We start from the raw sequence: 144,179 nt of genomic DNA on the forward strand, positions 1-144,179 counted from the left end.
AGTAAGATGATTCAGCCCTGAGGAATATTTTCTCTAGTGTTATTCTGATGCTTACATTTTGAGAATTTGATTTAGTCAGATTATTTTCTCAAAACTATGTTTATTTTCTATCTATCCTGAAACTCAGCTAACAGACCAAAGAAATTCAAACCTTAAAGCTACAACACAAAACATTTATTGAATAAATGAATCATTTTTTCCTTTTTTTCTTGGCTGCCAGGAAACTCAGTTATGTTAGGTAGAGGAAACTGTTTCATCCTTGGTTCTCCCTTTCTCTACATGATTTTCCTATCATTCCTTTGATCTTTATTTATCTGCCCTATTTCTCTGAATTTTTATGTTAATCTGTTTCAAATCCATTTTGGATGTAGATGGAACTACATCTATGGATGAATCTATGGAAAGACGCCCAGTTGCAGTAGTACTCATATAAATGCAAATTTTAAAATCCACAAAATATTGCTTAACACACATTTGAATGGCAAAGTTATAAAGCCAGATAATATTATGAGCTGATGATGATATGATAAATCATATATTAAGTTCTGTTTGTTGGAGTGTGAAGTGGTAGAGCCACTCAGGAGAGCAATCTGAAGGTGTTTAATGAAATTAAATATGCATAAACTCTATGAATGAGTTTATAATTCTGTAACAGAACCATTAAGGGACATGTGCAAGGATGTTTATAAAATCATTGTTTGTGATGGCACTGAAAGCAATCTAGATTTCTATCACTAAAAGACTGAATAAGTAAAATGTGACATATGCACATGCTAAGGATACTATGTAAAGTCAGAACTCTAGTAAAGATACACATCTTAGCTCTAGCTACCATAATAAAATGCCATAGACTGGGTGGCTTAAATAACAGAAATTAATTTTCTCACAGTTCTGGGGGCTAGAAGTCCAAGATTAGGGTGCTAGCATGGTTGAATTCCAATGAGGGCTCTCTTCCCAGCTTGCAGATGATTGCTTTCTCACTGTATCCACACATGGCGCAGAGAGAAAGAGAGAGAGAGAGAGAGAGAGCGAGCGAGCTAGTTCTCTGATATTGCTTCTAGAGAGAGAGAGTTAGTTCTCTGATATCGCTTCTTATAAGTGTACTAATCCCATCATGAGGGCTCTGTAATCATTACGTCATCTAACCTTCCCAAGATCCCGTTCTAACTACCAACACATTGGGAGTTATGGCTTCAACATATGAGTTCTGGGGGGACACAAACTTTCATTCCATAACATTTTGCCCCTAGCCCCCGAAAATTCATGTCTTTCTCACATGCAAAATATATGCAGTCCATCTCAACAGACCCAAAAGTCTTAACTGAGTCCAACAACAACTCTAAAGTCTTAAGTGCAAAGTATCATCTAAATATCATCTAAATCATGTATGAGCGAGACTCAAGGTACAATTTGTCCTGAGGCCAAACTTCTCTCTAGCTGTGAACCTGTGAAACCAGACAAGTTATGACTGAACTTGCTTTGTGTTTTTTTCACTGGGATTCTGGGAAGGAGATCCTTGGAGGAGCAGGGGAGAAATTGGGGATATTTTGCCTAGGGTTGAGAGATGTCTTGGCTGTCTTTAGGTGTCAGAGGATTTGTCATTTGCCGAGACAGAACTGTGTCTTATAGCTCCAGAGAAAATCCCTAGGCCGTAGAAATAAGTCTTCAAAGAGATAACATTATTTAATGGGTAGAACAAATCAAAAGCACAGTAATATTAATAGCTGCTGCTTCCATTTACTGATCACTTACTAGGTGCCAGGCTCTGGGTTGAGCATTTAAAATTCATTATCTTAATTTGTTCTCTCAGAGATGCAATGAACTAAGTGTTCAACTACCCCTTCAGAAAACTGGCATAGGAAAAAAAACCAAAATTGACTATATTGAAACTTTGTTCCTAGAATTTAATCAAATTAAAATGAATCTTTTCAGTAGTAGAACTGTTTTTTCCACTAGATTTCAGGGCATGAAATTCCATTAAGACAGAGCATCATACTATACCTGTATCTACCACCCTTGTGATGATCATTTCCTGAACTCTGAGGACCAGCTCACAGGCTTCCTTGACACTCCAAGTTCTGTCCTCATCCTGGGTGTCCTCAACAATATACACATGGAAGTCCCACCTCAAACACCCTGGCCTCATATCTCTCTGACCTTTAACTTCTGAGCGCCTCAACCACTCCCATTCACTTGGCATCACTGGGCGTGGCTTCAACTCCAATATCCCACGGAGGCCCAAATCTGCTAATGAAGGCTGGGTCCATGCCATTTGCTCTTTGGCTTCACTGAGGGGTCCAGTGCCCAAGACCTTCCTTTTCTCTTCACTTTTTTCCTTGTCCAGCCTAGATCTTGGAGCATATTGATTTAGTATTGGCTGCCTCTTCGTCCCCTTGCCCTCCAATGACCACATCTGCACTGTTTAGCCTCAGTTTTGAGTCTCTCCAAACCAATGATTTCTCTGATGTCATAATGGCCACTGTGGGAGAAAGGAGCAGCACCCCAAGTATTGTTGCCTCTAACAGAATTTCCACCCTCAGCTGGCCCTTCTGGCCACCCTGCAATCCTTTCACATGCCTCAGGTCACCTCTTTCTCCAATTTTCCTCCTATCTGTACTCCAAGTTTTTCATCACTCCTCTCAAACAACAGCACCTTTCACTCTACTGTCACCACACCCCATACAATGGCTCAGACTCCTACTTCATAAAGGAGATCGAGGCTAACTTCAGCTCCTTGCCCCCATACTTACAAAGGTCTCTTTGGCTTCACTAGCTCTCACTTCGCATTTCTCTTTTACTTTCAGAAGAACTGGCCCTCATCCTCTAGTTTCTCCACCTTTGCTCTGTACACCCTCCTCTAATTTTCCTTCTCCTATCTCCCCTAGAACCCTGCTTGCACTATTATCCATTCTCTTTCCTGACTCTTTATTCCCTCTCTCCCTACCAGTTTCCTAACCTCAGGTTATTCATATGCTCAACTGTCCCTCTTCTTTAGAAATCTTTTCTTGGCACCACTGCCCCCTTCATCTACTATTAAAGCTCCTCTCATCTTTTAAGCCTAAAAAAACAGTGGTCTATACCCAATCTCAGCTTTATCACTTCCTATTCTTTTTTCAATTCAGTGTAATCAATCATACCACTCCACTGTGCTACATTTACCATGATTGCTCTTTAGTCTTGCTCTTACTTTTTATTACAGTTGTATTGAAGCATATAATAAATTGCACATATTTAAAACATATATTTTGATGAGTTTTGACACATGTATACACCCATGAAACTATCACCTCAATCAAGATAATGAACATCTCTATCACCAACAAAAGTTTCGAGATACCCTTTGGTAAACCAAACAGCCCACACACTGTCCCTAAGCAGTCATTGATCTGCTTTTATCAACACAGGTTAATTTGCATTTCTTAGAATTTTATATAAATGGATTCAGACAGGATGTACTCTTTTCTGTCTGGCTTATTTCACTCAAAATAATTATTTTGAGACTCATCCATGTTGTGCATGCATCAACAGTTTGCTCTTTTAAATTGCTGAGTAGCATCCCACTGTACAAATATGCCACAATTTATTTATCCATTCTCCTGTTGATGCACATTTGGGTTGTTTACAGTTTGGGGCTGTTTTTAATAAAGCTGCAATGAGCATTTGTGGGTTAGTGTATATATTTTCATTTCTCTTGGGTAAATAGCTAGGAGAAGAATGAGTGGGTTGTAAGGCAGGTATATGTTTAACTTTTTAAGAAACTGCCAGATTGTTTTCCAAAGTGAACATACCATTTCATATTCCCATGAGGAATGAATGAAAATTCCAGTTGTTCCACATCCTCACCAACATTGGTATGATCAGTCTTTTCATTTCAGATGTTCTAATGGATGTGTAATGATGTCTCACTATGGTTTTCATTCACATTTCTTTAATGACTAATGGTGTTGAACATCTTTTCATGTGCATATTTGCCATTTGTATTTCTTCTGTTGTGAAGTGTCTATTCTAATCTATTGCCTATTTTTAGTGTATTGCCTATCTTCTCATTACTGAGTTATAAAAATTCTTTACATATTCTAGACACAATTCCTTAATTTGATATGTGATTTGTAAATGCTGTCTCCCATCTGTGACTTACCTTTTTATTTTACTAATAGTACTTTTTAGGAAACAATAGTTTCCAATTTTGATGAAGTCCCATGATCAATTTTGCTTAAGTTCTCATGCTTACTGTATTCTATTTAGAAAATCTTTGCCAGATGTAAAGTCACTTAGAGTTTCTATTAAGTGTTGTGCTGGAAGTTTTATAGTTTTAGCTCCTACTTTTAAGTCTTTGATCCATTTTGAGTTAATTTTTGTACATAGCATGAGATAAGGGCTGAGGCCCTATTTTTTTGTATGTGATCATTCCATTGTTTCAGCATTGTTTGTTGAAAAAGATTTCCCCATTAAATTGCCTTGCCATCTTTGTGAAAAATTAAATGACCTTATATGTGTAGGTCTATTTTGGACTCTCTATTCTGTTCTATTGATATATAAGTTTGTTTTTACACCAATACTATACTGTCTTATTATACTTTTACTATAAATCTTAAAACCAGACAGTTATTTGTTTTTTGTGAAAGTTGTTTTTGACACATCTAGGTCCTTTGAATTCCTATGTAAATTTTAGAATCAACTTGTCAATATCTATAAAGAAGCCTACTGGGATTTTGAATGGGATTATGATGAATCTCTAGATCAATTTGGAGAGAACTGAAATCTTACCATTATTGAGCTTTCTGATCCATAAACATATCTTTCCACTTATTTGGGTCTTTGAAAATTTCTTTCAGCAATATTATGTGCATGTTTTCCATGTTGTTTGTCAAATTTATTCCTAAGTATTTTATATTATTTGATGGTATTGAAAATAATATTTAAAAAATTTCAATTTTCTTTTGTTTGTTGCTAGGGTAAAAAAAAATTGATTTTTGTATATTGACCTTGTATCCTGCAACCTTGCTAAACTCACTTATTACTTTTAGTAGCTTTTGTGTAGATCCCTTTCGATTTTCTCCAGAGATGATCCTGTAGTCTGGGAATAAAATGTCTTTGTTCCAAATACATATGTCTTTTATGTATTTTCACACCTTATTGTATTCAGTATGGCCTCCAGTAAAATGTTGAACAGAAGTGGTGAAAGTAGACACCCTTACCTTACTCCTGATCTTTGGGCAAAAGCATTCAGTCTTTCAGCATTCAGTGTGATATTAGCAGTAGGTTTTCCATTTATCAGTTTGAAGATGCTCTCTTCTATGGCAGGTTTGCATAGAAGTTTCTATCTTTAACACCAGGAATGGACATTGAATATTGTAGAATGTGTTTTTGCTACATTACTAAGATAATTATATGGATCTTCTTTGTTAATATGGTGAATTATTATATATTGACATTTTCAAATATTAATCCAACTTTGCAATCCTTGAATAAATTTCACTTAACTATGATGTAGTATCTTTTAAATGTATTACTGGGTTTGATTTCATAAAATTAGTTAAGCATTTTAATGCATATGCTTGTAAGAGATATTGATATATAGTTTTCTTTACTTGTATTGATTATGACTGGTTTTGGTCTCAGGGTAATGCTGGCTCATAGACTGAGTTGTAAAGTATCCCCTCATCTTTATATTTCTGGAAATGTTTGTGTAGGGTTGGTATTATTTCTTTCTTCAATATTGGGTAAAAATGACCAGAAAAGCTGTCTGGTCCTAGAATTTTTTATGCAGAAAGGTTTTCAACTACAAATTCTTTCTTCTTGAGTGAGCTTTGGTAGCTTACATCTTTTAAGAAACTTGCTGATTTCATCTAAGTTGTTGAAACTGTTAGCCTAAAATTGTCTATAATATCCTTTCATTATCTGTAAAATCTGCAGTGGTATCACTCCTCTCATTCTTGATATTAGTAAATTGTGTCTTCTTTGTTTTGTTTTGTTTTTTTCCTGAACAGTCTGACTAGAGGTTTAACAATTTTATTGATCTACTCAAAAAATTAGCTTTTGGTTTTGTTGATTTTCTCTATTGTTTTCCTGTTTTACATAATATTTTATTGATTTCTACCCTTATGTTTATGTCCCTCTTTCTCCTTACTTTGAGCTTAATTTGCTTTTACTTTATAGTTTCTTAAAGTAGAAGTTTAGATTATTGATATGAGCCCTTTCTTCTTTTCTAATATAGCCTTTCATAGTATAAATTGTCCTCTGAGCACTACTACTTCAGCTGCAATCTGCAAAATTGGTATTTTGCATTATCATTTTTATTCACTTCAAAGTATTTTCCATTTCTTATGAGTTCCTATTTGACCCATGGGTAATTTAAGTGTATTGTTCAGGGTTTTTTTTTTTAATATTTGGGAACTTTTCAGATGTCTTTCTGTTACTGGTTTCTAATTCAATTCCATATTGATCAGAATATATTTGTATAATTTGACTATTTTTTAAAAGTATTCAGGTTTGTTTTATGAGCCAGAATATGGTCTATCATGATAAATGTTCTATCTGTACTGGGAAAAATATTTATTCCAATACTTTGGATGAAGTGCTCTATAAACGTCACTTAGGTCAATTTCGTTGAAAGTGCTTTTTTAGTCTTTTCTAATCTCACTAACCTTCTACTTTTCTATAATTCGTTGCTGCTATAGTTTGGATACACCTCCAAACCTCAGGTTGAAATTTAATCCCCAATGTTGGAAGTGGAGCTTAATGGGAGGTGTTTGGGTCACGGGGGGCTGATACCTCATGAATAGATTAGTGTCCTCCCTGAGATGAAGGAAAGTGAGTTCTTGCTCTCTTAGTTCCCACAAAAGCTGGTTGTTAAAAAAAGCCTGGAACCTCCCCACACCTTGTTTTCTCTCTTGCCATGCAATCTTTGTACTTACTGGCTCCCTTTTGCCTTCTGCCATGAGTGGAAGCTCCCTGAAGCCCTCATCAGAAGCAAATGCTAGCTCCATGCTTCTTGTATAACTTGAAAAACTATGAGCCAAGTAAAACTATTTTCTTTAAAAATTACCCAACCTTAGATATTCTTTTATAGCAACACAAAATAGACTAAGACAGAAGGGTAGTGAAATCTCCAACTATAATCGTGGATTTGTCTAAGCTCTATCAGTGTTTGCATCACGTATTTTTGAACCTCATTATATAAGATTATTATGTATTTTTAATGAATTAACCTGGTTAACATTATGAAAAGACCCTCACTGGTCTGAAATCTACTTTGCATGTATTGATATAGCCAGTTTAGCTTTCCTGTGTCCATTGTTAGCATGGTTGACAGGTTTCTTTCAGTGCTTTTAAAGATATTTTTTTCTGATGTCTTAAAACTTGCATCGTTTCCAACAAGAAATCTGCTGTCTTTCTTATAATTGTTCCTCCTTAGGTAATGTGTCTTCCACCACCTGCCTAACCTACCCCACTCCCTGTCCCCTTGTACTGACTTCTTTTAAGATTTATCTTAAAGATAACATTTTATCTTTATCACTGATTTTAAGCAATTGGGTTATGATGTCCCTTGGTGTAGTTTTTCACAGTTTTTATGCTTGGGATTTGTTGAGATTCTTAGATATGTGGGTTCATAATTTTTATCCAATTTGAAAAATATTCAGCCATTATTTCTTAAAATATTTTTTCTGTCCTCCTTCCTCCTTTGATGACTCTGATTATGTCTATGAGGCTGATTTCAGTGGTCTCACAGCTCACTAACACTATGTTGGTATTTTTATTTTTCCTCTCTTTGTTTAATTTTCAAGTTTCTAATGCTATGTCTTCAAATCCAGTAATCTTTTCTCTGCAAGTTCCTTTTTCACCATTTACCCCTTAAACACTGATGTTTTATTAGGGATCATTTTTATGCCACCTTTTCTTCTCGCTCTGCACACTCATACACTTCTAGGGCTTCAGTTACCATTTTTATTTTGATCACTGCCAAAACTACATCTTTAGACCAGACCATTCAATATTCTAGTATTTCTGACTGCCTATTTGACAGCTTCCCCTGCTTAACCCTGCACTTTAGCTTATACAGAAACTATTATCTCCTCCTGTAGGTTTTATCACAGTAAATAGCAACACAAAACAACTGGTTACCCAAACATGAAACATGGGTCTCATTCAAGACCCTTTTTGAAGGCTTATATATTGTTTTAGGCATTTATGTATACCTAGGTCTCTGGCACAATGATAGCATATTAAAATGCTTAGTAAATGTTTATTGATGTGTAAAGTTATTCTTCCATGGGTTTAAAATTTGTAAGAGTCATGATAGGATTTGAATCTAGATTTTTATGAATTTAAATCCTTGTTTCATCCACTACATGATATTATCTTCAAGGTAAATAGTTCAATTCCTTAAATCTTTATTTCTTGAAACTTCTCTATTCTTGTACAGTCTTTCCATGTGTATTTTAAAGTATGAGACTTTTAAGTCTGGCAATCTATAGAAAGTATGGAAGTTTGTATTTTCTAAAGATAGCTATAACAATGTCATATTCCATATGCTGTTTTGCAATGCCACTACCCTATCAAGAAGTAGAGTCTATTTTTCTACCTTTTTGAGTGTGAATGGGACCTGTGACTGCTTTTGCCAATACAATACGATAGAAGTGATGCTGTTACAGTACTTGGAATAGCTCTTAACTGCTCTGGTAATTTTCACTGATTTCTTGAAAGCCAGCCAACATGTGATTACCCTAAGACCACCAATGCTATGAAAAGCTCAAGTCATATGGAGTGGGCCTGGAGGATGAGATGTCATATTGAGGTGGGGCACAAGGTTCCAGACCTTGAGGTGACCGACATGTAGGTGCAGAAGCTATCTTGAAAGTGGAGTGTCCAGTCCCAGCTCTCCAGCCAGCTCCACATGAATGAGAAACAAACCACTAGGCAAGGCCGTCTCAAATTCCTAATCCATGAAATAATGAATAACATAAATTTGTTGCTTAAGGCCACTAAATTTCGGATGATTTGTTACAAAGAACAGACAAGCAAAATGGAAGAGAAGGAAATATGACTAACATGCCTATAATCATGGAAGGTTTAGACCAAAATCTTTTTCTCCTAAGCCCCAAAATACCAAGAAAAGGAAGTCAACCTAGAGGGTAAGAAGATTGAATAAGGATATATAAGAGGCTTCCTTAATACCCTCATCAGGAAATAAATACATAGAGCTTGAGACACCTACACCTTTAAAATGGAGAAGAAAAAATATATATGACTTCCAAACAGGCAAAAAATAAAATAAAATAAAATAGGATTGCTTTTCAATAGTACAGATGGCAAAGAGCAAGAAGAAGATGCAGCTATTTTGGAGGGCAGAAAGAGTATTCCCCAAAGTCATGACTAGCTTAAATAATGGGTTAAATATAAAAGAATTTAGCAGTCATTAGTGAAAAGTGATGCAATTGAGTTCAACCTGCATATGTATACAAATAATTAAAATGACCAGTGAGAAAATAATTTAGGTGCCAGTAACTGCTTAGAGATAATAACTTCTTAAACCACATTATTAGAAGTGGAAAATTCCAAATGAAGAAGGCTAATCAGCTTTTTTTACTCAGAAAAAAACCTGGAAGATTGTCCTCAGTTATGTGAGCAATTGGGAGAATTCGAGGACACAAAGCCATACCACGTGGAGAAACTGTTGACTTTTTAGGTCTGTGTCAACCAGGAAAGTCTTTGAAACTATATATTTAGATGCATTCTTGAAATTCTGAACATCTCGCGCAATTCCTTAATACCTAGTCCCAGCCTAGATCCACTGTAATGGTGTTCTTCAAATCTAACTGCATAATACTCTAAAGGGGTCTGGAAAGGCAGAGCCCAGAGGGAGAATTGCTTCTGGGCTTTCTCATTGCAAGATTCGATTAAGGCAGGCTTTCCCGTAAGACTTCTGAGGTAGACTGGGGTGGGTCTTGTTTGGATGCCCCTGTTATCTCACAAACAGGAAGGATTTCCAATTTCCCACTTAGAAAGAACCAACAGGCCTGGGGTCAAGGTCAGTTGGATGTGACTTCACCAGAGTTTTGCCCCTGTGTGCTTGCTTTGTGATGTATGACTCATCATAATTAAATTTTGAGCTAGATTAACTATAATTCCTGCACTTATTAGGCGATCAGTGTTTAAAGCCCTTGTAAAAGAGGATGAGCTGTTCATTCTGATAATGCAATTAACTACCCAACAGAGCTAATATTTTATTTTAGGGAAGAGTAATTTTTGATTAATGATGCATTTTATTTCCCAAATCCCTGCAGCAGTGGGTCACATCTTCGGTGAGAAAGCCAAAGAAAAAGGGTAAAATTAGAAAACTTGGAGTGTTTGGAGGCAGATTAGTGTGGATTCTACAGAGCTGGCTGCTCCCTTGGAGCCCACTCCCAATTCCTGAACTTCTGCTCTCTTGGGCACACATGTACCTCAGGATTGTCCACAGTAGAATACACCTCAAGAGTATTTTTGGGGAGCATAAATCTCCCTTGTCCCAATTTCTTCTTACAGAAGCAGGATATAACATCAGCATTTCTGAAGTTCTTTGGCTATGGGATGCTATTTAGTTCCATTATTCCCAGAGCAAGATCTATGTGAAGAGAGGACTGGTTGGGAGGGATCCAGAAATGCTTCCTGCAAGAAGTGATATTTGAAAAGAGTGCTGATTAATGGCTTGTGTGAGAATTGGGGTGCATTATTTGGGGTCAAGGACATCAGTTAGAAGGTTATTTTAGGAATCCAGTTGAGGTATCAGCAGGGAGATAAAGAGAAGCAGACATATTCAGCCAATATTAAAGAAGTAGAAATTTCAAGACTTGTTGGTTGATTGGATATTTAGGGGACAGTGAGTGGAGAGTGTCAAGAAAAAGGTCTAGGTGCCTAATTTGCATGATGAAGCATATGATAGTAGATTAGGTGGAAAAGCATGTTTGTGTGGGAAGTTTATTTCTTCTGGAATGGTGGAAGAGATTTTGAGTTGGAGTTAACTGTGGTACATCAAAGTAGAGATGTACAATGGGGCAACTGGATTTCTGGGACATGGACTCAGAAAAGAGAAGATACAGATTTAGAGGTTATTGGTGAAGTGTTTGCAACCAGGAGTGTGGACCATATTGCTCAGGAATGGCATCTTCAAATTAGACTATGAGAAGAGGACCAGGAACTAAACTAAAAAAGACTAAGTCCAAAGGAGTAAGCCAAGGATGAGCCAGGAAGGAGACTGAGCAGAAACAGGTATCAGTGGCTTTAACTTTGGGGAACTGAGGACCATTGAAGCAAAGGGCAGGAAAAATACCTTGAACAAAATGAATCTGCATCCTCAACAAGTGTAATTCATGGGAGATAGGCTGAGGTTGACACCACATGTTTAAAGTTTAGCATAGGTAAAGGCATAGAAGGTGAACTGGGGAAGGTGCCGAGGCCAAAATTTCAGTGAACAAAATTGAGCATTTTCAAGTACGGAGATTTCTCAAAGAACTAAAAATAAAACTACCATTTGATTCAGCAATCCTACTACTGGGTTTATCCTGAAATGAAAATAAATCATTATTTTTTTAAATTCCTGTACTCACATGTTTATCACAGCACTAGTTACAATAGCAAAGTCACAGAATCAACCTATATGTCCATCAATGGATGACTGGATAAAGAAAATGTGGTGTATGTATACACCATCGAATACTACTCAGCCATAAAAAGAATGAAGTCGTGTTTTTTTCCACGAAGATGGATGGAACTGGGGGCTATTATCTTAAGTGAAATAGCTCAGTACCAGAAAGATAAATACCACATGTTCTCACTTAGAAGTGGAAGCCAAACAATGGATACACATGAACATACAGAGGGAAATAACAGACATTGGAGACTCCAAAAGGTGGGAGAGTGGGAGACGGCTAAGGATTGAAAAATTACATATTGACTACAATGTTCACTCTTTGAGGGGGGATGGGTACACTAAAAGCCCAGACTTCACCACTAGGCAATATATGCATGTAAGAAATCTGGACTTGTACCCCCTAAATATATAAAAATAATTTTTAAAAATTGAGCACAATTTCTCTGAAAGCAACTTGCCACTATTTGCTAACCTGCCAAAAAGACTTAGCGTGGCTTTCCCTCTTTTGGAAAAGACATGACTAGCTGGGAGACAGAAACACTCTTTTCCCTTCCCTCCTCAGGTCACCTAATCATCAGAACCTTATTCACTCCAATGCAAGAAACCCACATCAAGGATGCATTAATCTGGCATCCCAGTGAGCTAAGTTCCCAGGAGACTAAGCCACCAGTGACCATCACACCTCTCCACCTCCCTCAACGAAGAACTCTGCCACTACTGGAAGTATAAGACAATAATAGATTAAAATCAATTAATCAATAAGTTAATATTTTTTATTGATCATGTCTTTGATCAATAAAACTGTGGTTATGTAGCCACTCATATTCATTTTACACATCAAATATTAATCCCATAGCACACAGCAGTATTTGTCAATGTGTGGTCTATAAATTATCCATATCAGAAGCACTTTAGTCGAGGCCTGGGGATCTGCATTTGAAAAGCATCCCAGATGATGCAGATGCACACCAAAATCTGATCCCCAATGCTCCAGTCTCTCAAGTACTCTGTGAGAAAAAAGGATGCCATGGTTAAGGAAGTTTTGGACATGTAGCCTACTATATCCACCTCTTAAGAGGTTCGTAATGCACATTAGCATATTAAAAGCTCTGAAAAATCTTTCAGTAACAGAACAATCTTATGTCCACTAACATAAGATTAATTAAATTATGATACAGATACAATAAACTCCTATGCTGTATTTTTTTTTAATGAGGTTGCCCTCAAAGAACTAAGAGGCAGCTTGGTGTAGATGTTAAGAGCATAGGTTCTGGAACCAGACAGACCTGAACTCAAATCCAACCTCTGACATTAAATAACTGTAATCTTAGGAAAGTCCTCTGAACTGTTTTCTTTTCTCTACAGTGGGAATAATAATAATATTCTTCATCTCATGGAAGTTATTGTGAGTTTTAACTGAATGAAAATATGAAGTATTTATAGAATTGTATTTGGTACGTGGAAAATGTACAGTAATTATTAGCTCTTATGATCACTGACATGGGAAAATGCTCATGATACATTGTTAAATCAAAAGCAAGGCCAAGAACAATATATATAGCATGCTTTCATTTGTGTTAATAAACTGTACATCATAAATAATTTCATAGATAAATGTGGAAGGATACTCAGTACTCTGTTAACAGTAATTACCTTTGGCCTTAGGTACTGGGAGGGAGGAACGCTGTCAATTTTCACTTTATGCACTTTGGTAAGTTTTTTTTTCTTTTTGTATTTTTCTCCCCAGCTTTATTAAGATGTAATTGACAAATAGAAATTGTACATATTTACAATGTACAATGTGACATTTTGATATATGTATACATTGTGAAATGATTGAATCAAGCTATTTAACCTATCCATTACCTCACATACTTAGTGTGTGCGTAGTGAGAATATTTAAGATATACTCTCTTAGCAATTTTCAAGTATACATTATTATTAACTGTAGTCACTACGCTGTACAATAGATCTCCAGAATTTCTTATTCCTAACTGAAACTTTATATCCTTTGACCAACATCTCTCCATTTCCCCTCCACCTTTTGTTTTTATTTATTTTTTTAAAAATAATACATCTGGGAGATAAAAGGAATTTTGCCCAGAACTGAACCCAGTATGGCCTGGATAATGGAAAATAATCAAGTGTTAGCATGGTTCTCTCTTGTTTCCAGAGAAGCAAATTCAGCTACATTTAGCTTTTATTGTTTAAATTTTTTTTATTTTTGCCAGCCTCACCATTCTTCTGACTCATCCAGCTGTGTGCCTCCTGATCTCCTCTGCCTTCTCTATGCTGACGGCTGCTCTGTATATAAGCCTGTCTTTGTACATGTGAATTTTGAATTCCTAATGCTGGACATTGCATTTCACAGAGGTCAGCCCATGCTCCAGCCTACTGAGATTGTTTTGGATCCTGAGTCTCCCATCCAATCTGTTAGCTAGATCCTCTAGTTTTCCAGCATCCTCACTCTCAGAGAGCATGCCATCTGTCTGAGCTGTTGGATAAGAATGGTGACTTGACTGACACTGATGTAAAGATCTGTGACCTGTCACTAGAGACCCTGATCCACATATCAGCAGCCACCTGCTACCTCTGGAATCTCACCTGCAGTCTGTATTTCTTCACTTTATCTATAAAGGGCTCATGAGAGTCTAAGTCAAAAGCCTTGTTAAAATCCAGATGCATCCTGTCTACAACATTCTCCTGATCTACAAGCCTTGTAACCTTATCAGAAGAGTAAATTAAGTTAGTTCTGCCATGACTTGTTTTCCTAAAGGCCCTACTTAGTGTTATTACTAAAAAGGATTTGATTTGAGCCCAATAGTGGTTTCAATTTAGACATATTTACCGTATTTCCCTACCTGCTCAGTGTCCCTCCCTGTCCCCCCAAGGCCTGCCTGGTGGCTGGAGTTAATTGGATGCATAAATTCATGCAAAAGGACTAGTGGAAAACAAGGGCTTATGTGTACTGTTTGCAATGTAGTAGCAAGAAAGAATTGCTCAAAAAGTAGAAATGTTGACATATATGTGTGAATTTTGGATTCCTAGTCCATGACATTGCATCATGATAGATGGAGGGCCTATTTTGGCTAGAGAAGGATTTTGATGCTCTTTACAATACAACAGGAAGGTTGTTTATCATTCTACCTGTGACCTGGGCTTAGTAATGGAGGTCTATATTAGTTTCCTAGGGCTGCTGTAACAAATTACCACAAATTTTGTGGCTTAACACAATAGAGATTTATTATCTCAAAGTCCGGAGGCCAGAAGTCCGATATGTTTCCTGAGCCAAGATCAAGGTGCTGGCAGGGCTGAGCTCCCTTTGGAGGCTCTAGGGGAGATGCATCTTTTGCCCCTTCCCACTTCTGGTGGTTGCTGGCATTCTTTGGCTGGAGGCCACGCCACTCCAATCCCTGCCTCCATGGTCACGTTGCCTTCTCTTCTTCTTCTGTCTGCAATCTCTCTCTCTGACACACTTATAAGGGCACTTGTGATTGCATTTAGGTCCCAGCTGGCTAGTCCAAGGTAATCTCTCTATATCAAGATTCTTAATTTAATCACATCTGCAAAGTCTCATAGAAGATAGTATTTGCACATTCTGGGGAATAGAACATGGATTTTATGGGAGGGGGAGCATTATTCAGCCTATCACAAAGACTAATAACAAATTACTAATGCCTTCCCCTGCCATGCTCTCCTCAGCCCCTTGGTTTATCTAAGTATGAAGGAGACAACTGGAATAAAGAAAAGCAAAATTTTGCAGAAGATGTCACTAGACTTTCTTTCCTCTTCTGGCTCCTGGTGGTATATCCAGTTGCAGATCTGTTCATGTACCTGTCCAGGTTGTGACCATACACACTCTGCTGGGAAATAGTGCAGTATAATCCACTCCTGAAATTCATCTTTGCCAGTTTTCACTCATTTGGGTGGCTTTCGACCTCCACGGCATAATTGCTGACGCAGGTTGAAACTTTAACGGGGGGAAAGATTGATTGGCTCGCCAATAACATTTGTCTCTTGGGCTGGCAGTGAGCACAGAGGAACCATTTATGCAATCTAATTATTACGTCAATTGGGGGATGGAGTAATGTTTCCCAGATGCCATTTGGCACCTGGAAAGCTGCAAATCAGCACTATCATATAAGAAACATTAATATAGACCATTGATTGGATTCATTGATCCCATCCCCTCCCCCATCCGCCTTTAGCTTCTTATTTTGGTTTGGAGTGAAATGCAAAAGCTTTGCTTTGCTTGTCTTAGCTGCCATGTTCAGACAGGGGATTGGACTGATTAGATGTATTTTACAATTAAATGTACTTAAGGACTGATGTGCATTTCTGAATCATTGTCCCTTTTCCTGACCTTGAATCATTCAAAATATCTGTGGCCAGTAGGACTGAGATCCAGGCTCCAAAGGAAGCCAAAACAGACAGGAAGGAAGAGCAAGGGGCAAAGTGCTGTTGCAATTACTGCATCCTGAGCCTACATAAAATGTGCTCAGAACTTTTCACTAGGCTTTTCAGGTTCATTGTTGCAACAGTTTCTTGGTGTTAGATCATTGTAAGCCCCCAAAAGGGCTTAGTTTTTTTTTAATTATTCTTTTTATTAGTAACTAAGTAATCTGTTGGGATTAACCTCAACAGAGTGCAGGGCCCTAGAGCCCAAGGAAAGAGGATGTTAGGATATTGGGGAGGTTTATTATACCTCTTTAATCTTCATTTCCCTTCCACAAATGTAGGCAGATCCCTGCAAAATCTTTAAGTGACAAAGTCTTTCATTACACAATTGGGAACAAAGCTTAAAATATAGCTAATCCAGGGAGAAGAAACATAGCTACTTAAATTTATACTAATGAGTAAATGCTACTACAGACTCCTAGAGGGTCTATTAGATTTGGAAAGGGCTTCACAGCCCCAAGACTAAGCTTGTTATTTTAAGGAGGGGAGGATTGAGAATTGACTTGCCCAAGGTCTTACATAAATTTTGAAGTACATTTTTTTTTTTTTTTTTCTGAAAGAGAGTTTTAATACGGGAGCACCTTAAGGGGCATTGTAAACAGACATTTGTGATCAGTTTTACCAAGGGCCAGTTCTGGGGGATTCCAAAGCCAACTATAACCTCAGGTCAATTTTTAAAGGTAGTCAATCACCAGTGCTTAAAACACACTCTTCCCCTTGGCTCTGCCCTGGTGAGATTCACCAAAAGTTCATGTGTTTTATTCCTTTTTGTTATCTTAGCATCCAGTAGATTGTCTGCCTCATAAAAGGCATTCAGTGAGTGTTTGATGTAAGACTGAATGTTTCCAGAAACAGGGAAGGCTTTTCACTGTATCCTCCATACTCTCTCATTCTGCCTCCTGTGTACACATTGCTTAAATAACTGTTCAGGTTAGAGATTTTGCCCTTGGGTGGGACTAATAATTGTGTCAATGGTCAGAGACCAAAGTGAAGAAGGCTATCCAGCTCACCCAGGATTGAACCCACAACCCTAGCCTTCCTTAAAGCATATGAGGAGATAGTCAGACTACAGTCTGAGATGTTAGAAGCAAATGTTATGGAATCCATGTATCTCTGAAGGCCGGAGTCACCAAGTCTATATCTCTGACCATTGCGGGCATCCTAAGTCAGGGAATCCAGCCTGCAAGTGGGAGCCGGCACACCTTCTCCAATAAGCTTTTCTTACTTTCTTGGGAGGAAACCCTCCCTGGTTGTGGTTGGGGCTACAGAGAAAGAGTAAAGAGGGAATCATAGGATTGTGGACACGTTACTCAGATACTCATGGCTTGTGGGAAGGAAGGAAGAGTTTGGTCTGTCAAGATCTGCCCTTAGCTTTAATTCCACAGTGCCCATGCCCACCAATTCTACTTGTTTATTCTCTCCCTTTGCTGGTTCACCTGCACTCACCTGCAAGGACTGGGCCCAGGCATGGCCCCTGGCCCCAAGCATGCCTACCTCTAAGCTGCCTTGATTAAGCCCCACTGCTCATGCCTTCTGTGTTCATGGCAAAAGTTTTCAGTCAGGGATGATAATGAGGAGACAAGGCAGCCCTTGGGGCAGAGTTACCCATCAGCCCTAGACAAAAACAAGATCCAGCAACAAAGCCCATTCCTGTTGGCTGATGGCTCGGCATTGGCTGAGAGTCCAGAGAGCCTTCAGTTGGTCTGAACCAATGAAAAGCAGCCAAAGATACACTCTCTCTGGCCATTAAAAAGATATTTCCACCTATGATTGGCCCCAGGGTACTTCACCTCAGGGTTCTCCTATTGGCCTGGAATAGCATGCTGGCAGCTAGGGCACCCTGTGGTGAGCAGGCACCTACGTAGGCATGCAGTAAAGCACAGCCTGCTGCTGGGCACTCAGGGGACAGGCAGATAGAGGAGGAGGTATCAAGATCCTCTCTCTGCTTAACTGGTGACATCTTGGGGTCCACCCACTTCTCCTTTTTGTGCCTCTCCCCTCGGGCTGGGCCTGCTCGCTCTCCTGGTCCCATTCCCCAAAGGACTTCGATTCCCAGGTATGGTGGTGACTGGCAACACAGGGTAAGATGTAGCCTTTTCTTAGGGTTATTTGCATTGTTGTAGGGGATCCTGAAATCTGAAAAGTGGTGGTGGTCCAAATACATTGTAGGTTCATAGAATTTTGGTGCCAAAAGGGAACTTTGAAACAGTTCCCATTTTACAGATGAGGAAGAAAACTGAGATGGACTCCAAGAAGTAATAGAATTTGGTCAAAATCATATAGCTAGTTAGTGGCAAGTCTCCTGACCATAGGCAAGGACATTTCTGATGCATCACAAATGAATCTTAAACTGTGGTATTTCATGAACATTTCTACTGTTCTTCAAACCACTGGTTTTCTGTCCTTAGGAAAGTCCTAGTTCCACTGGGGAGATCTTCAGATCACAAATTAATGGCTTAATTAACATTTACAACAAGTTTTTGGCTGTGTCTTCAGTGTATGAAGAAGGGGGCTTGTGACATGGGCTTGCTCTCTGTTTACCCTCTTTTTGTGATTACCAACCCACAGTAGTGAATTGACTGTGACTAGGGCTCTAGAGTCATGTAATCAACTATCTAGCTAGGAAGTTGTACAACTGGTGACTCTGGCCACTAGCACCGTGATGTTTGAGCCATCACTGTTCAAGATGCAGCAAAGAAGCAAGTCAGTTACTAAGTGGAAAAAGGTCTGAGTCTAAGCTACTGCCATATCAATACCAGTGCTTCATTTTTCATGCATTTAGCCTCCAAATTCCCTTTAGGTTAGAGACCTGGGTTTATTTGTTCATATATTAGGTGGGACCCTGAACAGTCCTGAAATCCTGGCCCTGGGTAGCTCTGTATCATCAACAACAATGATAAGCATAAAGGGTTTGGGATTACTCAATCCAACTTTCCCCCATTGTGTCTGTTTTCTTCATGCTTCTACCTTTCTCATTCTCCTTTTTCTTATCCTTTAAAGGCCAATTTAAGTCCTGCCTTCTCCAGGAGCCTCCACTTATAATGCTACCCACATCAATCTTTCCCTCTTTTGGATTCTTACTGTCTTTCCAGCCTATCCCTCAAAGTGACATTTCATTATATTCCATTTGTATTTATCACTATTGGTTCCATGTATATCAGCCTCATCTTCTCAACAAGAGTATAAGTTCCATAAAGGCAGGCTACACATTTTATCCTTGCTAAGTGTGCCCCACAATATCTGGTAGATGTTCAAATTAGACTAGAATGATAGCTTTTGTGATGACATGGGAAATGCTCACAATATACTTAAGTGTCTAACTCAAAATACAAAAGTCTATGATCACAATTTTATAAAGACATGGAAAATAAAAGCAAGCAAGCAGAAAGGTAATACACTCAAATGTGTAAGAGGTGGGTGGGATGATAAGTGAGTCTAAACATTTATATATTTACCTAACTTTTCAAAGTTTCAACAAGGAGCATGTGTTACTCTTATGAGAAAAAAAGACAAAGATTATTTAAAAGAGAATCATAGATTTATGAACTCTGGAAAGCAGAGCAGAAAAAGACGGAAGGGCTCATGTAAGTCCTGTCTTACTGTTTTAAGATTGAAAAGCCTGGGGCAGAGCTATGGGAGATGCCTACCTGGTGACTCAGTTTCCATATTCTGGGAGCAAACAACCCAGTTTTCTGGCGCTCTAAGGCTGAGCCTCCTAACCTCTCCTCAAATCCACCTTCCCCTGAGCTTCTCCTCTAGGCATCGGTCCTGAAAGTGGCTGCGTGGTTTTCTCCTGATGAGGTCTCCCATGGTTCTTTGGTGTCTCCTGGGTGGGGGAGCCTGAAGGTTTGGCTTTGACTCATGCTCTAGTCCCTTGCTAGCCTCTCCTGGAACTCACTGCTTTGCCTCTGAAGCATCCCAGGACAATAAGCTATAGTATCCACACTCCCAGGTGGCTGGAAGTAAAAAACACCTAACTGTACCCTTTCCTAGAAATATATACTTACTGCACTCTGAGTACTTGCTGGGAAGGGTGATCTTGAACTAATTCCACTCAATACCTTTGCAAAGCCTTGCTGAGAACAATACTATTTAAGGAGGGCCACCTGAAATTGGTGCTTGAAGCCCATCCATTCCTTTCCAACTGGACCCAACAGACTAGCCCCAGGTACTTGCCATACCCGTAACTTTCCCTTCTAGTTAGGCCTACCCCACTCATAGCCAGGAAAAGGGGCTGGATGAATGTTTTATGCAGAAGAGTGGCCCAGGGATGGCCACTTGACCCCAGGCAGGCCATCCATGTTCTGGTAGCAGACCTATGTGGTAGATTTTTCTACTAGTGTTCCTCTTGCCAGCGGTGGAATCTGATGTGCCCACAATTGGTTAAAGTGATGAAGACTCTCGTTAAATGCACATTTGTCACTTGGGATGATAAACACATGTAATTCATTGTGTCTTTCTATGCTTCCATCCTTCCATCCATCCACCAAACAAGCATTGGGCTCCTATTTCTTATTTTCACTTCCCAAACCACAAAGCTCTGAAAACCAAAAACTTTCTCATAAGTTTGATGTTAAAACTCATTTTAACTTATATTATGATAGTCTTTCTTTATCCCACTTAGTGTGAACATCCATATATTTCATGACAAAAATATTAATGTATTTGATTATGGGGAGCTATGCCGCAACCTGCGAGAGGTGTTATGTGATATTGGCAAATACACATGATTAGCTTGATAAAATTCCCCAAATTCTGAATTTTGAAACATCTGGCCCCAAGGATTTGAGATAAGGCACTTTAACCCTATAAGATCTAGGGAGGGGGAGGTGGTAGATACCCTACCTGAGTTGGCCAGGAACAGAAGAAACCACTCAGTGAAGGGAGTAGGCATTCAAGTCTTTAGAGAGAGAGGGCTTGCTCAGGTTCAAGCCAAGGAAATCCAGTTGGGTCACTCAGCCATTAGTCCATAAGGAAGGAACAGGGCTGCAAACAGAAGACAGAATAAAGACTCAGGAGAAAGATGGAACTGAAATGGAACAAGAATAGTTTGAGAATGGGGAAATGAGAGGAAACTAGAAAGCAGTTGGAACAAGGTGTCTTTAACTGCAGTCAATTGGCTGGTGGCTGTTAGGTACTAATTGGAGTCAGGTTAGTTTTAAAGTTGGAAGATTTTGGCAGGCAAATACTGAGAGACATGAGACACAGCCTCTGTCCTCTCTTTGCCGAGAGTCTAGAATCTGCAGGGTCGTGAGAGAATGGACAGAAATTGGAGTCACATTAGTCTGAAACAAAGATTTGGCTTTGACTTTTTTCAATCTCTGTATTTTTAAAGCTTTATTTTTAAATTGTGAAATATGCCACACATAAAGAAAAGTGCATAAATCATAAATGCACAACTTGTTCAATGAGACACCTGTGTTAATTGTTACCCAGTTAAAAATAGAATATTATCAGCATCCCTGATGCCCTACTTGTGTCCCTTCCCTAATCATAATTCCTTTCTCCCCTACTAAAAGGTAACAACTTTTTTGACTTTTCCAAAAATCACTTCCTTGCTTTTATTTATACTTGTACACCTTAGCATGCATTCCTAAACATTATAGTTTTGCCAGTTACCGACTTTTATGTAATAATTCAGTATGTATGCTTTTGTTTCTGGCTTCTTTCATTCAATATTATGTTTGTGAGATTCATCCATGTTGTTGCATAAAACTGATATTGTTCTTTCTCATTGCTGCATAATATTCCCTTTTGTGAATATGCCACAATTGAGTTCACCATTCTACTGCAGATGGGCATTTCCAGTTTGGGGCTGTTTGACTAACACTACTATGGTTATTTTTGTTTGACTTTTGGTGCACATGTGCCTGCATTTCTGTTAGTAGTGGAATCACTGAGTCATAAGCACACATTCCATTTGCTGGATGCTGCCAGTTTTTCAAAGTTTGTACCAATTTGCACTCTTCCATTGTGCCAAATCATTATTAACAGTAAGTATTGTCAGACTTTTACATTTTAATCACTCTGGTGGGTGTGCAGTGGTATCTCATTGTGGTTTGATTTGCAATTCTCTGATGACTAATGAGGTTGAGCATCTTTTCATATGTTCATTGGCCTTTTGGATATACTCTTTTGTACAATTTCCATTTAAGTCTTTTGTCCATTTTATCCTACTAGATTGTTCTTTTCATATTCATTTCTAGGAGTTCTTTATGCATTCTAGATGTAAGCTCTCTGTTATATGTGGTACAAATAAATTCTCCAGCACTGTGGCTTCCCATTTAATGCTTTTTTGAGTCTCATTTTATTCCTGTAATTTCCATCAAGCTTCCCAGGCTGAAATGTCCCCCATTTTGCTAAGGTCCTAACAAGCTCACCTGGGCCCTGAGGGATAGCTCACTAAGGCTGCAGGGCTGTTCTCTCCACCTTCCCTTCCTTCTTCCCTCGCACTTATCTGCCCTGTCTCGCTCTCCCTTCCCTCAAACTTTGCCCATTCTTGGGGGGCTGCTTATTAGTCACAGATGGATAGAAACAACCGTCTTTTAGTCATGGTGCCAAAACTGTCAGATTTGCCACATGCTATTAATACGTCAGAAAACCTTCACTCTGGAAAGCACTTGGAGATTATGTAGTTCTAATGACGAGGAATCGAAAGCTCAGAGAAATTAAGTGGCTTGCCCAAGATCATACTGCAAGTTAGTGGTCAACTTAGGACTAGAACTCAGGTCTCTTGCATGCATGCCCCAGCTTTTTCCACTCCATTATGCTATGAAAGACCAGAGCACACAGCTGCATATTGACTGGGGCATTTTTTTTTTCTTCTGAAAATAAGTGCTGTCTGTGTCTGTGTAACAACGTAATCGGTAGAGACTATGGCTCATGTCTGTCTGGACCCAGGTTGAGAGATCACATCACCTCTGCTACTTTCCCATCTCCTGGCTGTCAAAGCCTGAAGGACAACAAATGGCTTGAGTAATGAGATGAGTTAAGATAGTGTCTCCCACGCTGAATTATGTGCCAGTTCAGGACTACCGGATTCTGCCACAATCCATTTACACAAGAAATTAAATTGAAGATCGCAATGTAATATTCATATATTAAATCCTGGCGGACAATCAAAGTAATTAAGGCCAAATGTTCTGAATCATCCTGTGGCATCATGAACATTCTATTGCTGGGTTTTTAGAAGGACTTATTTCTACAACCAATTATCTTGGAAATCATTAAACCTCCTTTGGAATGTGAATAATTTGAGAGCTACCATGATACCCAGTGCTACTCAAACAACTTTGCCCCCATAAAAGAATAACTTTGCTAGATAGGAGTGCTGGGTAGGCAAGGAAAATCTGATTTTCAAGAAGCTAAGGTTAGGGGATAGGAGCCAGTCTCTGACCACCCACCTCCCTGCATTGTGTTTTTCAAAAGGAGTGGCTATATTTCATCCTAAATTGAAGCAGTTAAACTGATGCAGGCTACTGGGCTAATCCTAGCTACAGACTGATCTGCTTGCTGTGTAGTTCTGTGGTTCTCACAAATACATTCCACTAATTAAAACAAAGCAAAACAGAGTTTGGAGAAAGAGGATGGCTCCGTCTAGCCCCACAATGATGAATAGGGTCAATCTTCAGACCTTCTCCACCACACCCCACCATAGGCCACCTTGTCTCTTAAAGCTTCTCCACGTACCCTCATCTCTTAGTTCCTGTTCTTCTCAGCTTCCCTTTGTCCACACCTCTGTTATGCCACTCATCATAAAGTCCTTGAGTTATTTGTTGGCTCCCCCCTTCTGGAGTAGAAGCCCTTCAAGGGCAGGGGCTATGCTCTAATCTTTCCAGTGTTCCCATACGTGGCCCAGTGCACGTGTCAGAGAAGGTGCTTTGCGTATGGTTGGTGCATGTGTGAAAGTCTAAATATATAAAAGACAAATGATCACGAGAACTCACAAACATATATAAATGTATCTCTGTTTGGGAATGATAGGCTTAGTGTCATGACAGAATCAAAGAGAGGAACCGATCTTCCTTTCTCTTCCAGTAAATGTTTCAATTCTCTCCAAAACACAATGCTCTCAAACCACCACCAACAAATAAAACCCTATCATGGATAATGTGTAACTAAAAGATAAACAAAAAGTATTAAATTAATTTGTACTTTTTCAGAGTTGTACTTAGGAAACAATCAAGTTATTTTACCTGAGCTAATTATAAGACTTCTTTGCGTCTTGAATATTGCATACAAAAAAAGGTCTCTGATTCATCAGTTTTGCCAGTGGGAATAACTAAAAGTGTGCATATATAGTAATATTCCTACCAAATTATTTCTTCTTATAAATATTTATCCATAGCCTAAGTTTGTTGATGCTGAGCAGCATCAGTATTCTTTGACTTTGGTTCACATACTGCCCCCTTGACTGTACCACAATTCTGATTCACAAATGAGATTTTTGGGAGATATTGGACTGCATTTTGTTCATGTCTCTATCCTTAGTTCTAGCACAGAGCTTGACACAGAGCACGCACTCTCTGTAGAATGAATGAATGAATGAATGGAATACTAAGTGAGGCAGTAGCCTTCAGGGATGATTTGTATCAAAGTGAAGTTGTACAAAGCAAGCCCCATTCATTGCTATTCTCTTTGTGACCCGTTGGCTACAGCATCCCTGAGCTTTTAGGGCAACCTGATCCACCCACCCAACCAGCATGCCCTTTTCAAAGGCAGTTGTGCTACCCCTGCATGTGCCCAGCACTAGCCAGAGGAGTTGGTGCAGTCTGTGTGTCAGCCCAAGCCAGGTGGACACACCAACAACCACCTGTGGCTTTCCTGGGTGGGCATCTTGAGCCCACATATTTCACATCATCATGCACCTACCTGTCAGTGCTGGAAACTGCACCAAGAAATATTGATACTGCACAAAATCATTAAACTGGGGCCATGGCTAAATACTTATTGGGGCAGACAGTGACGCCATATTTGCTCAGAAAATTCAATCAAGTTCTGTGCAATTACTGCGGGTTTATATTTGAACAAATTAGCTCTTAGTCATAGAATTTCAGAATGTCAGAGCTGGAAGGACCCTTAGAATTCATCCGGCCCTGTGTAACCCTGAGGTTTTCAAACTTCGCTTTCACAAGAAACACTTTTTAGCCAAGGAAATCTTATGACACTCCTCTTATTCGAGTAGGGATCCTGATGCGTAGCCTCCCCTTCTCATCTGCTTCAAACTGCAGAGGTGAAAAGGAAAGTCCAGTGAAGTTAAGGAGGATCATGGCATACTGGGGGAAAAAGTTCTAGTCTTGGAGTAAGCATAAAGACAGACTCCAACTCTGTCTTAGCCAAGGGACTGATATTCAGCCGTTTACACTCATGCCTGAAAGGGGTCTTTTGGATATGATCATTTAAACTGGTGAGAGAAGTCTGTTCCCAGGAGGGGAGATACAGTAACTAACAGACCCTAGCAGGAGTGAGTTTATTTAAATGAAACACATTGCTACCAACCTTCACGAAGCCTAAAGGAAAATCCCAAGGGCGGGAGACCCAGAATGGTAAATGCCCATTATTAGAGTATTTCACAAAGGCAAAGAGAAGAGAGGAGGAACGGAGCTAGGCCAAACTTCCTCCTCCCACCCTGGTGGATGTCTGCTTGTGTACCTGTCTATTCACATGTCCATCTTTTGAGGTGCCTTTGTGTCATCTTCTGCAGTGGTATATCTAGTTCCTTGGCAGTTTCTGCCTGGAGCCCATCCTGTGTTCAGGTTGGCTCTCTCTTTCTGCTGTGAGTCTGTCGCTGCCTACATCTCAAATCTTTCAGCTCCTCTGTGTCCAGATGTGCTATTTTTCATGTGCTTATTTGACTCAGAATGTGTGACTGTGTCTGACTGATTTTACACCACAAGAATGGCTAACAGTGAAAGTGGGAGGGAGGGAGAAAAAAAATCATTTCTGGTCCTCCTAAAGACTTCAATCTCCTCTTCTATGTTTCTTAACATTTTTCACCTATTTTTTCCCCAGTATTCTTATCTCCCTCATCCTTTTTTCTTTCATTGTGTTCCTTTATCTCTGGTTGTTCTATTTTTATATTTCTCTATATACTTTTCTTTTGTATTTTATTTATTTCTTCCCCTTTCTCTTCCCCTACTTGTTTTCTCTCTGGATTTGTCTTTTCCCATATATTTTCCTTTTTTCTTATTTTTTTCTTTCTCTATATAACTTTTCCCATTTTTGGGGATTCTTTCTGAGTCTGCTTTTTTTTTTATTTTTCTTCTTTTCTTTCTTTTCTTTTTCCTTCCTTCCTTCCTTCCTTCCTTCCTTCCTTCCTTCCTCCTTCCTTCCTTCCTTCCTTCCTTCCTTCCTTCCTTCCTTCTTTCCTTCCTTTCTTCCTTCCTTTCTTTCTTTTTCTTTTCTTTCTTTTCCTTTTTTTTTCAGGGTTTCACTTTGTCACCCAGGCTGGAGCACAGTGGCATGATCATAGCTCGCTGCAGCCTTGACCTCCTGGGCTCCAGCGATCCTCTTACCTCACCCTCCTGAGTAGCTGGAGCTATAGGTGCATGCCAAAACACCCTGTTAATTAAAAAAAAAAAAAAATTCTATTGATGGGGTCTTGCTATGTTGCCCAGGCTGGTCTTGAACTCGTGGGCCCACTTCTGCCTTCCAAAGTGCTGGGATTACAGGCGTGAGCCACCACACTAGCTACTTCTTACTCTTTCTTCTTTTCCTCTTAGCTCCTATTTCTGGGTTTCTCTTTTAACTGTATTCCTTTTCCTCCATGTGTCTCTTTTCTGTGATCCTTCATTTTATTCATTTTCTTTCCCTGTCTTTCTCCATGTCTTGTTTTTCTGTTTCTCTTGCCCATTCTTCTCATCTCTCTGTCAATATCTCCTTGTGTATGAATCTATCAGCCTCTTTTGTGCTTTGTTCTCCCCAAAGATGCTTCAGACATCAGGAGAGGGAAGGAGTTACCCTTTTCTGCCCTGGGCTGGGCTGTGGGTGGGTGGGGTTCATTATCTGTCTTTTCACTCAAGGATGGGTGGGGTCGTTTGCTGCTCCCTGGAACCTAACAAACACATCCTTGTTCCCCGCCCCCAGGACCCCATCTGCAGAGTCACACTGTGACTCCAGCTGCTGCGCTACTTGCATTCCCTACACGTCCCATGCAGAGTGATGAGCCCCCAGGTGCAGTGGGAGAATTCATCAGCCACCTGACAGGGCTAACAATTTACTCCTGAGAAATAATCCATATCCAGATAATGGATCACCCCTGACTCCCTGAGACCATTTGTCTTGGCACTTAAATGGCACCAGAATCCAGGGGCAGAGCTAGGCACTGTGTCCCAGGTTCATTGGTAGATGAATAGGCTGGAATAATAATGTTAAGGATTATGATAAGGAACACTTTGCATTCGCATGGTGCTTTTAAACTCTATAGATTTGGAGTAGATTAACCTTCCTTGGCTCATCTCTTTCGCATCTCACACACTGTGGACCCTGCTTGCAGATTCAGAAACAGGGGAATTTTAGTGACTCACCTAGTCTCATCTAGCCTGTTACTGGCAGAAATTGGAGGAAAACTATTTCCTGACTTCCTGAGACTCTTTCCTTTGAATGCTACATGGCCTTCCAGTCTCTGGGTCCCACTGTTTTTATCCAAGAAGTGGAAGCCGATACTGAAAGACAGTATACTGGAAGGGTTCATAGATCTGGCTTTGAATCCTGGCTCTGCATTAGCTAGCTGTGTGGCCTTGGGCAGGCTGCTTACTCACTAGAAACTACATCCTCCTCTTTAAAGTAGGGATCCAAATAAACCTTCCTCGTAGGACTATTATGAGGATGAAGAGAAATTATGCATGCAAAGTGCTTATTATAGTGCCTTCCTTATAGTAAAAGCTCCATGAATGTTAGCTATGATTATTACTACTGCCTGTCTCTTTGCAGGATGCTAAGTGAACTCATACAAATGCATGAGAAAATTGGTCTAGAGGAGGGGAAGAGATAATTGGTGGCTTCCACATAAGTGTCCCTGAGGCCATTGATGGGGGAAGGGATGAGGAAGAGTGAATTCTGATTGCGGGAGGAACTACAGATTCTGCTTGGGGTGGGAGGTCCTGCCAGCTCCGGGAACAGCCAAAGAGAAGGAAGGAGATTGGGGATCTGTGTTCAGGCTCCAAACATATTTCATTGCTCGGCAGGATCAATTGTTGGCCTTCAGTCCCAGCCAGCTAAGGTTCCCGTTCTCAGGGTCTCAGCTGTTTCTGTTTCCCTGGGGTGGTTCCCTTTCCCAAAAAACTGGACAGAGGAATATTTTTTGGGGGGAATATCGAAGCCCAAAAGGTTTTGTGGAAGTCCAGCACAAATGAAAAATAATGAATTCTTGTGCAGGAGCCTTTCGCGTAAATGGGAGTTCACAGTACAAATGTAAGAAATATTATTAATATTCCCAATAATAACAGTAAAGATCACTCTTTAAAGCTTGTTCTATGGAGTGCCACTGCTAGAGGTTGACACATCATCTCGGATGGTGCGAAACATCCCCAGGGTCCATCTGCATTCAGAACCACAGCCCACATTCTTCTCCCCCTTTACGGAGACCTCGCTCTCCCAGAGTCACACACATAATTTAGCCTTCGGTGAAATGATTCTGACGCTATAGAGGCTCCCTGGAGAATGGATGCTGTGCGGAGGCGGGCAGTGTGGGCTCCTGACTTCAAGCTGCAGCAAGGCGAGGAATTGATACATCTCCTAAGCTCCAAGGGCTCAACTCCTTTGGAGATGAGAAGGGCTTTGTCAAAGTCTGATGGTTATTAATAATTCTCTCAACCGAAGAGAGCCCCGTGCTTATCAATTGACAAGTATTTAGTGAGAACCCTCTGTGGGGGATCTAAAGAGGTTTGGCAGAGCTGACAATGTAGTTGAGGAGACAGACCACAGACATAGAAAGATTATTGACAATAAAAGCAGTCCCTTCAACAAAGAGATGCTAGCAGCCGAAGCGAAGTGGAAAAAAATGTAGAGTCAGGAGACCTGACATTACAATCTCTCTGAGACTTGGTTTCCCTATCCTCTTAGAAAGGCAGCCTGCTATCATTGAAAGAATATTCACTTTGGAGTCAGACCAACCTGACTTAAAATTTCAATTACCTCAGAAACTAACTAGGGGTCATTGAACCAGTTACTTAACTCCTATGAGACACAATTACCTTATGTATAAATTGAGATATAATAATAGCCCCCACCTCATAGTGTTGCAGTGAGAATTAAATGAAAGCACACATGTAAAACGCTAAACATAATGCCTGGCAAACGGTAAACATTTAATAATCTGTTCTTCTTATTATAATATGCAAGGCGAAAGGCAGAGAATGTTTGGAAATAGAAGGGTTTTATTTTCCTCTTCAGCTCTTTATATGCGTGACATTAAATTTCATATGAATGCAAACCAAAAAATACTTATATGTAAACAATAATTATAATATCACTGTATGATACCTTTTATATGCCTCCCCAGTATTGCTCACTAAATTTGGTATGATCAAATTTACAGAACAATGAAATAGCAGAGGAGGCAAATTATATGCTCCTTGTGATCTTGAATTCCTTTCTGAGCTTCAGTTTTCCCATCTGTATAATGTGGCTAAGAACACCTACTTCACAGTGCTGTTGTAAAAATTAAATTAAAATGTGTATAAAGCACTTGGCACAGAATAGGCAGAAAACAAACATTAGCTCCCTCCTCTTCTCTCATCTATAAAAATGAGAATAAGAAAAAATCATCCTCACAGGGTTATGATGAGGATGAAGACAGGCAAATACACAGGAAATGCTTGTAAACTGTAAGATCTCCCATAATAGTCTTTACAGAACATTTGAAGTGTACCAGGCATTGTGCAATTAACAAATGTTAATCAATTAGGTAAACATTACTTAAGTGTCTACTATATGGAGGACACTATTTTAGGTATTGTGAGTGATCCAGAAAGATAAGGGCCATCAGAGTAGATGAGCCCCTCCACATAAGAATAGAGCATTGAGGACAGGACCTGAGCAATGCTCCCATTTAGGGTACCAAAGGAAAATACAGAGCTAGAAGGAGAAATCAGAGGTAAGAACACCAGTACAGCACAGTGTCGTCAGAGCCAAGGGAAGAGTGAGTTTCAATAAATAGAGACTTACAATGTAGCATTGTGCAGGGAATGAAAATCAAAATAGGACAGAGATATGTCCCCTTGGAGTAGGCCTCCAGAAAAACATTGGTAACAGTATTGAGAGGGGCTGTGTGTGTGTGCAAATATGGAGGGGGTAGGAGCTGTCTTGCGTGGATGGCAGGAGTGTTTGGGGAAAAGTAAGGTGAGCATATCTAGAATACTCTTTCAAGGTGTTAAGGACTAAGGCTGAGAAAGGAAGGATGGATGATAGCTAGGAGGGGACGCAGGGTTGGGGGAAGATTGTTTCCATATAGGAACGTTTCAATGTTTTTGTGGACTACGGGGAAGAAGAAGCCCACAGGGAAAGAAAAGATTAATAAGTAGATGACAGAGAGGATTACTGAACACGCAGAAGAAGAATCCTGAGAGATGAGACCTGGGAGTTTTGACTGAAAGCAGAGGAGTTTTCAATTAATAAGGAGAAAGAGCTCATGGGGTAGCAAATGGCTGTCAAGTGGCCAAGAGGGCTGAGAGTTGACAAGGAGCCACTGCATCTAGAATTAGGAAGGCCTCAAGAGTGGAAGTGGAGTGGAAAGAGGTAAAATAGTGAGTTGATGGTAGACACTACACATTTGAGAAGTTTTGCAGACCCATGAGCAAGTAGAGCAAGGCTAAGTGAGAGATTATGCTTTATGGGGAGGTTTGAGATGTGAGTAAGAAGGAAGGAGTCAGTGGAAGAGAAGACGTAAAAGAGGGTCAGAGGCTTCTTGGTGACTGAGGTGGCAGCAGCAGAAGGGGCCGAGCTTCAGAATACTAGTGAGGAGAACCCCAGAGAGGATCCTTTTTTCCTTTGAGGTGGGAGGAAAGGACAAAAAAGCCAGAGGAACCAACATTCTGCACCTGGTCCTTGAACCTGGCCTTGGACACTAATATCAACACTGTTGACCCCAAAACTTTCAGGGCATCTCATGATCACTGAGTAGATTTGAGGGACTGTCTCTGAGGACAGCAAGGTGTGTGATTTGGAGAATATACTTGTGGCTTTTTCCCTAGGGAGATGGCAGAGAGCTGTAGCCCCAGTCCCAGGATACCAGGCCCCAGAGCCTGGTCCAGTGAGGAGGGCCTACAGTCCATGACCTATACCCATGTTACACAATCTCTTCCTTCCCTGTCACTGAAACTGCCACCCCAGAGCCACTCTTAACAATGAAGTCAGGATCCACAGTCACTCAGAGACTTAAGTGTTCCTGTATTTGTTAAGGCACTAGGGGCCTTAAGTTTCTTCTGGCCAGAAGTTTCCTTATTAGGGGCAAAAGGAAAGGCTTTCTGAATATACCCTGGTCTTCGCCTATTCAACATGTGTGCACAGCCTGCCAAATGCATCAAATGGCCGTCCTGCCACTTGACCCAGCCTCAGCTGCAGCCCTTCTTCTCCAGCATGGCTGCTCTCTGGTCCTAGGCAGATGCATCTCTGATGGCACCTTCCTGCCTTACCGCTTAGTTTTCAATCTCATAACTTCCCTGGGATCTGAAGGGTAGAACAGCAGGACAGTTATAAGCCCTGGTGCTTGATAGCAGGAAAGGGTGTTGGGCCACAGAAGTCAGAAGAGGGGGTCCTTGGGCGGGGCCCAGACCCAAAGTAGCTCAGAAGATAAAGTCAGTCCTTGGTATCTTTTGTCCTAGGGCCAATTTTGGTGTTCTTATGGTGCCTGGGATAGAGGAATGCAGGGAGGGAAGGGCAAACAACCCCTTAGTTAGGGAAACCTAGGGCTCTGGAGCTAGCCTTGCATCTTTGTTTAAGGCGTGGGTTGTCCCGAGATTGAGTTATAACAGAGAAAGACCCATTTGCATTGACAAATGGCACTTAATGAAGGGAATGATTAAAAGTGAGGAAGCTACAGGCTCAGAAATGTCAGTGGTTGTTGTACAAGAGAATTCCTTTATTGCACGTTCCTCTCCCCCTTCTCCCTCGTCCTTTTTGTCCCCTCCCGCTATTGCTCATCTTCCTTCTTCTCCTCTGCCCTCTTCCTGCTTGCTCCATCCACCTCCACCCACAGCAACTGATGAGATTTCTCATGATCTACAGTCAAATGCCATTAATCCCGACAGGCTCACGAGGGTCCACCTAAGCTGTCCCATGAACCAATCCTGTGAGTAGACAGACCAGGGGACGCAGCAGGCAGGCAGCCCCCTCACGAGTAATGGCAGTTAAACCAATAAACCAGAGTGGCTGTCCCTAAAATAATCAATAAATCACTTGGGGTCCAAGAGAGGTGGAAAGCTCCCCAGCAAACAGTGCTCAGGATATTTTCCATGACCTTCTCTACCTTGAATGTCCATGGCACACTAGCCGCGCGGGCCAGGACTGACTCTGCTCTCAAGGTGCCGCTCCCAGATTCCGCCTGGCCCTCTCAGTTTCATAGGGAGGTAATTCATTCCAATGGGATGTGACAGGTGCCATCTTCAGGCGCCTGGCTCAGATCCCAGCAGCAGGGACTGTCGCTGACTGCAAATCCCCCAAGTGCCACGCTGGTCTGAAGAAAGCAAGCCCTGGGGTGGGCAGATGACCTTTCAAGAACCCAGGAAGCCAAAGTGGGATAGCAGTGTGATGTAATGGACCGAGCCCTGGACTAGGATGCTGGACACCTGGCTTTTAGTCCCTTTTCAGCCACTAACTTGCTAGGCGATGTTGGGTAAGTCACTTTCCCTTTCTGGATCTCAGTGCCCCCTTCCCACCAGCCCCCGTGATGAGAGGAGGTTGGACTAGATTATCTCTAATGGCACTTTCAACCCTGATAAGCAAGTTTTGAAATTAAATAAAACATTATTTTTGGAAAATTGCCAGCTCTAATTAGAATTTGTTTAAGGACTCCTCTCGGGCTCTAATTTAAGCTGCTTTGCAATCAAATCCTTCACCCTAAACTCCAATGCAGTACAGGCAGCCACTTACCAGCACCCAAGCTCCATCTAAGACATCACAACCACTCACAGGTGTAGCCTTCCCTTCCTGCGGAGCTAGTTCTGTGTTTGGGGCTAGGTCATCCTGATAGAGTCCTGGGGTAGAGCCCCGTGGGAGGGATGTACCATTAACTTTCAAATTTTAGAGTAAACCGGTGGGGTGGCTGCCTGGGAGGAGATTCCCCTTAACTTTGTATTTTCAGACTTTTAAACATATGGTAAATTTGAAAGAACAGCACAATAAATACTTGTGTGTGTGTATATATATATGCACAATAAATTCTCTATCTATATAATATATAGATATATATTTATCTATATAATATGAATATATATAAACATATAGAGATAGTGAGAGAGTCAAATATATATATATATATACACACATACACACACATACTTGAAAATATGTTGCAGATATCATGACATTTCACGACTAAGAATAAAATGTTCTTAGCTGAGGAGATTCTCAGGTTTTCTAAGGGCTTTGGAATTCTCAGCAAGGTGAAAGTCTCCAAGTTTTGGAGTCCAGGGGAGGGGTCAAGAGACATACAAGATCTAAGGCCAGATTTTAGGCTGGATATGGGTAGTGTGAGAGGGAACCCTGCACAAAAGAAGGAAGCACAAAAGTGGTTCAAGAACAGGTTCCAAACAAACAGAAAAGGCAGTGACTTTAGGCAAGTCACTCCCCTTCCTCAAACTTCAGTTTCTTCCTCTGTAAAATGAGGGTTGTGCTAAGCTCTGTCCTGCCAACCTCCCAAAGCTGTATGTAATTCAGATTGAAAATACATATGAGAGTACGTCGGGAGCTGATACACTTAAATATATAAAGGCAAGTGCTTTGCAGGGATGACCTTCGGGGTAGTAAAGCCCAGGAGTCTATGGTAATACATAGAAGTGGACAGTCCCCCTGCTGAGCCCCTAAACTCTTGTTATCGGAAGCCATAGAATTTTCATCTAGAATGGAAATGTCAGTGGCTTGCATGTCTTGTAGTTTTTCAAAGGCATAAGCACACACTTGAGTTTTTTCTAGTTCTTTTTTCAGAAAACTCCATTTTCTTATTGATTATGGCACAAAACTAAAAGAAAACCTCCCCATGCTTTTTGTTCTTTCTGACTTTTTTTTTTCTGTGCCCCCCTTAGTTCCCACTATTCTCCCTACCCCACCCTGTTGAGACTTCTGGAGTTGGAAAATTCTCTCATCCTGCCTACCCCTAGCTCAAAGAGCAAAATGCTTTACAAAATTAAGTGAGCATTTGGGATTTTTAACTTGATTTTATCTTTTCATTCAACCAGAGGGGTATGTGTGTGGGAGATGCACTTGTCAACTAAAAGCAATTTCTCTGCCTCCTTGGGGACTGAAGCGTAATCGTTGCTCTGTCTTTCTGGTGTCAGGATGAAACTTGCATTTTCCTGAGTGGTGTCAGCACACTGACAGACAGCTCCTGGGATCTAGCAAGGAGTACCGAAAAAGAATGGGCAGGGGGCAAGAGGTGTGGAGGCTGGTCTCAGCTCATCTCTTCTCCCCTGGGTGACTTTGGGATAGTCACTTACTTTGCCTCACTTTTCTAAATCTAAGAAAATGGGAATAATTCTCTCCCATATCTACCTCACAAAGATGGTGCCAGGACTTTGTCAGGTTTCAGTGATATGAAAATGTTTAGAATTAATAGAGCTATGGGGAAAAAGTGCTGTGGAAGGAGTGTACCCCTAGAAATGCTGTTAAGTAGCTAGAAAGGAACTTCAAGATTTCTCTGTATAACCCCATTTGAGAAATGAGGAAACTGAGGCCCTTCTGAGGTTCAAAGCAGTCCCCCGAAGCACCCATGATTTAACTGACACGTTTACCATTTGCCCAGTTAAGTCTTTCACAAATAGAAAACCAGGGAGGCAGGGTCTTGAGGTCCTGGGGCTTGGAGTCCCTTTTAGAGAACAAATATGATCCCTGTGCGCTCTGTGTGGACCTGATAGGGCTTCTCAAAAGGACATGCTGGGGGGCAGGGTGCTGATCTGCCAATTCCCTTCATGGGCCCAGAGATAAATACTTTGTTATCTCATTCCTGAAAATGCAGAGACCTTCCTAACAATCTGTAGAGCAGGGGTGTCCAAGTTTTTGGCTTCCCTGGGCCACTTTGGGAGAAATGTTGGACCATACATAAATACACTAACACTAATGATAGCTGATAAGGTAAAACAAACGGCAAAAGAATCTTATAATGTTTTAAGAAAGTTTACACATTTGTGTTGGGCCGCATCCAAAGCTATCCTGGGTTGCATGTGGCCCGTGGGTCATGGGTTGGACAAGCCTGCTGTAGAGGGAGGTGGGCTGCAGGACTGAGATTCTCACTTCATAGAGGAGGAGCCTGAGGCTCATGTTGGGAAGCAGACACACATTCACCCAGCCAGTCAGCCAGTAAGTCCAGCCTCACTCTTGGTATTTTAACTGCCCTTTCCACTGTGCTCTCTTGCCTGATGCAAGGAACCCAACAAGTAGAAAGTTCAAATGAAATAACCTGACTGGGAAGTGCTATGTAGACATATACACGAGGATTCTTAGAAAATCCAAATGAATGACTTGTATGGAGTATGCTCATTTTGAACACACCTAGGCCCTGTGAGGAGTCAAGTTTTAAGGTTTGGTCAATTTTCCATGCTACGTATTTCCCCATGCACCCAAAAGAAGTAGAGTGGGGTTAAAGTGACCAGTTTCCCCGTTTGGTTGCCCCAGTGTTTCCTGTGGCTAGGGTGCCGCAGTGTTCCCTGTAGCTAGGGTGCAATGGGAGGGTTTGCAGGGAAAGACTTCTTTCTTCTACATTAGAGTTTCTCTAGCTTTAATGGGCATAAAACCCCCATGAAGGGCCTGTAAAAAGTACTATTTTCTAGTCTCCATGCCCAGAAATTCTTGTTTAGTAGGACTGGAGTGGGAGCAGGGAATCTGCATTGTTATATGACATTCCAAGTGATTCTGGTGCATCTGGTCCAATGGATTGTACTTTGGGAAACACTGATCCACGACAAGGTTTAAGGGCCTTTAATTCCTACAGTCCCATTTAAGTAGCAATTATATGCCTCGGTGTCAAGCACTTTTGGGCTTCAGGAAAAAAGTTAAGAAGGTCTGAAGCCTATCTTCTAAAAGTCAGCAAACCCCCAGATTCACTTCATCACTGTGGCTAAAGACCTCTGGGAAGACAATGACCCAAGCTAGGAGCAGGATACTTGGCTTTTAATTGGAATTACAATAGAAGACGCTTAAGAAGCAGCAAACTGTCAAGCTGTAGGTCTTGGACTGTCAGAGTGAGGACAAAGATGTCCTATGTGTCCCTTGTGAGCACATACTGTGGGATGAGGATTACAGGTCCAGGCTAGCAAGTTCCTGGCTGCTCAATGGGGGCACTAAGAACTCCTACGTCCTCAGAAAGGAGGAGTCATAACTTGTTATGTGCCCCTGCACAGGAAGGGAATTCTGCATTTTACTCACAGGCCAACTTTCTCAGCCTTTTCTGGGTCACCAAAGCCAGCCCAAGTGCCCTGTGCCACTGGCATAACCCCAACCTAAAGGCCCTCGTCATTCCCCTGTCTAGCCTAGTCCTTTATTCAGCAGAGACAAAGTTGTAGATTTTTTTCTAAGTAGGATTTTCTAACTCCAGAAAATAATATATGTTTATTAAAGAAAAACTGGAGAATACTAAGATATGAAAATAATAAAACAGTTAAAAATTGCCCATAATTGCATTACCTAAATACAATCACGACTCAGATTCTAGTGTGTTTCCTTTTAGCCTTTTATTCTGTATATAGGTTTATTATTTATTTGTGCTGTTTATATTACAGTGTGCACACATTTTGCATCCTGCCTTTTTTTTCATTTAAAAGTATCATACGCGTATTTTCAGATTATCATATAAGCTTCTAAATTATACACTTAAAAATAATTGCATAATAATTCATTGAGTGAATCAACATTATTTGCATAGCTCAATATCTGGCACCTAGAGGACATTTGACAAATATTTGTTGTATGAATTAATGGATTGATGGATGAATGCATTTCCTTATTATGTCTATTATGTCCTTCTACCCCAGGACATTTAGTTAAGGATAAAGATTTTCAAAGGGAATGTAACACTAAGTAATTAAGTGGCAGAGTCGGCAAGTCAAAGAAAAGGGACAGGGCAAAACTGCTAACTTAGTTACTAAATCAATTTTTTAAACACTTCTGACCTCTGTATTTTCTCTTCTCTTTTTTCCCAAAAGAGTAGATGCTTTGGTCCACCTGGAGCTTTTTCCATAGCTATTAATATACCCATTTTACAGGTGAGGAAACTAAGCTTCAGCGAGATTAAATAACCCTCCCAAGATTACATGGCTAGAACATAGCAGAATTGAGCTTCCAATCTAGGTTTGTGAGTTTCTGTAGCTTTGTTCCTTTACTACATTACACCTCTTGAGGAAAAGGCAACAAAGAAGGACAGCTGTCATGGGTTTGTACCTCAAGTAGAGCTGCCCTGGAAGCAGAGCAATTTCAGTTTCCAAGGACTCTTGGATTGGACCAGGCAGGCAGATTTTGTGCCATGAGGGAGCCCAAAAAAAGCTCATTCAGTTGGGAAAAAAAGGAACCCATTGAGGCCTTTTCAAAAGCTGGTGCTGGATAAGCTCATGGGAAGAGGTAAAGCTGAGATTTCAATATCCCGGGCCTGAAACTGGACATTTCTAGATGTCAGGCTTGTTTGGCTTGGATGACTAAGTATTTGTAAAGCAGAAATTGGTAAAAGAGCAGATCTGGTGAGTGTTTGTTGTCTGTGATTGCTTTTAGAAAACAGATAAAATTGGAAATGATTTAGATATTGGTACAAAGGCAGAGAGGTACCATGTTTCCCAGAAAGGAAGGGAAATGAGTGGAATACCTTTAAACTCCGAAGATAGCTCCGCTTTGCTAAGAATTGTATGGCAAAGTACAGGCAATTTTTCCATTTTATGCACCCCTTTTGCCACGTTAATGCTAATATCAGTGGTTAGCAAAGCAAATATAATAACTGCTCTCCCCAACGGATCCCATGATTGAGGCTTCCACTCCTCTGGCCTGCAATCGAGATGCTGGAAGAAGATTTTCCATATTTCTTTCTACCTCCTCACTAGCATTTTGATCAACAGAGCCCCATTCTCCCAGTGGAGAAAAACAAGGCGCAGAGTCATGTCTGTACAGCTACCAATGGCAAATTGGGAGAGAAATTAATTTGGGCCCCTGGACTTGAAGTAAAAAGGAACTTTCGTTTAGACGCCCTTCCTGCCCAATGTGATCCATCTCTGGTGGCTGCTTCCACCCCAGGATTTGGGGGGCAGGGCTGTTTTTACCACCACCAGAGGCCCCAAACACTGAACCCATTGTGGCATGTGCTCCCATATGTATTTAAAATGTAAAAATACAAAGCCATAAAAGAAGTGTAAGAAAATCCAACACAGTACCACCCCCCGTTGAAATATCAAATATCAAATTCTTTCTAAAAATAAATGTTGGTCCCCCTCCTATATCAGTGCCCTGAGCAAAAGCATTGTCAGTGGAATCTGTAAGTCGGCAGCAAGTGGGGGGTACCCCATATTTGTACATACTTGACACTGGGTTCTTTTATCTCAGTTGATGATCAACCCCCTCAATACAAATGTTTCCAGGCAGGAGAGCATCTCCCTCTTCCCTGCAGAATTCCCAGGACAAGGGAAGTAAGATTACTCTCAGATATGGGGCTTCTTGGGGGAGGCGGCAAAATCATTTTTCCTACTCACATTCTAGAACAGAGCAGTGATTTAAATCAGACTTGGAGCCACTCGGGGCTGAGGTGATGCCTGCCCTAAGAGAGGGGTTAAGGGTGGCGGTGGGAGGGTCCCCAAGGGCTGAGACATCAACTCCCCTTTAGATTCAGGGATCCTGGGGGGCACACTGCTTCCCGCTTAGACTAGGCCTCTTGAGGGCTGAGATGACGCTCCGCTAAATCGTGGAGTTTTCTAGAGCTTGGGATACAGTCTCGTCCTCAGATCTGAGGCTCCCTGGGACAGGTGCGCTACCTCGCCTTCAAATTCCAGCCTTTGGGGACAGGCCTGCTTTTATGTGCCCAATCAAGGGCTCCTGGGGAAGGGGTGGGGGACAGGGACTTTCCCTCCCTCTCAGATTTGGGGCTCACCAGGGCTGAGATGGAGTCTCCCCTCAGGCTCTGGGCTCCCTGGGGTAGGGGCAGGGTCCCGCCCTCAGAGTCAGAGCTTCCCGGGACAGGAGCTGTGTGTCTCGGCCTCCCTTCGCGTGGGGCAAGGGGCTGCGGGACCAGCGGCCTCTCTTCTGGCAGGAGGGGGGGGGGTTCCCCTGAGGCCCTGCCCCCTTCGTGACATGCTCGAGGTGTCCGGTGACCGAGACACTCTTAGCTGGGTGCAGGGTGCGGCTCAGGGCGTGGTCACCGGGGTCTACTTAGGGCGGCCAGTGCCGGGGACGACGCAAAGGTTAACTGCGAGCTGCCGGGCACTCAGCGCGGGTCATGGCGTGGATACTGGACTGCCTTTTCGCCTCGGCCTTTGAGCCCCGCCCCCGCCGTGGTGAGTGGGGCCCACCGAGTCGGGGGGCTGGGGTGCTCGGCCGGGGGCGGCCGGCGGCTACAGCCCCGGCTGGGCGCCCTGGGGCTTGGCTGGTCGCCCCCTTGCCTCCCTTCCTGCTGGCTTTTAGCTAATTGTTCCTGGCTCAAGGGACTGCCCCGTCGAGGCCCCGCATAAATCACCAGCTTTGCCGGGAACCGCGAGCAATCGCGCTAATGGCTCGGCGGTACGCGGGACGAGCTGGTGGGCGGAGTCGCTGGCTCAGCCGCCTGCAGGGACAGCCAGAGCCTTGGGGCCAGACGCGCAGGAGCGGCGTCCCGCAACTCAAGGACCCTAAAGGCCCAAGGATGAATGTCCCTGACAGGGCAAGCCAGGCCCCAGGGATCCTGAAGGAGGCGGGGGTTCATTTTGCCTTGAAGTTTGTCCCCTTGTCTCAATCTCAAACACAGAATATCAGGAATGGACCCCCCAGAGTCGTCGAATTTAACCCCTTCATTTAAGAGATGATGACACTGAAGATAGAAAAAGCCTGCCCAAGGTTACCCAACAGGTTGGCAGCATACATGGGTCAGCTTAGGCTCTGCCAGCTGCCCACTGCCCCAGACTGCCCAGTAGTGGACCCCTGGGGTCTTTAGTCGCTGTCTTTCCTTGGGTACTTGAGATCAATGCTTGGTTTCCCTATTTCTGTGGAATTGAGGACACAAGTGTGCAAAGATCACAGCACTGGCATATGTGGGTCACATTTCACCCCTTTTCTGGAACTGCTTCTACAAAGTACATTTTGACAACTGATTATATTTTGGTCCTTAAAGTTTCAGGAGACTGATATTTTCTTTTTGAAGTACCCCAGGACCCCCACCCATACTGTCCTTCACTCCCCCTTGATAAGCCCCACCTCCTTCAGGCTGCCACCTGCCCCCACAGCCACCTGTTTTTCCATAGTCTCCACCTCCAAAATCTATATTGGTGAGAGTGCGTCATTGGGCACCAGCCATAGACCAAACCTGGGGTTGTCTCCTCTTTCCTCTGCCCCCTGACAGGCGGGGGAGGGAAGTCAGGGAGAGGAGGGGCCTCAGCAACTTAGTTCAGCAGAGACCTGTTTTTAGTTCTTGCCAGCCCCAACACCCTACTGAGAACCATCCCTGGAGTTTGACCTCCTGCTAAAACACTACGGCATGCTTAGCCAGTTCAAGTACAGCCTCGAGCCAGCAACAAGATCTCTGAGAAGGAAAAAGAACTGCATACACACAGAGTTTAATTTTTTCTTTTGCATATTTTTAAGGTTTATATGATCCCGGTGAATCAAAAATATAAGGGAGTTTCATAAGATGTCTTTTGAGGCCTTACTGCTCTAACAGTCTACCCTGAAAAAGAGGGTGAGGGAAACATTTCGCCCTTGCTTGGACTAGAAGGTCGTCATGTGACTCCAATGAGATCAAGGACATGAAGGCTTCTTTATGAATAACCACATAGGAGGGAGTCCATATTACACCAGGAAGCCCAACTCCCATCTGAAAACAGCAATGTCTATTAGAATTAGAAGGCTTTTCCTTAAACTGAACCCCAAAACCCAAATCTATGTCCTGGGAGCTTCCACCTTCTGGCCCTGGCATTGACTTCCGTGGTCCTCCTTCCTAGGAAACAGTGCTAGCTCTCCCCATTGTCCCACCCCTAACTCACCCTGTTCTTACCTAGGCCAAACTTCCCCAGTTTCTTCATCTGTTTAACATGTGACATAGCTTCAGGGCCCCCACCCATGTCTACCTGCTTTTCTTTGAACATGCTCCAACTTATAAATGTCCAATGACCGGGCCAAAAGAGGTTTTCCAGCTATGCCCCTATAAATATAGTCCTGGATGGCTGACTTTCACTCTTTTGGAAGCCTACGCCACACCCAAGGTACACACATACGTAGTCATAAACACACACATAACATATACATTACCACACCTATGCATGCCCACGTGCAAAGCCATGAACACACACATGCCTCACATGCACTACATACTTTCTACACACAGCATAATATACTCACATTACCCGTGTATGCACCGCTCACAAATCCCATGCACAGCCACACAGTTCACACAAAGACTTTATTTACATTGAATTACTTTCAACGAAAGCTACTCTTTTTCCTTGAGTAAACCCAAGTTCTTTTCAGAGTCTCCATTCTGTATTTGGTGTTTGAACTCAAGTGTAAGACCTTATATTCGCTGCTGCATTTCTAGTCTAGTGGGACCTATTCCCCAATATACCCCTGCAGCACACCACTGCCTACATCAGCTCTACTACTTATACAAGAGCAGCTGATATATGTGAAGCACTTCCCAAATGCTGGGCCCTTAGGCTCAGTTCCTTACATATATAATCTCACTTAAGTCACAGGGCATCACTTTGAAATAAATAATCTTTGGGTAGTTTTTTGACTGGGCAAGAGCTCACTTCATTGCACTCCCCCTGAGAAATGCTGTACAATGTGAAGGGTAACTTTGTGGGTAACTATTGATATTCTGCAGGGCTGTAATTGCCTTGGTGCCTCCCTTCGAATGTCTTTCAGAAGTCTTCAGGCATCAGAGATGGGGTTGGGGGAGGAAGCTGTCACCTGACTGGGCAGAAGTGGGGCAGTATCTAAATGTTCCTTCATCCCCATTACACTTGCCCAAGAGATAGTTGGTATGTCACAGTATTTTTTTTTTTTTTGAGGGGCAGGTTTATTTTGTCTTCATTGGAATATCATCACTCTTTTATTGATGTTTGCTATTTTTTTGTTGTTTCAACTCTTTTTTTTTTTTTAAATTTACTTAAAATTCTGGGATACATGTGCAGAACGTGCAGTTTTGTTACATAGGTATACATGTGCCATGGTGGCTTGCATCAGAACAATTGTTTGAGGGTTACAATGGGCAATGGGCAACCATAGGAAGGCACTTGGAAGAGGCATCATTGAGGTCTGGGAGGAAAGAGGGCCCAGAAAGGTCTTCTTTCCCAGGGAAAGAGACAGCACAATTGACCCACTTGAAATTCTCTCCCCAGTTCACTCTTGGCATTGGATTTGGCCTCAAACAATTGGACTTCTGTAAAGCAGCCAAAGCTCTAAAGCTGAAGGGACCCTGGGGCCCACTTTACATACAAATTTGATCTTTTCTTGGAGATGGGACCGAATCGATTTGCTGAGGCCAGGCCTAGTTGTGCTGCAGCAGGATCAGTTTCCAGAGATGGGGCGTGACTGCCAATGAGACACCCCATTCTCCAGGTCAGGTCCTCAGATAAGCACCCCCATTCACCAATGGCAGGACTTCCCCAATTTTCTTTATTACTTGTTTGTACCTCAAAAGACATTTCTCCCAGGGGAAAAAAAATGTGATGCTCTAGAGCTTAGCCCACACTTTACCCATCATGAGGATGAAATACAGAATCTGTGTGATGAAAACCGGCAGAAAATAATACTCTTGCAAATGTATCTCAGACTCCAGCAGTAGAGCTGACATTTATCAAGCTTAAATATCAAATGACGGAAAGCATTGAGCACTGATAGAGCAAGAAGCAAGACACCAGGTCCCTGAGGGTGATTATGGCAACGGTGAAAGTAACATTATTCCTTTTTTTTCACACCTACCTACTACGACAACCTAAATGTCCAACAATAGTGGAATGGTTAAATAAAATCCATGACATATCCACTTGTTAGATTGCATAGAACCATAAAAATTATTTTTGCCAAGAATATGTAACAACATAGAAAATGGTATGATTATAACTGTCAAATATGCATTTTTGAAAGATTAGAAAGAAATTGACAATAAGATAGAGTTAGAGAATCTATTAAGGTGGTGGGATAATAGCTATTTCTCTGTTTTCTAAAGTCTATGAAGTTTGTTCTTCAATTACTAATTTAAAAAGGCATAAAAAGGCAAATTTAGGACCTGTGATATGCAAATAAACTATACAGTGATCTAGAATCCCACTATACACAGTTTAAATATATTTTTTCTTCTAATTGTAGTTTAAATATAATAACTGGATCAGGCCAGCCAAACATGATCTTCCCAATGATCATGAAATTTCCACTAACTCCGGGTGGGAAGAGGAACAACTGGTTTGAATCCCAGGCCAGCTCTTATAAGGTTGCTGTGAGAGAGTTACTTAACCTCTCTTAAAATGACATAATAATGTCTATATTTTGTGGTTATAAATAATAATAATAGTTCTTATTACTGCTATTGTAGATGTCATTATATTAAATGCTTTCTATGGTCAGTTATCAAAAGAAGTTTTATTTTTTCCAAATGTTTACTATTTGTAAATACCAGTCACTCTACATAAACTATCTCTAACCGTAACAACTCTCTGAGGTTAGTATTATTGTCTCTATTTTAAGGACAAAAGCTCAGAGAAGTTTAGTAACTTGCCCACTGTCACACAGTGGCTGAGCAAGGATTACAATCCTTTTTGATATGACTTCAAAGCTTGAGTGAAATTAAAAGAGAGAAACATTTGCAAAGCTCCTATGCTGACATGTGGCAGACATTTACTAGGTGGTCAACATGATGTTGGTGATGCTTTGCCCAGGGCCCAGATGCCGGTCTTTGACTTATTTGATTATCTATAAATTTCTTTCTGTGAAAAGGAATTTCAACTGAAAGATGCAATACAAACCCACCACCTGTGTCCTCATAGATGGGGCTCTGAGTCACTAGGAAACGATTTCTGTTTCCTGCTGGCAGTATCATTTGTTCTCACATGTATCAGCAGAAGTAGGTAGATGGCATGTTTGATGAGCCTTGGCAGCTACTGTCACGTCTCAGATACACTTCTTGAGCAACCACGCGGCTTCCTCAGGATGGGTACCCAATACTCAGCAGGTAGGTCCCTGTTTATTAAGGAAACTTACTAAGTGGCATGGACGTATCTGGAACCCCTGCTCTAACTATTCTCTGTCCGATGTGGTTGACACCTAATTGTTACCCCTCCCATTTCCCTTTTCAAAGCTGAGGCTCCAGGACTTCCACAGAAGCAGACAGGGGTAGGAGCTGGAGAAGTTTTTCGAAATTCTTAAATCCTCAGAGGGACTCACTTGCAAGGAGGTATCTGGGGTCAGTGAGGGTAGCATGCAGGATAAATAGAAGGGATGAACGAGAGGGAGGAGTTGAAGGCACCTTCCAGAGTCTGGAAGCATCTAGGTGGGGACCTCTCAGAGCTTTTCCTGCCATGAATCTCAATACCTCTCTATTCTGTAGTCTTTTTATCCCTCCGTGGGATTATATCCACCACCACCACCCCTCCCCCGTCCCCAATTTCTTGATCTTCCTCCACCACTCCCTGCTTAAATGCAGCCATAGCTTGCAATGACTTGCTTTTGTCTCTAGAGGGAGGCAAAAGCACCAGGGAGGAAGGGGTTCAGACTGGGGTCTTCTTCCACTTCACTAGTTTTGGCAAAGGGTAGAATTTATTTTCCTTTAATTGGGAACACATGAATAAAAACTAATCAGAGATGTATTTTAGGTGCTGCATAGCATATCTCAGAGAACCATCATATCTTTCTCTATCATCCCATCTACCTCTCAACATAGGTGGCTGCTACAAACTGGATGGCCTTAGGCACTATTATTTCTAGAGTGAAAGTGAGGGGAAAACAAAACAGGAGTCATAGGGCAATCTTAGCCAGGAAATAATCATGCTTTTACTTTCTGGGGCACAATGGCACATATTTAGGAGACTGGGTTGGGGCTGGATCAGCAACTGGGGTGGAGGGAAGTCTGGACAGTGAGCAGAAAGTTTGAAACTTTCCTGTGTGGAGTATTATATCCGAAACCTTGGTCTCATTAACACTGCAAGGAGAAACTGCAGAGTGAGAATTGGACTTAAGGTCCAGTTCTTCCGGGGCTGCATTAGGCTGATCAAACATCACCCTAAAAGAAGAGGGACTATTTCAAGAGTGTCAGACAAGCCAGTAATGAGGAAAATTGGCAGTTTAGTCAGTTGGCTCCACTCCCTGAACACCATGGTTGAGACACTCTGGGCTACATGAGAAGGAAAAAAAGTGCAGAAGGGAATTAACTAACCTTTTCTTAAACATTTACTGTATCTGTTAAGCACTTGGCTGATGGTTTCTATGGTTTACCTCCTTTAGTCATCTGAGCAATTCTAGGCAGGTGTTAACATCTCCATTTTACAGTTGAGGAAACTGAGGCTCAGAGAGGTGAAGTAACCTTGCCAAGATCACACAGCAAGTAAGTGCTCAAGCTGGGATATCAACACAAAGCTGTCTCATTCTGAAGCCTGTGGTCTTTCTCTGCCCTCCCCACATGGAAAAAACAAAAGCCCTGATTTTCAAGGGTTTTACTCTCATGGGGAAACCATGATCTCTCTCCCCACAAAAATCCACATTTTGGTACCCTGCTCCTCCAGATTCTCATATTTAGGGTGAAATTAAGCAAATCTCTGTTTATATTGGACCGTAATGGGAGTTATTAAAGCGTTTTCCACCTTTGCAATTCCCCATATAATCTTCATGTTATAGGAACACATTTCCTGAACTCCAAAGCGAGAGAGACTTATGATGGCGATTTTAAGCTCCAAGGAAAGAGTGTGTGTGTGTGTGTGTGTGCGCGCGCGCGTGTGTGTGTCTGTGTGTCTATCCCATGGTGGTGGCATGTTGATAAGTGTTCTGATAGCCCCTCTTATTGCCCCATTTATATGGGTGGGGGGCATCAGAGAAGGATAGCTTTCCATTATGCTAGTAGTCCCTGGCCCACGACTGCATCTTTGGAGCCATAGCCGGGGAGCTTTTGGCTTCTTCAGAGTTGAAGTTTGTCCTCCATTTCACAGGCAGGAACACTGAGCTGGAGTGAACCAGATGGTCTTTATGAACCAAAGTGGAACTGACACAACAGGATTTAGATGGGTAGTCTAGTGATGTGTTTATGCATGTGTGCGTATGTGTGTGTGCTGGTGTTGAGAAGCAGGGGCAGACCCTCTGAGGAAGAGAGGCCTCACATGAACAGCTGTGAGGAGGTGGAAGTGAAGCCGGTATATTCAGAGGAGAGTGAGGAGGTGTCAGATTGGCCCCACAGCAGCAGGAAAGCTGAGCATCTGAGACCAGATGCTAGAAGATACCAAAGTTTGCCTGAACACCTTGTATGGATTTAAGTTTAATGAAACCAAGGGGCTTCAGGTGGTCTATGCCCTGCCTGAGTAAGACTGACATATTTAGGCTCCCCTTTTCCCCCAAAAAGGAGACTTTCTGGCTACAGAATACTTTTGGCAATGCTTTTTGTGCCCACCCAGGATGAGGTGCTGACCCAGGCCCAGCTGGGGGGAAGCTTTATGGATGTTCCAACTGTTTTTCATCCACGCACCAGGCTCATTTGTGCCAGATGAAAGGGCACAATAATAACAGTGGCAATTTAAATCGTGCTTCTCACTTTCCCCCCTGAAAAGTGGCGAAGTGACTCACCACTGTTGAATTGTCCCTCTCTATCCACCCCCTGACCTCTTTGCAGCAGTCTAGGCTGGTTCCCTGGGGGCTAAGCTGGGAGCTAGTGCTTCCAGAGGCCCTTTAGCTGTGACTGGGATGACATCATGCTCCCCCCATAAATGTGTTCCCCAAAATGCGATGTATTGCTTTAATTTGGGTTTCTCAGATGAGGCTGCTTGGAAGGCATTAGAGCAGCATGAGCCCCATTAGGAAAGTGCAGTGCCCCCCGACTCATGAATAATATAAAATGGGGTCCATTCAGTAATCTTTTCTGAGGGAGAAGCTCTGCTTGTTTTTCTACATGCAGTTTGGTATGGAGATGCTTGCTCTATTTGAAATTTGCCATATACCAACTTCTGGTAGTGATGTTATAAAAATGGGTCTGGGGGAGCTGTGAAATGATTCTCTTACTCCACCCTGATTCTTCACCTCCATATCCCTCCATACCCAATTCCCCTGACCCTATGGCTGGAAAATGTTCACTTTCAACTCTTTCTTTCAGCACCAGCCTATGGAGAGCTCCCAGAACTGGAGCCAGTGAGGTGCACTTGTGCCTAGAGTAATTACAGATTTTGACGTATCAACAAAGCAGGTAATTAGGTGGAGAAAGTATCCGCTGTCTGGGAGACAAAGAAAGTAATTATGCTGACTACTTCTGGTGCTGTCAGTAAACTCAAAAGAAAGATTTGTAGAGAAATGATAATGTTTGATAGAAACTTCAACGTCTAGCAGGAATCAGGGGACTCTTAGTAAAGCCACCTGGTATGTAATAAAGGTTTAGGAAATATGGTAGACCTGAGTTCAAATACCAGCTCTGCCTCCTAGGGTCTGTGTGATCTTGGGGAAATTACTTAACTACTCTGAGCCTGATGTGTGAAGTGTAAAAATAGCAATGATTATAGCTCTATCTACCTTACAGGATCATTGTAAGGACCCAAGGAGATAATGCATGTCAGAACACTTACAATGCCCAGTACACAGTAGGTACGTAACAAACGGCAACATTATTATTATTATTACAACTATCCTTGCTACATACCAGGTATTCTCTACAGCAGTTCAGAGTTTAAAAAGGTAAATAAATTATTGCAGTTATGTATGATCATGTCATGAGAAGTATGAAGGGTGTAATTGTGGTGGCTCAAAGAAGGGAGCCCTCAGTTGAGAGGGAAAAGCACAGAAGAGCAGAGAAAGTTTTGTGATTCTGGAGTTAGGTTTAAAAAAATAAGTAGGAGTTTGTCACAAGGCCCAAGGGGAAAGGGCTTCCAGGCAACTGGATCTGCCCACACAAAGCCAAAAAGGTGTGAAACAGCCAGGCCCTGAGCAAATAGTTGGGCTCAGCTAGGCACCAACTGGGATCTCCTGGGCGGGGGAGGGGTGTCAGGTCAGAGACCAAGAATCTATCCAGTTTACTCCCACCAGCCCCTGTATCGCGCCCTAGGCGCCCTACCTGGCCAATCACGTGCGGCGCCCTCCTCTTCTTTCCTCTAAGCAGTCAGGTAAATTCACACCCTGCCCCAGCTGGCCACAGAGGTGGGCGGGCAGGCGAACCCCCACGGTGAAGATCAGACCAGCGGGCACCCCTGCCGAGGTCGCGGCCCCTACTTCCTTTCTCCTCTCAGTCCCAGCCCAACGTCCCACTCGTCCCCGCCCCCAACCACACACACGGTCACTTGGGTTCTTTTAGACAACCCTGTACTCTCACACACCGCACCCATACACTTACGCGGCAATCCCCCTTCAAGACACACACAACCCGTTCATCCAAGCACGTAAGCTGACCACATGCGTCCACACCACACACGAGAACATCACACCAAAAGACACACACCGCACCCTCACATGCATAAACCTTTGAACACACACCTCAAGTAGATTGACTTACAGAGAAATCTTGCACACGAACACATTCACACACTACACACTTCAACAAACACCACCTGTAAACCCACATTGACACACTGCATCTAAGCATAAAAACACACCACACATATGCACACAAGCTTCAACGGGCGCACACACATCCACACACTGCACACACATATACACTCACCACAGCAAGACCACAAACCCCGGCAGGAGCAGCACACACCCACCTTCAAACCGCACCCACATAATCCCACTATAATCGGGCAGAAACATACAACCTATAAGCGTGCACACACAAACACATGCTGCATGTCAAAGCGCAAACCAAATACACACCACACCAAGCACTCCAGCTAAAACGTGCTCCGCTCACACACCCCCCACACCCAGCCACACACCGAACGCACACACAGATCTACCGCACGCGCGCGCGCGCACACACGCTTACATGCATACATACATACACACACAGCCCGCCCCCGCCTTCCCTTTGGGCGGAAGAGAAGGGGGCGAGGAGGAGAGGAGGGGAAAAAAGGAGGGAGGATGAGCGAGCGAGGCGGGGCGGGCACAGATGCTCTTTTCCTTTTGACCTGGGGTGTTGCCCCCATGTTCCCCATTCCCAAGCAAAGGGAGTGAGTGAGTTGGGTCCAAGGAAAATCCAGGCAGAACCCAGGAAAACGAGAAGGTCTGGGAAATCAGCGAGCGGGCGCGAGGGCTCCGCGGGGACCCTCACTCAGCGTATGGTCGACCCCTCCGGAGGCTCCTCCTCCTGGCACCCTCCCCCTGGCCTTTTCACTGCCTTGACCTCTGCCCCCCTCCGCACCCCCACCCTCAGCCAGGACACGTGCTTCTCACCCCCGCCCACACCCGCACCCCCACCCCACGCCCCACTGGAGAGAACTGGCCACTGTTAAGGGTAAAGAGCTTTATTCGTTTCAAGAAGTAAGGAGTTAAGACTGGCAGACAAGCTTTTTGCAAAACCTGTTCTAATCTAGCTTGAAGACTTTTCTTAATGGAGAGCTCACTCTTTCTCAAAGCATCACATTTTCTACGTAAAGGGCAATGGCTATTAGAAATCCCTGACCCCGCACTGGACACATAGTAGGGCGCTCTAAATGTCCCCCCCCCCCACCCCCGGCCTATGTCATCACATTTGGCAAGGCTGTCTGCAGCCTAGCACTGGCTCGTGACAGTTGTTGGGCAGTCAGTCAGTCGGTAAGCTCTTTTCTTAGCCCATTAGCCCTCCTGAGAACAGCAGCTTCGGACTGGGCGCCACTGGCGGCAGGGGGCGATAGAGTCGCTAAAGGTGCTTTGCACTTCTGGTTCTGGCGGCACAGCCCCCTTGAGAATCTCTGAAGTGCCCTCCCTCCATAAGCGGACTATGTGAGTGGTGGCGGCGAGGGTCACTCCGGAATGCTCCGCGGCCAGATGACTTTCTGGCTCCTGTCCTCCGCTTGCTTCTTTTCTGTGGAGATGGACAGCAAGGGAAAGGGAGATGGACCTCTCCCTCCCACTACTCCGTGGCGCATTATGTAAAGTGTCATGCAGAAATACCCAGGCTTCAGAGTTCTTTATAGGTTCGAATCCCAGCTCTGCCACTTGTTAGCTGACTAACGTGGCAAGTCGCTGGTTTAGGTCGCGGGGTAGTTGTGAGGCTTAGAGTAAGTGATATATGTGAAGTACTTCTTTCCAGTTAACACAGAGGATGTCAATTCTCTCCCTCTTTCTCCCACCCTCTTCAAAAATATAAAGATATGGGAGTTTAAAAGAAAGGGGATTAGAGTCTGGGAGGGGGGACATGGCCACCAGCTGATGCCCCCAAGCCAGGCCAGAAACACAGAGGATGGGCAGGAGTTCAGTTAACTTGCAATATGCTGTGTTTAAGGGAAATGCCTGCACCAATGATTTGGTGATGCCATTCACTGGCCACAAGAGAATCCAGGTCACACCTCCAATCCTTGGAGTTGTGATGAGGTTCTTCTGCCCATCGCCTCCCCTCCTTACAAGGACTTCCTAACTCACCTCCACTTGTATTCTTTTCCTTCTTACCAAGATGCCACATTAATATTTTTAAACTTCTTGTGAGCACTCCTTGGGTGCCAGGAATGTCTCCTGTTAACTTATGTCCCGCCAGCATCTAGCACTGTGCCAGACACACAGTGCAAGCTCTATACAGGCAGCAAGAGATGTCCTGGTTGAAATCCCTAGGAAACATTGAGACTCGAGGGTACATGAGGAGTTATCATAAGGAACCTAAAGAGAGGACCCTAGGCACTGCAGGGATGGAGGGCAGTGGCTTTGGATAAAGAGTTATTCCGTTCCTCTTCAAAGCCCTCCACCTCTAAGCCTGCCTGGAAGAGCATTGCTTCACTGCGGCTGAGGCTTCTGCAGGCAATTAAGAAGAAAGCCTCTTTCCTGGAGGGCAGAGGCCCTGGCCAGCTAGAGGGTGAGTCACCACCTCAGTTAGGTGGTAGAGATGGCGCTAACGTGGCAATGAATCAGTCCAAGATGGCATGAGGAGATTACCTGAGTGATGATGAGAAGGGGGAATGAGGCAGGAGCCTGAGCCCTTGAGGCTGGGACTGAGTGATAGAACGTCTATATTCATATGCATAAAGTCAGCTCCTAACCTACCTCCCCAGTTCCACAACCAAGTCCCCAAGGATAGCATTGGCACCCTCCTGGAGAGGGGAATGTTTGGGAGACTTGGGTTCCAATCCTGACTCTGCTACTTACTATGTGACCTTGGGCAAGTTATTTTCCCCTCTCTGGGCTTCAGTGGCAAGGTAAGTGCTAGGTACTTTACCTATGTCATTTCACACATTCTTCTCCAGGGTAGTATTGGAGCACTAATTTCCCTATTTCGCAGTCGAGAAAACGGAGGCTGAGTGATATTTAGTTATCTACCTTCTCTCTATATCGTGCGGTCTTTGTGTATGTATGTTACCAGACAATCCCTGTAATCCAAGCCTCTTCTAGTATGCCAGTTCTCTGCTTAAATTGGATCCCTATGTACTCAGGTTCAAATCATGTCTCCCAGCTGCCCCCAATACCAACCCATGTTGCCAGCTACCTGGGTGGGTTTTCTTTTCCTCTCCGGCGACACCCTCTCCCACCTCAATTCAAGATTTTCCCTGGCATATAGGTCTAAAATCTCACATTAAAAAGCAAACATCACCAGAAAGATGTACTCCAATATTTTGTGTTTTATCACAGTGGAGGGTGCTGGTTGCAGGATGGGGAGCAGAGCTTCCAGGGCCATAGGGAGGGGCTGCAGAGACAGAAGAGAGAGAGAGAGAGATGGAGGGAGAGAGAGAGACAGAGGGAGAGAGAGAGAGAGACAGAGAGAGAAAGAGGGGATGCCAGGGACAAATTGGACCAGCCTCAAATTGCTGCTCCCTCCCTTTCTCCACCTCTACTGATCTGGTGTTCTAGAATGTATAAAGGGGCAGCACCCAGTCCACTTACAGCAGGAGGAGAGGGAGAGATCCTCTCCTCTCCTCTCCTTCAGTGGAAGGGCAAATTGTCCTGAGTATTCAAATTGTACTCCTGTGTTGGGTAAGATTTACTTAATTCTGGGGGAGCAGGGGAGGGCGAGGGCCTCATCGTGGTAGCAATGATGGTGAGGTGGCACTTAAATTGAAAAGAGCACCACCAGTGCTGCTTAGAGCCAGACGCTCGTTCTCTTTACTAGGGGATAAGTGAAACTTGACACGGCTTCTGGATCTCATTTCCAATCCAGGCACCTAAGAGCCATATCTCTGAGCCTTTGGAGAGTAAGTCCATGTCTGCCTGGGCTTCCACAGCAGCTATACTTGGAGCAAGCAGCTGTACTCTATCCTTTCCCTTCCCTTTTCTTCCTTCTCTCCTTTGCCCAGGCTCTACTTCCCCATTTTTCCCTCTTGCTGGGCTCACCCATAGTCTCTTATATTCTTGACTCTTCACTTTCTTCTCCATTTCTGTCCCTGTTTGTTGACAACACTGTCCCTTGTGCATTTACTTGGCCCAAGACAGGAGAGAATTCAACTGGGGGGGGGGGTGTAATTGTGTATTTGAAATTCTCCCACTTAAGATCTTTTGTTTCTAACCCCATATTGCCCTTGTTGCATCAGATAAGAATAGTTAGCTCTTGTAAGTTATATATTTTTGCTTGGTTGGACGTTGACTTGTATATATGATTGGTGGGCTGCAGTTTAGAAGGGAGTATTTTTGGAAGAGGTATTAAAAGGTAAGATGGTTTGGGCTGGTGTGGATGGCCTTCTGACTTCTCCAAGTGCCTAGATATGCAAAGAAGACAGTACATGAAAAATTAAGAATATAGTAGGGGGGTTGGGGGTGGGAGACCGTTGCCATCCAGGTCAATGGAGGACTTTGTGAAGTCAGCTTCTGTTTTGTTCTTGCTGATCATTGAACTTTGAACAAAATGACCTTTTTATCTCTGAGTTTGGAAGACCAGAGGCCCTAGACAAGAAGACCAGAGGCCCTAGACAAGAAGGGGAAACAAGGAGCAGAAAGAGTGAGGCAAGGAGGGGAAAGGACTATTCCATGTGCAGTCCTTGTGTGCAAAGGGCCAACAAAGAATGTCCCCTGCCCTCAAATGACACACCAGTCAAGGCAGAAGGGAAGCAAAGTGCTGTGGCAAATTATGTGCTGAGCTGGGATCCAGGAGTGCAGGACCTTCATCTTGGCTCTACCACTAATTAGCTGTGTCCTTGGGTAAGTTTCTTAACCATCTGAACCTCCATTTCTGCTCTTCCTTCACTTGTACCGTGAGGTTGTGTGGCATGGCCAGGGGAGGAGAGATTCAGAGCACTCAGAAGGAAGGGACCCTTTGGCTGAATCTTGAAGGAAAGCTCTGCTTTGAATAAGGGAGAGAAGATTGTGGGGTACATTGAGAACCAGTGGGAGTGGCCCAGGGAATTCAGCAAACAGGTATGCGTAAGGCACTGAGCTGGCTGCTGGGTAGAAAATTGCTATGAATCAGCCCCCTCCCCACCGCGGCAAGCTTTCCAGAGAGTGGGGGAATCTGAGCGGCAGAGCCAAGCGCTGGCAGTGCCTGCAGCTCCTCTCAGCACTAGCCGCCGCCGCCCGCCGGACTGTCGAGCAGGTCACGCAGCCTTTCCCTGGCCGGACCAAGAGGCTCGCCAAGAGGTAGTGCAGGGGTAGCGCACCAGTGGCCTGAGCGCAGGCCACTGCGGGGTGAGAGAGGGAGGTGAGGGCACTTCCACGTGGAAGGCCCGACGTGAGGGAGGGAGAGGAGACCTGAGAGTGTGGAACAAGTTGCCCAGGCTTTTGCGTTCAATGTCTCAAACGTAAGAGCGCGCAAGGAAAGATTTAATTTTTCTAAATCTCAGCTGGGCAGGCAGCAGAGAGTGGTTTCCGCGCGCCGCGGGGCTTTAACTTTACAGGTTCTGCGCTACCTGGAGCTACCCAGGGGCAGCACCTGCGCAGCGGACCCCAACCCAGCCTAAAGGCCATGCTCTGCAGCGCAGTGGCAGCCAGAGACCCAGGGCAACCCCGAGAGGCAGAGGGCGCACAGTCGGCACAGAGTGTGCACAGTCTTCTGTCCCTAGCTCAGAGCCGAGGGCACGCAGCGGGATGGGTGCTCGGCGGAGGGTCGGGGGTGGAGACAGGCTCAGTCCCCTGCACTCTGGTGCCCCAAGGCCCTTGGGAGGGCTTGCGGTGGGGGGGCTCTCTCTTCAACTGCGAATAGCAGCCGTGTGGCCCTGTGTCCCGGAGTTAGCTAAGTCCAATGGAAGAATCCAGGACTTTGCAGACGTGAGAGTTGTGTCTCTACAGTGCCCTTAGATAAACAGAATGATAATAAATTACGCCAGTTATGTTTCGGGCTTGGAGACGCTCTCTGACTTGCCCAAGGCCACTCAGCTGCTTAGTAACTGAGGAGGCCTCCTGACTCCTGGTCTAGGGATTTTTCTGATTGCGTCATAGCCATGAGAGTGGTCCAATTTTGAATGGGGATGGATGGATGGATGGATGGATGGATGGATAGACAGACAGATATTGATATTTTTAAAAATATGCTTATTTGAATGTAGTTTTAAAATACCATTCATGCCATGAAAAACAGGGAAAAACATCTCCCACAGCCTCAGTTCCCTATGACAGCCACTCAGACAGGATTTTGAAAAGAAAACTGACAGAAAATTGGATGCTCATTGGGGAAGATACAATCAAAGGAGAATAGAGGGGGTGGGAGTAGGGGAACAAAGATGGAGGAGAAGAAGCTCTCAGCACGGATTCTGAGAACTTCCTTATTCTGAAGGTTTCTTTGACATGGTCTCTGTTCAGATGGTTTCCGGGAGTGTCCCCATCAGTCCTTTATTTCTTATGCCCACTCTGTAGAAGACACAGATGTGGTCTGGAGAGGCAAATATTGATGACCCTCCTTTTAATTAAGTCTCATTTCCCTTTTTCCCTCTCTTGTAGTGAGTACATTGGAGAAGGGAATTCTGTGTGTGTGAGTGTGTGTGTGTGTGAGAGAGAGAGAGAGAGAGAGAGGGAAAATGAATATGTAAGGGAGTGTAAGGGTGTATGTGCGTGTACATGGATGTCTGTGAGTGGGAGTGTGTGTGTGTGTGTGTGTGTGTCTGAAAGGCAGTGGGTCTCAAAGAGGGAAGCTTTGAGAGGCAAGGTAGATGAGAAGAATGAATCAGAATTTACAGAGTGCAAACTAAAAACTTAGAGCTGACTAGGGATCTGTCCAGTGCTAGTGGGCCTGGGGAAATAGTCAATTCTTAATATTCCTTAAAAGAACAAAGGAAAGGAAACACATTTAAATTAGTGCAGAGAAGGATGATGTTAGAACCATGGGCCTTTCCTGATAGTCTTCAGACACTTGACATTTATGTGACCTTTGACTAGACTGCAAGATCCCAGGGCAGGAATGGGGGCTTTCTACTGCAGATGGCTCTCCCCTTCCCTCCACTATCTCTAGCGTGGGTGGCTTCCATACTGTGCCAAGGAAGCCAAAGTTCAGGACTAAATCCCTTTTGTTGGCCAGTTAGCTTTTATCTACATTGCATAGACTAGACGAATCCCCACATATCACACAGTTAGCTGCCTTGCATCTCTGATCATGAAAGACTCAGTGAAGATACAGTTCATTGTATCCCATCTAGAAGTGTGCTTCCTGCTGACAGTGGGTGAGTACCCATTTTCATCTTCAAAGGGTGATACAGAGGCATTCTTCAGCAGTGAACACTATCTGCCTCATTCCAGATAGTAGCACTTCTGCTAAGTCTTCCCCTCAAGTTTGGCTCTCGGGTATTTTGGAGGGCAATTCCTCACCTTGCTTGCTTGCTTGCTTGGCATAGTAATGTACCCTTTGGAGAACACTTTCATTCTACCCTATCTTTTATTTTATCTTCACAGCCACACTTAATAGGTACCATGATTTTTATTTTGTAAGGTCATGGATTTGAGGTTCAGAAAAGCAAGATAATTTGCTCTCTGTCAAATAGTGAGTGTGTAAACTTACATGGAGCGAAGCTGGGATTTGAAGCTAAGTTTCAGTCTATATCTCAGGACCTTGCCAGGATACCATGCTGTCAGATTGGGGGTAGGCTGGGGTAAGAAATGTAGTGAGATGAATACACAGGGCTTTTGGTGTCTTTCTCCTCTGTCAACTCCTCTCCTCTACCTTTCATAATAGTCTTTGTTTTTTTAAAAAATATATATACTATTCCTGTAAATATATATATAATATATATACACACATGCACACACACACATATATAAACACACACACACACACATACATGTCCATGTATCTATCTTTCTTTCTATCTTCGTTTCCCAAGGAATGGCACAGAGCAATGTATAAAAATATCTCAAAAATCCAGCCACCTCCTTAGGAAAGAAGATAGCCTTGGTTTAGACTTTCCAAGTTCCAGGCAGCAGATGTTGGTGATGACTACCAAGAACTGCTATGGTTTGGTGGGAAGGGCAAGGCTTGAGCTGGGGATAGGAAGGGACAGCTGGTTCCCAAATCATGTTCCTCCATGGCATTTTTGTGCAACTTTAGGTAAGTCACAGCCTCTCCAAAGCCTTAGTTTGTTGCTTTTGTAAAATGGGGAGGAAATATCCAACCTACCTCTTTCCCAGGGGTTGTTGTAAGAATAAAGTGGCATGATTCATTTATTCATGAATCACAAATAGCTGTTTTAATTACAAGACTCTCAAGAGCTTATAATCCTATGATTCACCTGACAAACACTTACTGAACACCTATTGTGTGCTAGGGTCTGGAGATAATGGACATATGGAAAGCTTTTAAGAAAATGAAAAGCAGAAGACAAATTAGACATGAAAAACTTTTACCTCCTATTGATAGAACATTTTATTTTTGACTTCTTTCACCACAATTTAATAGAAGGAACAACCAAAAGGGGAAAAAATGATATGCATGACACAGCTTGTGATGCCAACACTATTATGCACCCTGATACATATTGCAGATAATAGTGAGAATATCTATATCTTGGTGTACTTGATGTCACATTGCCTCGTTTACACTATTCTTTGGGATGTTTATAGCAAAAAAAAAAAAAAATGTCTTTCACCATCCTGAGCTTGAGTTGTTTCTTTCATCAATAAAATTTAAAAACAGGATTCCATGGAATGATGACTGTACTTATTTTACAAAGATGCTGTAATATGTGGTGGCTGCCTGCCGTCAGATATGACCTCCCTTGGCTTATGGAATCAAGCTTTGATTATGTGTGTATTGTTTTGATTTCTTTATTTAGCAATGCAGAATCTTGCAGCTAGTGAAAGAAAATATGGGTGCGTCAATGGCAAGAGCTCTGAGACTGAAGAGAACTGGGTTCTTGTCCAAGCTCTGCTGTTAAATTGCTGTCTGGTGTTGGGAAAACCCCTGTCTCTCTGTAAGCCTCAGTTTTCTGACCTGTATAATGGAGGTTTGGGACCAGATGATGGCTAAGATCCTATTTCTGAAACATTCTAATATTCTAATGTTCCTGAAATTTTCTTATTTTTTTGAAGCCAGGGCTTTTCTCCATATATTTTAACAGTAATACTACCTCTAGTTTATGACCTTCTGCTATAACATGATGGGCTGACTCAATGCATTGATGAACGCTGTCCCCAGATTTAATTATCTTGGAGCATCATCACCACATTTTATAAAATGAGCCATTTTGCTCATTGCATCAGCAGCCTTTGCTGAAATGGAGGTTATGGGATAACAACTTTAAGGCTAACTCATTAATGCTCCGGGATGAATAAGCTAATGTGTCAGCAGACCAAATTGGTGCCCAAATGTTTTCATATAGAGACCCATATCTCTTTCCCATGTTGTGATATATTAATTGGGATATCTGTATCCATTGCCGCTGCCTGTAGTCATTTGAATAATGTAGATGCAGTACCTTCTGGGCACCCAGCCCCATTCACTATCAATTTCCTAAACTTTGAGGCACTCTCAGAGGCTTGGAACAAAATTCTAGTGATGCCATAAAGTACCTAATTTATAAGGATTTAAACCACGGCATCAGTGCAGTCCCTGCATTTTTTTTTTCATAGGTGTTTACTAGTAGGCACTGCATCATTCCTAACTATTTGATGGGGGCAATGGAGTAAATTAGTCCTCCAAATCGTGAAGGCTGTAGATTTATGCCTAGTTGAAACCATTTCAGTCCTCACAATGTTGAAGTGGGTAACCTTTCTGACGTTAATTTGTTTCTCCATCTGTGTGCCCTGCATTTTGGGAGGATGTGAGAAACAGGCTTGATGCCATTCAAGTGTGTTTTCCCTTTTTGTATTGATGGAAACTTGATTTGTGCCTGTCCGCTCTTTGTTCAAATTCTTTCTCTTGATATCTGCTAATATTCTTGCCCCTTTACTGATCCAAATCAAATCATATGTGTGTGTGTGTGTGTGTGTGTGTGTGTGTGTGTGTATGTATTGTGCTAGTGACAATGTAGAATTGGATGGTTTGAAAGAGAAACAAATTTTGAGACATACAGACATTTTATTAATCTGAATAATAACATTTGAAATATTAACCTATGCAGTTACTTTTTCTAAATTTTATAAGATGATTTTTTAAATACTTGACTCTGATGAAATTGGAGAATGAAGAAGAAAGATCTATTCCTCAAAATCTCCTAAGATCTCTTTATATAATTCAAATTTAGTGGAGATTGAACACAGTAGGTTGTTCAATGGATTGATACAAATTCTAATTTTATGTAATTACTTTTGAAACATGATTTTTTTTTGGTAAACTCTGGCCCTATGCAAAGAACCTTCAATATTAATATGTTTATTAAAAACCAATGCTAAATATCACATGTAATATTATTAATTCAACTCTCAGACAACCACTGAAATGGATACTGTGTCATTTCACCATTTTATAGAGAAGACCACTGAGACTCAGAGAATTCAACTGACTTTCTTAAGATCACACAGCTAAGAAATCTAGAGTTTGGCCTTGAACTCAGTTCTATTTGGTTCTAACACCAGTACAGGTATTTGTCTAAAGATAGTGTTTCTGCAAATGTTTTGAATTCTAGACTGAAACCGAGCTGGTTTGCTTTCATCTTCCTTTTGAATCTCATGGTCACTTCAGGCTAGTGCCATGGTATAATGAAAGGGTCAGGGGAAAACACTTTGGAGCAAGAGAGGTCTCTTGGCACCTCTTTCCTGTAGGGAGCCTCCTTTGTGTTCAGCTTGAAATGTCAGGCCTGAGGATGAGTATTCAAACCTCAAGAACCTGTTATGTGCCTCTCTCATAGTGCTAAAGCCTGCCTACTCATTCCCCCTCCCCACCCCACCCATCTGCTTCTTGTCTGGGGACATTGGTCTTCCTAAATCTGCTTCTGTATTGTATGCTACTGGCACCTTGAGAAGGTTGAAAGCGAGTAAGTCTCTGCCAATTTTTCTGGTAGAACTGTAGCATATAACTGCTCTTAAGTGTAGCCCTGTGTGCTGGAGCAGGGAGGCAATGACAAACGGTTTATTCTAAGGCCTTTGATTTCTTTCGGAATTGTAAGCATCTAGGCTGACTCATCTCTCAAAGGCTTTTCTCTCTCTCTCCCTTTGGGGCTGTTGTTGATTGGGGATTTTACTGTTTGTTCTTACCTTATATTTGTGGGAGAGAAGGGACTGATTTTCATCTTATTTTTGGGTGAAAGAACCAGCACTGCTCTTTGGATGATCAGATCTGGTAAGCTTTGATAAGAAGAAATAACTGAAACTCCAAGACAGGTACAAAAGACGTCTGGATTGGGGAAAGGGAAGAGGGGAGTAATGTTAGAAAAATTAAGCCACAGCTAGGCTGTGTGTCTCAGAATGAGACCCTAGATTAATAGGCTCTGGACCTGCTATTTTGAATGGGGGATTGCTAGAAGCTTAGTCTGGAACTGTGGTTAAATGCATGTGCCTTTGGTTAAAAGGGTCACTTTGCAAGTTGCAGTTTGGTGGTTGGGGTTAGGTGTTCACTTTAGGTCCAGGGGATGGAGCTTTGCAGTTGAAGCTTTAATAACTATGCTAGGTGTTTTCCTCTTGGCTTAGTTCAAAAGCCATAGGAAAACTCCTCATCTTTTCTCTTACTGCACCTATTTCTGACATCTGTGATCCTGGCTATTAGGGAAAGTGGGCAAAAGAGTTTTGGAGACAAAATTCAAGGTATGGTTTATTTGTTTGTTTGTTTGTTTTTTTGGACAGAGGATAGCTCATCCATTTGGATTATTGCATGATAAACCCTTACTTAACTTTTCTCTCCCAAAGCTGCATTGCATGATCTTTGAAATTGAAGCTCCCCACCCCCCAAATCATATATAGAATGTCATTGTAGATTCCATGGGAAAGATACATTCAGTAAAGTAGTATGTAACTACTTCCTTTCTTGGCAAAAGGTTTAGTTCCCCATCTCCTGAATTATCTTTTCTATCAGGAACCAGCCATATTTACCCAAACCATAAACTTGGGAGCTATCCTAAATTGTTTTCTTTTCATTGCAATTAAAGATGTTCCCTAAGCCCTGTCAGTTCCATCCATGAGATTCGTCCCCTACTCCAGCCCTAGTGAGACTGACTTGTGTCAATATCCCTTGCCTCTTAGCTCATCTACCTACTTCCAGCTCTCTACCCAAAACAGGCTTTTTCATGGCTTTCTGTGATTTTTCCAAGGTGCAACCCTGACTCTTTCACTCCCTGCCTAAAACCCTATTGCCTTCAGGAAAAAGTCCAACTCTTTAAGCTGGCTTACAGGGCCATCCATGATCTCATCCCTGCCCATCCAGATTTATCTCCTTCCAGTCCCTTTATACAACTTCAAGAATATGATAGTCTCTCTCCCATCTCTTTTCCTTTGCACAAGCTGTTCTCTCCGGATGCTCCCCTCCTCTGTCTCCAGGCAAACTTAGATGTTTTCTCCTTTCAGCTCTCACAATACTTTGTTTATATCTTGGAGGTCTAACATCACAAGGTTTTGTAAATTGTTGCTAACCTGTGTATCTCCTTCACTGCACTGTTAAATCTTTAAAAAAAGAAATAGTATTACCTTGCTCATCCTTTGAATCTTTGGTGCCTGGCAAAAAGTGGGCAATTAATACAGGTGTTTTTTTTTTTTTTTTTCTTTAATGAAGGAATGAATGAACAAATGAGTAATAGAGAAAGTGCGGGAAAGGATGCCGTGTGAGGTGCAGGGGCATACCCCGTGGGGGATGCTTTGTAGTCTGGAAGTAGTGTAAGATAGTGGGCACCATGGAGAAGGCACATATAAAATAGGTTTTACCATTAGGCTAAGACAGACTCCACTTTGATCACCAATTCTGTTTAAGGAGTCTCACTAGAAATGGTCTGGAAATGATGTTTGTTGGTTTTGGTACAAATGATTTTTTTATGAAAAAGTAATATAATCAAGTTGTACAAAGTTTGGTAAATAGAGAAAAGGCAACAGGCAAACAAAATCTCACCAGTTAATGCAAATGCTGTTAGCATTTGGGTGCATTTCCTTCAGTCTTTTATTTTTACGCATGCTTTTCTTCACATAGTTGCAATAAAAATTAATACAATTCTGTGTTTTGTATTTGTTGTTTAAAAACTCTTTGTAAATGTCACTTTAATGATTGCATAATTTTTTCATACTGTGGCCATTACAAAATTTATGTAACTAATATCATTGCTGGGCTAGCTTTTTTTTATCTTTTTTTGTTACTATTATGGTTTATGCGGATATGCTTTTCCCTGTCTGTAGGAAGATTTTATTAGGATAGATTCCTAGAAGGGGAGTTACTAGGTCAAAGGGCCTGGGGACGATTTTTGGCTCCAGACCCTCATGTTCAGTTTGTTTTCTGGAAGACTTGTATGAATTTGCAGCTCTCCTAACCTAGATGAAAGTCCCCTTTTTATCCAACCTGGACAGCATCGAGTACCATCAGGGAAAGAAAAAAAAACCTCCAAAAACATTCTAATTAATTAATTCATGGAAAATACTTTTTTATTTTTGTTTCAAAGTGCTTTTGTCAAAAAATGTTTTTCTCTTTTATTTTTTCTTCATATTTTCTCTCTTCGTACTTTTTTTTTTCTAATTAGGTTTTCTTTTTCCTGGACTATCTGTTAAGGGCTGATTTTTTGAAGTTGAATTTTTTTTTCTTTTTTAGCAAAAGCAACCAGAGGCTGCTCTGCTAGAGGGTGAAGCCGCCTCCCAGTTTTCCCTCCCCCTCTACCCCCACCCCCATAGTTCTCTCCACCAGGTCCAGTGGCAATTGGATGATGCAGCCTTGATAATCATCCGATTCCAGAATGGGTGGCTGCATTCCTTTTCTGAAGGCAGCAAGGGCACTGTGCCCCAGAATCATGCCCCCTTTGCTGTTCTTGTCCGCCTTCATTTTTTTAGTGAGTGTCTTGGGAGGAGCCCCAGGACACAACCCCGACCGCAGGACGAAGATGGTATCAATACACAGCCTCTCCGAGCTGGAGCGTCTGAAGCTGCAAGAGACTGCTTACCACGAACTCGTGGCCAGACATTTCCTCTCCGAATTCAAACCTGACAGAGGTAAGCTGTACCCCGGAGTGTGGCATCCTCGCCTTCGGGAGAGTGGACCCTCCGGGCAGGACGGGGCGGATTAGGGGTCTAGGAGGGAGGGAGGGGCTCACGCCTGATCTCGGACTTGGTCAGTTCTCCTGGCGTCTGGGGAACTGAAGAAGCCGGAGTTGAAGGCTATTTGTTGAATTGTGGAAGGGGTAAAAATTAGTTGAGTTTGGTCGAAGGCTGGGGGTTGAGGGGCAATAAGACAGAAGGCAGATATCAGGGACAGACAGGTGGACAGAGGGCCGGTGAAGAGACAGACGCACCAGGTGCGGTGCGAGAATAAGGCAGAGCGAGACGGAAGCGCAGAGGGACACTCTGGAGAGAACTGGGAGAGATAAAGACAGCGCGGTCGAGAGACAGAGAGTAGAGGGAGATAGCGAGACAGTGTGTGAGAGAGAGACGCTCCTAGCCGGGCGGTGAGCGGGAGGGCGGTGCGGGCGCGGGGGCGGCGGCAGGAGGTGCGCCGCGAGCTCTGCCCACCTCAGCTGGCTGCCAGGGAGCGAGCAGGACGCGGCGCAGGACGAGGTTCGAGCGCACCAGGGAATCTCAGGGGTACGCGCGCGGATTTGGCAGCGGAGCCCAGGCGGGTAGCGCGGACCCAGGCGCGCCCCAGAGGTATTGGAAAGTGCTGGGGGTGGCAGCTTCGCTAGGCGCACACCGCGAACGCAGCTTGAATTGAGTGAAGCAAAGGGCTAGGAGCCCCCGCTGGCAGTCACTGATGCCAGATTCGGAGTGCGGGGACAGCCAGGTGTCGCCGCTTCTCCTACCGCAGCGCAGGGAGCCGACGGCAACCTGGTGAGAGCGCGCCCGCAGTAACTTGGCGACCCTCAACCGCGGTGGCGCTGCAGGAGAGCCCCTCCCTCCCTTCTCCTGTTGTGTGATCTGGGGGCTTCAGAGCCCCGGAATTTATGTTTTAAATGTTGTATTGAGCGACTACGGGTGCGTAGCAAGATGCGCGGTGCGCACGCGGCGCATTAGATTGTCTGGTTTGGTTAAATTCTCGGAGTCAGATACAAGTGAGATAGGCTTGGCCTTGTTAGGTGGGGAAACTGAGGCTCACAGAAAGCTAATTACTTTTCGCCCGCTGGACAGAGCTCGCCTCCTTGCCACCCCCTCCCCTTGCGGCAGGTCAGTGCATTGGGATATTTTAGTCACTTATCAAGTCCTATTTGTAAGTGTATCTTTTCTTTTTCTCTTCCCGTAGCTTTACCTACTGACGGTCCGAACACCTTGGATAAGTGGTTTCTGATTTTGAGAGGACAACAGAGGGGTGAGGGGGCTCTTGTATTTTCTTTAGAAAAGAAATAGAGTGCTAACCTCCTGTGTAGTGTGGCCCTGGCTATTGGAGACTGGGAGGCGTCCACCGTCCCAGGAGACACTCTCTTCAGCTCCCAAACCCCACAGGGGGTGATATCAGGAAATGGCGCAGTAGCTGTAGGTGCTTGGCGCGGTCCTCTCAGACCTTTCTGGTGGACTCACCCCACACAGATAAACTCGAATAAATCGCCCTCTTTGCCTCAAGGTAGTCACCCCCAGGGAAAATTTAAGGCAGGGACCTCGAGCCTCGTCGGGGTGGTTGAGTGGAGCTGAGTCCTTTCGCCAAACCACTGCGGGGTCTTTTTGGCTAGCTCCCCAGGGAGGGGCGCTGCGGGTCTGGAGAGGTGGGGTTGGCTGCGAGTGGTTGCTGGGAGGAGTGCTACAGCCCCTGCAGTTCCTCCGGATTTAAGCGCTGCGAGGCTTTGACGTTTCTCATTCTTTCTCTCCGTGGCTCCTCAGCTGTATCACTCAAGACATTTGGCATTCGCCTGGAAGAGGTCCTGGTGAACGAGTTTACCCGCCGCAAACATCTTGAACTAACAGCCGCGATGCAGGTTGAAGAAGCCACCGGTCAGGCTGCGGGCCGTCGTCGGGGAAACGTGGTGCAAAGGGTGTTTGGCCGCATCCGGCGCTTTTTCAGTCGCAGGCGGAATGAGCCCACCTTGCCCCGGGAGTTCACTCGCCGTGGGCGTCGAGTGAGTTAAACCCTCCAGGTTTCAGGCAGGGGCCTCTCCTGAGGTATGCAGGAATGTGAGGCCGAGGGTCAAGGCCTGTGCCCTCAGAGGCAGTGGGGAGCTGAACACAATATGTTAAAGTGCTGTCCTTGGCTTGCCACAAAGGGAATGTATCTTGTTCTGAATGTCATACATACAGTACTCAGGAAGGTCCTAATTGACTCTCTTTATTTCCCATTTTAAGATAATCTGGATTTCTCCACAGGGTGCGGTGTCTGTGGATAGCCTGGCTGAGCTGGAAGACGGGGCCCTGCTGCTGCAGACCCTGCAGCTTTCAAAAGTTTCCTTTCCAATTGGCCAACGACTTCTGGGATCCAAAAGGAAGATGAGCCTCAATCCGATTGCGAAACAAATCCCCCAGGTTGTTGAGGCTTGCTGCCAATTCATTGAAAAACATGGTAAGGGAGCTGCAAATAGGTAAATCAAGGAAGGAGGCAAAGGGAAAGGAGGGATGTTCTAGAAATGGGGGGAGAAAGGAAGTTGAGGATGAAGGGCTTGGATAACATTCCCCTGACACCCAGTGGAGGTCGGGATGCGGGAGTGGGGGTGGGGGGAAGAAAGGAAATGCCATGGGAAAGGAATTCAGAGATGCTTAGCATCCCCTGGTCTTTTCTTTCAGGCTTAAGCACAGTGGGGATTTTTACCCTTGAATACTCCGTGCAGAGAGTGCGTCAGGTAAATTGGTTATGTTTACATGTTTGTTCCTCCAATAAGAAAGAGCAGGAGGAGATGGAGTTCCTCCATAGACCTGACTACCTGGTGGGGGGAGGAGCAGGGTCTTCTTTGCAGCCCCCAGGCCCACCATATTGCCAGCTACTTCCACTGAAGCCTGGAACCTGTTGAAGGAATGACCAAGATGGAGCCTGTGGTGGGCCAGGCAGATAGTCCATGTCTTCTCCTTTTCCTAGCTCCGTGAAGAATTTGATCAAGGTCTGGATGTAGTGCTGGATGACAATCTGAATGTCCATGATGTGGCTGCACTCCTCAAGGAATTTTTCCGTGACATGAAGGACTCTCTGCTGCCAGATGATCTGTACATGTCATTCCTCCTGACAGCAAGTGAGTCTTCTGACCTCCCTAGTAGGGCAAGGAAAGGAAATATTATTGGGGTCTAGGGGTTCTAGGGACAGAGCTCAGGCTGGAGGACTTCGAAGAACTAAGGCAGAATGAACATAAGAAGATGAAAAAACCTCTCCAGAATATATGCAATTATTATTTGTCAATTAAAAATAAAATGTTAATAAAAAAACTTATTTGGGTTACTTTCTTTGTATTTCAAAATGTTCCATTATAAGTCTGTTGCTTGGATATTTCTCTAGAGCTTCTTGAAGATGTGTGTGCCCTCTCAGGCCAAAAAAAGAAAAACAAACAAACAAACAAACAAACAAACAAAACAAAACAAAACAAAAGCCAGGTTCTGTAGAGGAGGTCTGGTTTTTATGGGAGCACTTCTTGCTTTCAGAGTTCCTGAGCTGAAATGCTTTGGAAATGAACAAAGGCAAGATGCCTGGGTACTTTCTCCATAATTGCCAGCAAGTTTCAAGCAGAATCTCACCTCCCTTGGTATCAGTCTGTGACCAAGACTATCCCCCTGAGACAGTCCCTGTTTTCCTTCCTCTAGCTTTAAAGCCCCAGGATCAGCTTTCTGCCCTGCAGTTGCTGGTCTACCTGATGCCACCCTGCCACAGTGATACCCTGGAGCGTCTGCTGACAGCCCTTCATAAAATCACTGAGAACTGCGAGGACTCAATTGGCATTGATGGACAGTTGGTAAAAAGATCTGGGAAAGAGTAGTGAAAACTGTAGTATGGGACATATGTGGGAGTATATCAGCAAGAGGGTGGATGGAGAGGAGAGAGAGAAACAAGAATAAAAAGAGACATATTCATTTGTACAACTCCCAGTACTACCTCAGCGTCAATCACTTTCTGCTTTCCTTTACCTAGGTCCCAGGCAACCGTATGACTTCCACCAACTTGGCCTTGGTGTTTGGATCTGCTCTCCTGAAAAAGGGAAAGTTTGGCAAGAGAGAGTCCAGGAAAACAAAGCTGGGGATTGATCACTATGTTGCTTCTGTCAATGTGGTCCGTGCCATGATTGATAACTGGGATGTCCTCTTCCAGGTAGGTGCAAGTTTTGGATGCACTTGTTTTACACATCCCTCTCCTGTTCACAAGGCAAGGCACAGTTGTGCCTGCATCTTTAAGGGTAGCCAAAACAGGCAGCCACAAAATCATCCAGACTAGAAATTCCTCCAGTCTAGAAATTCCTCCCACATTAGCTGGCCTTGGTACCTTTAGTACTGGGTACCTGAAAGAGATGAGTATAAATGAAAAGGTGCTGTGTAATGATGGCTAATGTTGCTAATTCTACCCTCAGGTGCCTCCCCATATTCAGAGGCAGGTTGCTAAGCGTGTGTGGAAGTCCAGCCCGGAAGCGCTTGATTTTATCAGACGCAGGAACTTGAGGAAGATCCAGTGAGTGTTTTTGGGTTTGTTTATGCTTAGCCTGAAGCACCTTCCACTATGGGGTTTTCCAACTCCAGACCATCTTTATATTAAGTAATGCAAGTACACAAACTGACTTTTTCAAAATCCTTCCTATTCAGGAGTGCACGCATAAAGATGGAAGAGGATGCACTACTTTCTGATCCAGTGGAAACCTCTGCTGAAGCCCGGGCTGCTGTCCTTGCTCAAAGCAAGCCTTTTGATGAAGGTCAGTTCCCTGCTGGAGGTCAGACCCTTGCCGAAGGTCAGTCCCTTGCTGAAGGTCAGGCCCTTTTTGAAGGCCAGGTCGTTGCTGAAGATGAGCCCCTTGAGGAAGATGAGTCCTCTGAGGAAGATGAAGAGCTAGTATTTGAATATCTTAATCAAGGAGTAGTCTTTGGGGGAAGCTCAAGGTCTAGAAATCCCAAATAACTTTGAGATTCAGGGCCCACATCTTGAAGGAATACCAGAACTTGGTGAGGAAGATGATGATGATGATAATGATAATACTTTAAATTTTGATGATCTTCCTTCCCTTGGAGATATTCTAGAACCAGATTATGAAATTCCAGAACTCATTGAGATCCCAGACTTTGAAGAAATGCCATATTTTGAGATGGTCCCAGACCTTGAAGGAGTCCCAGATATGCAAGAAATCCTGAACCCTGGAGAAAACCCAAACCATAACCTAGAAGAAGGACCAGATTTTGAAGACCACCAAAATCTTAACCTTGCAGAAGTTCCCTATCTTGATGTAATCCCAAACAATGAAATCCCAGACCATGCAGATGCTTCAGATAATGATGAAATCCAAGATTCTGAAGAAGATCCCAGTCTTGAAGAGGTCCCAGCTGTTGATGGAGTTCCAAATGATGAAGCCTCAGATGCTGAAGGAATCCCAGACTATGAAGCCCCAGAGGTAAATGGGATTTCAGACTCTGAAGAAGACCTTGATTTTGAAGAAGTCTCAGCTCTTCATGTGGTCCCAAGCCCTGAAGAAGCCCCTGGTGGACGTGAAATCCCAGATCATGAAGAATCTCCAGAGGTTAATGGACTCACAGACTCTGAACAAGATCCCAATCTTGGAGAGGTCTCAGGTTTTGATGGAATCCCAAATGATGAGGAAGCCTCAGACACCAAAGAAATTCCAGACCATGAAGAAGCCCCAGAGACCAATGGAATTGCAGGCCCTGAAGAGGTCCCAGCTCTCCAAGTAGTCACAGGCCCTGAAGATGTCTCTGATTTTGATGAAATGCAAGACCATGAAGAATCCTCAGATGTGAGGGGAGTCCCAAACAACGAAGAAGCCTCAGATGTTGAAGAAATTCTGGGACGTGAAGAAGCCTCTGATGTTGGTGAAAACCAAGACTCTGAAGAAAGCCCCAGTCTTGAAGAAGATTCAGTTCTCCATGTGGCTCCAAAACCTAAGGATGCCCAGATTTACAACAAAGTTCAAGATTATCAGAAAGACCAAGTCAATGCATTTGAAGAAGAAGAAGTTACCACTATGGCTCCAGAAACTGAAGATGTCTCCATTTTCAGTACAATTCCAGACCCTCCACAAGACCTGGCTGTCAATCTTGAAGAAGTCATGAATGTGGAAGAAGTCCCAATGCCTAAAGATTTAGACTCTAAAGAGGTTCAGAATCCAAAGGCAATTCAGTTTCATAAAGATGCAGATGTTGCATTCCCTGTAGATACCACTCTCCTTAAAAACAAGTCTCAGCCTAGCCAAGTCATGAACTACAAGTCCTCCCCAGAGGTGTTGAAGAGCAACACCTGCTTTCTCTCTTCCATGCAGTGCTGTAAACTTTCAGCTCTAGCTTTGTTACTCATTTGCTTGGTAAAATTAGTCAGGTTACTTGAAGGGTGGTGGAGATTATTAGGAGGTCGCCCTCTTACCCGTCTCCTTGGTGGTATTATACATTCCCTCTGAGCACAGGGTATTTGTCTTACTCTTTCTCTTTCCTAACTCAGCTCTTTTCCCAGTTCCCACAGTGGTCCTAGATTCAGAGATCTGTGTTCTGGTGTCAGGCTGTAGTATTCTTACATGTCAAATGCGGATAATCATTCCTGTCCTACCTTCTTGCCTCATACTGTATTTGAAACTCAAAATTAGGTCTTAGTGCCTTGGGTGCTGTGCAAAGTACAAGGTCTAGAAACATAAGGAGTTAACATTGTTACTATTTTCCAGATTCCTCTGAGGAGCCAGCTGTGCCTCCCGGCACTGCCCGTTCCCATGACGATGAGGAAGGAGCGGGTAACCCCCCCATTCCGGAGCAAGACCGCCCATTGCTCCGTGTGCCCCGGGAGAAGGAGGCCAAAACTGGCGTCAGCTACTTCTTTCCTTAGATGATTTTCCTTCTATAAGGTGCCAGACAGGGGAAAAGAGTTGGGGTAGATCTGGGATGTCACAGGAAACATTAAGGAGAGAGTTGAAGGTAAAGATCTGAAGGTAAGAGGGAGTTCCACCTGATGCTCGGGTCAGGATGAGAATTTCAAACACACCGCCAGCCCCTTCACTGGGGATGCTTGGTCTCTTCAGCTGGTAAAAGCAGAGACATTTCTGTGTCATGCCCAAGCTCCCCGGCGCTGCCTTGCCTTTCTCTTTTACCCCTGATCTTGGCTTTCTCTCTCTCTCTGCAGACTTCCCTTTAATTGATGTGACATTTGTGGTAAACACCTTTCCCAGGGAACCTCAGAAATCTTGAGGTGCTTTCCCTTCCCCAAATGGGATTGCATGATTTCCCTGACTTTCCTACCCTCCTCCCAAGAGCTCAGTTGGAAAGGCCCTCAAGAGGCATGCTAGAACATTAGGTCAGCCTACTGACAACTGACAAACAATTCATGCGAAATCATGTCACACCAATGCATAGCCGTGTCCCTGCAGCAATTCCACCGCCTTAGGATTTCCCCCTCCAAATTATTCAGACCAATGGCTTGCCAAACGGCCTCTCCCAAAATTCTGTGCAGTTTTGCTCAGGTCATGCCAACAGGGAAACCTCAAGTGTAGATCTAATTAGTGTTTCTGGCATCCAAAGTTAGAGGAAAAATTAGATTTTATTACCTGGATCTGCGTTAAAGACAATTGATGTTCACACCCTGTTGTCAGCAAAACAGCTAGTTAGGTAAGGACACATAGTTCCAAGTAGCTAAAGTCACCTGATTATAAATGTTCTTAACTATCGTCTCTGTAATTCCTTTATACAAGACAATACAAAATTGCGGGACATGCTCTAGTAACACGCAGATATGGGTTACATATGACATCCAAAATTATAGCTGATATTATGGGTAACAACTGCTAAGGTCCATAGAATGAAGAATGTATTGTATTGAGGGATAGAAATTGATCATATAATGGGTAACAACTGCTGAGCTCAAAGATTTGTGATTGTTAAAACTTCTCTGGCATTTAATCATTAATAAACATCTGTATTGTGACAGCAGCATATTCATTGCTTACTGTGTTTTTTTTTCTTTTAATTTGAGGAGTGGGTTGGGAAGCTCTGAGTAGAGAACTGAAGGGGTAAAGGAGAGGTGAACAGAAATAAAGAGGAAAGGGTGATGTAGAATAAAGAGAAGAAGATGACATGGGATAAAAGGAAGGGGGTGACATGAAATGAGGGGGTGGATTGATGTGTAATAAAGAGGAGGGAGTGAAGTGGGAAAAAGGGAGTAGGGTGATTAGGGGTAAAGGGGAGGGAATAGAGTAGAATAAGTGGGAGGGGAGACATGGAATAGAGAGGGAATGACATGGGATAAAGGGAAGGGGGTCACATGAAATGAGGGGGTGGAGTGAGGTGGAATAAAGGGGAGAGGATGATATGGAATAAAGGGGAGGGGCTGATGTGGAATAAATGGGGGGTGAGGTGGAATAAAGGGAAGTAAAATAGAATAAAGGGGAAGGGCTATAATGGAATAAAGGGGGTGGAAGTATTAATATTAAAGTAGAAAAGGTTAAGGGGAGATGAAGGAGAAGTAGGGGAAGCAAAGGAAGCTTAGAGAGCCTATAAGGGAGTGAAATAAATGAGGAGACCACTAGGTATTTTCAACTGAGAAATTCCCCCTGAATCAGTGAAAAATAAAATCCTAGAAACATCGGCAGACATATGACTTCCAAGGGTCAGAGGAAGAACACACTGCTGTCTGATTGATAAGACTTCCAACTTTTCTTGAAAACTCATGGCTTCATGACATACTTGGAAATTTTCCATGTTAGATACAGGGCCTTAGAAAGTGGAATGGTTTGTGTTATTTACTTTTACACACTTTGCTTTAGGATATTTGCTTGCATAGAGCTTTACAGACTGAAGACTTGTAGCATTGTCCCCTCCTACACTAATACATTCTGTAAATAATAATAATCATGATAGTTAACACATGTCAAGGTCTTACAAAGTGTCTGACACTATTAAAAACTTTACGTTCATCATTTAATTTAATATTCACAATGACACTATGAGATATATGCTACTGTCATCTTCAATTTATTCTCGAAGAAAATGAGGTACAGAGAGGTTAAATAACCTGCCCAAATTACACAGTTTGTTAGTGGAAAAACAGCCAGTCTTTAAAGTTGGATTGTTTAAACACTAAATTATACTGGCCCATTCATCTTGGGATTTTGCCTCTGACTCAAAGATGCATTGTGATGTCTGCAGCAATTTTTTTATATTGGGGTTTGCCCTTTCAACAAGCGAATTCCAGGTTTCTTCCTTACAGGTCCTTTCTCTCCAGAAAGGACAGGCTATTAGACAATAACTGATATTTCAGGCAGATTCTAGCAGTTATACCTGGGGCTTACAGATATCAGAGGCAGAAGAAAATGTAGGAGCTCACCCATTCCAACCTTCTTGTTATATGAATAGTCACACTAGGGCTCAGACTTGGGAAAGGTCAGAGATCTGGGAGTAAGATTCAGACAGACCTTCTGACTGCATTTCCAGGACTTTACGGGGTCAAAAAAGTAAAATGTGTCCTGTGAAAAGTTTACGTGTGCTTTCATCATTCAGCTTCAAAACAAACAAACCAGATAACAAAGAAGAAAGTAGATTATTTGAAAACATTGCCTTCACTCTCTGGCCTTCCCTGAAACCAGGTTTTCTCCTAATCTTACATTTTTTTTCCCAGTGCCAATTCCTAACCAGCCCCAGGGACTGGGCCTGAGAGTGGTTGTAGATGCAGGCATTATCCTTGCTGTTCTCCACACCGTAAGGACCCAGCTCATAGGCTTCCTGACACTCCAAGTTCTGTCCTTATTCTGGGTGCCGCCAACAATCTACACATGGAAGACTTACCCCATATACCCTGGCCTCACACCTCTCTGACCTTTAACTTCTTAGTACCTTAACCACTCCCAGTCACTTGGCATCACTGGGCGTGGCTTCATCTCCAATATCCCACTGAGGCCCAAATCTTCTAATGAAGGCTGGGTCCATGCCATTTGCTCTTTGGCTTCCCTGAGGGGTCCAGTGCCCAAAACCTTCCTTTTCTCTTCACTATTTTCCCTGTCCAGCCAAAATTTGGGGCATATTGATTTAGTATTAACTGCCTCATCATCCCCTTGCCCTCCAAATGCCACATCTGCACTATTTAGCCCCAGTTTTGGGTCTTTCCAAACAAATGCTTTCTCCGATTCCATAATAACCACTGTGGGAGAAAGGAGCAGCACGCCAAGAATTTCCACCCTCAGCTGGCCCTTCTGGCCACCCTGCAATCCTTTCACACACCCCAGGACATCTCTTTCCCCAATTTTCCTCCTATCTGTACTCCAAGTTTTTTCATCACTCCTCTCAAACAACAGCCCCTTTCACTCTACCCTCACCACACCCCATACCATGGCTCAGACTCCTACTTCATGAAGGAGATTGAGGCTAACTTCAGCTCCTTGCCCCTACACCTACAAAGGTCTTTTTGGCTTCACTAACTCTCACTTCATATTGCATAGCACTACTTCTTATTATATAGCACTCCTTCAGCGTAGAAATTCCTATTCTAGTTTCTTTTCCCTTGCTCTGTCTCTCCTCCGCTTTCCTTCTCCATTACCCTCAACCCTAAAACCTTGCTTACACTATTATCTCAGTTCTCTTGCTTGATTTTTAAATCTCTCCTTCTCTACTAGTTTACTTACTTCAGGATATTCTTATGATCAAGTGTCTCCCATCTTAGAAACAATTCCTTGATCCATCACCACCCTGTAACAATTACTATATTGCTCTTTTTGCCAAGCTCATTGAAAGAAGAGTCTATTCTATTCTGTATCTTCCTTCTTTTTTTTTTTTTTTTTTGAGACAGGGTCTCATCTGTGTCACCCAGGCTGGAGTGCAGTGGCATGACTGTGATTCAATGCAACCCCTGCCTCCTGGCCTCCTGGGCTCATGCTGTCCTCCTCCCTCAGCCTCCCAAGTAGCTTGGGCTACAGGCACATGCTTCCATGCCCAGCTAACTTTTTCTGTATTTTTTGTAGAGATGGGGTTTTGCCATGTTGACCAGGCTGGTATTGAACTCTTGAGCTCGAGTGATTGGCCCACCTCAGCCTCCCAAAGTGCTGGGATTACAGGCGTGAGCCACCACGCCTGGTCTCTATCTTCCTTCTTACCTCCCATTTATTCTTCAGTCCATACCAATCAGGCTTCTATTCCCACTACTCTAATAAAATGGTGGCAAAAGCCACCATCAATAACCTATTATTACATTCAGTAAACATTGGTAGTACACTTATTTTCCTCGGTCTCAGTGACACCACCACACCACCATCTCCTGATGTTTTACTTATATTTTTAAAATTAAACATTTTTATTTGAGATAATTGTAGGTTCACATGCAGTTTTAAGAAACAATACAGAGAGGTCCTGTATATCCTCTACCCAGTTTCTCCAGTTGTACTACCTTGTAAAGCTACAGTACAATATCACAACTAAGATATTGACATTGATACAGTCCAGATACAGCAAAGTTCCATCATCATGAGAATTCCTCCTGTTGCCCTTTTATAGTAAAATAGACAAATCTACCTTTCATTCCCACCACTCCCTTTCCTAACCCCTGGTAAATAATCTGTCATCCATTTTTACAATTTTGTCATGTCAAGAATGTTATATAAATGGAATCATACATATGTGAGCTTTTGGGAGTGGCTTTTTTTTACTCAACATGATTACTTTGAGATTCATCCAGGTTGTGTGTAGCAGTACTTCATCTCTTTTTATTGCTGAGTAGTATTTCATGGTATAGATGTACCATAGTTTGTTTAACCACTCACCTACTGGAGGACATTTTGGCTGTTTCTCCAGTTTGGAGCTATTATAAATAAGACCACCATGAACATTCGTGTACAGAATTTGAGTGGACATATGTTTTCAGTTTTCTGGATGAATGCCCAGCAGTGCAATTACTGGGTCGCACACAATGGCATGTTTAGTTTTATAAGAAACTGACAAACCACTTTCCAGAGTAGTTACACAACTTTATATTCACACCAGCAATGTATCTGCATGCTTGCTAGCATTTGGTCTTGTCACTATTTCTTTTTATCTTGCCCATCATTATAGTTGTGTGGCGATATCTCATTGTGGTTTAAATTTGTATTTATCTGATGCTTAATGACATTGAACATCTTTTATGTGTTTATTTGCCATCTGTATAGTCGTCAGTGAAATGTCTGTTCATGTGGATATCTAATTGCTCTGGCATCAATTGTTGAAAAGACTATTTGTTCTCCATTGAATTGCTTTTGTGCCACTCCTTGCATGATTTCTGGTGAGAAGTCCACTATAATTCTTATCCTTGTTCCTTTATAGGCAAAGTATTTTCCCCTCTGGCTTCTTTCATAACTTTCTCATTACCTTTGGTTTTCTGCAGCTTGAATATGATATGCTTAAGTATGACTTTTAGCAATTTATATGGTGTCACCTGAACTTCTGGGATGTGTGGCTTTATGTCTATCGTTGATTTTAGAAACTGATGTACCATTATTATTTCAAATCTTTCTTCTGTTTCTTTCTCTCTCCTCTTTCTGGTAATCTATTTACACATGTTACGTCATGTGAAAATGTCTCATAGTTCTTGGATGCTCTTTTCTTTTTTCATTTTTTTTTTAAATTTTAGTTTAAAAAGTTTCTGTTGACCTATCTTCAAGATTACTCATTCTTTCCTTGGCCGTGCCCTTTGTACTGATGAGCCCATTAAAAGCATGTTTCATTTCTGCTAGTGTTTTTTCATTTTTGGCATTTAAAAATTCTTACTTAGAATTCCCATCTCTCTCCTTACATGATTAATCTGTTCTCACATGTTGTCTACTTTTTTTGATTAAAGCCCTTAGCATATTAACCATAGTTATTTTAAATTTCTGTCTGATAATCCCAACATTTATATCAGTCTCGTTCTGATGCTTGCGTTGTCTCTTCAGACTATGATTTTTCATGCCTTTTGGTGTGCCTTGTAATTTTTGTTAAAAGCTGAACATATTGTATCTGATGTCAGGAATTAAGGTAAGTAAACCTCTAGTCTGAGGATTCATGTTAATCTGGCAAGAATTGGGCTTTGTGTAATCTTTTCTGTAACTATCGGTGCCTCAGGCTTAAACTTTTCTAGTGTTCTTGTTTTTGTCTCCCCAATTAACATTGTGCTTTCCTAAGTACTCCTCTGAGAGAGAGTCTGTGTCTTGCAGCTCTTTCGATTGTAACTCACTATTATAATACTGGAGCCCTGTTGGTATGGTGTTAAGGTGTGGATCAGGGGATATTTTATAATCTTCCAATTACATCTGTCTTTTAATGGATCTGTGTCTTTGGAATGTGACTTTTACAAGTATTTCTTTAATGACAGAGCTTTTCCCCTCCTGTCTCCTGTTCCATTCTTTGCCTGCAGTGTTTCCAATCTATTTCTTTAACAGTCTGATCCTTGTTTACTATTTTTCCCTCAGGTGAGACAGGAAGGCTGGAAGATGCGGGAATGTAGAGGAATTCTCTTCTCTCAGCTAGGATAAAGTTTCAGAATTATGTTGGAGAGTTAGCATTTGTTATGGAGAGGGCTCTAGATGTATTTCAGAATGGTTACTCTTCTACTATCTCTCCAGTGCCATAAGGAGACTTTTCTTGGATCCTGTATCCTCATTGTAAGAACCTGATGGGGTTCCTAGAAGGGAAAGTAGATTAAAAAATGTGAAGATCCTCCCAAGACTGTGGATCCTATGAGTCTCTGACTCTCATAGTAGTCCACACTCAGCCTTTTAGCAATTTTTCAGAACTACCGTTTAAATGTTTTTACCATCTTATGGTTCCAGTAGCTTCTGTTTTAGTTAAGCAGATTTCAGTTGCTGTAGATTTTTGAACGTGGCTTTCTCTCCAGATTTAGAGATGGTAGTTTGCCCTGTGACCTCAGTTATCTGATGGGGTCAAGAAAAGTTGTCGATTTTTAGTTTGTCCAGCTTTTTCTTGTTGTAGGACAGAAGTGACAACTTCCAACCTGTTTATAGGTTGGAGCTGGAACCAGACATGTCTAATATTGCATTTCTAATGTCAGTTTCTACGTGTTCATTGTTAATATATAGAAAAGGGATTGATTTTTGTGTGTTGGTCTTGTCTTATGTGACCTTGATGAGCTTACTTACTAGTTTTAAGAGAGTGCTTTTTTGTTGTTGTTGTTGTTTTTTTGTTTTTGAGACGGAGTCTCACTCTGTCACCCAAGCTGGAGTGCAGTGGCCTCAGCCTCCTGAGCAGCTGGGACTACAGGTGCCTGTCACCACGTCTGGTTAATTTTTTGTATTTTTTAGTAGAGACGGGGTTTCACGTGTTAGCCACGATGGTCTCGATCTCCTGACCTTGTGATCCACCCACCTCGGCCTCCCAAAGTGCTCGGATTACAGGTGTGAGCCACTGCGCCCGGATTACAGGTGTGAGCCACTGCGCCCGGCCAAGAGATTGTTTTTTAATAGGTTACTTGGAATTTTTCTATGCAGACAACCATGTCATTGAAAATAATGGCAGTTTTATATCTTTGTTTCCAATCTATATGCCTTTTGTTCCTTTTCCTTATCTAAATGCAATGACTAAACTTTCCAATATTATGTTGAATAATAGTGGTGAGAGAGGACATCCTTGCATTTTTCTTCATCTTTGAGGAAAAAGCGTTCAGTGTTTCACCATTAATTATGATGTTAGGTGTAGGTCTTTTGTACAATAGATGTTTTTTATTAAGTTGAGATTGTGCCTCTCTATTCCTATCTTGCTAAGAGGTTTTTGCTTTTTATCATGAATTAATGTTGGATTTTGTCAAATATTTTTTCTGTTGATATGATCATATGATTTTTCATTTAGCCTGTAGATATTATGGATTACAATGGTTGATTTATGAATATGGAACCAGCTTACATATCTGGAATAAATTCTACTTGGTCATGGTATTTAAGTTGTTTATTTTTACATTGATGAATTCAGTATGCTAATTTTTTAAAGAATTCTTGTGCCTAGATTAATGATCCGTAATTGATCTGTAACTTTCTGTTTTTGTATTTTTTTTATATGGTTTTGGTATCAAGATAATACTGGCCTCATAAAATGCAGTGGAAATTGGTAATTCTCATCTGTTTTCTGGAAAAGATTGCATAGAGTTGGTGCTAGTTCTTCTTTAAACATTGGGTAGAATTCTCCAGTGAAACCATCTGGGAGTAGAGATTTCTTTTTTGGGAACTTTAGAAATTATGAAAAATTATGAATTAAAGAATTTAATTTCTTTAAGTATTATAAAACTATTCGGATTATTTTATTTTGGGTTTTCAAAGATTAGGTTCATTTCTTTTAGGTTGCAAAATTTATGAGATTAAATTTGTTCTTAGTATTATCTTATCATCCTTTGAATGTTTGCAGGGTCTATAGTTACAGTCTGTTTCATTCCTCATATTAGTAATATGTATCTTTTCTCTTTTTTTGGGTGTCAATCTTGTGGCAGATTTTTCAATTTTATTGCTCTTTTCAAAGAACTAGCTGTTTGTTTCATTTTTGTTTTCTATTATATTCCTATTTTTAATTTTATTTATACTAATATCTTTATTGTTTCCTCCTTTCTGCTTGTGTCTGGTTTATTCTCCTCTCTTTCTACTTCCTTTAGGCAGGAACTTAGATTATTGATTTACTCTTTTTTTTTTTTTTTCATTTTTTTATTATACTTTAAGTTCTAGGGTACATGTGCATAACGTGCAGGTTTGTTACATATGTATATTTGTGCCATGTTGGTGTGCTGCACCCATCAACTCGTCTACACCCATCAATTCATCATTTATATCATGTATAACTCCCCAATGCAATCCCTCCCCGCCCCCCTCCCCATGATAGGCCCCAGTGTGTGATGTTCCCCTTCCCGAGTCCAAGTGATCTCATTGTTCAGTTCCCACCTATGAGTGAGAACATGCGGTGTTTGGTTTTCTCTTCTTGTGATAGTTTGCTAAGAATGATGGTTTCCAGCTGCATCCATGTCCCTACAAAGGACGCAAACTCATCCTTTTTTATGGCTGCATAGTATTCCATGGTGTATATGTGCCACATTTTCTTAATCCAGTCTGTCACAGATGGACATTTGGGTTGATTCCAAGTCTTTGCTATTGTGAATAGTGCTGCAATAAACATACGTGTGCATGTGTCTTTGTAGTAGAATAATTTATAATCCTTTGGGTATATACCCAGTAGTGGGATGGCTGGGTCATATGGTACATCTAGTTCTAGATCCTTGAGGAATTGCCATACTGTTTTCCATAATGGTTGAACTAGTTTACAATCCCACCAACAGTGTAAAAGTGTTCCTATTTCTCCACATCCTCTCCAGCAACTGTTGTTTCCTGATTTTTTAATGATTGCCATTCTAACTGGTGTGAGATGGTATCTCATTGTGGTTTTGATTTGCATTTCTCTGATGGCCAGTGATGATGAGCATTTTTTCTTGTGTCTGTTGGCTGTATGAATGTCTTCTTTTGAGAAATGTCTGTTCATATCCTTTGCCCACTTTTTGATGGGGTTGTTTGTTTTTTTTCTTGTATATTTGTTTGAGTTCTTTGTAGATTCTGGATATTAGCCCTTTGTCAGATGAGTAGATTGCAAAAATTTTCTCCCATTCTGTAGGTTGCCTGTTCACTCTGATGGTAATGTAAGCATTTAATGCTATCTATTTTCATTTTAACATTGCTTTAACAGTATACCACTAGTGTTTATATGGTGAATATTTATTTTCATTCAGTTTGATACATTTTTAATTTCTTTTGAGACATTCTCATTGACTCACGGTTGGTTTAGTTTCGTTTACTTTCCAAGTGTTTTGATATTTTTCTCTTATTGATTTTCAGTGTCATCTGGCTCATCTGTTGTAGGTAGCACTTCTATATGATCCTGAGGAAAAATGAGCTTTTATGACCACCTTCCATTGCTACGCTGGTGGTGAGGAAATGACAGGCCTGGGTCACCATTTTCTGTTGATAAGAGGTCATAATATGACTGGCCACTATTTTGTTTTCCTAGTTCTATGGTCCCAAACCAAGACACCTTCCTCTTCCACTTTTCAGAGTTTTTCTTTGGTTGTCTTTCGAGTTACTTCAGAGTTTATAGTTGTACTTAGTGTGTAGGAGTTTGGAAATAAAGATTTATGTGCTTTTCCTAAGCAGAAATCTCATGATTATTTGAAATAATTGTTTAGATATAATTTTCATATACATTTTACCATCTAGAGTGTACAATTTAATGCTTTTAGTATATTTTCAGAGACATGCAACCATTGCCAGAATTTAAATAAAACTATTTTCATCACCTTAAAAAGAAACCATGAAGCGGTTAGCAGTTACTCTCTATGCTCCCCATCACCCAAATCCTAGGCAACCAAAGGAGTTCCTATCTCAATAGATTTGCCTCTTCTGGATACTTTACGTAATTGGAATCATGCAATATGTGATCTTTTGTGACCAGCTTCTTTCATGTAGCATAATGTTTTTAAGTTTCATCTCTGTTATATATATATGAATAGTATGTATAGGAACTTTATTCCTTTTTAATGCTGAATAACAATTAATTGTATAGCGTATAGCTATACCATGTTTAATTTGCATGCACTTAGTAAATAACGATGTAGAGCTTTTTTTTTTTTTTTTTTTTTTTGTATTTTTCCTCTTTCTTTGGTCATGTATCTGGTCAAATCTTTTGTCCATTTTTAACTAAGATTTTTGATTGGATGTTGACAGTTCTTTGTACAATCTGGATTATATATATATATATTTTTAGTTTGTGACTTGACTTTCATTCTCTCAATTGTGCCCTTTAGAGAGCAGAACCTTTAAAATTTTAATGAAGTCTAGTTTATCATTAAAAAAATTTTATGAATCTTGCTTTTGGTGTCATTTCTAAAAAATCTTTGCCTAATCCAAGATCACAAGATGTCTCTCTCAGGTCGACATTAGAGGGAGGAGATGACGAGCCTAAGGCACAAAATTTAAGGAGGAACTCACACTGAGGGTTGTGCAAGTCCCTGAGAGTGAGGATGTCCTTATATTTTGCACCCTTGGCTCCTCACTTGTGTCACTCTATTCCTGGTCCTGTATTCTTGCTTCCTAGAAATTTTTTATCATTTAATTTATTCAGTCATTAGTTGAGGACCAATTGGGTTGTTTCCAGTGTTTCCTATTTTAAATATTGCTGTTATAAATATTCATACACAAGTTTTGGTGTGGAGGTATGTTTTCATTTCTCTTAAGTATGTATCTAGGAGTGGAATTGCTTGTCATATGGTAACCGTAAGTTTAAACATTAGAGAAACTGCCAAACACTTTGTAAAAAATGTGACTGCATCATTTTGCATTCCTACCAGAAATGTCTGATATTTCCAATTTCTTCATATCCTTGCCAATAATATTTGTTATCTGACTTTTTTATTGTAGCCCTCCCAGTGAGTCTGAATGGCATCTTGTTGTGGTTTTGGTTTGCATTTCCCTAATGACTAGTAATGCCAATCAATGTAATTAATATGTCATATGAAGAAACAATGTGAAAATATATTTTTAGTTTGTTTATTTCTGTCTATGATTTATTTTGTGTTGATTTTTAAATTTTATTTTTATTTTTATATTTTGGAGACAAGGTCTCACTCTGTTGCCCAAACTGGAGTGCAGTGGTGTGATCATGGCTCACTACAGGATGGATCTCCTGTGCTCAAACGATCCCACCACCTCAGTCTCCCAAGTAGCTAGGACTACAGGTGTGCCAACACGCCCAGCTAATTTTTGTATTTCTTGTAGAGATGGAGTTTAGCTATGTTGCCCAGCCTGATCTTGAACTCCTCAGCTCAAGTAATACACCCACCTCAGCCTCCCAAAGTGCGGCAATCACAGACATGAGCCACCGCTAGCCTTGAGTTGATTTTGTATATAGTATAAGGTATGGATTGAAGTTTATCTTTTTCTTCCATATAGATATTCACATTTTCTAGCACCATTTATTGAAAAGACTACCATTTCTTCACTGAATTGCCTTTACACCTTTATCAAAAATCAGTTAATAATTCATTTTTTTCTGTATTTCTACATTCTGTCTGTTTGAAGGATCTATTTGTTTATTTTTATGTCAGTACCATACTATCCTTATGACTATAAACAAATCTTTAAATTGAATAGTCTTAGCCACCAAGTTTATTCTCCTTTATCCAAGTTGTTTAGAATATTCTTGGTCCTCTGCATTTAAATAGGAATTTTGGAATCGGTTTATCAGTTTATGCAAAGGAGTCTCATAGGATTTCGATTGGTATTGCATTGAATCTGTAGATCAATTCTGAGATTCTTTTGACCCACTAAATCTCCACTTATTTAGGTATTTTTTATTATCTGTCAGCAACATATTATAGTTTTCAGTAATCTTGCAGCTCTGCTGTCAGAATTATTTGTATTTCACATTTCTGATGATTTTGTAAATGGTATTTTAAAAAATGTTAACTTCTCATTATTCATTATTAGTATATAGAAATAAAATTAAATTTTGTAAGTTGAATTTGTATATTATCAGTCACAATAGTTTTGTTTTGTAAAATTGGTTGGCTTTTCTACATTGATGATTATGGTATCTGTGAATAAAGTCTTCCTTATTTCTTCGGAGTCTGAAATAAAGACTCACTTCTTATTTTTTTGTCTTGGGGCACTAGCTGCAACCTTCAGTGCAGCGACACACAACAACACACATTTATTATCTCACAGTTTCTGTGGGCCAGGAATCTAGGCATGGCTTAATGAGATATTCTGCTCTGGGTCTCATAGGCTGCAATCAAGGTTTTGATTGAGTATATTTTCATCTAGAGAATCAACTAGAAAAGAATCTGCTTCCGAAATCATTAAACTTGTTGGCTTAATTAATTTCCTTGCAACTCTATGACTAAAGGCCTTTGTTTCTTACCTTAGCTGGAGGTGTCCTCAAGGTCCTAGAGGCCACCTTCAGCTTTTTACCATGTGACTATCTCTATAGGCAGTTCATAACATGTTTGCCTGCTTCTTTAAGGCTAGCAGAAAATCTCTCTTGCCAGTCTGGTAAGACTTTTATAACTCAATGTAATGATAGGAGTGGCAGCTCATCATCTTTACCATATAACATGACCTCACTAACGGAGTAATATCCCATTACTCTTGTCGTATTCTATCAGCTAGAAGCAAGTCACATGTCCCACCTAAACTCAAGGAGAGTGAATTGCACAGTACATAAAAACAGGAAGTAGAGAGCCTGGGAACCATATTCATATTTTCTCTGCCACATAAGAATCCTAAAAATGCCATTTCCTCCCTCCCAATTTTTTGCAAATGTCATGTATTTTACTTTTAATATGGTAAAACCCCAGTGGTTTTCCTTCTTTTGGGCATATCCATATTTATAGATACACACCTGAAGGGTTTCCTGTACAATTTGCTTAGTGCAATATGTAATTAGTGATTAATTCTTTCAGCTTTTTTGTATCCTAAAATGTTATTTTATCCCTTTTTTAAAAACACATTTTGGCTGGATATGGAATTGTGGATTTACTTTGTCCTTCTTGCAGTACTTTAAACATATTGTTTTACTGTCTTATAGCTTTCATGGTTTCTGAAAAGAAATTATCTATCATCCTTATCTGTCTTCCTCTACATGATGTGTCTTTCTTCTAGGCTTATTTTAAGAGTTTCTTTTCATGAATTACTGTGGTTAATTTTATTATGATGTGCTTTAGTGTACTTTTTTTTCATCTTTGTTGTGCTTGGACATGCTAAAGTTACTGGATCTGTGGCTTTACAGTCTTCACCAATTCTGGAAAGTTTTATACTATTATTTCTTCAAATATTTAGTTTTCTGTCTCTCTCTCCTCTTCAGAGGCTCCAATCACATGTATATTAGGCTACTTTAAATTATCCCACAACTTAGTGATGTTCCTCATTTTACTTCCATCTCTTTTCTCCCTGTATTTCATTTTGGAGAGTCTTGATTTCTATATCTTTATCTTTGTTTATCTTTTATTTTGAATGTCTATTATGTTGTTATTCCCAGTGACTGTACTTTTCACCTCAGACAATGTGGTTTACATCTCTACAAGTTAGACTTGTGTCTTTTTTGTATATTCCATTTCTACAGCTAACGTGTTTATTCAGTATTTCCTCTATCTTCTTGAACACGAGATACAGGCAAATTGACTATTTTAATGTTCTTATCTACTAATTTTATCATCTGTGCCAGCTTTGTGTCTGTTCTGATTAGCTGAGCTTTCTCCTTATTATGGGTAGTGTTTGCCTGCTGCATTGTTCATCTTGTAATTTTTTGGTTGGATGTCAGATGTGAATTTTGACTTGCAGGTGTTGTATATTTTGTATTTCTATAACTATTCTTGAGCTTTGTTCTAGGATGCAGCTAAGTTACTTGAAAAAAGACTGGTACTTACATGTCTTCCTTTTAAACTTCAAGGTAGACCAGAACAGCATTTAGTCTAGGGTTCATTTTCTTCACTACTCAGACAAGACCATTCTGAGTATTCGTCTCTATGTCCCATTAATTATGAGGTCTTTCACTCTGGCGGTAGGTACAGAAATTATTTTCTGCCTTATGTGAATGTGAGGTACTATTTCTATAATCCCTTTGGGTTCTTACATACACAAATCCATCAGCCCTGATCTAAGCAATGAATAAGGACACTCTGCAGATCTCCTCATTTCTTTACCTGTATGACTCTCTTCTCTCAATTGCTCTGCCCTGTGAACTTTAGCTTTCTGGGACTCCTCGGACTTCTAGGTCTATCTCCTCAACTCAGAGAGAATGCCTGGATTCTGGGCAAAACCTGGGTTTCTATCCTCTGCACTGCACGTTGGTACCTCTTTCAGGCAGCAAGCTGGAACAATTGTTGGCTCATCTCATTCATTTTCTGTCTTTCAGGGATCACTATCCTTTGTTGCATGGCATTCAATGTCTTGAGAATCATTATTTAATATACATTGATTGTTTTTAGCCATGTCAAGTGGGATGGTAAATGTGTTCCCTGTTACTCCTTCCTGTTCAAAAGGAAAATCAGAAATATTTATTAATTTTATACTGTTTAGAAAATTAGCTGATTAGCATTTGGACTGTTTCCACTTTTGGCTGTTATGAGTAGTGCTACTATGAACATTTTTGTGCAGATATATGTTTGATTTCTCTTGAGTAAACACCTAGGAGAGGGATTTCTGGGTCAAACAAACTTCCCGATTGATATTTTGGAGAAATGTCAGTCTGCTTTCCAAAGTAGCTGCACCATTTTCCCATCCCACCAGCAACGTACGAATAATTCAGCTTCTTCATATTCTTGCCATTATTCATTATTTTCTGTTTTCTTTTTGTTATAGCCATTCTGGTGAGTGTGAAGTGGTATCTTATTGTGCTTTTGACTTCTATTTCCTTAATGACTCATGATATTGAGTATCTTTTCATGTGTTTAATGGCCATTTGTGCATCTTCTTTAGAAGAATGTCAATTTAGAGCATTTGTTCATTTTTATACTATGTCTGTGTGTCTCTTTGTTATTGAGCTGTGTGTTCTTTATAAATATTGAATACAAGTCTTTTATCAAATATATAATTTTCAAATATTTTATCCCATCTTGTGGGCTGTCTGTTTACTTCCTTGGTTTAGTTCCTTGATTATAGCCTTCACAGGGATAAATCCCACTTGGTCAAGATGAATGATTTTTCTAGTGCATTGTCAAACTCAGCTTGCTAGTATTTTGTTGAAGATTTTTGCGTCACTATTAATCAGTGATATCGGCCTATAGTTTTCCTTTTTTGATGTGTCTTCATCTAGTTTTGGATTAAGGTAGCACTGGTCTAATGAAGTTCAATTATGCTTTCTTTTGTCACTTGTACTGTGGTTTCATAGTCAAGGAACCACTGGTTAACACCAAACTCATGAAAATTTACCTTTAAGTTTTCTTCTAATAATTTTATAGTCTCAAGTCTTATTATATTTATGTATATGATACATTTTGAGTTAATTTTTGTGTATAGTATGAGGCAGGGGTCCAATTTCATCATTTTCTTTGCCCATTGCCTTGTCTTGGCACTCTTGTTGAAATCAACTGGCAATATGTGTAAGGTTTATTTCTGGATTCTCAATTCTATTTCATTTTTTTATATGTATATCCTTACACAAGAGCCAAACTCAAGGCCATAAACACATCAATCACCTCCCAGTTTCCTTCTGCCATTGTTATTATTATTTTGTTGAGAGAGGTAAAAACACTTAACAAGTAGGGTGTGATGGCTTATGCCTGTAATCCCAGCACTTTAGGAGGCGGAGACCAGAGGATTGCTTGAGCCCAGAAGTTTGAGATCACGCTAGGCAACATAGGGAGACCCCATCTCTATTTAAAAAAATGCAAATTATGGCACGCATGGTGGCGCGTGCCTGTGATCCCAGATATTTGGGAGGCTGAGGTTGGAGGATTGCTTGAGCACAGGAGGTCAAGGCTGCAGTTACGATGGCACCACTGCACTGTAGCCTGGGTGACAGAGTGAGACAGGAAAGAAAGAAAGAAAGAAAGAAAGAAAGAAAGAAAGAAAGAAAGAAGAAAGAAAGAGAGAGAGAGAGAGAGAGAGAAGGAAGGAAGGAAGGAAGGAAGGAAGGAAGGAAGGAAGGAAGGAAGGAAGGAAGGAAGGAAGGAAGGAAAGAAAAAAAGAAAGAAAGAAAGAAAGAAAGAAAGAAAGAAAGAAAGAAAGAAAGAAAGAAAGAAAGAAAGAAGAAAGAAGAAAGAGAAAGAAAGAAAGAAGGAAAGAAAGAAAGAAGGAAAGAAAGAAAGAAAACACTACCTTCTTTGCAATATAGTGTGGTGAGCTATGGACACTATGCTGTATGGTAGATCTCCAGAACTTTTTTTCATCTTGCATAACTAAAACTTTGTACCCTTGACCAACATCTTCCATGCCCCCACTCCACCCCTTGGCAACTACCATTCTACTCTGTGATTCTATGAGTTTGACTATTTTAAACCCTACATATAAGTGAGATGATGTAGTATATGTTTTTCTGTGTTTCGGTTATTTCACTTAGCATAATGCTCTCCAAATCCATTCATGTTGTTACAAGTGGCAGGATTTCCTTCATTTTTAAGGATGAATGGTATTTTTTTGTGTGTATATACCACCATTTCTTTATTCACTCATTCATTGTTGGATAATTAGATTGATTCCAAATCTTCACTTCTGTAAATGATGCTACAATAAATATGGGAGTGCAAATATCTCTTCAAGATTCTGATTTCAATGCCTTTATATAAAAAGAAGTGGGATTACTGGATTCCATGGTGGTTCAATTTTCTAGACTTTGAGGAATCCCCATACTGCTGTCCATAATGGCTGCACCAATTAGTGTACACAATTGTGTATACAATTTCACTTTTCTCCACATCCTTGCCAACACTTGTTAACATTTGTTTTTTAATTAATAGCCATTCTAACAGGTGTAAGGTGATTTCTCATGGTGGTTTTGGTTTGCATTTCTCTAATGATTAGTGATGTTGAGCACTTTTTCATATGCCTGTAGGCCATTTGTATGTCTTCTTTTGAGATATATCGATTCAGGTTCTTTGTCTATATTAAAATCAGATTATTATTATTTTTTGCCTTTCAGTTGTATGAGTTCCTTGTATATATTTTTAAAATATTAACTCCTTAACAGATATACAGTTTGCAAATATTTTCTCCCATTGTGAAGATTGCCTTTTCATTTTGTTGATTGTTTCCTTAACTTTGCAGAGATTTTTAGCTTGATATGGTCCCATTTGTTTGTTTCTGCTTTTGTTGCCTGTGCTTTCAGTATCATATTTTAAAAATAATTGCCAAGACCAATGTTAAGGAAATTTTTCCTTATGTTTTCTTTTTCCTTATAGTCATTGGTCTTATATTTAAGTCTTTAATCCATTTGAGTTGAATTTTGTGTATGGTATAAAGGTCCAATTAATTCTTTTGTATGTGGATATCCAGTTTCCCCAGCATCATTTATTAAAGAAGCTATCCTTTCCTCATTTTGTATTCTTGGCACCCTCATGAAAAATTAGTTGACTGTGTATATGTGGGTCTATTTCTGGGCTATTCTATTCCACTGGTCTATATGGTTGTTTTTATGACATACCATTCTGTTTTGATTACTGTAGCTTTGTAATACAGTTTACAATCAGGAAGTGTGATGCCTCTAGCTTTGCTATTCTTGTTCAATATTGCTTTGTCTATTTGGAGTCTTTTGTGGTTCCAAATGACTTATAGGATTCTTTCTTCTATGTTTTATTTTAAATGCTGCTGGAGTTTTGGTAGGGATTGCATTAAATCTGTGGATTTCTTTGCACAGTATGTACATTTTAAAAATATTAACTCTTCCATGAACATGAGATATCTTTCCCTTTATTTGTGTCTACTTTAATTTCTTTCATCAATATTTCATAGTTATCAGTGTACAATTCTTTCTCCTCCTTGCTTAAATTTGTACCTAAGTATTTTATTATTTTTAATGCTATTGTAAATGGATTTTTTTCTTAAGTTCTTATTTGGATAGTTCATTGTTACTGTGGAGAAACACAATTGACTTTTATATGCTGACTTTTACCTTGTAACTCTATTGAGTTTGTTTACTAGTTCTAAGACTACTTTGGTGCAGTTTTTAGAGCCACATGCGTGCACGTGCGTGCACACACACACACACACACACGCACGGGATCATGTCATCTGCAAACAGAGACAATTTTAATTCTTCCTTTCCAAGATGAATATTTTTTATTTCTTTTTCCTTGCCTAATTACTTCAGCTAGAACATCCACTACTATGTTACATAGAAGTGGTGAGACTGGGTATCCTTGTTTAGTTCCTGATCTTAGAGGAAAAGCTTTTACCTTTGCACTGTCACTTACAATGTTACCTGTGGGCGTGTCATATATGGTTTTTATTATACTGAGGTACGTTCTTTATATACTTAATTTGTTGAGAGTTTTTACCATTAAAGGATACTGAATTTTGTCAAATGCTTGTTTCTGCATCTGTTGAGATGATCATGTGATTTTTATCCTACATTTTCCTAATGTGGTGTATCATGTTTATTGGTTTGTATATGCTGAAGTATCCTTGTATCCCAGGGATAAATCTCACTTCATATGTTGTGTAATACTTTTAATGTGTTGTTGAATTTGGTTTACTGGTATTTCGTTGAAGATGTTTGCATGTATGTTCATCAGGGATATTGGCCTGTAATTTTCTTTTTTGTAGTGTCCTTGTCAACCGTTGGTACTAGGTAATGCTAGCCTCAGAATGAGTTTGGAAGTGTTCAACTTTCTTCATTTTGGGGGGACAATTTGAGAAGGATTGGCATTAATTCTTCTTTAAATGTTTGATAAAATTCACCATTGAAGTCATGCAGCCCTGAATATTTTTTGGAAGATTTTTTATTATTGATTCTATCTCCTTATTTGTTGTTGGTTTGTTCATATTTTCTATATCTTCGTGGTTCAGTTTTAGAAGATTGTAAGTTTCTAGAAATTTATTCATTTCTTCTAGGTTATACAATTTGTTGGTGTATAATTGTTCAGAGTAGTCTCTTATGATTCTTTGCATTTCAGTAGTATCAGTTGTAATGTCCCCTCCTTCATTTATAATTTTGTTTATTTGAGATCTTGCTGTCTTTTTCTTAGTTTAGCTAAAGATCTGTCAATTTCACTTATGTTTTCAAAAAAAGTAGTTTTGGTTTTTTATCTTTATTTTTATATTTATTTATTTAATTTTTTAAAGCAATTTTGTTGGTACATAGTAGGTGTGCATATTTATGGAGTACATGAGATATTTTGAATAGGCATGCAATGCATAATAATCACATCGTGGAAAATGGGGTATCCAACCTTACAAACATATATCTTTTGTGTTTCAAACAATCCAGTTACACTCTTAGTTATTTTTAAAATGTGCAATTAAATTATTTTTGACTATAGTCACCCTGTTGTGCTAGCAAATACTAGGTCTTATTCATTGATACTAGCTATTTTTTGTACCCATAAACCATCCCTACCTCTCCCCCAAACCCCACTCCCCTTTGCAGCCTCTGGTAACCATTCTACTCTCTATCTGCATGGGTAAAATTATTTTGATGTCTAGATTCCACAAATAAGTAAGAACATGTGATGTTTGTCTTTCTGCGTCTGGCTTATTTCACTTAGAATAATGACCACCGGTTCCATCCATGTCATTGGAAATGACTGAATACCATTAATTTTATGGCTGAGTGGTACTGCATTGTTTACATGTACCACATTTTCTTTATCCATTCATCTGTTGATGGACACTTAATTTGCTTCTAAATCTTAGCTATTGGGAACAGAACTGCAACAAACATGGGAGTGCAGATATCTCTTTGATATACTGATTTCCTTTCTTCTGGGTATATATCCAGCAGTGGAATTGTAGTGTCATATGGCAACACTATATTGGGTTTTTTGAGGAACCTCCAAACTGTTCTCCATAATGGTTTTGTTAATTTACATTCCCACCAACAGTGTATGAGGGTTCCCTTTTCTCCACATCCTCACCAGCATTTGTTGTTGCCTATCTTTTGGATATAATAGACTTTAACTGGGGTGAGATGATATCTCATTGTAGCTTTGGTTTGCATTTCCCTGATAAACAGTGAAGTTGAGCACCTTTTCATATGCCTGTTTGTCACTTGTATGCCTTGAGAAATGTCTATTCAAATATTTTGCCCACTTTTTACTCAAATCATTAGGTTTTGTTTCCCCTACAGAGTTAGTCGAGCTCCTTATATATTCCGGTTATTAATTCCTTGTCAGATGAGTATTTTGCAAATATTTTCTCCCATTTTGTGGGTTGTCTCTTCACTTTGGTGACTGTTTCCTTTGCTGTGTAGAAGCTTTTTAACTTGATGTGATCCCATTTGTCCATTTTTCATTTGGTATCCTGTGCTTGTGAGGTATTACTCAAGAAATCTTTGCCTAGATTGATGTCCTGGAGAGTTTCCAGTTTTCTTGTAGTAGTTCTACAGTTTGAGGTCTTAGATTTAAATCTTTAATACATTTGTATTTGATTTTTGTATATGGTGAGATATAGTGTGATATAGTGTGTCTAGTTTCATTCTTTTACATATGGATATGGATATCCAGTTTTTTCAGCACCATTTATTTAAGAGACTATCCTTTCCCCAGTGTAGCCATGTGGATTTTTTTTCTTGGTTCTCTATTCTGTTCCATTGGTATACGTGTTTGTTTTTACCCCAGTACCATACTATTTTCGTTATTATTGCTTTATTAGCATAATTTGAAGACTGATAATGTGATTTCTCCAGTTTGTTCTTTTTGCTTAGGATGAGTTTGGCTATACTGGGTCTTTTGTGGTTCCATATAAATTTTAGGACAGTTTTTTTCTATTTCTGTGAAGAATATCATTGGTATTTTGATAGGGATTGCATTGAATCTGTAGGTTGCTTTGGGTAGTCTCGACTGAAATTTTCACAATATTGATTCTTCCATTCCATGAATATAGAATATCTTTCCATTTTTTTGGTGTCCTCTACAATTTCGTCCACTGGTGTTTTATAGTTTTCATGATAGAGATCTTTCACTTCTTAAGTTAATTCCTAGGTATTTCATTTTGTTTGTGGCTATTGTAAATGTGATTACTTTTTATTTCTTTTTCATATTGTTCACTGTTGGCCTATAGAAATACTACTGATTTTTTATTGCTGATTTTGTATCCTGCAACTTTACTGAATTTGTTTATCTGTTCTAATAGTTTTTTGTGGAATCTTTAGGTATTTTTTTTAAATATAAGATTATATCATCTGCAAGCAGGGATAATTTGAGTTCTTGCATTCCAATTTACATGCCCCTTAGTTCTTTTACTTGTCTGATTGCTCTAGCTATGGTGCCCAGTAACAGTGAGTAACAGTGGTGATAGTGGGCATCTTTGTCATGTTCCAGATCTTAGAAGAAAGGCTTTCAGTTTTTCCCATTCAGTATGATACTAGCTGTGGGTCTGTCATATATGGCTTTCATTATGTTGAGGTATGTTCCTTCTATGCCCAGTTTATTGAAAGTTTGTATCATGAAGAGCTGTTGAATTTTATCAAATGCTTTTTCAGCATTTAAAATGATCATATGGTTTTTTGTCCTTCATTCTGTTGATATCACATTGATTGATTTGCATATGTTGAAACATCCTTGAATGCAAGGGATAAATCCCACTTGGTCATGATGAATGATCTTTCTAATGTATTGTCAAATTCAGCTTGCTAGTATTTTGTTGTGGATTTTTGCGTCACTATTCATTAGTGATATCGGCCTATAGTTTCCCTTTTTTGATGTGTCTTTATCGGGTTTTGGATCAAGGTAGCACAGGTCTAATAGAATGAGTTTGAAAGTATTCCCTCTTTTGATATTTCTTGTAATAGCTTGAGTAGGACTGGTATTAGTTCTCCTTTGAATGTTTGGTAGAATTAAGCACTGAAGCCATTGCGTACCAGGCTTTTCCTTACTGGAAAACTTATTTATTTATTTATTTATTTATTTTTATTTATTTATTTTTATTATTATTATTATACTTTAAGTTCTAGGGTACATGTGCATAACGTGCAGGTTTGTTACATATGTATACTTGTGCCATGTTGGTGTGCTGCACCCATCAACTCATCAGCACCCATCAACTCGTCATTTACATCAGTTATAACTCCCAGTGCCATCCCTCCCCCTCCCCCCTCCCCATGATAGGCCCCAGTGTGTGATGTTCCCCTTCCCGAGTCCAAGTGATCTCATTGTTCAGTTCCCACCTATGAGTGAGAACATGTGGTGTTTGGTTTTCTGTTCTTGTGATAGTTTGCTAAGAATGATGGTTTCCAGCTGCATCCATGTCCCTACAAAGGACACAAACTCATCCTTTTTTATGGCTGCATAGTATTCCATGGTATATATGTGCCACATTTTCTTAATCCAGTCTGTCACTGATGGACATTTGGGTTGATTCCAAGTCTTTGCTATTGTGAATAGTGCCACAATAAACATACGTGTGCATGTGTCTTTATAGCAGCATGATTTATGATCTTTTGGGTATATACCCAGTAATGGGATGGCTGGGTCATATGGTACATCTAGTTCTAGATCCTTGAGGAATTGCCATACTGTTCCTTACTGGAAAACTTTTTCTTAGGGCTTTGATCTCATTACTTGTTATTAGTCTGTTCAGGTTTTAGTCTTCATAGGTTGTATGTGCCTAGGAATTTGTCCATTTCTTCTAGATTTTCCAATTTATTGGCCTATAGTTGCTCAGAGTAGCCACTAATGATCCTTTTAATTTCTGCTGTATTGGTTGTAATGTCTCCCTTTTCATCTCTGATTTTATTTATTTGAGTCTTCTCCCTTTTTCTCTCAGTCTAACTAAAAGATTTGTCAATTTTGTTTAACTTTTCAAAAAAAACACAACTTTTTGTTTCATTGATCTTTTGTATTGTTTTCTTCATTTCAATTTCATTTATTTCCTCCTCTGATATTTATTATTTCTTTTCTTCACCAGTTTTGGGTTTGATTTGTTATTGCCTTCCTAGTTCTTTAAGAAGCATCATTATGTTGTTTATTTGGCATTTTTCTTCTTTTTTAATGTAGGCACTTATAGCTATAAACTTCCCTCTTAGTACTGCTTTTGTTGTATCCCATAGATTTTGGTATGTTTTGTTCCCATTATCATTTGATTCAAGAAAATTTTCAATTTCCTTCATAATTTCTTCATTGACTCATTTGTCATTCAGGAGCATATTGTTTAATTTCCATGTATTTGTATAGTTTCCAAAATTTCTTTTGTTATTGATTTCTAGTTTTATTCCATTGTGGTCAGAGAAGATGCTTGATAATATTTCAATTTTCTAAAAGTGTTTTATGACTTGTTTTGTGACCTAACATATGGTCTATGCTTGAAAATAATCCGTGTGCTGAGGGAAAAAATCTGTATCCTGCAGCTGTTGAATGAAATGTTCTGTAAATATCCATTAGGTCCATTTGGTCTATAGTGCAGAATAAGTTTGATGTTTCTTTGTCGATTTTCTGAAAGCCAGATCTGTCCAATGTTGAAAGTAGGGCGTTGAAGCCTCCAGCTATCATTGTATTGGGGTCTGTTTGTCTCTTTAGCTCTAATACTATTGGCTTTATAAATCTGAGTGCTCCAGTGTTGGGTGCATAAATATTTAAAATTTTCATATCCTCTTGCTGAATTGACCTGTTTCTCATTACATAGTGACCTTTTTTTGTCTCCTCTTATAGTTTCTGTGTTGAAATCTGCTTTGCCTGATATAAATATAGCTACTCCTGCTATTTTTTGGTTTCCATTGGCATGTAATATCTTTTTCCATCCCTTTATTTTCAGTCTTTGTGTTTCTTTATGGGTGAAGTATGTTTCTTATAGGCAACAGATCACTGATTCTTGGTTTTTCATCCATTGAGCCACTTTGTCTTTTGATTGGAGAGTTTAATCTATTTACAGTCAACGTTATTTTGATAAGTAAGGACTTGATCCTGCCATTTTATTTGTTTTATGATTGTTTTGTAGTTTTCCTTTCCTTCTTTCCTTTCTGTCTTTCTTTTAGTGAAAGTGATTTTCTCTGGTAATATGATTTAGCTTTTTGCTTTTAATTTTTTTATATCTGTTGTAGGTTTTTTGGTTTGAGGTTACCATGAGGCTTGCAAATACTATCTCATAATCCATTATTTTAAGCTGATAAAATCTTAACACTCTTTGTGTAAACAAGCAAAGAAAACAACCTAATAAAGACTCTATGCCTTAACTTATCCTTCTGCTTTTTTAAGTTTTTGTTTCTACTATTTGTATCTTATTGTGCTATGTCTTGAAAATTTGTAGGTATTATTATTATTATTTTTTTTTTTTAGAAAATAGAAAACATTTATTCCAAAATTATTTAGTTCCACAAAACTTGACTACATTTAGTGTTTCTCCATATGTATACATACTTTTACATGTTTCCAATGGTAATACTCAACCGTCCATTTTAGTAGTATATTTCCATGTTGTTACATAATTATGATTATTTTAATAATAGTATAATTTTCCACAAAGTTAATTACCATAGTTTGTCTAACATCTTAGCTATTGTTGATTGTTAGGTTGCTACCAGTTTTGTTTTCAATTAGAAGTAATGCTATAATGCATATCTTAATAAATTTAAAAAATACTAAGTTAAAGAGTACAAACCTTTTTGCAACTCTATGTCAAGCATTAACATTTCATGAAACAATATAAAATCATATGCTGTTTATGTATAAAAACACGAGTGGAATAAATTTAGTCCATTACACAAAAACCCTACACACATATAAAGAACATAAAACAATATGTGCAGTCTGATAAAGTACTACAAACCACACATCTATGTATATACTATTGAGGGCAAATGTGTCTTTCTATATAACCTTTTAAAATGACAACACTCTCCTTTTTCCTCAAAAATCACCACCATCTCAACATTCATGACTAATCATTTCCTCATTTTGCTTTGTTCTTTTATCTTTTTTTTTTTTTATTATACTTTAAGTTCTAGGGTACATGTGCATAGCGTGCAGGTTTGTTACATATGTATGCTTATGCCATGTTGGTGTGCTGCACCCATCAACTCGTCAGCACCCATCAATTCATCATTTATATCATGTATAACTCCCCAATGCAATCCCTCCCTCCTCCCCCCTCCCCCCTCCCCATAATAGACCCCAGTGCGTGATGTTCCCCTTCCCGAGTCCAAGTGATCTCATTGTTCAGTTCCCACCTATGAGTGAGAACATGCAGTGTTTGGTTTTCTGTTCTTGTGATAGGTTGCTAAGAATGATGGTTTCCAGCTGCATCCATGTCCCTACAAAGGACGCAAACTCATCCTTTTTTATGGCTGCATAGTATTCCATGGTGTATATGTGCCACATTTTCTTAATCCAGTCTGTCACAGATGGACATTTGGGTTGATTCCAAGTCTTTGCTATTGTGAATAGTGCCGCAATAAACATACGTGTACATGTGTCTTTGTAGTAGACTAATTTATAATCCTTTGGGTATATACCCAGTAGTGGGATGGCTGGGTCATATGGTACATCTAGTTCTAGATCCTTGAGGAATTGCCATACTGTTTTCCATAATGGTTGAACTAGTTTACAATCCCACCAACAGTGTAAAAGTGTTCCTATTTCTCCACATCCTCTCCAACACCTGTTGTTTCCTGACTTCTTAATGATTGCCATTCTAACTGGTGTGAGATGGTATCTCATTGTGGTTTTGATTTGCATTGCTCTGATGGCGAGTGATGATGAGCATTTTTTCATGTGTCTGTTGGCTGTATGAATATCTTCTTTTGAGAAATGTCTGTTCATATCCTTTCCCCACTTTTTGATGGGGTTGTTTGTTTTTTTCTTGTATATTTGTTTGAGTTCTTTGTAGATTCTGGATATTAGCCCTTTGTCAGATGAGTAGGTTGCAAAAATTTTCTCCCATTCTGTAGGTTGCCTGTTCACTCTGATGGTAGTTTCTTTTGCTGTGCAAAAGCTCTTTAGTTTAATTAGATCCCATTTGTCAATTTTTGCTTTTGCTGCCGTTGCTTTTGGTGTTTTAGACATGAAGTCCTTGCCCATGCCTATGTCCTGAATGGTACTACCTAGATTTTCTTCTAGGGTTTTTATGGTATTAGGTCTAACATTTAAGTCTCTAATCCATCTTGAATTACTCTTCGTATAAGGAGTAAGGAAAGGATCCAGTTTCAGCTTTCTACTTATGGCTAGCCAATTTTCCCAGCACCATTGATTAAATAGGGAATCCTTTCCCCATTTCTTGTTTCTCTCAGGTTTGTCAAAGATCAGATGGCTGTAGATGTGCGGTATTATTTCTGAGGACTCTGTTCTGTTCCATTGGTCTATATCTCTGTTTTGGTACCAGTACCATGCTGTTTTGGTTACTGTAGCCTTGCAGTATAGTTTGAAGTCAGGTAGCGTGACGCCTCCAGCTTTGTCCTTTTGACTTAGAATTGTCTTGGCAATACGGGCTCTTTGTTGGTTCCATATGAACTTTAAAGCAGTTTTTTCCAATTCTGTGAAGAAACTCATTGGTAGCTTGATGGGGATGGCATTGAATCTATAAATAACCTTGGGGAGTATGGCCATTTTCACGATATTGATTCTTCCTATCCATGAGCATGGTATGTTCTTCCATTTGTTTGTGTCCCCTTTTATTTCACTGAGCAGTGGTTTGTAGTTCTCCTTGAAGAGGTCCTTTACATCCCTTGTAAGCTGGATTCCTAGGTATTTGATTCTCTTTGAAGCAATTGTGAATGGAAGTTCATTCCTGATTTGGCTCTCTGCTTGTCTGTTACTGGTGTATAAGAATGCTTGTGATTTTTGCACATTAATTTTGTATCCTGAGACTTTGCTGAAGTTGCTTATCAGCTTAAGGAGATTTTGGGCTGAGACAATGGGGTTTTCTAAATATACAATCATGTCATCTGCAAACAGGGACAATTTGACTTCTTCTTTTCCTAACTGGATACCCTTGATTTCTTTCTCTTGCCTGATTGCCCTAGCCAGAACTTCCAACACTATGTTGAATAGGAGTGGTGAGAGAGGGCATCCCTGTCTTGTGCCAGTTTTCAAAGGGAATTTTTCCAGTTTTTGCCCATTCAGTATGATATTAGCTGTGGGTTTGTCATAAATAGCTCTTATTATTTTGAGGTACGTTCCACCAATACCGAATTTATTGAGTGTTTTTAGCATGAAGGGCTGTTGAATTTTGTCAAAGGCCTTTTCTGCATCTATTGAGATAATCATGTGGTTCTTGTCTTTGGTTCTGTTTATATGCTGGATTCCGTTTATTGATTTGCGAATGTTGAACCAGCCTTGCATCCCAGGGATGAAGCCCACTTGATCATGGTGGATAAGCTTTTTGATGTGCTGCTGAATCCGGTTTGCCAGTATTTTATTGAGAATTTTTGCATCGATGTTCATCAGGGATATTGGTCTAAAATTCTCTTTTTTTGTTGTGTCTCTGCCAGGCTTTGGTATCAGGATGATGTTGGCCTCATAAAATGAGTTAGGGAGGATTCCCTCTTTTTCTATTGATTGGAATAGTTTCAGAAGGAATGGTATCAGCTCCTCCTTGTACCTCTGGTAGAATTCAGCTGTGAATCCATCTGGTCCTGGACTTTTTTTGGTGGGTAGGCTATTAATTGTTGCCTCAATTTCAGAGCCTGCTATTGGTCTATTCAGGGATTCAACTTCTTCCTGGTTTAGCCTTGGGAGAGTGTAAGTGTCCAGGAAATTATCCATTTCTTCTAGATTTTCTAGTAGATTTGCGTAGAGGCGTTTATAGTATTCTCTGATGGTAGTTTGTATTTCTGTGGGGTCAGTGGTGATATCCCCTTTATCATTTTTTATTGCATCTATTTGATTCCTGTCTCTTTTCTTCTTTATTAGCCTTGCTAGCGGTCTGTCAATTTTGTTGATCTTTTCAAAAAACCAACTCCTGGATTCATTGATTTTTTGGAGGGTTTTTTGTGTCTCTATCTCCTTCAGTTCGGCTCTGATCTTAGTTATTTCTTGCCTTCTGCTAGCTTTTCAATGTGTTTGCTCTTGCCTCTCTAGTTCTTTTAATTGTGATGTTAGAGTGTCAATTTTAGATCTTTCCTGCTTTCTCTTGTGGGCATTTAGTGCTATAAATTTCCCTCTACACACTGCTTTAAATGTGTCCCAGAGATTCTGGTATGTTGTATCTTTGTTCTCATTGGTTTCAAAGAACATCTTTATTTCTGCTTTCATTGCGTTATGTACCCAGTAGTCATTCAGGAGCAGGTTGTTCAGCTTCCATGTAGTTGAGCAGTTTTGATTGAGTTTCTTAGTCCTGAGTTCTAGTTTGATTGCACTGTGGTCTGAGAGACAGTTGGTTATAATTTCTGTTCTTTTACATTTGCTGAGGAGTGCTTTACTTCCAATTATGTGGTCAATTTTGGAATAAGTGCGATGTGGTGCTGAGAAGAATGTATATTCTGTTGATTTGGGGTGGAGAGTTCTATAGATGTCTATTAGGTCTGCTTGGTGCAGAGATGAGTTCAATTCCTGGATATCCTTGTTAACTTTCTGTCTCGTTGATCTGTCTAATGTTGACAGCGGAGTGTTGAAGTCTCCCATTATTATTGTATGGGAGTCTAAGTCTCTTTGTAAGTCTCTAAGGATGTGCTTTATGAATCTGGGTGCTCCTGTATTGGGTGCATATATATTTAGGAGAGTTAGCTCTTCCTGTTGAATTGATCCCTTTACCATTATGTAATGGCCTTCTTTGTCTCTTTTGATCTTTGATGGTTTAATGTCTGTTTTATCAGAGACAAGGATTGCAACCCCTGCTTTTTTTTGTTCTCCATTTGCTTGGTAGATCTTCCTCCATCCCTTTATTTTGAGCCTATGTGTGTCTCTGCATGTGAGATGGGTCTCCTGAATACGGCAGACTGATGGGTCTTGACTCTTTATCTAGTTTGCCAGTCTGTGTCTTTTAATTGGAGCATTTAGTCCATTAACATTTAAGGTTAATATTGTTATGTGTGAACTTGATCCTGCCATTATGATATTAACTGGTTATTTTGCTCATTAGTTGATGCAGTTTCTTCCTAGCCTCGATGGTCTTTACATTTTGGCATGTTTTTTCAATGGCTGGTACCGGTTGTTCCTTTCCATGTTTAGGGCTTCCTTCAGGGTCTCTTGTAAGGCAGGCCTGGTGGTGACAAAATCTCTAAGCATTTGCTTATCTGTAAAGGATTTTATTTCTCCTTCACTTATGAAACTTAGTTTGGCTGGATATGAAATTCTGGGTTGAAAATTCTTTTCTTTAAGAACGTTGAATATTGGCGCCCACTCTCTTCTGGCTTGTAGAGTTTCTGCCAAGAGATCTGCTGTTAGTCTGATGGGCTTCCCTTTGTGGGTAACCCGACCTTTCTCTCTGGCTGCCCTTAAGATTTTTTCCTTCATTTCAACTTTGGTGAATCTGGCAATTATGTGTCTTGGAGTTGCTCTTCTGGAGGAGTATCTTTGTGGCGTTCTCTGTATTTCCTGAATTTGAATGTTGGCCTGCCCTACTAGGTTGGGGAAGTTCTCCTGGATGATATCCTGAAGAGTGTTTTCCAACTTGTTTCCATTTTCCCCCTCACTTTCAGGCACCCCAATCAGACGTAGATTTGGTTTTTTTTACGTAATCCCATACTTCTTGCAGGCTTTGTTCATTTCTTTTTCTTTTTTTTTCTTTTGGTTTCTCTTCTCGCTTCATTTCATTCATTTGATCTTCAATCGCTGATACTCTTTCTTCCAGTTGATCGAGTCGGTTACTGAAGCTTGTGCATTTGTCACGTATTTCTCGTGTCATGGTTTTCATCTCTGTCATTTCGTTTATGATCTTCTCTGCATTAATTAGTCTAGCTGTCAATTCTTCCACTCTTTTTTCAAGATTTTTAGTTTCTTTGCGCTGGGTACGTAATTCCTCCTTTAGCTCTGATAAGTTTGATGGACTGAAGCCTTCTTCTCTCCTCTCGTCCAAGTCATTCTCTGACCAGCTTTGATCCGTTGCTGGCGATGGGCTGCGCTCCTTTGCAGGGGGAGATGCGCTCTTATTTTTTTTCCAGCTTTTCTGCCCTGCTTCTTCCCCATCTTTGTGGTTTTATCTGTCTCTGGTCTTTGATGGTGGTGACGTACTGATGGGGTTTTGGTATAGGTGTCCTTCCTGTTTGATAGTTTTCCTTCTGACAGTCAGAAGGACTGTCTGTTGGTTTGTTGGAGATTGCTTGAGGTCCACTCCAGACCCTGTTTGCCTGGGTATCAGCAGCAGAGGTTGCCGAAGATAGAATATTGCTGAACAGCGAGTGCACCTGTCTGATTCTTCCTTTGGAAGTTTCCTCTCAGGGGTGTACTCCACCCTGTGAGGTGTGGGGTGTCAGACTGCCCCTAGTGGGGGATTTCTCCCAGCTAGGCTACTCAGGGGTCAGGGACACACCTGAGCAGGCAGTCTGTCCGTTCTCAGATCTCAACCTCCGAGTTGGGAGATCCACAGCTCTCCCCAAAGCTGTCAGACAGAGTCGTTCGCGTCTGCACTGGCCCCCGCTGCTTCCCCTGTTGGTCTTCAGCTGCGCGCTGTCCCCAGAGGTGGAGTCTACAGAGACAGGCAGGCTTCCTTGAGCTGCTGTGAGCTCCACCCAATTGGAGCTTCCCAGCGGCTTTGTTTACCTACTTAAGCCTCAGCAATGGCGGGTGCCCCTCCCCCAGCCTCGCTGCTGCCTTGCAGATAGATCGCTGCAGACTGCTGTGTTAGCAGTGAGGGAGGCTCCGTGGGCGTGGGACCCTCCCGGCCAGGTGTGGGATATATTCTCCTGGTGTGCTTCTTTGCTTAAAGCGCCGTATTGGGGTCGGAGTTACCCGATTTTCCAGGTGTTGTGTGTCTCAGTTCCCCTGGCTAGGAAAACGGATTCCCTTCCCCCTTGCACTTCCAGGTGAGGCATGCCTCGCCCTGCTTCAGCTCTCGCTGGTCAGGCTGCAGCAGCTGACCAGCACCGATTGTCCGGCACTCCCTAGTGAAATGACCCCAGTACCTCACTTGAAAATGCAGAAATCACCGGTCTTCTGTGTCGCTCGCGCTGGGAGTTGGAGACTGGAGCTGTTCCTATTCGGCCATCTTCAGCTATGTACTTTTCTAAGATAATACCACTCTTGGAGTGTCTGCCGAGAGTAGTGCTGGTCTCTCAGGAATGTCCAAAATGGCTTGGTCGAGCAAGTTAGGAGACTAGCTCAGGGTTCCTATAGTGGCTTGGTGGTGGAGGCAGAGTGAGGGTTCTCACTCACAGAAAGGAGTTTGTGGAGTGTGAACCTCCAAATGGCTTCAAATAGGGAATTCCTGTGATTCATCACTAGATTTACCTTGTAAATATAAGGCGCTGCAGGAGTCGGCGGCCAGCGCGGAGCAGAGGAAGAGGCTGTGACATCCACAGAGAGAAGGAGAAGAACACGCAGCTGAAGAGGAGGATGGAGGAGCTGGAGGCCGAGCTCCGAGAAAAGGAGGCAGAGCTGGAAGATCTCCGAACACAAAGAGGAGGTATTATTTTTTATTGGTTCGTCTTTCAGTCTTTCTACTTAAAAGTAATTTACACACCATAGTTACTGTGTTATAATATTCTGTGTTTTTTGTGTACTTATTATTGCCAGTTAATTTTTATCTTCATATAATTTCTTATTGCTCATTAATGTCCTTTTCTTTCTGATTGAAGTACTGCCTTTAGCATTGCCTATAGGACAGGTCTAGTGTTGATGAAATTCTCAGCTTTTCTTTGTCTGGGAAAGTCTTTATTTCTTCTTTATGTTTGAAGGATATTTTCACCTAATATGCTATTCTAGGGTAAAAGATTTTTTTTTTCCTTCAGTACTTTAAATGTGTCATGTCACTCTCTCGTGACCTGTAAGATTTCCACTGAAAAGTCTGCTGTTAGATGTACTGGAGCTCAATCATATGTTATTTGTTTCTTTTCTCTTGGTGCTTTTATTTTATATTATATATAATATATATGTATATTTATATATAAATACATTATTATTAAGAAATGATCCTTTCTTTGTCCTTGTAGTTTGGGAGTCTGATTATTAAATTCCTTGAAGTAGTCTTCTTTGGATTAAATGTGCTTGGTGTTCTATAACCTTCTGTACTTGAGTGTTGTTATCTTTCTCTAATTCAGGGGAGTTATGTGTTATTATCCTTTTGAATAATTTTCTAACCCTATCTCTTTCTCTATCCTCCTCTTTAAGGCAAATAACTCTTAGATTTGGCCTTTTGAGGCTATTATCTAGATCCTGTAGGCATACTTCATTGATTTTTATTCTTTTTTCTTTTTTCTCTCCTCTGTGTATTTTCAAATAGACTGTCTTCATGATCACTGGGTTCTTCTTGATCAATTCTGTGATTAAAAGACTCTGATGCATCCTCAGTATGCCAACTGCATTTTTCAGCTCCAGAGTTTCTGCTTGATTCTTTTTAATTATTTCAATCTCTTCGTTAAATTTATAAGATAGAGTTCTGAATTTCTTCTCTGTGTTATCTTCAATTTCTTTGAGTTTCCTCAAAACGATTACTTGGAATTCTCTGCCTGAAAAGTCACATATCTCTGTTTCTCCAGGGTTGGTCCCTGGTGCCTTTTTAGTTCATTTGGTGAGCTAATGTTTTCTTGTATCATCTTTATACTTGTAGATGTTCATTTGTGTTTGGTCATTGAAGAGTTAAGTATTTATTGTAGTTTTCACAGTCTCAGCTTGTTTGTAACCAACCTTCTTGGGAAGGTTTTCCATATATTTGAAGGAATTTGAGTATTGTGATCTAAGCTGTATCTGCTTTAGAGGGCACCCCAAGCCCAGTAACACTGTGGTTCTTCTAGACTCATAGAGGTACCACCTTGATGGTCTTGGACAAGATCCAGAATAATTCTCTGGATTACCAGAGATTCTTGTTCTCTTCCTTTACTTTCTCCCAAACAAACAGAGTCTCTCTCTCTCTCTCTGTTCTGAGCCACCTGGAGCTGAGGGTAGTGTGACACAAGCACCCCTGTGGTCACCACCACTAGAACTGTACTGAGTCAGATCTGAAGCCAGCACAGCACTTAGTCTCACTCAAGGCCTGCTGTAACCACTCACTGGCTACTGCCTATGTTTGCTCAAGGCCCTAGGGCTCTACAATCAGCAGGCACCAAAGCTGGCCAAGCCTGTGTCCTTCCTTTTGGGGCAGTGAGTTTCCTCAGGTGGGCCCAGGGGTGCCATCCAGGAGCCAGGGACTAGAGTCAAAAACCCTGAAAGTCTACCTGGTGTTCTATTGTACTGCGTCTGAGTTGGCACTCAAATCACAAGATGTAGTCCTTCCCACTCTTCCCTTCCCTTACCAAAGGCAGAGGAGGCTTATTCCATGGCCACCCCCACCTCAGGTCCATGAGGAGTACTACCAGACTAATGCTGATATTCTCTTAAGGCCCAAGGCCTTTCAGTCAGCCTGTGGTGAATGCTGCCTTGCCTGGGACTCACCCAGGACAGTGGACTTCCTTCTGGCCCAGGGCAGGTCCAAAAATGCCATTCAAGAGCCAAGTCCTGGAATCACGGACCCAAAGAGCTTGCTTGGTGCTCTACCCTCTGTTTCCAAGCTGGTACCTAAGGTGCAAGACAAAGTCTGCTTTACTTTTCCCTCTGCTTTTCTCAAGCAGAAGGAGTTTTGCCCAATAGCCACCACAGCTGGGAATGTGCTGAGTCTCACCTGAAGCCAGCACATCACACACCTGACTCAGCACACCTGCGTCACACCCATAGTCCTTGACATAAGACCTGGATATTGCTGCTGGTTATTTAGTGCCCAAGGACTCTTCAGTTAGCAGATGATGAATCCTGTCAGGACTGGATCATTCCCTTTAAGGCAGTGGGTTCCCTTCTGACCCAGGGTGTGTCTAGAAATGTCCTCTGCAAGCTAGGGCCTGAAAGGAGGCCTTACAACTCTGCTGTGGCTTAGCTGGTATTCAAGATGCAAGACAAAGTCCTCCCCACTCTTCCCTCTCCTTTTCTCCAGTGGAAGGAAGGGGTCTCTTTTGGAATTTTGAGCTGTGCAGCCTGGGGTTAGGAGGAGGGTGATGCCAGCACTTCCTTAGCCATCCTGGCTGGTGTTTTAGTAGCTTGTGTGCCTCCCCCCCACCACCAAGTACACTGGCTCTGGGACCAGTTCAGCACTAGGACTGACCCAGGAGTTGTAGTCCTTGTGGCCTAGACTATCTTTCAACTTTATTTAGGGCCTCAGAGTACCTTAGCTTGAGGTGGCAAGACATGCCAGAACTCAAGTTCTAATGCTGGCATCGGCAATTCCCCTCTGCTATGGCTGGTTAAATTCTCCCTCTGTGGGCAGGAGTTAGCTAAGTTTGGTCTAGTTTTGCTTTCTTCTATAACAAGGGCAGCATTGAGTTCAATGCTTCACATTTGCTGGCTCTCCCTCTCCCCAACACACAGAAACACTGTCTGCACCACACCACAACTGCTGGGATATAAGGGAGGGGTGGCATCAGTGATTCAAGACTGTTTTTCCTACCTCTTCAGTGCCTTTCAGGAATATGAAGTTAAAACCAGGTACTGTGGGTAGTGACCTGATTTTTGGCTCTTATGAAAGTGTTTTCTTTTCCATTTAGATAGTTGTTAAATTGGTGTCCTTGGTGGGGGAACGATCAGTGGAGTCATCTATCTTGCCATTTTGCTCTGCCAGCAAACTCTTCATTCTTTCTCAATCTTTTCTATTATTTTGCTGGTCTCTATTTCATTTATTTCTGTGCCAATCTTCATTATTTCCTTCCTTCTGCTAACTTTGGGTAAGAATATTGAAATTATGTTATGTATCTTTTCTGACCACAATGTTATGTTTTCCAAAACCTCTCATGGGCATCTCATTCCACAGCTTTTCCTTTGGAATTACAGTCAGCCCTCTGTATCCATGGGCTGCACATCCATGGATTCGACCACTCTGGATAAAAAATATTTGGAAAAAAATTCCACCAATTCCAAAAAGTAAAGCTTGACTTTGCTGTACATCAAGTATTACATTGAATCCACATTAATTAAGAAATCTGTAGGTATTATATTAACTATTATAAGCAATCTAGTGGTGATATAAATTATAAAGTATCTGCAAATACTCCACCATTTCACGTAGGAGACTTGAGCATCTGCGGATTTTGTTATCCACGGGGGTTCTGATAACCAAACCCGCGTGGATACCAAGGGATGACCAAATTTGGTCTGCTTCTTGTTTTCGATTTCTGTTATGGGTATCTCAGGCATCTGTTGTATTAAACAATTACCGTTGATAGTTTTTGAGAAATGGCCCTAGATGTAAACCTGTTTGCATTGAGTGAGCCCTGAGTTATGCAGGTCACATGAAAACAAGTGCTAAGAGTAAAGTTTCCAGGGAACTATCAGACTGGTCAAAAAATGACAATTCTCTGGGAATGGTTTTTAGGGTGGACTGAATCTGTTCTGCCACCTCCTAAGTGGTTGATAGCCTGCTGGTTTTCATCTTGTTTGCAGGGATGTTTGTTTGTAGAATTACTGCATAGCTGGGGCAGGGGGATGGGATTAGGTTAAGTTAAAACCCCACAAAACTTGCTGTTCTTAATGAGTCATTCAGTTTTCTTAAATAAATGTTTTTTGAATTGTTGTAAGCCTTTGGATAATTTCCAAACTATAAATTTTGAATTCAATGTTGATTATAGATTCCATTATTGATTCTGAATTCAGAAAATTTTGACTCTGATTATTTTTGTCTAAGTTCTTGTTGCTTTTATGGAGGATTGGATGTTTGAAAGTCCTAGCTTCATCATTCTCTCTGATCCATACTATTAGCTTTTACATTTTGGGCTTTGCTCCATTCTGAGTCAATTTTTGTGTATGATATGAAGCAAGGATCTTTTCTCATCCATATTGCTATTCAGTTGACTTTGAATTTACATGTATATTTATATTCCTTGAAATCAACTTTACTGACATTTGAGTTACATAGAATCAAATGAATCCACTTTACATGTTCGGTTTGATGATACAAATTAATCCATTCATTTAATCACTATTACACAGGAAGTTTCTATCACCTCAAAAAGAAAGTTTCCTTATGCTGCTTTGCAGTAAATCTTCTCCTACATCCAGTTATAAGCAGGCACTGTTCTGCTTTCTTTATTTTTTCTTTTTTTCCTTTTTGAGACATACTCTTACTCTGAGGCCCAGGCTGGAGTGCAATGGCATGATCTCGACTGGCTCACTGCAACCTCTGCCTCCCGGGTTCAAGTGATTCTCCTGCCTCAGCCTCCTGAGTAGCTGGGATTATAGGCACGCACCACCACGCCCTGCTAATTTTTGTATTTTTAGTACAGACAGGGTTTCACCATATTGGTCAGGCTGGTCTCGAACTCCTGACCTCGTGATCTGCCCACCTCAGCCTCCCAAAGTGTTGGGATTACAGATGTGAGCCACTGCGCCCGGCCACTGTTCTGCTTTCTATCACTATAGATTTATTTTTTTCTATTCTGGAATTTCATTAAATGGAATCAGACATTATATACAGTTTTTGTGTGATCATGGTGAAAAGTTCAGCATACATTTTGAAATTTGTCCTTTTTTGTTAAGGTTATCAGTAGTTTATTCCTCCTTATTGCTGAGTAATATTTTGTTATATAAAGATACCACAATTTGTGTACTAATTTACAAGTTGATTAACTTTTGAGTTGCTTCCAGTTTTTGGCTGTTGTGAATGAAGTCTCCATGCATATTCATGTACAGGTCTTTTTGTGGTCTTTAGCTTTCATTTATTTAAGGAAAATACCTAGTGAAAGAATTACTGGCTCATATAAGTAATGTGGCCAACTATCCTGGTTTGCCTGGGATAGTCTCAGATTTAGCACTAAAATTTCATATCCCAGCAAAGCTTTCAGTCCTAAAAAGCTGGGACAGTTGGTGACAGTAATATTCTGACTTTACAAGAAACTGCTCCACTCTCCTTTCTTTCTCTTTCTTTCTTTCTTTTCTTTCTCTTTCTTTCTTTCTTTCTTTCTTTCTTTCTTTCTTTCTTTCTTTCTTTCTTTCTTTCTTTCTTTCTTTCTTTCTTTCTTTCCTTCTTTCTTTCTTTCTTCTTTCTTTCTTTTCTCTCTTTCTCTCTTTCTCTCTCTTCTTTCTCTTCTTTCTTTTCTTTCTCTCTTTCTCTCTCTCTTTCTCTCTTTCTTTCTTTTTTTTTTTTTTTTGTCTTCTTTCTTCTGTCACCCTGGCTAGATTGCAGTGGTGTGATCCTGGTTCACTGCAGCCTCAAACTCCTGGGTTCAAGTGATCCTCTCACCTCAGCTTCCCAAGTGGCTGGGACCACAGGTGTGCCTCAACGTGCCTAACTAATGTTTTTGTTTATTATTTTTGTAGATATGTGGTCTATCTATGTTGCCCAGGCTGGTCTTGAATTCTGGGCTCAAGTGATCTCTTTCCTGGGCCTCCCAAAGTGTTGAAATTATAAGCGTGAACCACCACTCCTGGCATGCCCAGCTCTTTTCTAAAGCATTGGCACCATTTTGCATTTTCATAAAGAATGTGTGAGAGAGTTCCAGTTACTCTATATCTTGAAAAACACAAAGCATTGAAAATTTTTGTTTGTTTTGTCTTGTTTTTAAATTAAAGCCATACTGGCAGGTCTGAAGTGGTATGTCATTACAGTTTTAACTTGCATTTCTTTGGGGATTAATGATTTTGAGCATTTCTGCTTATGAGTCATTTGCATATGTTTCTTTTTTTGGGGGGGTGAATATTGCTTCTCTTTATAATTTTAAGATGAGATAATTGTACTCACAATATTATTACTGCTACGTTCTAGTGGTGATTTTCTGTTTCCCTCTTTCTGTCTACAATTATTAATTTAAATTATTCCATAAAAATTATAGTTCTCATTACTCATTTATTTATATCCATATGTACTTGTAGATATATATTTTATTTAATTTTTAATCATACTTTAAGTTCTAGGGTACATGTGCACGACGTGCAGGTTTGTTACATACGTATACTTGTGCCATGTTGGTGTGCTGCACCCATTAACTCGTCAGCACCCATCAACTCGTCATTTACATCAGGTATAACTCCCAATGTCATCCATCCCCCCGCCCCCTCCCCTTCCTGTGTCGAAGTGATCTCATTGTTCAATTCCCACCTATGAGTGAGAACATGCGGTGTTTGGTTTTCTGTTCATATGTCATTTTCATATGTTTCTTTGTGTTTTTATTGATCTCTAAGATTTTAAATGTATTATTAGTAAAAGTCTTTTGTCAGATATGTACACTGCAAACATTTCCTTCCTATTTCTTGTCTTTCATTTCATTAATGGTGTTTTTCAGAAAACAAAGTTTTCAATTTAAAAAAAAATTTTAGTTTCAGGGGTACATATGCAGGTTTGTTACATGGGGATACTGTGTGATGCTGAGGTTTGGGCTTCTAATAATCCTGTCTCCCACGTAGCGAACATAGTAAAAGTTTTCAATTTTAATAAACTTCTAATGTATCATTTTTTAAATTTGTGGTGTTTCTTTTTTGTATAAGAATGCTTTTCCTATCCTGAAACTGAATATATATGTTCCTGTGTTTTATTCTACATGTTTCACAGCTTTAACATTCATCTTTAGGCCTATAATATATTTTGAATTAACTTTGTGTATGGTGTTAGTTAAGACTTAATGTTCATTGGTTTCTTAAGGATATGATTGTTCCAGCACTATTTCATGAAAAGACTACTTTCCTCCATTAAATTCCTTTGGTGACTTTGTCTAAAATCTGTTGGCCATATATATGTGGGTCTATTTTTGTAATTTTCTTCTATTCATCTATGTCTCTATCATCAAACCAATATTAGAGTATTTTGCTGACCATAGCTTTGAAATTATGTTGTGTATATTCTCCAACCTTGTTCTCCTTTTAAAAGACTATTTTGGCTATTCTAAATTCTTAGCTTTTCTACATAAATTTGGGAATAAAAATGTCTACTGCTATATCAACTCTACTGGCATTTAGATTGGGGTTACATATATATATAGCGAGAGAGATTAACTTGCTGACATAATTAAACTGACATCTTAATAATATTGAGTGACTCAGTTCACAAGCATGATATATCTCTGCAATGATTTCAATCTTCTTTATTTTCAGTTATCAATATTTTATATTTTTCAGCATTTAGTTTTTTTATATATTTGGCTAAATTTATCCCTACATATTTCATGATTTTTGATACTACTGGAAGTATTTTTAAAAATTTCAATTTCCAGTTGTATATTGTTCATGTATAGAAACTTACTTCCTCTTTAAGTATTGACATTGTGTCCTGTGACTTTTCTAAATTTTATTTATTGGTTCTTTTAATGCTTTGAGAAGATTTCATATGATTATCTGTAAACAAAAGCATGTCCTCTCTAAGGGAAGAGTGTTTGCTTTATTTACGATATGTATGCCTTTTATTAAGTATGTTTTATTTTCTTATTGCACTGGATAGAAACTCCAAGAAAATTATACACAGAAGTAGTGAAAGCAGACGTCATTGCCTTGGTCTTAATTTTAGAAAGATTTCAGCATTATACCATTAAAATTATGTTAGCAATCAGTTTTTCTTATATTCCCTTTATTAGGTTGAGGAAAATCTCTTCTAGTCCTAGTTTACTGAAATTCTTAAAAATCACAAATAATAGCTGTATTTTTCACATGATATTTTCCTGTAGTTACTGAGATAACAACTTAGTTATTTCCTTTATTATGTAAATATGGTCAATTGCATTGATTGGTTTCCAAGTTTTAAACTATCTTTTTATACCCAGAGTAAACCCCACTTTTTCATGACATGTTATCTTTTTTGCATATTTTTGAATTGAACTTGCTAATGTTGTTTAAAATTTCTTTTGAATATGTACTTGAGAAATATTGGTGCATATTTTTCTTCTGTTTGTCTGGTGTTTGTTTCAGGATAAATTGTCTTCCTAAGAGAATCGGGAAATGCTCCTCTCTTCCCTATTTCCTGAAATAATTTGAATAAACTTGGTATTATTTCACATTTTATGTTTTGAGAGAATAAAAAGTTAAAGATGTGAGGGTCTGGAGTTTTCTTTGGGAAGGAGTTTTAATTAAAAATTCAATTTCTTAAGTAGATATAGACCTATTGATTATTTTATTTTTTGTATTATTTTTAAAATTTTGCGTCTTTCAACAAATTTGTCCGATTCATCTCAGTTTTTGAATCTATTGCAATATAATTGTTCTTAATATCTTCTTGTTATCCTTTTAATATCTGCATTATCTGTAGTTCCAGCTCCTTTTTTAGTTCTGATACTCGTAATATGTGTTTCTTTTTTCTTTATAATCAACTAGTCTTGTAAGGATTTTGTTAGTTTCATTAATATTTTCAAAGAAACAGCTTTTGCAGTTCCTTTTTGACGTTGTTGATTTTTATTGGTTGTTCATATTCTCTTTCACTGATTTCCAATCTTATTTTTATTGTTTACTTCTTTATATGCACTTTGGGCTTAAATTGCTCTTTATTCCTTTTAGCCTTTAAGTTAGAAGCCAGAATAATCAATTCTAAACATCTATTTTCAATTTAATCATTTAAAGCAATACATTTCTTTCTAAGATCTGTTTAAGTTATAGCCCACAAATTTTGATATGTTGTCTTTTATTATCATCCACTTCAAAACTTTTTCTAGTTTTCCTTGTGATTTCTTTTTTGACTTATGAAATACTTAGAAGTGTGTTATTTTCCAAATATTAAGAAATTTTCCTAGATAGCATTGTGTAATTGATTTCTAATTTAATTCCATCATTAGATAACATATCATGTAAAATTTTAGTACTTACAAATTTATTGAGGCCTTTTAAATACTGCTTAGCATATAGTTTATATTGGGAAATGTTTCATGTGCATTTGAAACGTATATTCTACAGTTCTAGGGTATGGTATTCTCTGAATGTCAATTAGAATAAGCTGGTTGATAGTGTTTTTCAAATCTTCCACAACATTACTGATTTCTGTCTACTTGTTCTATCAATTACTGAGAGTAATGTTGATATCTCCAAATGTGCTTTGTATTTCTTCATTCTTCTCTTTAGTTCTTTAATTATTGCTTCATGTATTTGGAAACTGTGTCACTAGGTACACCCAACTTAACCACTCTTTATCCTTTGTTTTACTGTTTTAATCACGTCTGTGTTTTCTGACATTAATAGAGCCACTCCAGAGTTCTTATGCTTATTTGTGATGATGTTTTCTTTCATCTTTTTACTTTTAATTTATGTCTTCAAATTTGAAAGATAATTTTTGCAGACAGTATATAATTGGGTTGTAATTTTTATTAACCCTGATAATATCTGGCTTTTAATTTATGTGCTAGGTTTACTGATATTGAATGTAATTATTAATATGGTTGACTTTAAGTATAGCATCCCTCTCTTTGTTTTCTCTTTTCCCTTCTTTTGTTTTCTTTCTTCTTGTTTTCAGCCTTCTTTTAGATGAATTGAATATCTCTTAGTATTGAGCTTGCACCACTATTGACTTAATGGCTTTAACTTTTAAAAAATATTTTTATGTTGTGATCCAGGATTTACAATATTCATCTTTAATTTATTACAGTCTACTTCAAATAATTTTATACCATTCTATATACGATGTAAAGATCCTAGAACAATGTACTACCATTATCTTCTCTGTCCTTTGGATTACTGTCATATAATTTATTTTTACATATGCAATAAACTTTACAAGATGGTATTATTAATTCTGAGTTAAACAGGCAATTATCTTTATAAAAAACAAACAGGAGAGAAGTTTTTTGTGTATATCACATATTTAGCATTTCCAGTGTCCTTCATTTCTTTATGTAGATTTTCATTTGACATTGGTTGTACTTTCTTTTAGTCTAAAAAACTTCATTTATTGTTTCCTGTAGTACAGATGTGCTAGTAATAAATGTTCTTACATTTATTTTGTGTGAAAATTTTTATTTTGTCTTTATCATTCAATTATATTTTCACCGGATAATGAATTCTGCTTTGAGAGTGTTATTTTCTTTCCGTACTTTCTTCCATTTCTGGCTTCCACAGTTTTTAATTATATTTTAAAAGCCATTGTTCTTTTTTTCCCTTGTGGATATATTGTCTTTTTCTGTGGCTGAATTTAAAATTTTCTTTTTATCTTACTTATTGGTAATTTAATTATTATTTATTTTGTTTTCTTTATTTTTTCCTCTTCATTTCTTTGTGTTCATTGGGCTTTGATGAGTTTATATTTTCAACAGATTTGGAATACTTTGTGTAATTATTCATTCAAATATTTTCCTGCCCCACCCTCCCTTTTGGGGGCTCAAATTTCACATAAGGTATTGCTTGATGTCTTTTTACTAGTCTTTGGAGTCTTGCTTAACCCTTCTTTAAGAATCGTCTCACTAGATTCTTCCTGTGATATCACAATTCATCATTGACTGTTGTCTTATATCTGTAAAGTTGCTTCATATGTTTCATCTAGTTTTCTAGTTTTTTGTGGTGAGGGTACTAGACTTCTGCAGTTTACTCCTCACAGTTAGAATAGACATTACATTTTATTGCCTTTTTCCTATCTGTGTCTTTTAACAAGCAGAAATATTTTTATTTTGATCAAGTCCAATGTGTCATTTTAGAAATGTTATTGTTACGCTTTTTTGTCTCTTCTCTATATAATTTTTTCCCACTCAATGTTTATGAAGTTCTTTTTCTGTACTTTCATCCATAAACTTTATAGTCCTAGTTTTCCATATTTAGGTCTGTGCTCCATCTTGAATCAAGTTTTTTTGGTGCGATATAAGGGTAATGTCTCATTTTTTTTCTATGTAGATACCTGGCATCAATTTGTTGAAAACTTGCTTTTCCACATTGAGTTCCCTTTATGCTATTTTGGAAAATCAGTTGCTTTTGTATGTGTGGGTCTATTTATGTGCTTTCTATTCTGTTTTGTTAATACACTTGTTCATTCTTAGACCTATACCACACTGTCTTATTTTCTGTAACTTTATGGTAAGACTTGAAATCTGGTAGGTTGAATCCTTCAACTTTGTTTTTTATAAAAGTCTGTTTTGGCTGTTTTAGTGTCTTTACTTTTCCATATAAATTTTAAATCAGCTTATCACTCTCTTCAACAAAACCTGATGGGGTTTTGATCATAATTATATTATACCTTTAAATCAATTTGGAAAGAATTAAAATCTTAATACTGAGACATATAATCAATGGCAATTTTTTTCCATTTATTTTAATTTTCTTTAATTTCTTTCACCAATGTGTTGTAATTTTTAAGTGTAAAGATCTTGCTTTTTTTATTAAACTTATTCCTGAGTATTACACGATTTAAAAATCTCGTACATTTTTAACGTACATTTTTAATTCCCTTTTCTAATTTTTGGAAAAAAATATTTTATGGTCTATATATAGAAATGTGATTAATTTCCATATATTTATTTTATACCCTACTCCCTTATAAATTCACTTAGTAGTTCTAGGGATTTTGTTGTTTTTGTTGTTTTAGCTTTCTTTGTAGATTCTGAGGGATTTTCTGTACACACAATTATCTCATTTATGAATAATGACAGTTTTACTATTTTTTCTCCAATCTTTCAAATTTCTGCTAATTTTTTTGTCTTATTGAACTGGTTGGGACCTCCAGTACAATGTTGAATATAAGTGATGAGAATTGATTTCATTGCTTTTCTCACACCTAGTTAAGAAGGCAATGAAGATATCACCATTAACGTCATGTTAACTGTAGGTTTTTGATAGACGCCCTTTATCACATTGCGTAAGTTCCTTCTACTGTCATACATTGCTTAATTACAGGGGTACATTCTTGATGGGGATACATTCTGAGAAATGTGTCATTAGGTGATTTTTGTCATTGTGTGAACATCATAGAGTGTACTTACACAAACCTAAATGATATAGCCTACTACACACCTAAGCTCTATGGTGTTCTTCAGCTCCATTATCTACTGCTCTGAGACTACAAACCTGTACAGCATATTACTGTACTGAATACTATAGGCAATTGTAACACAATGGTAAGGACTTATATATGTAAACATATCTAAGCATAGAAAAGGTATAGTAAAAATACAGTATAAAAGATTTGAAAATGGTACTCACGTATAGGGCACTTGCCATGAATGGAGCTTGCAGGACTGGAAGTTGCTCTGAGTGAGTCAGTGAGTGGTGAATGTTAAAGCCTATGTCATTAATGTACACTACTGTAGACTTTATAAGCACTGTACAATTAGGCTGCAGCAAGTTTATAGAAGAATATTTTCGTTCAATAATAAATTAACCTTAGCTTACTGTCACACAATAATTTTTAACTTTTTGACTCTTTTGTAATAACACGGCTTAAAACACAAACTCGTTGTATAGCTGTACAAACATATTTTATATCCTTATTATATAATGTTTTTACTATTTTTATTTATTTTAAAATATTTAAACATTTGTTGAAAGTTAAGACACAAACACACACATAAGCCTAGGCCTACACAGGGTCAAGATCATCCATATCGCTGTCTTCCCTTTCCACATTTTGTTCCACTGGAAGGTCTTCAGGGACAATAACATGCATGGAGCTGTCATTTCCTATGATAACAATACCTTCTTCTGGAATACCTCCTGAAGGACCTGCCTGAGGATACTTTACAGTTAACTTTTAAAAATATATATAAACAGAATAAATATACTCTAAAATAATGATAAAAATTATAGTAAATACATAAGCCAGCAATATGGTCATTTATTATCATTATCAAGTATTATATATTGTACATAATTGAATATGCTAGACTTTTATATGACCGGCAGTGCGGTGAGTTACACCACCATCACCATGAACAAATGAGTAATGTATTGTGCTATAGAATTTTTCAGCTCCATTATAATCTTATGGGGTCACTAGCATAGATATGTATGTGGTTTGTTGTTGACCAAAACATTGTTACAAGGCACATGACTACACTAGTTTTCTGAGAGCTTTTATAATGGATAAATTTTGAATTTTGTCGAATACTGTTTCTCCACCTATTATGCATTCTTTTTCTCATTTTGTTGTGTTAATATGGCAAATTAAGACTGACATTGATACAATTCACTTATCTTACTCAGATTTCCCCAGTATTACTTGCATTCACTTGTGTATGTGTGTACTTAGTTCTATAAAATTTTATCATGCTTTTAGGTTTATGTATCCACTACCAGTCAAGATAAATAACAATTTCATCACAAGGGTACCTTCTATTATAGCTACAGCTGCCTCCCTCCTGCTATTTCTTTCATCCCTAACCCTTAACAATCACTAGTCTGTTCTTCATTTAAAAATATATTATTATTATTTATTTATTTATTTTGAGACAGAGTCTCACTCTGTCACCCAGGCTGGAGTAAAGTGGCTTAAGCAATCCTCCCACCTCAGCCTCCTTCATAGCTGGGACCACAGGCACACGCCACAATGTCTGGCATCTTAAATTTTTTTGTAGAGACAGGGTCTCCCTATGTTGCCCAAGGTGGTCTTGAACTCCTGGCCTCAAGCTATCCCCCTGCCTTGGCCTCCCAAAGTGCAGGGATTACACACGTGAACCACTGTACCTGGCCCCAAAATGTTTTATAAGTGGAATCAAAAGTATGTAATCTTATGGGATTGACAAGTTGTATGTATCAATAGTCAGTCCCTTTTTATTGCTAAGTATATTGTACCGCAGTTTAACTATTCACCTGTTGAAGAGCACCTGGGTTGTTTCTTGTGTTTGACTATTATGAATAAAGCTGCTATGAATGTTATGTACTGGATTTGGTGTGAACGTTCATTTCTCTGAGTTAAATGCCAGGAAGTGCGATTGCTGGGTTATAGTTGCATGTTTAGTTTTATAAGCATCTGCCAAACTGTTTCCGAGAGTGACTATTACGGGTTGAACTGTGTTCTCCCAAAATTTATATGTTAAAGTCCTCACCCCTCATAACTCACAATGTGACCTTACTTGGAGATAAGATCTTTACAAAGGAAATCAAGTTAAAATGAAGTCATTAGGGTGAGCTCTAATCCAATATGACCAGTGTCCTTATCAAAAGGGGAAATTTGGACACAGAGACATGCATTGAAGGAAGACGATGTAAAGAAACACAGGGAGAAGATGACCATCTACAAGCCAAGGAGAGGGGCTTGGAACGGATTCTTCCCTCACAGACCTCAGAAGGAACTAATCCTACTGACATCTTGATTTTGGACTTCTATCGTACAGAACTGTGAGACAAAAATTTTCTTCTGTTTAAGCCACCCATTTTGTGGTACTTTATTACAGCAGCACTAGCAAACTTATACAATTTTACATTTTCACCAGCAGCATATGAGTGATCCAATTACTTCACGTCCTCACTAGAATTTAATGTTGTCACTGTATTAGTCTGTTCTCACACTGCTAATAAAGACATACAAGAGACTGGGTAATTTGCAAAGAAAAAGAGGTTTAATGGATTCACTGCTCCATGTGGCTGGAGAGGCCTCACAATCATGGCAGAAAGTGAGGAGGAGCAAAGTCACAGCTTACATGGTGGCATGCAAGAGGGCATGTGCAGGGAAACTTCCCTTTTTAAAACCATCACATCTCCTAAGACTTATCCACTATCACGAGAACAGCACAGGGAAAAACCCTCCCCCATGATTCAATTACCTCTCACTGGGTCCTCCCACAACACGTGGGAATTGTGGGAGCTACAACTCAAGATGAGATTTGGGTGAGGACACAGCCAAACCATATCAGTCACAATATGTAATATTATATATAATTTAATGTATAATTATGTATGTATCTTATGTATAATTACATATACACATAATCTTATGTATCTTATTACATATGCATATAATATTATGTATAATTAATATACATCTAATCTTATATATAATTATATACAGATAATTTTATTTTTTTAGGGATGGAGTCTCACTATGTTGCCCAGGCTGGAATGCAGTGGCTATTCACAAGTATGATCCCACTATTTATCAGCATGAGAGTTTTGACCTGCTGTTTCCAACCTGGGCAGGTTATTCCCTCCTTAGGCAACCTGGTGGTTTTCTTCTCCTGGGAGGTCCCCATATTGAAGCTGAATGCTGAACTTAGTGCAGACAACTGATCAGCATAGGGCACCTCAGCCCAGAACTCCTGGGCTCAAGCAATCCTCCTGCCTCAGGCTCCTGAGTAGCTGAGGCTACAGGCATGTGCCACGACATCCAGTTGTCACTATATTTTTATTTTTGCCATTCTGATAGATGTGTAGTGATATCTCACTGTAATTTTAACTTACATTTCACTGATGGCTAATGATGTTGAATAGCTTTTAATGTGCTTATTTGCCATTCGTATATTCCCTTCAGTGAAATGTCTGCTCATGTCCTCTGCTGGTTTTCTCACTGGATTTTTTAAATGTTGAGTTTTGAAAGTTTTTGTAGGTTATAGATATTAGTTCTTTGTCAGATAGCTGGGTTGCAAACACTTCCTTCAAATCTGTGCCTTATTTTCATCCTCCTCACCTGGGCTTTTGCAAAAGAGAATTTTTTATTTTGATAATGTCCAGTTTATTAATTTATTACTTTATGTATCATGCTTTTGGTGTTAACTCTAAGAATTAATTCCCTAGCCCTGGATCTTACAGTTTTCTCCTATGGTTTTCCTAGTCATCTTATAGTTTTATGTTTTACATTTAAGTTAATGTTTGATTTAATTTTTACTTAAGGTGTGAGGTTTGAGTTTTCAGTTGAAGTTGCCTCTGTGTGTGTGTGTGCATGCACGCACACATGTGTGTAATTCCAATTGCTCCAACACTATTTGCTAGAAGGACTATCCTTGCTTTATTGAATTGTCTTTACATCTTTGTCAAAAATCAGCTGAGCATATTTGTGTGGGTCCATTTCTGAGTTTTCTATTCTGTTCATTAACCTAGAAAAGAAAACACCAACAAATTCAACCACATCCTGTCTATAAGAGATGTAATTTAGTTTCAATGATACATATAGGTTGAAGTAAAAGGATAGAAAATAATGTACCTACAAATATCAACCATAAAAGAGCAGGAGTGGTGATACTAATATCGGAAAAATAAATAAATTTGTTTTTATGACAAGATGTCCCTCTGTCACCTACGCTGGAATGCAGGGGTGTAATTGCAGCTTTCTGTAGATTCAAACTCCTGGGCTCAAGGGCTTCTCCTGCCTCAGACCCCCAAGTAGCTGGGACTACAGGCATGTTCCACCATGCCAGGCTAATTTTTAAAATTTGGGAAGATAAGATCTCACTATGTTGCCCAGGCTTGTCTCGAACTCCTATCCTCAAGTGATCCTTCTTCCTCGGCCTGCCAATGTGCTGGGATTATAGGCGTCAGCCACTGTGCCCGTTCTAATATCAGAATTTAAATAGACTTTAATACAAAAAATACAAAAATTATTAAATAGACTTTAATACAAAAAAAGTGTCACCAGAGATAAGGAGGAATGTTTTATAATAATGAAACGGTCAATTCATCAGGAAGATATAACAATTATATATATATATATATATATATATATATATATATATATAGGCCTTGCTAGCTTATAAAACATGTCTCTATAATTTTAAAATTACTGAAGCCATACAAAATATAATCTATGACCAAAATGGAATGAAATTGGAAATCTATAACAGAATTAAATTTGGTAAATTTACAAATATGTACTTCTAGCTAATCTCCCCCAGAACTATCATGGAGCTACCAGCCTTCTCTTAACTTGTCACCACCAAAATTGTTTTCAACAATACCTTAGGTTTGAATTTCCCTACACACTTTAAAAAATAAAACCAGTCCCCTTAGTCTGAGCTGTAGAGTTCTGCTATTTTATATCTTGCCTTTTCCCCTGGGCTGAATTTCTGTGCTATTGCAAGGGAGCCGGGCAGGGGGGTAAGGATAGCAGCATGCTTCTCCTAGAGTGACACCCCAGCTCTAGGAGCAGAGATTGGAGTTTGAAGGTAGCACCTGGTCTTTTCTCCTTGACTCTTTTAGTGTGCAACCTCTACCCTTCTAGATACCTGGGTCAGGTGTGTTCAAGGCAGAGTATACTATGCCTGCTATGACCGAAGTAAAACTTCCACCCTATAAGTAGGCATTGAGTGGGGGGAAGGAAGACTGGCCTACTGTAACTGCCCAGAATAGAACTTCTACAATATGAACTTGGGGTGATGACTGATGCTGGTGGCCTGCCTCACCTAGGGTACTATTGTAACCCTAGATTGGGAGCTAGGTAGAGAGGGAGTCCATCTTATTAATTGCTGATGCCTGGAATAGAATTTCCATCACAGTGAGCTGGTAGTGGTGATGATATAAACATGCCAAGGCTCAAATGTCACAAATTCTCATTGTTCTTATAGAGATTTAGATAATTTTCTTAGATGTTTCTCTATTTGCTTTAGGCTCTTAGGACAATTTCCAAATACTTTAAATGTTTTTTCAAAAACTAATTTGCAGCAGTAAAATGGTTGTTTTGCTGGGGAGAGTGTCCACTGTGCTCTTAAGCTGCCATTCTGGAAGTTCATCCAGGGTTGATTTTTTTTTTCCATATATTCACTTGACCCAGAACTATATTTAACAAACCGTTATTTCTCCAAAGTACTGCAGTGTCTTCTTGTTATAAATCAGATGACAGTATATGTGTGGATTTAATTCTGGACTCTAGATTTTGTGCCATTAATTAGTTTGCTTATCCTTTTGCCAATACTTTGCCTTCTCAATTACTATTCCTTTATAATAGGGATTTTTATCCGGTAGTAAATTCCTCTTGTTTGGTCCTTTTCTATGAAATACCCATTATTCTTGACCCCTTGCATTTTCTTATAAATTGTAGAATCACCTAGTAAATTATCTAAAAACATACTGGGATTTTCACTGCTACTATGTTGAATCTATATTAATTAAAGAAGATTTTTACATCTCTTTGTTTTGAGATTTTACATCTTAGCAATATTTAGTTGTCTGATCCATAATATAGTCTCTCCCTTCATTTATTTATGTCTTTAATTTTCTCTCGAAATGTGATAAGTGTCAGCATAATTTTTTTTTCACATCTGTCATCAGATAAATCTCTAGGCATTTGATTTATTCAATTTGTTAATAACGTCTGTATCAGTCAGGGTTCCACCGGAGAAATATACATACCATATACACACACATATATACTGTATGTATACTCTCTCTCTCTATATATATATATGATTATATATAGAATATATATCTCTCTTTATATATAAAAGATTATATATATAGTGTTTATATATAAACAGTGTGTGTGTGTGTATATATATATATAGAGAGAGAGAGAGAGAAGGGGAAGGGAGGGAGATCTATCCACCTATCTATCTATGTATCTAGGTTATTCTCCTTTACTTAAAGTCAGCTGATTATACATGTTAATCACATATATGTAATGCATTCACATCAATACCCAGATTTGTGTTTAACTGAATAGTTGGAAACCATAGCCTAGGTAAAGTGGACATATAGAAATTACCATCACAATGCCATTTTTTCAATTTAGACTTTTGCTGCTGAAATAAATAGAATTAATTTTTGTATATTGACTTGCTGAATCCATTTGGTAATTTCAATAGTTTGGCCATATTTCCTTGGGCTCATTAGGTATTCAATCTTGTCTGCAAATAATGAGAATTTTATTTCAACATTTCTAATCCTCATGCTTTCAATTTATTTTTATTGTTTTATTACACGGGTTTGAACATGCAGTACAATTTTGATTAAAGTGGTAATAGAAGTTGTCTTTGGTTTTTTAACCAGTCATGGTAAAGTATTTTATTTTCGTCATTGAATGTAATGTTTGCTAAAGTGTTTTGGTGATTTATTTTCTTATAATGAACAAGTTGTCTTCTATTCATAGTTTGCTAAAACTTTTTCTTATGGGCAAATTTTGAATATTTTTCAAATGTCATTTCAGCTTCTATTAAAACGTACATATGATCCTTTTCTCTTTTATTTTGATAATATGGTAAAATACACTGAATGATTTTTGAATGATAAATCACCATGGACACCTGGAATGAATATCACCTAACTGTGACATAGTCTGTTGTTTTGTTCCTTGCTAGATTTGAAACGGTAAATTTTTAGTAGGAATTTAAAATATCCATATTACAGAGGTCCGCCTGTAAGTGTAATTTCTTGCAATGTCCTTGTCAGATTTTGGAATAAAAGTTATGCTGACTTGTTAAAAATAATTAAAGTGGGGGGCGGAGCAAGATGGCCAAATAGGAACAGCTCCAGTCTCCAACTCCCGGCGCGAGCGACACAGAAGACCGCTGATTTCTGCATTTTCAACTGAGGTACTGGGGTCATCTCACTGGGGAGTGCCGGACAATCGGTGCTGGTCAGCTGCTGCAGCCCGACCAGCGAGAGCTGAAGCAGGGCGAGGCATTGCCTCATCTGGGAAGCCCAAGGGGGAAGGGAATCCCTTTTCCTAGCCAGGCGAACTGAGACACACAACACCTGGAAAATCGGGTAATTCCCACCCCAATACTGCGCTTTAAGCAAACGGGCACACCAGGAGATTATACCCACACCTGGCCGGGAGGGTCCCACGGCCACGGAGCCTCCCTCATTGCTAGCACAGCAGTCTGCGATCTAACCATAAGGCAGCAGCCAGGCTGGGGGAGGGACGCCCGCCATTCCTGAGGCTTAAGTAGGTAAACAAAGCTGCTGGGAAGCTCGAACTGGGTGGACCTCACAGCAGCTCAAGGAAACCTGCCTGTCTCTGTAGACTCCACCTCTGGGGACAGGCCACAGCTAAAAAACAACAGGGGAAGCAGCAGAGGCCTGTGCAGACCCGAAAGACTCTGTCTGACAGCTTTGAAGAGAGCAGTGGATCTCCCAACACGGAGGTTGAGATCTGAGAACCGACAGACTGCCTGCTCAAGTGGGTCCCTGACCCCTGAGTAGCCTAACTGGCAGACACCACCCACTAGGGGCAGTCTGACACCCCGCACCTCACAGGGTAGAGTACACCTCTGAGAGGAAGCTTCCAAAGTAAGAATCAGACAGGTACACTTGCTGTTCAGCAATATTCTATCTTCTGCAACCTCTGCTGCTGATACCCAGGCAAACAGGGTCTGGAGTGGACCTCAAGCAATCTCCTACAGACCTACAGCTGAGGGTCCTGACTATTAGAAAGAAAACTACCAAACAGGAAGAACACCTATACCAAAACCCCATCAGTACGTCACCATCATCAAAGACCAGAGGCAGATAAAACCACAAAGATGGGGAAAAAGCAGGGCAGAAAAACTGGAAATTCAAAAAATAAGAGCGCATCTCCCCCTGCAAAGGAGCACAGCTCATCATCAGCAACGGATCAAAGCTGGTCAGAGAATGACTTTGACGAGATGAGAGAAGAAGGCTTCAGTCCATCAAACTTCTCAGAGCTAAAGGAGGAATTACGAACCCAGCGCAAAGAAACTAAAAATCTTGAAAAAAGAGTGGAAGAATTGATAGCTAGAATAATTAATGCAGAGAAGGTCATAAATGAAATGACAGAGATGAAAACCACTACACGAGAAATACGGGACAAATCCACAAGCTTCAGTAACCGACTCGATCAACTGGAAGAAAGAGTATCAGCGATTGAGGATCAAATGAATGAAATGAAGCGAGAAGAGAAACCAAAAGAAAAAAGAAGAAAAAGAAATGAACAAAGCCTGCAAGAAGTATGGGGTTATGTAAAAAGACCAAATCTACGTCTGATTGGGGTGCCTGAAAGTGAGGGGGAAAATGGAACCAAGTTGGAAAACACTCTTCAGGATATCATCCAGGAGAACTTCCCCAACCTAGTAGGGCAGGCCAACATTCAAATTCAGGAAATACAGAGAACACCACAAAGATACTCCTCCAGAAGAGCAACTCCAAGACGCATAATTGCCAGATTCACCAAAGTTGAAATGAAGGAAAAAATCTTAAGGGCAGCCAGAGAGAAAGGTCGGATTACCCACAAAGGGAAGCCCATCAGACTAAAAGCAGACCTCTCGGCAGAAATTTTACAAGCCAGAAGAGAGTGGGGGCCAATATTCAACATTCTTAAAGAAAAGAATTTTAAACCCAGAATTTCATATCCAGCCAAACTAAGTTTCATCAGTGAAGGAGAAATAAAATCCTTTACAGATAAGCAAATGCTTAGAGATTTAGTCACCACCAGGCCTGCCTTACAAGAGACCCTGAAGGAAGCCCTAAACATGGAAAGGAACAACCGGTACCAGCCATTGCAAAAACATGCCAAAATGTAAAGACCATCGAGGCTAGGAAGAAACTGCATCAACTAACGAGCAAAATAACCAGTTAATATCATAATGGCAGGATCAAGTTCACAAATAACAATATTAACCTTAAATGTAAATAGACTAAATGCTCCAATTAAAAGACACAGACTGGCAAACTGGATAAAGAGTCAAGACCCATCAGTCTGCTGTATTCAGGAGACCCATCTCACATGCAGAGACATACATAGGCTCAAAATAAAGGGATGGAGGAAGATCTACCAAGCAAATGGAGAACAAAAAAAAAACCAGGGGTTGCAATCCTAGTCTCTGATAAAACAGACTTTAAACCATCAAAGATCAAAAGAGACAAAGAAGGCCATTACATAATGGTAAAGGGATCAATTCAACAGGAAGAGCTAACTCTCCTAAATATATATGCACCCAATACAGGAGCACCCAAATTCATAAAGCAAGTCCTTAGAGACTTACAAAGAGACTTAGACTCCCATACAATAATAATGGGAGACTTCAACACTCCACTGTCAACACTAGACAGATCAACGAGACAGAAAGTTAACAAGGATATCCAGGTTTTGAACTCATGTCTGCACCAAGCGGACCTAATAGACATCTATAGAACTCTCCACCCCAAATCAACAGAATATACATTCTTCTCAGCACCACATCGCACTTATTCCAAAATTGACCACATAATTGGAAGTAAAGCACTCCTCAGCAAACGTACAAGAACAAAAATTATAACAAACTGTCTCTCAGACCACAGTGCAATCAAACTAGAACTCAGGACTAAGAAACTCAATCAAAACCTCTCAACTACATGGAAACTGAATAACCTGCTCCTGAATGACTACTGGGTACATAACGAAATGAAGGCAGAAATAAAGATGTTCTTTGAAACCAATGAGAACAAAGATACAACATACCAGAATCTCTGGGACACATTTAAAGCAGTGTGTAGAGGGAAGTTTATAGCACTAAATGCCCACAAGAGAAAGCAGGAAAGATCTAGAATTGACACTCTAACATCACATTTAAAAAAACTGGAGAAGCAAGAGCAAACACATTCAAAAGTTAGCAGAAGGCAAGAAATAACTAAGGTCAGAGCAGAACTGAAGGAGATAGAGACGCAAAAAACCCTCCAAAAAATCAATGAATCCAGGAGTTGGTTTTTTAAAAAAATCAACAAAATTGACATACCACTAGCAAGACTAATAAAGAAGAAAAGAGAGAAGAATCAAATAGACGGAATAAAAAATGATAAAGGGGATATCACCACCGACACCACAGAAATACAAACTACCATCAGAGAATACTATAAACACCTCTACACAAATAAACTAGAAGATCTAGAAGAAATGGATGATTTCCCAGACACTTACACTCTCCCAAGACTAAACCAGGAAGAAGTTGAATCCCTGAATAGACCAATAGCAGAGCTCTGAAATTGAGGCAATAATTAATAGCCTACCAATCAAAAAAAGTCCAGGACCAGATGGATTCACAGCTGAATTCTACCAGAGGTACAAGGGGAGCTGGTACCATACCTTCTGAAACTATTCCAATCAATTTAAAAAGAGGGAATCCTCCCTAACTCATTTTATGAGGCCAACATCATCCTGATACCAAAGGCTGGCAGAGACACAACAGAAAAAGACAATTTTAGACCAATATCCCTGATGAACATCGATGCAAAATCCTCAATAAAATACTGGCAAACCGGATTCAGCAGCACATCAAAAAGCTTATCCACCATGATCAAGTGGGCTTCATCCCTGGGATGCAAGGCTGGTTCAACATTCGCAAATCAGTAAATGGAATCCAGCATATAAACAGAACCAAAGACAAGAACCACATGATTATCTCAATAGATGCAGAAAAGGCCTTTGACAAAATTCAACAGCCCTTCATGCTAAAAACGCTCAATCAATTCGGTATTGATGGAACGTACCTCAAAATAATAAGAGCTATTTTTGACAAACCCACAGCCAATATCATACTGAGTGGGCAAAAACTGGAAAAATTCCCTTTGAAAACTGGCACAAGACAGGGATGCCCTCTCTCACCACTCCTATTCAACATAGTGTTGGAAGTTCTGGCTAGGGCAATCAGGCAAGAGAAAGAAATCAAGGGTATCCAGTTAGGAAAAGAAGAAGTCAAATTGTCCCTGTTTGCAGATGACATGATTGTATATTTAGAAAACCCCATTGTCTCAGCCTAAAATCTCCTTAAGCTGATAAGCAACTTCAGCAAAGTCTCAGGATACAAAATTAATGTGCAAAAATCACAAGCATTCTTATACACCAGTAACAGACAAACAGAGAGCCAAATCAGGAATGAACTTCCATTCACAATTGCTTCAAAGAGAATCAAATACCTAGGAATCCAACTTACAAGGGATGTAAAGGACCTCTTCAAGGAGAACTACCAACCACTGCTCAGTGAAATAAAAGAGGACACAAACAAATGGAAGAACATACCATGCTCATGGATAGGAAGAATCAATATCGTGAAAATGGCCATACTCCCCAAGGTTATTTATAGATTCAATGCCATCCCCATCAAGCTACCAATGAGTTTCTTCACAGAATTGGAAAAAACTGCTCTAAAGTTCATATGGAACCAAAAAAGAGCCCGCATTGCCAAGACAATCCTAAGTCAAAAGAAGAAAGCTGGAGGCATCACGCTACCTGACTTCAAACTATACTACAAGGCTACAGTAACCAAAACAGCATGGTACTGGTACCAAAACAGAGCTATAGACCAATGGAACAGAACAGAGTCCTCAGAAATAATACCACACATCTACAGCCATCTGATCTTTGACAAACCTGAGAGAAACAAGAAATGGGGAAAGGATTCCCTATTTAATCAATGGTGCTGGGAAAATTGGCTAGCCATAAGTAGAAAGCTGAAACTGGATCCTTTCCTTACCCCTTATACAAAGATTAATGCAAGATGGATTAGAGACTTAAATGTTGGACCTAATATCATAAAAACCCTAGAAGAAAATCTAGGTAGTGCCATTCAGGACATAGGCATGGGCAAGGACTTCATGTCTAAAACACCAAAAGCAACGGCAGCAAAAGCCAAAATTGACAAATGGGATCTCATTAAACTAAAGAGCTTCTGCACAGCAAAAGAAACTACCATCAGAGTGAACAGGCAACCTACAGAATGGGAGAACATTTTTGCAATCTACTCATCTGACAAAGGGCTAATATCCAGAATCTACAAAGAACTCAAACAAATTTACAAGAAAAAAACGAACAACCCCATCAAAAAGTGGGCAGAGGATATGAACAGACATTTCTCAAAAGAAGACATTCATACAGCCAACAGATACATGAAAAAATGCTCATCATCACTGGCCATCAGAGAAATGCAAATCAAAACCACAATGAGATACCATCTCACACCAGTTAGAATGGCAATCATCAAAAAGTCAGGAAACAACAGGTGCTGGAGAGGATGTGGAGAAATAGGAACACTTTTACACTGTTGGTGGGATTGTAAACTAGTTCAACCATTATGGAAAACAGTATGGCGATTCCTCAAGGATCTAGAACTAGATGTACCATATGACCCAGCCATCCCACTACTGGGTATATACCCAAAGGATTATAAATCATGCTGCTATAAAGACACATGCACATGTATGTTTATTGCAGTCCTATTCACAATAGCAAAGTCTTGGAATCAACCCAAATGTCCATCTGTGACAGACTGGATTAAGAAAATGTGGCACATATACACCATGGAATACTATGCAGTCATAAAAAAGGATGAGTTTGCGTCCTTTGTAGGGACATGGATGCAGCTGGAAACCATCATTCTTAGCAAACTATCACAGGAAGAGAAAATCAAACACCGCATGTTCTCACTCATAGGTGGGAACTGAACAATGAGATCACTTGGACTCGGGAAGGGGAACATCACACATCGGGGCCTATCATGGGGAGGGGGGAGGGGGGAGGGATTGCATTCAGAGCTATACCTGATATAAATGACGAATTGATGGGTGCTGACGAGTTGATGGGTGCAGCACACCAACATGGCAGAAGTATACATATGTAACAAACCTGCACGTTATGCACATGTACCCTAGAACTTAAATTATAATAAAAAAAATAAAATAAAAAAATAATTAAAGTGCATTTCTTCCCATTTAATCCTGTGTGTATTTTACTACTTTTTTCTTAAATGCTGGGTTTGGGCTTTTCTTTACAGGAAGATTTTCATAATAAAATTTCTTTATAAAAATTGGACCATTCAGATTTCCTATATATTATTCTTTCCTTACAGTATTCTAAGGTTAAATTTTATTGTTATTTTCTAACTTCTTGAATTGTAAAAGTCCAAATTATTGATTTAGTTTTATATTGATTTATTTCTAGTCTTCAGTTGTATAGATGAGACTTTACACTTACAAAATTTCTTCTAATATCTGCTAAAGCTGCATATCAGCATTGCAATATATTCATTATATTTTACTTCGAAATATTTTCTTTTCTTTTTTTAATTATTAAAGCATATTTATTATTATTATGCACACAGGCTATAACATCTTAAAATGACAAAACAGGGACTTTTGAAGGGTAATTCAGCCACTTGGCCTCTCATTCAGTTCAAGTGGTGATGAGCTGATAAGACGCCTTGGATAAGATAAGTTACCATTTACGTGGTGAAGAAGTTGTCCTTAGCAGAAACATCCTATTGGTAAGACTTTGCCTTCAGGTATATTATGTCTCTAGGCATTTAAAATTGGGCACCTTTTCTTTTCTTTTTTTTTTTTTTTTAATTTTTTTTTTTTTATAATACTTTAAGTTCTAGGGTACATGTGCATAACGTGCAGGTTTGTTACATATATACTTGTGCCATGTTGGTGTGCTGCACCCATCAACTCGTCAGCACCCATCAATTCATCATTTATATCAGGTATAACTCCGAATGCAATCCCTCCCCCCTCCCCCCCCCATGATAGGCCCGGTGTGTGATGTTCCCTTTCCTGAGTCCAAGTGATCTCATTGTTCAGTTCCCACCTATGAGTGAGAACATGCAGTGTTTGGTTTTCTGTTCTTGTGATAGTTTGCTAACTTCTACTTGTGATATCTTCCTTGATCCATTGGCTATTTCATAGTACATTGTATAATTCACAGGAAATTTATAATTTTTTATTTATTATTTTGTTATTGGTTTCCAGATTACATCCACTGACTCAAGATAATCCTCCGAATGATTTTAATCTTTATAAACTTGTCAAGGCTTTCTTTGTTACCAAGCATGTGATCAATTTTGTTAAATGTTCCCCACATGCTTTAAAAGAAAATGAGTCCTGCCATTGTTGTGTGTAGTGCCGTGTGCATTATAAGTAGGTCACGTTTCATCATGTTCATCAAAATTCCTTGCCCTTACTCTTTTGTGTGTGTGTGTGTGTGTATGTGAGTGTTGTATTGATTTTCTTCTCTAGTATATTTGGACGGAGTGCTTGTCCATACAACTAGGAAGTAGAAGTCCCTACATTCCCTGGAATCAAATACTATATATACAGTGTCAGCTCCCAAATAGATCTCAAATGCAGAGCTTTCACTTCAATTAAGGCTCATATATTCAAGTGTTCACTAAATATTTACATATGTCTCAGACACTTCACATTTATGTTAAAGCTAAAATCATCATCTTCTCCCAAATTATTCTTATCTTTCCATCTTACCAATAGAATTGTCATCAATTAAGTTGCTCATGAAGAACGAAATGAGAGTATTATCATTAGATTCCATTCTTGATTTCTCATAGCACATCCAGAAAGTCACGAAGTTCCTTACCACATTCATTTATCAGATCTAGGAGCTTTTCAGATTAGTCTTTACAGTTTTCTAGGTATATGATCATATCATCGGCAAATAGCAACAGTTTGACTTCCTCTTTACCGATTTGGATGCCTTTTGTTTCTTTCTCTTGTCCAATTGCTCTGGCTAGGACTTCCAGTACTACACTGAATAGAAGCGGTTAAGGTGGACGTCCTTGTCTTGTTACAGTTCTCAGGGAGAATGATTTCAACTTTTCCCTGTTCAGTATAATGTTGGCTGTGAGTTTGTTATAGATGGCTTTTATTACCTTAAGGTATGTCCTTTCTATGCTGATTTTGCAGAGGGTTTTAATCATAAAGGGATGCTGGATTTTGTCAAATGCTTTTTCTGCATCAGTAAACTTTCAGGATGAAAATAACTGTACACAAATCAGTAGCACTGCTATACACCAACAACGACCAAGCTGAGAATCAAATTAAGGACTCAACCTCTTTTACAATAGCTGCAAAAAAATGAGATACTTAGGAATATATCTAACCAGGGAGGTGAAAGATCTCTACAAGGAAACCTACAAAACACTGCTGAAGGAAATCATAGGTGGCATAAACAAGTGGAAACACATCCCATGTTCATGGATGGGTAGAATCAATATTGTGAAAACGACCATACTGCCAAAAGCAACGAATAAATTCAATGTAATTTCCATCAAAATACCATCATCATTCTTCACAGAACTAGAAAAACAATCCTGAAATTCATATGGAACCAAAAAAAAAGCCCGCATAGCCAAAGCAAGACTAAGGAAAAAGAACAAATCTGGAGGCATCACGTTACCTGACTTCAAACTAAACTACAAGGCTATATTTACCAAAACAGCATGGGACTGGTGGGACTGGTATAAAAACAGGCATGTAGACCAATAGAACAAAATAGAGGACCCAGAAATAAAGCCAAATACTTACAGCCAACTGACCTTTGACAAAGCAAACAAAAACATAAATTGGGAAAAGGGCACACTATTCAACAAATCGCCCTGGGATAATTGGCAAGCCTCATGTAGAAGAATGAAATTGGATCCTCATCTCTTACTTTATACAAAAATTAACTCATGATAGATCAAAAACCTAAACCTAAGACCCAAAACCATAAATATTCTAGAAGATAACATCAGAAAAACTCTTCTAGACATTGGTTTAGGCAAAGAGTTCATGACGAAGAACTCAAAAGCAAATGCAACAAAAACAAAGATAAATAGATGGGACTTAATTAAACTAAAAAGTTTCCACACAGCAAAAGAAACAATCAGCAGAGTAAACAGACAACTCACAGAGTGGGAAAAAATATTCGCAAACTGTGCATTCAATGAAGGACTAATATCCAGAATCTACAAGGATCTCAAACAAATCAGCAAGAATAAAACAAATAGTCTCATCAAAAACTGGGCCAAGGAGACAGACAATTCTCAAAAAAAGATATATAAATGGCCAACAAACCCATGAAAAAAAATGCTCAATATCACTAATTATCAGTGAAATGCAAATCACACCCACAAGGTGATACCACCTTATTCCTGCAAGACTGGCCATAATTTTAAAAATATCAAAAAATAAAAATAAAAAAATAATAGATGTTGGTGTGAACGTGATGAAAAGGGAATACTTTTACACTGCTGGTGGGAATGTAAACTAGTACAACCACTATGGAAAATAGTATGGAGATTCCTTAAGGAACTAAAAATAGAACTACCATTTGATCCAGCAGTCGCACTACTGGGTATCTACCCAGAGGAAAAAAAGTCCTTATGTGAAAAAGACACTTGCTCACTCATGTTTACAGCAGCACAATTTGCAATTTCAAAAATACGGAAGCAACCTAAATTCCTGTGAACCAATAAGTGGATAAAGAAAATGTGCCTAGGTGATGGGTTTTTCTGCGCAGCAAACCATCATGGCACATGTTTACCTACGTAACAAACCTGCACATCCTGCACATGTACACTGGAACTTAAAATAAAAGTTGAAGAAGAAAAAAAGAAAATATGGTATATGTGTATACCATAGAATACTACTCAGTCATATAAAGGAGTAAAATAAAGGCGTCTGCAGCAACCTGAATGGAATTGGAGACCATTATTCTAAGTGAAGTAACTCAGGAATGGAAAACAAAACATTGTATGTTCTAACTTACAAGTGGGAGCTAAGCTATGAGCATGCAAAGGCATAAGAATGATGTAATGGAGGCCGGGCATGGTGGCTCACACCTGTATTCCCAGCACTTTGGGAGGCCGAGGTGGGTGGATCATTTGAGGTCAGGAGTTCGAGACTAGCCAAACCAACATGGTGAAACTCCATCTCTACTAAACATACAAAAATTAGCCACGCGTGGTGGCACGTGCCTGTAGTCCCAGCTACTGGTGAGGCTGAGGCAGGAGAATTGCTTGAACCCAGGAGGCAGAGGTTGCAGTGAGCCAAGATTGTGCCATTGCATTCCAGCCTGGGTGACAGAGCAAGAATCCATCTCAGAAAAAAATAAATAAATAAAAGAGAAGAAGCAGAATGATATAACGGATTCTGGGGACTCAGGTGGAAGGGTGGGAGTTGGAGGCGGGATAGAAGACTACACATTGGGAACAGTGTACACTGCTTGAGTGATGGGTGCACCAAAATCTCAGAAACACCACTAAAGAACTTCTCCATGTAACCATAAACCACTTGTTCTTCCAAAACTGTTAAAATAATAGAAAAATAAAAACTTTTAAAAGAAAGTCACGAAGTCCTTAGATTCTACCTTGTTGACATCTCTCTGATCCATCTGTTCTCTATCCCCACCGATACTGCTCCATTATCCCCTGTTCAAACACTTTCGATAACTTCTAATTTACCTTCTCACCTTCAATCTTGTTCTCTTTAATTTGCCCTCCATGCAACTGCCAGGGTTATCTTTATAAATCATAAATCTAACTCATTATTTCTCTGCTTAACATACTTAAATTGCTTCCTATTACTTGCAAGATGCATTTCAAACATCTAACTTTTGCAACAATGTTATTTTTTTCCTGGAGTGTCCTCTTGTATTTCATCTCACCCCTTTGTCCACTTGGAGAACATGTTTTCCATTTTGTAAGAATGAGTTCAAGTGTCAAGTTCTCTGCCCACCCTCCACTAGAATGGAATGTTTCCACCATTGTTCCCTTACTATGTACAATATGGCCTTCTATTACAGACCGTCTAAAAATTTATTTTACTTACTTTTATATGTCTCTGACACTGACCCACACCCAGACGCCAAACAATTCAACATCAAGAACTCTGTTTCGTCTTTAAGAACAATTCAATATCAACAACTCTGTTTCATCTTTAAAATCTGTATTGAACTTGGCAGATACTAGAAACATAATAAATGTTGGCTGACTGAGTAAATAGCAATAAAAAACTACACACAATTTGTTATATTTTCACTCTTTCATGTTAAAAATCTTATAAATGTTAGCAATCTTAATTTATTAATCTGATCATCTCTTATATTTGATCAGAAATAACCTTATTTTGTGAATAGCTGTGTTCTGTCTGTGAAGTTCTGAGTGCTGTAGGCTATGTCTGGTATTTCAGTTAATCAATTAAGCTACTGTAGGAATAAGTGAGAGGATAAATGATTTAGACAGAATCTTTAATGTGACATACCTCATGAGAACTGCCTCTTCACTGTATGATGTAGCAGAGCAGAGAGACTAATAACAGCCACATAGGGTGATCCTGAGAATAGCTTTCTTTAGAAATCTCACAGGCTAGACTCATTGTCTTCCCAAAACCCATTCCCCTTTTCCATTCTCTGTCACAGTGAGCGGCATCACGATTCACACAGTTGCAAAATCAAACACCTTAGGGTCGTTTTAAAACTTTCTCCTTTTTGTCATCCTACATCCACCAATCCATCACCAAGTCCTATTGATCTTCCTCCAAAATATATCCCAAAGCTGTCCATTTCATTTTATTTTCACTGCCAGCATCCTCAATCAAGGTACCATTATATAAGTCCTTACCATAGTGCTGAAGATTTCATTCTCTCCCGTCTCACCAATAGACTATGAGCTCCACAAGGGCAATGGATATTTCTGATGCTCTGTCCTTCTGGGAACATGTTGCCCTCAAATACGAAAATGGGTACTAATAATTAATATATAATGTAATGTAATATCTTTCTCCCAATTATCATATTTGCATTTTAGCAGAGGCCTTCTGAAGATAGTGCTTCAGGACAATGTTTCCCAAATGGTAGTCTTTGGAACACTTGTCAGATCAGGTTAAATAACTGGAGAAGCTGCAAATTTTATCTCCTTGGATAATTATATACCCACTTATGATGTTAAAGGTTTTGAAACATACTGCAATAATGTATATAGTTTAACTCTATGTAGCTTAGCATTTTACACACTTATTTAACCAGAGAACCTCCTTTTTCATGGCATATCTGTTAATGTTCTGCCAAATGATGTATTTTAAACACAGTCCATAAAACAACTTATAAGACCAACTTCAGACACCAGCTGTGCAATGTAGGACAGTTATAAAGGGCAGGAGGGAATTGGGTTAGTCCCAACATCATCTTGGAAGGTTAGGAATGTCTCCCAAATGATTTCAACAACCCCTTGATAGCTTGGTATGGCTATGGGATCCAAGGATCAACTCCTTAATCTGTCCAAAGTTGTTTTAGTCCAGAGTATCTGAGCACCCTCAGTAACTTTACACAATATATTTTTGGGAATACTATGTGATCCATCTGTTTCTTTTTTATCCTGTAAAATTAAAGTCCTTTTAAAATTGCTATTTTTACTGCTGTTCATTAGTTATGTTTGATTATTTTTCCCTGGATAGAATGAAAAACTTTTGAATTGCACCTATTAATTGCCTTTCTGCAACTTGGTATTCCCTAGGGAAAAACATTCCTTACCTCATAAGAGGGTTGTGGTTTACGTGTGTGTGTTTGTGTGTGTGTGTGTGTGTTTGTGGAGGGGGTGGTGAGGGGAGATATTGGTTTGTAAATTTAGCATCTTTAGCCTCTGTGAAAATCATAACACTACTTCAGGTTGGGAGCACTCCTGATCCATGGATAACACTTAAAGGTCACAGGTCTCTGACCAATCTTTACAAGTCATCACTGACCCAATGCCATGCATATCTTGCCACACTATCTTCCAGGCCCCTCTTTTACAACTGTCCTCTCTACCCCCTTAGAAGACCACTGGCATCACATCTGTCTTTATAGTGGAGCCCTCCTGGCATCTTTTATTACCCACCTCCTATGTTTCAGGCACTGTCCAAGGTACCGGGATTTACAATTGAGGATGAAAGGGTACCTGTCCCTGCTTTCCCAGAGCTCACTCAGTTCAGATCTTGAATGCCTCTCTCTTCACTGCCTGTCTTTCTCTTCAGCTTTAAAAAGTTCCCAGGATTCTCTCATATTGAGAATACCAGTTGTCCTCTCAATGACCATCTCATCTCTTACCTTGCACTGCCTGAATCCTTTTCCCACAATTTGTAAAATAACCTTTCTAAAGCACAGATTCGATTAGTACTCATTCTAGGTTAAAAACCTCCTATGATTCCCCACCATCTACAAGCTCAAACCCAAATTCTTAGTAAGGCACAAAAGACCTTTCACAATATGGCAGCAGTCTGGTCTCTTGATCTAATTTCCCCAAAATCCGTATTACAAACCCTGTGCTCAGGAATGGGACTAGAGTGAGGCACCTAGGATATGACTCTGAAAGTGCGCATCTCCTTAAATTTGTGTGCCCTAATTTCTTTACTCAACTACCCTAGTACTGACCCTGCTTGTATTAAAGCCATACATAATGGGCCCTGTATCCCCAAATACACGATATGCCTTTATATCTCTGTATCTTTGCAATGTTTTTTGCCTTCACCAACCCCTCCTCTCTCATCATTAAAAACAATTTGTAATTTTTAACTTATGTTTGTTTATTAGTGTCATGCCTAAGTAAAGTATAAGCCCCAAGAGAACAGGAGCCATGTCTATGTTGCTCACCGTTGTATCTCTAGCAATTAGGAAAAGGAAGAAAGAAATTAATTCAATTCAAAGCCACTTCCTCTATGGAACCCTCCCTGACTATTCTCTCCCTCTGAAAATTCAGTTGCTTTTCTTTTTGTGCTTACACAAGGCTCCATGGATATAACACACTTATAGCTTTATGACATTGTGTGATATTTACTAGGAGTATTTATCCCCAACTATAAATATATATTTAAGTAAACATTTCTATTTTAGAACAATTTTAGATTTACAGAATTATTACAAAGATAGTACAGAGAGTTCCTATATATGCCACACTAGTTTCCCTTTCATTAACATCTTACACTAGTATGTACACTTGTCACAATTAATGAAACAATATTGATAGATTATTATTATCTAAAGTCTATATTCAAATTTCCTCAGTTTTCCCTTAATGTTCTTTTTTTATTCATCAATATTCTAGCCAGGGTATCACATTATGTTCAGTCACCATGCCTCCTGCAGCTCCTTTGGGTTTTTCAAATTTTCCTTGTTTTTGATGACCTTGACCTATTTTAGGGTTATGGGTCAGACATTTTATAAAATATATTTCAACTTTTAATGATGTTTTTCTCATGATTATATTGGGGTAATGTGTTTTTGAAAGGAAGAACTCAGAAATATAGTGCCATTCTCACCACTTTGTATCAAAGGTATACCAGCAATATATATTAATCTTCATCACTTGGCCTGAGGTAATCTTTGTCAGGTTTCCTCACCATAAAGTTATTGTTTTCTTCTCCCATTCCGTGCTTTACTCTTTGGAAGAAGGTCACTCTTAAGTAACAGGGGTTTTTATTTCACCTCCTTAAGGGTGGAATATTTACATAAATTATTTGAAATTCCTCTGTATCTGGGACCTATTCTTCCTCATTTATTTATTCAATAATTTATTTATATTGGCACAAACTCATGTATATTTATTTTATATTTGGGGTTATAAGAATATTTTACTTATTTTGTTGCTCAAATATTCCAGCTTTGGTCACTGATAACTATTTCAGTTGGCTCTTATATTCCTTTTACATAGTCCCATTTTTTTTTTTTTTTTTTTAGCGCGTTTCTTATTGCTGGTACTCTAAGATACTCCAAGATCATTTTGTATAATTCATGCTCCAGTGCTTGCCAGATATTTTCTCTAAAAGGTCCTGGTTTCCTTTATTGGAGAATGGTAGTAGAAACCAAGATCTGGGTGCTAGGTGTGTTCATTGATTGTGTCATTGCTTCTTGGCCCTCTCAGCTGACAGAGCAAGGAGATCTAAGTGTGATACTGAACCCATATGTATAGAAACATGTATAAATATTTCTCTATGTTACCCTAGAACTTAAAGTACAATAAAAAAAGAAAAAAAAATTTGACTTCAAAGTGAAAAAAAAAAAAAAAAAAAAAAATTTCTCTTTGTAACCACCTGAATCAGTATTAAGCTAAATGAGAGTTGCTAGTGATGTCTCATATTCTAATCCTCACCACATGGATCATTCTAACCTCCTTCCCTTGCTTATCTGTAAACTCTCACTCCCACAGTGAGAAACCTGGCTCCTAACATTAACTATTTGTTTACTTAACTATTCAATTCCAGTGTTAACTGTATAGCAGTGTGAGAATTGTTAACTCCTACGCCCATGGGAACCACCTTTATCACTGGAGGAGAATGCTTCTGAACAGTTCCTTTTGCCTTTAGTCTTACAGAGTCCACGCGTTTCCAAAGGTACTCAGGTTAGCACCTTATTCCCCCTACCCACTTCAATTAGGTTGTTTAATACACTTACAATACATTTAGATCTTATTGCTATTCTGCATGTGTCTGAGGGCCTGCTCCTGAGGAATCTTACCTAGGATAGTTGACCAAAAATGATCCTAGAAGTGGACTCTAATGATGGAATTCTGGAATTGTATCAGTTGTCAGCTAGAGTGCAACAGTGGCTTCTTGTTGCATTATAACTGCTAAACTTTCATCTGTTGTTAGTTGTAATGGATTCAAATGTAGAAGAAGATGCTGTGTCCCATGTGATATCTTTAGCATTTTGAGACATAGCAGGGAAATGGACTGTGGAACTTGTTGTTTCTGAGCAACACTGATGCATTGAAGGGAGGAAACGAAAGCCTCAAGTCAGCTAATTACCAACTTAACTCACTGTGTACAACTTAGAAGACCTCCATAGCAGCGTATAAAGAGACCCTCATGGAAATAGTGGCAAGATGGCCGAATAGGAACAGCTCCAGTCTCCAACTCCCAGCGCGAGCGACACAGAAGACCGCTGATTTCTGCATTTTCAACTGAGGTACTGGGGTCATCTCACTGGGGAGTGCCGGACAATCGGTGCTGGTCAGCTGCTGCAGCCGGACCAGTGAGAGCTGAAGCAGGGCGAGGCATTGCCTCACCTGGGAAGCCCAAGGGGGAAGGGAATCCCTTTTCCTAGCCAGGGGAACTGAGACACACAACACCTGGAAAATTGGGTAACTCCCACCCGAATACTGCGCTTTAAGCAAACGGGCACCCCAGGAGAATATATCCCACACCTGGCCAGGAGGGTCCCACGCCCACGGAGCCTCCCTCATTGCTAACACAGCAGTCTGCAATCTAACCGCAAGGCAGCAGCGAGGCTGGGGGAGGGGTGCCCGCTATTGCTGAGGCTTAAGTAGGTAAACAAAGCCGCTGGGAAGCTCGAACTGGGTGGAGCTCACAGCAGCTCAAGGAAACCTGCCTGTCTCTGTAGACTCCACCTCTGGGGACAGGGCACAGCTAAAAAACAACAGGGAAAGCAGCAGAGGCCTGTGCAGACACGAAAGACTCTGTCTGACAGCTTTGAAGAGAGCAGTGGATCTCCCAACATGGAGGTTGAGATCTGAGAACGGACAGACTGCCTGCTCAAGTGAGTCCCTGACCCCTGAGTAGCCTAACTGGGAGACATCCCCCACTAGGGGCAGTCTGACACCCCACACCTCACAGGGTGGAGTACACCCCTGAGAGGAAGCTTCCAAAGTAAGAATCAGACAGGTACACTCGCTGTTCAGCAATATTCTATCTTCTGCAACCTCTGCTGCTGATACCCAGGCAAACAGGGTCTGGAGTGGACCTCAAGCAATCTCCAGCAGACCTATAGTGGAGGGTCATGACTGTCAGAAGGAAAACTATCAAACAGGAAGGACACCTATACCAAAACCCGATCAGTACGTCACCATCATCAAAGACCAGAGACAGATAAAACCACAAAGATGGGGAAAAAGCAGGGAAGAAAAGCTGGAAATTCAAAAAATAAGAGCGCATCTCCCCTGGCAAAGGAGCGCAGCCCATCGCCAGCAACGGATCAAAGCTGGTCAGAGAATGACTTTGACGAGATGAGAGAAGAAGGCTTCAGTCCATCAAACTTCTCAGAGCTAAAGGAGGAACTACGTACCCAGTGCAAAGAAACTAAAAATCTTGAAAAAAGAGTGGAAGAATTGATAGCTAGAATAATTAATGCAGAGAAGATCATAAACGAAATGACAGAGATGAAAACCATGACACGAGAAATACGTGACAAATGCACAAGCTTCAGTAACCGACTCGATCAACTGGAAGAAAGAGTATCAGCAATTGAGGATCAAATGAATGAAATGAAGCGAGAAGAGAAACCAAAAGAAAAAAGAAGAAAAAGAAATGAACAAAGCCTGCAAGAAGTATGGGATTATGTAAAAAGACCAAATCTACGTCTGATTGGGGTGCCTGAAAGTGAGGGGGAAAATGGAACCAAGTTGGAAAACACTCTTCAGGATATCATCCAGGAGAACTTCCCCAACCTAGTAGGGCAGGCCAACATTCAAGTTCAGGAAGTACAGAGAACGCCACAAAGATACTCCTTGAGAAGAGCAACTCCAAGACACATAATTGCCAGATTCACCAAAGTTGAAATGAAGGAAAAAATCTTAAGGGCAGCCAGAGAGAAAGGTCGGGTTACCCACAAAGGGAAGCCCATCAGACTAACAGCAGATCTCTCGGCAGAAACTCTACAAGCCAGAAGAGAGTGGGGGCCAATATTCAACATTCTTAAAGAAAAGAATTTTCAACCCAGAATTTCATATCCAGCCAAACTAAGTTTCATCAGTGAAGGAGAAATAAAATCCTTTACAGATAAGCAAATGCTTAGAGATTTAGTCACCACCAGGCCTGCCTTACAAGAGACCCTGAAGGAAGCCCTAAACATGGAAAGGAACAACTGGTACCAGCCATTGCAAAAACATGCCAAAATGTAAAGACCATTGAGGCTAGGAAGAAACTGCATCAACTAACGAGCAAAATAACCAGTTAATATCATAATGGCAGGATCAAGTTCACACATAACAATATTAACCTTAAATGTTAATGGACTAAATGCTCCAATTAAAAGACACAGACTGGCAAACTGGATAAAGAGTCAAGACCCATCAGTCTGCTGTATTCAGGAGACCCATCTCACATGCAGAGACATACATAGGCTCAAAATAAAGGGATGGAAGAAGATCTACCAAGCAAATGGAGAACAAAAAATACCAGGGGTTGCAATCCTAGTCTCTGATAAAACAGACTTTAAACCATCAAAGATCAAAAGAGACAAAGAAGGCCATTACATAATGGTAAAGGGATCAATTCAACAGGAAGAGCTAACTCTCCTAAATATATATGCACCCAATACGGGAGCACCCAGATTCATAAAGCAAGTCCTTAGAGACTTACAAAGAGACTTAGACTCCCATACAATAATAATGGGAGACTTCAACACTCCACTGTCAACATTAGACAGATCAACGAGACAGAAAGTTAACAAGGATATACAGGAATTGAACTCATGTCTGCACCAAGCGGACCTAATAGACATCTATAGAACTCTCCACCCCAAATCAACAGAATATACATTCTTCTCAGCACCACATCGCACTTATTCCAAAATTGACCACATAATTGGAAGTAAAGCACTCCTCAGCAAACGTACAAGAACAAAAATTATAACAAACTGTCTCTCAGACCACAGTGCAATCAAACTAGAACTCAGGACTAAGAAACTCAATCAAAACCTCTCAACTACATGGAAACTGAATAACCTGCTCCTGAATGACTACTGGGTACATAACGAAATGAAGGCAGAAATAAAGATGTTCTTTGAAACCAATGAGAACAAAGATACAACATACCAGAATCTCTGGGACACATTTAAAGCAGTGTGTAGACGGAAATTTATAGCACTAAATGCCCACAAGAGAAAGCAGGAAAGATCTAAAATTGACACTCTAACATCACAATTAAAAGAACTAGAGAGGCAAGAGCAAACACATTCAAAAGCTAGCAGAAGGCAAGAAATAACTAAGATCAGAGCAGAACTGAAGGAGATAGAGACACAAAAAACCCTCCAAAAAATCAATAAATCCACGAGGTGGTTTTTTGAAAAGATCAACAAAATTGACATACCACTAGCAAGACTAATAAAGAAGAAAAGAGAGAGGAATCAAATAGATGCAATAAAAAATGATAAAGGGGATATCACCACCAACCCCACAGAAATACAAACTACCATCAGATAATACTATAAACACCTCTATGCAAATCAACTAGAAAATCTAGAAGAAATGGATAATTTCCTGGACACTTACACTCTCCCAAGACTAAACCAGGAAGAAGTTGAATCCCTGAATAGACCAATAGCAGGCTCTGAAATTGAGGCAACAATCAAAAGCCTACCCACCGAAAAAAGTCCAGGACCAGATGGATTCACAGCTGAATTCTACCAGAGGTACAAGAGGAGCTGGTACCATTCCTTCTGAAACTATTCCAATCATTAGAAAAAGAGGGAATCCTCCGTAACTCATTTTATGAGGCCAACATCATCCTGATACCAAAGCCTGGCAGAGACACACACAAAAAAAGAGAATTTTAGACCGATATCCCTGATGAACATCAATGCAAAAATCTTCAATAAAATACTGGCAAACTGGATTCAGCAGCACATCAAAAAGCTTATCCACCATGATCAAGTGGGCTTCATCTCTGGGATGCAAGGCTGGTTCAACATTCGCAAATCAATAAACGGAATCCAGCATATAAACAGAACCAAAGACAAGAACCACATGATTATCTCAATAGATGCAGAAAAGGCTTTTGACAAAATTCAACAGCCCTTCATGCTAAAAACGCTCAATCAATTCGGTATTGATGGAACGTACCTCAAAATAATAAGAGCTATTTTTGACAAACCCACAGCCAATATCATACTGAATGGGCAAAAACTGGAAAAATTCCCTTTGAAAACTGGCACAAGACTGGGATGCCCTCTCTCACCACTCCTATTCAACATAGTGTTGGAAGTTCTGGCTAGGGCAATCAGGCAAGAGAAAGAAATCAAGGGTATCCAGTTAGGAAAAGAAGAAGTCAAATTGTCCCTGTTTGCAGATGACATGATTGTATATTTAGAAAACTCCATTGTCTCAGCCCAAAATCTCCTTAAGCTGATAAGCAACTTCAGCAAAGTCTCAGGATACAAAATTAATGTGCAAAAATCACAAGCATTCTTATACACCAGTAACAGACAAACAGAGAGCCAAATCAGGAATGAACTTCCATTCACAATTGCTTCAAAGAGAATCAAATACCTAGGAATCCAACTTACAAGGGATGTAAAGGACCTCTTCAAGGAGAACTACAAACCACTGCTCAGTGAAATAAAAGAGGACACAAACAAATGGAAGAACATACCATGCTCAAGGATAGGAAGAATCAATATCGTGAAAATGGCCATACTGCCCAAGGTTATTTATAGATTCAATGTCATCCCCATCAAGCTACCAATGAGTTTCTTCACAGAATTGGAAAAAACTGCTTTAAAGTTCATATGGAACCAAAAAAGAGCCCGCATTGCCAAGACAATCCTATGTCAAAAGAACAAAGCTGGAGGCATCACGCTACGTGCCTTCAAACTATACTACAAGGCTACAGTAACCAAAACAGCATGGTACTGGTACCAAAACAGAGATATAGACCAATGGAACAGAACAGAGTCCTCAGAAATAATACCACACATCTACAGCCATCTGATTTTTGACAAACCTGAGAGAAACAAGAAATGGGGAAAGGATTCCCTATTTAATCAATGGTGCTGGGAAAATTGGCTAGCCATAAGTAGAAAGCTGAAACTGCATCCTTTCCTTACTCCTTATACAAAGATTAATGCAAGATGGATGAGAGACTTAAATGTTAGGCCTAATACCATAAAAACCCTAGAAGAAAATCTAGGTAGTGCCATTCAGGACATAGGCATGGGCAAGGACTTCATGTCTAAAACACCAAAAGCAACGGCAGCAAAAGCCAAAATTGACAAATGGGATCTCATTAAACTAAAGAGCTTCTGCACAGCAAAAGAAACTACCATCAGAGTGAACAGGCAACCTACAGAATGGGAGAAAATTTTTGCAATCTACTCATCTGACAAAGGGCTAATATCCAGAATCTACAAAGAACTCAAACAAATTTACAAGAAAAAAACAAACAACCCCATCAAAAAGTGGGCAAAGGATATGAACAGACATTTCTCAAAAGAAGACATTCATACAGCCAACAGACACATGGAAAAATGCTCATCATCACTGGCCATCAGAGAAATGCAAATCAAAACCACAATGAGATACCATCTCACACCAGTTAGAATGGCAATCATTAAAAAATCAGGAAACAACAGGTGTTGGAGAGGATGTGGAGAAATAGGAACACTTTTACACTGTTGGTGGGATTGTAAACTAGTTCAACCATTATGGAAAACAGTATGGCAATTCCTCAAGGATCTAGAACTAGATGTACCATATGACCCAGCCATCCCACTACTGGGTATATACCCAAAGGATTATAAATTATTCTACTACAAAGACACATGCACACGTATGTTTATTGCGGCACTATTCACAATAGCAAAGACTTGGAATCAACCCAAATGTCCATCTGTGACAGACTGGATTAAGAAAATGTGGCACATATACACCATGGAATACTATGCAGCCATAAAAAAGGATGAGTTTGCATCCTTTGTAGGGACATGGATGCAGCTGGAAACCATCATTCTTAGCAAACTATCACAAGAAGAGAAAACCAAACACCGCATGTTCTCAC

The 144,179-nt window shown here is 40.2% G+C and overlaps 1 protein-coding gene and 1 long non-coding RNA gene across 6 annotated transcripts; one reads left to right on the forward strand and one right to left on the reverse strand.

The window, feature by feature from the left end:
• Nucleotides 1-927: 927 nt before the first annotated feature.
• LOC104658125 lies at nt 928-39,461 on the reverse strand. The gene is made up of 3 exons (XR_747387.2): nt 39,360-39,461; nt 20,936-21,076; nt 928-980 (listed from the first exon to the last, which is right to left on the reverse strand). It is a non-coding gene; the product is annotated as an uncharacterized LOC104658125 (long non-coding RNA).
• Nucleotides 39,462-39,559: 98 nt separating this feature from the next.
• ARHGAP36 (Rho GTPase activating protein 36) lies at nt 39,560-71,181 on the forward strand. Of its 5 annotated transcripts, none has more exons than XM_010358056.2 (12): nt 39,560-39,762; nt 62,760-63,154; nt 64,395-64,460; nt 64,967-65,202; nt 65,447-65,639; nt 65,861-65,916; nt 66,150-66,300; nt 66,863-67,011; nt 67,188-67,364; nt 67,621-67,718; nt 67,850-67,956; nt 69,922-71,181. In XM_010358056.2, the coding sequence occupies exons 2-12, from the start codon at nt 62,902-62,904 to the stop codon at nt 70,077-70,079; spliced, it is 1,644 nt and encodes a 547-aa protein (XP_010356358.1). In that variant the 5' UTR covers nt 39,560-39,762; nt 62,760-62,901; the 3' UTR covers nt 70,080-71,181. The 5 variants fall into 5 exon arrangements, with proteins under 5 accessions (XP_010356358.1, XP_010356359.1, XP_010356361.1 ...); XM_010358057.2 differs by having other exon boundaries at nt 39,582-39,762; nt 62,996-63,154; XM_010358059.2 differs by lacking the exon at nt 39,560-39,762 and adding an exon at nt 59,981-60,142 and having other exon boundaries at nt 62,996-63,154; nt 69,922-70,497.
• The last annotated feature ends 72,998 nt before the right edge of the window (nt 71,182-144,179 follow it).

This window comes from Rhinopithecus roxellana, chromosome 7 (assembly GCF_007565055.1).
Source record: "Rhinopithecus roxellana isolate Shanxi Qingling chromosome 7, ASM756505v1, whole genome shotgun sequence".
NCBI lineage: Eukaryota > Metazoa > Chordata > Mammalia > Primates > Cercopithecidae > Rhinopithecus > Rhinopithecus roxellana.

What these genes read in the sequence shown, in the direction of transcription:
- ARHGAP36 (XM_010358056.2), top strand. Translation starts at nt 62,902, where the DNA reads ATGGGTGGCTGCATTCCTTTTCTGAAGGCAGCAAGGGCACTGTGCCCC. An exon ending in TCACTCGCCGTGGGCGTCGA is followed by an intron (nt 65,203 to 65,446) that starts GTGAGTTAAACC and finishes ATTTCTCCACAG; the next exon opens with GGTGCGGTGTCTGTGGATAG. An exon ending in CCAATTCATTGAAAAACATG is followed by an intron (nt 65,640 to 65,860) that starts GTAAGGGAGCTG and finishes CTTTTCTTTCAG; the next exon opens with GCTTAAGCACAGTGGGGATT.